Source organism: Nipponia nippon, unplaced genomic scaffold, assembly GCF_047370975.1.
Source record: "Nipponia nippon isolate SJK-2023a ecotype South Korea unplaced genomic scaffold, ASM4737097v1 scaffold_11, whole genome shotgun sequence".
NCBI classification, from domain to species: domain Eukaryota; kingdom Metazoa; phylum Chordata; class Aves; order Pelecaniformes; family Threskiornithidae; genus Nipponia; species Nipponia nippon.
Genome location: NW_028262302.1, coordinates 27,421,336 through 27,544,759, shown reverse-complemented (window position 1 = coordinate 27,544,759; position 123,424 = coordinate 27,421,336). Strand labels below are relative to the sequence as shown.

The 123,424-nt window shown below is 47.1% G+C and overlaps 1 protein-coding gene across 12 annotated transcripts; it reads left to right on the top strand.

Moving 5' to 3' along the window:
• The first annotated feature begins 7,332 nt into the window (after window positions 1–7,332).
• Window positions 7,333–85,892, top strand: KTN1 (kinectin 1). 12 transcript variants are annotated; one of them, XM_087748078.1, is made up of 44 exons: window positions 7,333–7,437; window positions 31,415–31,862; window positions 33,596–33,733; window positions 36,150–36,317; window positions 38,616–38,746; window positions 40,877–40,993; window positions 43,798–43,938; window positions 46,030–46,136; window positions 47,711–47,843; window positions 48,877–48,964; window positions 49,259–49,425; window positions 50,074–50,142; window positions 51,971–52,008; window positions 52,616–52,706; window positions 53,014–53,082; window positions 53,810–53,847; window positions 53,964–54,054; window positions 56,378–56,446; window positions 57,788–57,822; window positions 57,960–58,050; window positions 58,949–59,017; window positions 59,896–59,933; window positions 60,619–60,709; window positions 60,873–60,941; window positions 62,533–62,570; window positions 63,251–63,341; window positions 63,453–63,530; window positions 64,442–64,479; window positions 65,521–65,611; window positions 65,704–65,772; window positions 66,204–66,241; window positions 67,178–67,268; window positions 69,325–69,411; window positions 71,269–71,358; window positions 72,494–72,574; window positions 73,043–73,132; window positions 73,222–73,314; window positions 74,651–74,722; window positions 75,178–75,261; window positions 75,461–75,544; window positions 77,939–78,022; window positions 79,355–79,447; window positions 84,145–84,268; window positions 85,407–85,892. In XM_087748078.1, the coding sequence occupies exons 2-44, from the start codon at window positions 31,445–31,447 to the stop codon at window positions 85,409–85,411; spliced, it is 3,987 nt and encodes a 1,328-aa protein (XP_087604204.1). In that variant the 5' UTR covers window positions 7,333–7,437; window positions 31,415–31,444; the 3' UTR covers window positions 85,412–85,892. The 12 variants fall into 12 exon arrangements, with proteins under 12 accessions (XP_087604204.1, XP_087604199.1, XP_087604200.1 ...); XM_087748073.1 differs by having other exon boundaries at window positions 31,415–31,967; XM_087748074.1 differs by lacking the exon at window positions 50,074–50,142 and having other exon boundaries at window positions 31,415–31,967.
• Window positions 85,893–123,424: the final 37,532 nt, after the last annotated feature.

Genomic DNA, 123,424 nt, shown 5'->3' with positions numbered 1-123,424 from the left:
CCTGAGGCAACGAGGACCTCAGGAGAAACTAGACTTCCCCAAAGTGCTGCCAGATGTCAGCAGAAGCTCTGATTCCCCACCGCCTTGACCTTTTTGTACTTTTAATACACGTAATTAGCTGCTAACACAGTCATGCTTCTGTCACTCTAGCCCTTCGCCCCTGCCAATAAACGCAGTCAGCTTAGCCGTGGCGAAGGAGTCTGCCCCCAGCTCTGCCGTCATGTGCTCCTGCGCGTCGTCTCATTTCCATGCTCATCCCAGCCGAACAGGAATCCAGCCTGAGATCCCTTTCGGTTCAGCTGCATCCCTCCATTTGGATCTTCCTCGCTCCTCCTTGCTGTCTGGGCAGTATCTGTTCATAGGTTTTCCCTTGAATAGGTTATGGCATTAGAATATGGACATCATGCTTTCTTATACCTTAGCTTTTGTGGTCAGCGTCTAGAACTGCAATATGAGTTAATTTTCCCAATGTAATCCAAGATATTGTGGAATATTTTTAAGTATTTTTGGTGTCTGCAGGCTGTAGAAGCAGCTGACTTGTCACAGTGCCCTTCCTTATGAAGGTGTCATTTTTTTTCCTCTTCTTTTTTTTCTTCAGCTCACCTATCTGTGACTTGTCAGAAATAATTAAATGCTGTGATTGCTTTGGCCTCCCTTCAACGGGCATTTACCCAACTCATTAATACAAGAGTAACTCCCTTGGGCTCTGTTTCCACTCGGACCCTTTGACAGGGCTCAGGTAGAGTTGCTAAGGTACGCTCAGCGACGCTTTGAGGAAAAAGGAACCCACATGGGCATGTGTTTGGGAGGCTCCTAAGTTGGCTGTTTCTTAAAACCCAAATAGTGTTGCTCAGATCCATTAGGTTTTGCCTATTAACATTAAAAATACTCACATTTATCCCCAGGTATTTTTACCGTCCCTTTTACTCCCTAATCGGCATGGGCAAAGCTGCTATCCAAAATAAATGAAGTGTGTGAAGACAGACAGTTTAAAGACGTTGAGGAATGCAGCTGTTTCAGACCTCTTACATCTCACTCGACTCTCACCTAATTTGTTAATGGGTATGTTTTTCCCTGTAGGACAATAACGCTTTTCTCTGTGACGTTTTATAAAGGACCTTTTAAACCTCCTTTTGTTCCTTTGGGTAAAATCAGTTGAACTGGCTTCTTTTCTGGTGCCTTTCTATTTTCCCTAGAGAATCTGAGTTGGTTCTTAACCCTTTCTGTCCCCCAGGGCTTACGAAGGGTATGATAGAAACCCTCAGATGTCTTACGAGTCTAGATGCAGCATGGGCAGATGGTAGGTTCACTAGGGAGAGGCTTGTCACTGTCTAAAAAGATCAGATATATAGGTGAAGAGAAGAATATTTGCTCATTTTAAGTATGAGGAGCTAAATTAGCAACTCGCAGAGGGATCGTGACACCGCTGGGAATTGTCACTGGATCTCCTGGGATGCTGGCGGTCCTTAGGCTGTTTGCAGGACGTCTCCTCGGTCTCAAGGATTTGCAAACATTTCCAAGTCTCCAGCCACCCTTGGGACGCAGGTGCATGTCACCACCAGTGGTGGCAAACTGGGGACCAGAGGACAAAGATCCCCTCCGGCGTGACGCTCATTACACCAGGCAGGCAGCCGCATCCCTTGCGTAGCCACAGACAAAATACTTTCATATTAACTTACTCCGCGGGGGCATGAACATCTGGGATGGTTCCTGCGCTGTTTGATTTATCCAGACAAGCTACGAGCAGTGTTTGCTGCACATTTCCTTAGAAGTTTGTCACCGCCTGACGCGCACCGTTCCCGTGATGCCTCGCAGAGCTCAATCAATGTCCTTCCCTGACCGTGGGAGGAAAACACGCTGAGCCAGCCGTGCAGGCTGCTTCGGCGGTGGGATACCTTACCCTCATACGGAAAGAGCTCTTGGAGCAGAAGGTCTGTCTGACATTCCATTTCTTTTTTTCCCCCCTGTTTCTCACTGCATGTTGTTTCTCTTTTCTACCCATCCTGCTACATTTCGGGCGAGTTACAGGTCTGTGCTTAGGAGGGGCATAGCGTTGGTGTTGCAAACATGGTTTTTTGTAAAGGAAAATATCTTCATTCCGTCGGTATTGATGAAGAAGAGTATTAATTTAAAACTTGCTATAGATTAACATAGAACAGCATAGGTAACAACTGGGTGCCATGAATGATGAATCGGAGAAGAGATTTGAGCTGTCACTGTGATACCACACAGGGAGTGTTTTACAGGAGACAAGGTATTTTCTGTCATTTCTTCATTTGCTTTGCCCAACGATACCCATCCAATCTTCAAAAATCATCTTCTGCTAGGATGCTACCAAGACAGAGGAAGCATATTTGAAACTTGCTTCGAAACGGTACTCCTAATGTTAGCTCAAAGCATGGTTATGACTGTGCTGCCCGGAAAGCTGCTTTTCTGCCCCGCTTCCCTGTGATCCCTTTAGCTATATCTGATTCTGAAGGCTTGAAATCTCCAGATTAGAAATTAAATTCCACCTCTGCGGCCCAGACCTGATGACCCACTGGAGTGCCAGCAAATACGTTTTCCTCTACAGTGAGTTCTTGCAGCTAAAGCTGTTGCTTTTTGGTCAAGATTGAACTCTTTTGGAAGAAAAGATAGTTAAAGCCATGCGATAGAGGCGTAAGCGTAATTAGTGACTTGAAAATGAGTAGGGATTATTCAGACTGCTGGCAGGCCCTGATCTTGTGAGGATTTAGGTGCTTGTTTTATTCTTGCATGTCTCAGCGCGTAGGACGGTCGGGAAGGCTCTGTCTCGGGCTGACGGGGGATTTCGGGTGGCCGTGGCAAGGCCAGAGGCGATGAGCTGTGCCGCCGGGCCGGCTGGGCGAGATGCAGCACTCAGGGCAGCAGACAGCAATTGCTGCTGCTACGTCGGGTATAAACCGCAGCGTTTTGGGAGCGGACATGTGCGCTGCTCAGGTGTCCAGTACAGGAACAGCAGCCTGGGGAGGGAAGGGAAGGGAAGGGGTTTCCCATAGGGATTTCCCATAGGGATTTCCATTTTATTTTGCAAATGGGAAAGCTCAGAGCGACTAGTCCCAGGCCTGTGCTAGGAGGCGAGGACTGAAGAGCCTGAAGGGAAGCTGTCAGAAATTACGATTTAACTCTGATCACTCTGAAAACGTCAGTCCCTGAGGCGGGCACTGAGTTGTTTGGGTGTCTTTAGTTGCGCTGCTCATAGTTGGTCCTCGTTTGAACGTGATAGAATTGAGCAGCTGAGTCTTAAATCCCCTGTCTTGGGCTTTTCAGTGCTTTGTTTTAATGGTGAAATCCAGAAATGGAAGGGGAATGTCATTTATAAGTATACAGTTTTTTCAGTGAGCTCTGAAACAGCTTCTAACAGTTCACTTTATGAGCTGGATTTTCAGCAGGACGAAATACGACCACAATCATCGCAGTTTAATTAAAAAAGTATATACATTGTGATAGCGTGGGGATTATGTGGAGACTTGTATTAGCCTGATGGATTTTTATACTGGTCACATACGATGTCAGGGTTTAAACCATTGGCTTTTTATTATGAGCTTTTATTCTTCTCGCAAGAGTTTCCAGTGTCATTTCTGCTGACACACTGCTTAGGACAGATGTATTTTTATTCCCTTACAGTTAGATTGGATCAAACATCTTTTTCCATGTAGCTCAAGTTTCCGCAGTGGAGTTACTCCTAATTTACTACTCCGAGAAGAAAATTGTAGTCATTTTTGTGATTTTCTTTAGCAGCAGTTGAAATCTTTTTGGCACATGCATGTGTGATTTATTAATTTCCACTTCCTACCAATTGTAGGAATTCATGCTTGTAAATAGTATAAAAATCTAATGCAAATAAAAAGAGACAGAGAGAAAATCCAGTATTTGGTCATCTTTTCTTTTTTTTCCCCCTACCTGGAAAGAGAGGCTGAATCAGTGAGGTGTTGAAACTTGCAGGGTGCTTGTTTCTGGCGTTGATAAGGATCTCTCACGTTCTTATATAAAATACTAAATTAACAATAACCAGCTTCCACGACTTACAGCCCCGCTAAGCGCAGAGCTTGCCTTTCTCTCGGGCCTCCTCTGAATCCACAGATCTGAAGGCTTTTTCCCTGTGATCTGAGAAAGCAAAATTCCTGACAAAACTAATGACTTGGGGCTCCTGCAGCATTTTAAAACCTTTTCTTTTTCCCCATGAGCGGCTGCCTAATGTGACTGGGATTTTGGTGACTGTTTGCCTTATTTTCTCCCTGCGGTTGGGGATATTCAGCATCGTTAGCCTGCCTGGCTGATCTGCACAGCAGTAGCTCTCCTGTGAATTTTTCCACCAGGTTTCTCAGTCTGCATAATCCAGATAGTTTATTGCCTTACGTATTGGGCAATGGTACGCAACATATGATTTAAAAGCATTTTCGGGTCCTTATATCACGCTTTATGCTGTGATGTTGTGGCAAATGTATAAGACACATGCAGGACCAGAAATTTCTGAGCTGGTAGTAAGCAGTATGTTCTCAGCTGAGACCCCTTCAGAGCAAGCAGTGACCAAACAGCGGGGCGATTGCCTCCAAATCCTGGAAAGCGGGGGAAAATCAAAAGCTTCTGTAGCTGTAGCAGCTGGATTTGCACTCTCTGCTCTTCCATTCCTCAAGAGGGGCGGCCCTGTCCCTCCTACGTCCTTCTGCGGCTCTTGGCCCCCGTTTTTCTCTCCCTGTTGGCAAGACCCCCCCCCCATCCCCTCTCCGTGGGGCAGCAAATCTGTTCCCATTCCTGGGAAACAGTGATGTGGTTCTGATGCCAGCTGGAAAACTCTGCTGTGGACAAAAGCAATGAAACATTGGCAAAATCTCCTGCTGCCGAGCCCCGCCACAACCACTGCAGCTACCGAAGTGATTAATATAAGGAAGATTTGGCCTTAAATTTGCACCTTGTGAGCGTAGGGTGCGGATGCTGCCTTTGGCTGGCTCATGTGCTGCTCTCAGCAGCGCTCCAGCAAGAGCGGAGTGACCGGCCGGGACATGCTGAGCCAGGAAAGCGCCGGGATGAAGCAGCAAAATGCTGCCTCGCCAGCTGATGGCCGGTGCCGCGTTCAGAGCGGCTGCCTCCCGCACATCCCCGCGCATAACGCCGCTGGCGTGGCCTTGCCTCCGGGCTCGCTCAGCCTCGCACGCAAGGCACAGCTTCCGCCAGCATCCGCCTTGCGCCGCTGCCTTTGTTTGCTCCGGAGAGTTTGGAAACGCGGCGGTAGCCTGCAGCTGAGTGACACACATGGCTGGCGAAGAGGGTAATGATGAGCCCTTAGTGCAGCTTGATGCAAATCCTTCTTTGATACCCAACGCTGCGGAGCAGTTGATTTCTCAAAGGTGCTTTGGGACAAATAAACAAATCGTTTCCTCTGAGCAACAGGGCCTGGAAGTTAAACCAGACTCTTCATTGCCAGAGGTCTGAAGAAATGGCAGGAGGGTGCGTGGGGTGCGTGGGGTGATGCCAGCCTCCCCGCTTTCCCGGGATAACTCCCTTTTGCCAACCTCTTCCCCGTTGCACAGTGACCAGCCACTGTGGATGCTGCAGCCAGGCTCGGGACGCGGGTCCTGACCAGTGCCAGCATCGACCTGCAGCCACCACTGGCTCCGCTGTCCTTGTCACCATTCCGGCTGCCAAAAAAGATGAATTTTCTCATGCTGCTTTTTTCCATCAATGTTTTGGGCTCCAGGAAGCTGAGAGTTAACGTCAGTCCCCCAGCGATGGAGCTGGATGGGTGCCCTTGGTGGCTTCTTTCGCTGTTTTGTTGTCCCCGAGTCAGAGCAGCAGTTTTCATCCCCGTGGGTACCCGCAGATCCATGGTCAGCCGCTGATCTCATGCGTGAGCTGTTGCCATGTTTGAGGTGAAAGAAATCTGCCCTGCGAGCACTTTGGGAAGGATCCACGTCAGAGGGAAGAAAAAATCAGGGCTTTAAGAAGTCAGAGCTGAAAAAATCTGGTTAAACTCCCCCCAGCTGCAGACTGATGGGGCCGTGATTGAAGGAGCCCCTGGTACGTTGTATGCTGCGAGTGGGGCGGCTCCACGCTGCAGATCCAGGCGGTTTTAGGGCAATTAAGGGAAATTTAGGGGCAAGCCCTGTTTCTGGTCATAGAGGGGGTGTCCTTCGTGTCCCGGGGGAGGTGTTGGGGTGCGCTGGGCCTGCCTGCCCTGGGCCCGTGGGGTCCCTGCACCTGCCCACCCTGCCAGCTCCTGGGAAGGAGGTGCAGTGGGAGCCGGCTGGCACTGGGGGGGTTAATTAGGGAGGGTGGTCCCCGTCTGTGGGTGGGGGACTGCTGTCCGTGGAAGGTCTGGGCAGTGGGATCCCTGCGTGGGGGAGGTCTGAGGGGGGTGTGGTACCCACCCATGGGTGGGGAGATCCCTGGGGATCCCTGCGTAGGGGGAGGTCCCTTGGGGGGGGGGGGGATTCCCACGCTTGGGTGGGGTCTGGGTGGATGTACCCACACGTGTGGCAACTTGGGTGGGAGGATCCCTGCCTGTGGGAGGTCTGGGTGGGTGATCCCTGTCTGTGGGTGGGGTCTGGGTGGGGAGATCCCGGGGGATCCCTGCGTGGGGGAGGCCTGGGTGGGTGATCCCTGTTCATGGGTGGGGTCTGGGTGGGGAGGTCCCAGGGGATCCCTGCGTGGGGGAGGTCTGGGTGAGTGGGATCCCCGGGTGGGTGGGGTCTGGTGGGGAGGTCCCTGGGGATCCCTGCGTGGGGGAGGTCTGGGTGGGTGAGATCCGCGGGTGGGGGAGTCTGGGTGGGTGATCCCTGTTCGTGGGTGGGGTCTGGGTGGGGAGATCCCTGGGGATCCCTGCGTGGGGGTGGTCGGGGGGGTGGGATCCCCGGGTGGGTGATCCCTGTTCGTGGGTGGGGTCTGGGTGGGGAGATCCCTGGGAATCCCTGCGTGGGGGTGGTCGGGGGGGGTGGGATCCCCGGGTGGGGGAGTCTGGGTGGGTGATCCCCACGCATAGGTGGGGGCTCCCCGGGTGGGGGAGCTCCGGGGGGGCGATCCCCATGCGCACGGGCAGGGTCTGGGTGGAGGGACCCGCACACGTGGGAAACCCGGGCGGGAGGCTCCCCGCGTCGGGTGGGCGATCCCTGTTTCTGGGGGTATCCCAGCGCCCGCGGGCCCCCCACGCCCGGGCGGGCTCTGGCAGGGGTGACCCCTGCGTGGGGCCGGCGGGCGGCTGGGGCACCCGGCAGGGAGGGAGGGAGGGAGGGAGGCAGCGGCGGCGGCGTCGCGCCTTTAACGGGCGGGGGCCCGGCAGACGCGGCGGACGTGCGGTGCCGCCTCCTCCCGCCCTCCCTCCCTTCCTGCCCGCCACCGCCGCGCAGGCACCGGCTCGCCGCTGCCGCCGCTCCGTTCCCGCTCCGCACGGCCTGGCCCGGCTCGGCCTCGCCGCGCCTGACGGTGAGTCCCGCCCGGGGAGCTGCCAGCGCGGAGGGCCGGGGCCGGGGCCTGCCCGCGGCCTGCCCGCTGAGGGGCGGCGGGGCCTAGGCCTCGGCGTGGCCGGGCCGCGGGCGGGCGGCGCCGGCAGGTGGGCGGCGGGACGGGCCGCGGCCGCTGCCCGGCCTGTGGGTTCCCGGCGGCGCGGCCCCCGCTGCCCTCCCGGGGCCGGCCTGGGGGGGGGGGGGCGGGGGGAAGCCGCTCCCACCCGCGGGCGTGGGGCGGTGGGGTGGCTCCTGCTGCCGGCCTCCGGCCGCCGCGGCTCTGGGGCCCGCCTGGGCAGGGGGGGATCGGTGACTCCCGAGCGCATCTCCCGGTAACCTTCCCGAAGCCACGTTAACCGGTAAAAGCAGGGGGGGGAAGAACCGCAAAATGATGTGTCGGTCGTCTTCCGTGGGTCTGCGTCGTTACCTGCCTGCTGCCAGAGGCGCCAGCCTGCGAAGGGCGGCTGAATAAAGATTTACCCCCAAATTACGATTTATAAAAATTTCCCGTGGCTTTCGAGCCCTGGGTGAGGTTAGGCGTGAACCGAACGCTGCAGCGCCCGGCTGGCCTCGCAAACTTTAATGAAGCATTGCGCTTCGCCGGCTGAAACATCAGCCTGGCCCATTTTGTATTCCTGTAGCGGTGTTAACTGTGCGCGGTAAAACGTACTGCTTCTTCCCATGTTGGTAGGTTATGTTTGTCAGCGGTATTATATTATTTTTTTTTAAAATTGCCTGTGCCCTTTGGTACAGCCCTGCTATGGGTCGCATGCAGCTACGTTAACCCTGGAGGTGTTAATACTCCCTGCTTCTCCTCCTCTACTCACAGCTTACTCCCTTGCTGGAAGCCTTCCTCCTCTGTGCAGGCTATTGAGAGGGGAAGAAAAGTTAAGGTGGCAAAGCTGCGTCTTTTATACCCAACTAATTTCAATTGATGAAGTATTTTAATTGAGTAGGTGGTTATTAAGAATAACATAGTGTCTTTTCTGCATTAGGCCATGCCAAATGCTTCTTTCTAGTGACGTGCATGCACCTGTGTGCTTTAGGCTTGTCAGTTTATAACCCTTTTTTACCAAAGGCTCTGCTGTGTATTTTGAGATCAGTTAGAAAAACTCGAAGAAGATCATTTCTTGCTTTGTGGGAGTGAGTTGTGGAAGAGGAGCTGAGCTGATGCTCTGCTGTAGTCCTTTTCTGTGTAAAATTCTCTCTGTTTTTTTTTCTTTACTGTTTCCATTGCCGCCTCTGTCCAACAACACACATGGTATTTAGTAGACATAACTGACAAGTTCTATTTAACATCTCTTTACATATGACAAGGCAGAAATCCCTCGCAGGAAAGTCTGAATGGATTGCTGCAGAAGTTAAAAGGGGATTCAGTTCCCACGTTCCACCTTCTTTCACATATTTTTCTTGCCTGGTGGATCGCTAACGTCCTCCTGTTTGGTTTGGGCTGGAAACGTTTCTCTGCCTCATGGACCTCTTCCCTATAACTGCACTGTAATTTCTGTCCGCGAACAGGCTATGCAACTCGCTTTACCACATATTTTTTCTCTTGCCTCATATGCTGATGCTGCTTTCTGCATACTGTGATTAAAATAACTTTTGTGTGTAACTGCAGCAGGGAAAGGTTGGGGTTTGGACAGAAACACTAATTCTCTGTTAGAGTTATTACCAAATACCTTTTTTGTTAGTTTTTTTTTTTCCACCCCCCCTTATCTGGCCAGTCTCAAGAAGATGCTTTCTGCTCTCAGAAGGAGCAGCAGCAGTAGGATATGAAGAACACAATTAGTTTTTAATTTGATCCTTTATCCCCACTGTCATAAAACCCCTATTACAGATAACTTAACCTGCTAACTACTTTGTTTTTGAAAGCCCTTGAAGAAAAGGGAAAGACTTGCTCAAGCCTGTGTAGAACTGTGGTGCTATTCGGTTAGCCATGTAACAGCTTTTCTTTGCATCATCGGCTCTTACTGTTGGAGATGAGATGGTTATGGCTCAAAAGCGTCTAATCATTGCTTGATCATCGGTACTGTAAAGGCAGGGTCAGCAAAATGCTTCAGAAACTGAAATCCTCCGTGAATTTCGGAGATGGGTATAGATTAAATACATTTTTGGCCAAGACCCTTAAGCTTAAGGACATGGGGGGAGAGGACGTGTGTTTTATTTTAAGCATCAAACTTGGTTGCTCCTAATCCCTTCCCCCGCTGCTGCCAAGACACCCACCTCTCGCCATTGACTTTGCGAGAGCTTCAGCTCCCAAGTTTAGTTCCCTGATCATACCCCGATTACGTGCCTGAGTAAATAGCACGAATACCCCCTGGGCCGCCCTGGAGGGGTGGGGAAGAAGCAGAAGAGAGAGTGGCAGGAGGAGGGGGGTAATTCTTCATTCCCGCTCTAAGCTGCGGCAGCAAGCGGGCTGATAAGAACCGGAGAGCGGAAGAGAGCCCCCGATCAAGTTTAGTTTCCCCATTTATAGCACCCATCCGTGCTGTGGATGCCTTTCAGAACGTAACTGCTTTTAAGGTGAAACTTGATCGGTTTATTCTTCGCCCCCATCTCCGCAGGAGAGCTGTTGGAGAGCCTCCTCTAAGTCTCGGAGCAATTGCTGAATTTCCATCCTCACGGTGTTTATGACTGGTTTGTATAATTTGTTTTTGTTCTAGTGTTGCCATTTGGTTTAAATGGGTGTTTTCCTTCCCTGATGTAATTAGAGGGAGCAATCGGATCCCCTCTTGACCACTTGTTTTGATAGGTTAAACAAGGCAAAGTCTTTAAGTCTCCTCCTGTTGTTCTCTTGTCAATATTCTCAGGATTCCCTTGTCAGTGAAAACCTTTTGCCTTTGCCCGTCAAAACCTTTTTAATATAAAGGGAATTTTATGCATCTGTGTTTAGCTCTTGAACTTCCTGCTCTGTTGTGTTGGCAAAACAGCAGGATTGAACTATTTTTAAAAAATGAATATTTTTGGGAGGCCTACTTGCTGCACTAAGCGCTCAAACTTTTTGACATTCCTTGGGTAATTGTTTTAGGCTAACGAGACAGGGAGTTGCTGGGCTAAATCTGTCCCAGACAAATCACTTCTTGTTAATGACTGTGCATAAACTACAGAGATGATAGACTGGAGAATTACCAGCTCATGACTCCTAGGAATCTGTTTCTCCTCTCATCGTTATACAAGATGTCCAAGCAAATGAAATACGTGATGCATTTTTAAAAAAGTAGTATTTATTTATGTTTTTAGAAATGTAAAAGCTTCTTCCGGTTCGCATGCCTGAGCTACAGCTGGTTGCAGGAGAGACGGTACTTCTGAGCTTTGAAAACCTTGTTTCTTGCCAGAATGGAGCCTTGAAGGTAACTTCACACAGCATGGCCTTGTTGGCACTTTTTTCAGGCTGATGCCTGCGGTCTCTGGTTTGGGAACGCATCTGTGCCTGCTGGTGCGGGCACTGCCCGAGACTCGGATTCCTGCTTTTTTTTTCCCCCACGGCACTTAACGGTGGCTGTTATTTCCAAAGAGTTTGGAGCGGGAGCAGCAGCCCTCGCATCGATAAGCTATGGTGCTGATCTGGACTCTGCTGCTTCTTCCAGTTGAGGAACCGGCCTGTAGCCGGTGTGGGGGAGAAGCGGAGTGGATCCAGGTGCTGCTCCGAGCAGGGAGACAGTACACAGGCATCCGCAATTCCTACCATTCCTCTGCAAGGTTTTGTTCCTCCCCCCCCGCCGTGAGAACTAAAGTAGCACCTGGGCCAGGTTCCCTGTGTTTGAACTCGTCCTCTCTTGGTCGCCGCCACTGCTGGTGTGCGGGAGTGCTGCAGTCTAATTAGATTATATTAGAATGAATAAGTGAATCTTCATAAATGAGCTTATGGGGGCACTGTCAGGTCAACTTAGACCCTAAATACAGGTACCGGGCAGAGTGCAGGCTTGGTGCAGTATCTATCCATACAGCAAAATTAAACGGAGTCTCCTAGGAATGCATAAATTCTGCTGCCTTGCCATCTTGTTGGCCTGGATGCTCCAGCGTCTTGGTACAAGAAATGCCAAAATCCACTCCAATATGGGCATTCTTTAATTGAAGCCTGGTGGGGAGTTGGAAGGGGAAGTCACGACTGTGGAAACTGTAATAATCTGAGGTGCTAAAGAATGCAAATCTCATGATCCTTTTTAATGCTTCCCATTTAACTAAAGGTGATTTTTTTTTTTAAAGTAAGTTTCTTAGATAGTGTGGGAAATGGGGGAAAAGAGAAATGGCTTCTGTTGCACATACGCATGTGAAAACTCTGGAAAGCTTCTTCTCTGACTCTTTGTAACACAAATAAAGAATACTGTCTCCTCCTTGCAACTCTGTGATGCAAAGGAGTAGTTTAGGAGCATCAAGCCTTGAATTTTGCTGTGCAATGTGTGGGGGATGGGAGGGAGAGGAGAGGGACAGGAACTGTGAGGTTTGTGGGTTAATCAGAAATAAAACAGTTTTATACAGCTCTCCTCCTTGTTTTCTGCAATAGTCTTTGTTTTCGTTAGCGCTTTGTGGCTACCCTGCTTATCAAAATTCACAGCTCTAAATTCCTGTTTCTGAAGAGAAGTAGTAGATGATGTTCCTTCCCCTTTTCTTCCCAAGACGACTTATTTAGAAGAATAGCACTTTTTCTTTTTGAAATGAAACCTTATCTTTGCTTGTAGGTCACTGAGGCTGCATTATAGCTCGGAGAAAGTGTCTGTAAACCAGTAATATGGGCAAGCTACTAATTTTCTTGCGCTAATAATCCCTATTATAAATAGCCTTGTCCTCCGCTAGCATTAACAGCTCCCTGCTGCTGTCACCGTCATGTGTGCAGGATTTTCAGTGGTAGTAAAGCATGGAAAGCAGCACTTCTTGCAGGTTTTTGCTCTTTCCCATTGGGCACCCTCCCTCCTGGCTGATCCCGCTGCCTGTGCTGCCCTGTCTGGATCTGCTCACAGCCAGGCAATCCTGCAAATCACTGCTGCGCTCAAGAACAGCCGGTACATCGCTAACCGCTCCCCTGCTGCAGGAAACATCTTTAAGCCCTTTTATGCTGTAAAGTTGAGGAAATAGAGCAAAACTGCTGGTTTCCTTCAAGTTGTAGTTGAATGACTAATTGAGCATCAGGGAGGGCTTTTCCCGTCTCAGAAGAGGTGTGTGGATGTGGTATTAATTGAATACTAACCTTTTCAGCCCGCCTGACTGGTGTCCAGCTTGTCGCATGTGTTGAATGACCCAGGGAAAATAAAGCTTGAGTTCAGAATTACGTGGGTGTCGAAGGCTTTTAAAGCCTGGTATATTTATGCCTGTGATTCATGGCGCTTCCAAAAACAATCCAGCGCTCATCCTGCGGAGGGGAAGGACCTTGGTCCAGTGTTATCATCTTCTGTTTAGCTGTGTCACCTGCCAGAGCAATATATACCGAACCTGTGTTGTTTGGGGCTCCGTATTCTTTTGCTTCTAAATCCTACCCTGCAAGTGTTTCTAGTAGAAGAAATGCTGTCTTAATTCTGCTTTACACTCTCCTGTGTGGACTGAAAACGGTGAGCAGGGTATTTTATTTCAGGCATGTGACAAATTTTAGTACATCTCGTTCCTGTCTGTGATGTGAAAAGGTGTCTTTTGTCTGCCTCCAGCCGCAGAGGAAGGAAGTTGTTGAGTCCAGGAGATAAAAGCGCTATCTCCTCCCCTGCGCGGGGGCAAGCCGCCTGCTCCTCCTGCTCCTCGCCTTGGCAGCCCTCTACTCCCGTCCTGCTTGTAGTAGGGCGGAGGGGAAAATTTTCATGGGAAAATGTGAGTGGACTTGTAATCCGTTTGCAAGTGCGTGGCTGTCAAGGAAGATGATGACTAAGCTATTGCACAAGGTGCAGCTCTTCAGGGAGCGTGCCAGGATTGGACCGGATCGTGACTGACTGAAAAGAGAGCCTATAATATCAGTCAGCTGATAATTTTATTATTACTGGTTTAATCTGGCCACTGGCTATGACTACTTCTTTCCTCCACCTATTTGCTGTGGGGTTTTAAGTTGAAAAGTCCATAGTCAGTGAGTACAAAGAAAAAAGCCTGATTTATTGGAGGAAGTGAATGGTTCCCGAGCCTCTGGTGGGGAGTGCTGGCTGGCAGGAGTGCTTAAAGCCAGTGACTTGCATTCAGCTCACACGAGTGTCTCTCTGCCAGGTGCCTGCCCTCTGCCCTGCGCCGCTGCCAGGCTTTCACACAGCATTGCCCACCTGCCCTGGTGCGCAGGCAGGATGGAGGGCGCTTACCCTCCCAGTTAACAGAAGGGAAAGCTGAGGCTGAGTGCCTGTAGTTGAAGATGCCAAGAGGTCACCAGCAGATGAGTTGCTGATGCTGTTCTTTTCGTCCCATTTGTGACCTGGCCCCGGGGCATGCTGCCGGGGCTTTGGTGCGCCAGCAGTTCGCTGGTGGGTGAGTGGGAAACTGCTCTTCTACGGCGGCTGAGGCTGTTCCCGCATGCGTCTTCCTTCAGGGTCTCCGCTGCAGTGTGGGTGGGAGGCCAAGCCTGGTCCCAGAAAGCAACGTTTCTTCCTGCCTCCCGAACTGGTTTGAAAGGCTGCCGTGATGATTAGCGCTGCTTTGTCTGCTAAGTCATTGCTTACATAGCATGGGGACATCCCAGCTTGGCCTTCATGTAGGCATTGCCTTTTCTTAATGCTATGCTGTGCATGGACTTAAAAACAGGAACGTGAAACCAGTTGCAGCATCTCTTCTGCCCTTTTCTGTTTCAGCTCCAGGTATACCTGAGAGCAGCACCGTGGCTACAGCAGATCGTACCCCACAGATCTTTCACAGGGCATTTTCAAATCTGGGAAGTGATCTGAGCTCAGCGGTGCTGTGCCAGGAAGGGCCCTTCCCCCTGGGGCTAGGCGGGGACTTTTCTGCCTCCTTTAACTTGCTGTCCCCTGGGGAAGCTCTGCACGGCCTTCTCTTGGACCAGGCAGTGTCCCCAGTTCTCAGTGGGGTGTGGTGCTGGGAAGCTGGCAGAAAATGGAGTTTACGGGTGAATGCTGTATCCCGTGTCACACCTACTGACCTTTGCTTGTGTAAATACCTATTGGCAGCATGCGTGGCTTCAGCTGTGATGGACTGATAACGGGCTGTGCTGCTTTTTCTCTTTACGCTGCCTTGTTTTGGATTTACAGCAGTGGTAGTGGAGGTCCATCAAAGCTTCACTTCTCCAAGTTCAAACTCTGACCATGAAGGAGTTGTTTGCCCTAATGTTTGCTGAGGTGTCCTCACCAAGCCTGTCCTAGTGTGGACAATGAGAAGCATTGTCCAGAAGAGAGGCAGAGATAGCATCTCAAAACCTTGGAAACCGCCAAGGTGCAGGAGGTATTTATGGAGGTTGTGTTAGGATTTTACTGGGTTCCCTGGGCTTTCCCACAGCAGCTCGTTGGAGGTACTGACAGTTCCCCCTTGTTACCTTCACCTAAGGTCACTTCCATATCTACAGCCTGTGCTACACTACCGCTAGGATTGGGTTGCGTGCTAAATTTAGTAAACCTCTTTACAGCTTAGAGTGCGTGTGTGTATGTAAAAACAGATATTTTTTTTTTTAAAGTCGCTTTGAATGGGTTAGAGCCTAGTTCAAGATGCACAACAAAGCTAGGCTTTCTCTGCACAGGTGGCAGTACGCCAGGCCAGTAGTGGGAGGAACAGGTACACTTCTTCTCCGCCTCGGTGTACTTTAGCACATAGATTCGGCAAGGTGCGGAGCGCCGTGGGTGGGAAGGAGGGTTGCCGAAGCACAATGACGACTTGCGTAACGGGGTCTGCAGTCTGAGGAGGCATGTGAAAAGTGCTAGCGAAGGGGTTAGGTTTCAGAAGTTTTAAAGGCTTGTGAAAATTCTTGGTCAGATGTTTCCATTACTAGCTTGCCTTTTCAGTCCCGTCCCGCCCCCCCCCCCCCCCGCTCTCAATCTCCCAGTTTCTACCTTTTTTCCATGCTGTTTGTGTGCCAAAAGAAGAATTTCTTGGCTTTGGGTCTGGGGTACATATTTCTAAGCAGATGTCTTAATCCTCACTCCCCATTACAAGCTACTGGAGTAATAGTTTGAGGTGTAACCAAAGTTGGAGGCAAGTAAGTTTAGATCTGTGCGGTTTCAGTGAAGTGTGTGTTCTGCCCTGGCCAGGGATGTCAAGGGCAACAAGAAAAGCCTCTATAGGTTGGTGATAAAAGGAAGACTAGGGAAAATGTGGGCCCTCTCTGGAAGGAGACGGGAGACCTGCTTACCCGGGATATGGAGAAGGCTGAGGTACTCAATGACTTTTTTGCCTCAGTCTTCACTGGCAAGTGCTCTAGCCACACCACCCAAGTTGCTGAAGGTAAAGGCAGGAACTGGGAGAACGAAGAACCGCGTGCTGTAGGAGAAGATCAGGTTCAAGACCATCTAAGGAACCTGAAGGTGCACAAGTCCATGGGACCTGATGAGATGCATCTGCAGGTCCTGAGGGAACTGGCAGATGAAGTTGCTAAGCCACTGTCCATCATATTTGAGAAGTTGTAGCAGTCTCAAGTTCCCACTGACTGGAAAAGGGGAAACATAACCCCCATTTTTAAAAAGGGGAAAAAAGGAAGACCTAGAGAACTACAGGCCAGTCAGTCTCACCTCTGTGCCCAGCAAGATCATGGAGCAGATCCTCCTGGAAACTATGCTAAGGCACATGGAAAATAAGGAGGTGATTGGTGAAAGCCAACGTGGCTTCACTAAGGGCAAATCGTGCCTAAGAAATTTGGTGGCCTTCTATGGCAGGGTTACAGTGTTGGTGGATAAGGGAAGAGCAACAGATGTCATCTACCTGGACTTATGCAAAGCATTTGACGGTCCCACATGACATCCTTGTCTCTAAATTGGAGAGACGTGGATTTGGCGGAGGGACCACTCGGTGGATAAGGAATTGGCTGGATGGTCACACTGGAAGGGTTGCGGTCAATGGCTTGATGTCCAAGTGGAGCCCAGTGATGAGTGGCGTTCCTCAGGGGTCGGTGTTGAGACTGTCACCGTTTAACATCCTTGTCGGCGACATGGACAGTGGGATTGAGGGCACCCTCAGCAAGGTTGCCAATGACACCAAGCTGTGTGGTGCGGTCAACACGCTGGAGGGTAGGGATGCCATCCAGAGGGACCTTGACAGGCTGGAGAGATGGGCCTGTGTAGACCTCATGAAGGCCAAGTGCAAGGTCATACACATGGGTTGGGGCAGTCCCAAGCACAAATATGGGCTCGGTGGAGGATGGATTGAGAGCAGCCCTGAGGAGAAGGACTTGGGGACGTTGGTTTGTGAGAAGCTCAGCGTGACCTGGCAATGTGCCGTATCCTGGGCCGTGTCAAAAGGAGCGTGGGTACCAAGGCCAACCCAAACCATTCTATGATTCTGTATCCTTGCATGCCAAAGGAGGAGCAGATTGTGGGACAGCAAAGCAAGGGGAGTGAGAACCCAGACAAGCATGAGGGAAACGACCTCAATTACTCTGCACTTCTGTTCCTGAGCATTTTTAGGCTTTTTTAAAAACCTGGCACGTTCTCGAGTTCAGATCAGTACTGTGCTGATCCGTAAAGCTGAGTGCGTTGGGGCGGGTGTGCATGCATGTGTTATGAGGCTGTTTTTGGGGGAGAGCTCTGGGATGCTGGGTTATTGACTTGAACTCAGAATTCTGAAAACAGTGAAATGCCTATTTGAAGTCCCTTTAGGAAACTCTTGCAAGCTTGGTCTTTCTGGTCACAAGTAAAGAAAACCAGGAAACCCTTAGAGATGCACCTTGAACACATCTTTTGGGGGGTTCTTGGGAGTTGGACAACAACTCCCAACATTACGCTGTATCTGGAGTTACGCAGTGAACTGGATTGTGGAACTGGGACCAGTATGGCTAAGGAGTGTTGCAGGGTCTGCTGGGCTGCTGCTGCTCAGAGAAACATCAGCAAGCCTCAGCATCACTCACTGGGGCAATCAACAGCCCCATGAGGAAGGTGGTAAAAGAAAGCTCCTTCACCACATGGTCCAGGTGTAATTCAAGGATGTTAAGGAAGTCTGTAGAGGAGCTGGAGCCTTTTCCCTGATGCTGGAGGGGAGCTTAGTCTGCTACGCTGGGTGTTAAAGACAAGGTGCAAATTCTGCCTTGGAGTCTGCCGAAATACTGCGCTGATTCCTGAGTGCATGTGACCTCCTTAAGCTGCCCGCCCAGATCCTGAAGGGTCCATGTGCTGAGATGACACTAACTGCGTATCATTTCTTTATGTGTGAGTACCTTCAGCAGACTGTTAAATGAAGCACAGAAGAGGTTAACGAGGTGAAAAGAAACCTTAGGGAGAGGAATGTGTGGTGCTACTGTTTAGGAGCACGTGTCCTTGGTGTGGAGGTTGAAAGGATGGTGTCTTGGAGGAGCTGTAGCCAGCAAGGTCCCTGTTGTAGTGCAGGAGGTGTTTTGGATGGATGATGAGGTGAGGTCTTAGTGCTGCCCTCGACAAATGGGCTACGTGCAGTGTCTCGAAGGAGAGTGGAGAGGGACCTTAATGTTTCACCTTTCTCAGTAGGGAAAGGACCACAGTTCAGCAGCAATTTCTTAAACTTCATGTTGTGCTTTTAAATGGAGTTAAAAGTTCCAGCTTCTAATGCAATTTATACTTTGAGATGTACTGCGGTAACTTGTATGGTGCCAATGCTGTAGGGATTGCTTCTAAAGCCTCTTTTGTTCCTTAACCATTTCGAAACTTTATTTCTAAGAGTGTCAACAGCACCGTGTTCTACAGCATAAGGGATCTGGCTTGGATATAGAAGTGCTGTCTTTCTGCCTGTGTGATAACATACTTAAGGATAAATGTTGAAGGACAGCTTTGCTACGGAGCAGTCTAACTCGTATCTGCTGTGGAAGTCTTGGCTATGGGAATCTGCACAGCCTTCAGCTGGTACAAATTTGTGCTGGAGCAGAAAGTTGAAATATCGGTGCTATAGGAAGCCCATCAGCAGCAGAAGCTTCTGTGGTCCAAATTCAGTCCTGAATGTACCTCTACACATTCCCTGTGTTCAAAGGGTTTTATAAATACAGCACAAACAATGTTTTAGTCTGGCAAATGATTTTAAATTTAATGCACGGTTGTAATAAAATCCAGTCCTCTTTTGCAGGTGTCGTTCCTAATGCGACTATGGATTAAAACTCATTGATTGCTAATAGGAAAAGAGTGGTAGATGCCTCTTGTATCAGTTCAAACGTGTTCCCTGCGGTCCTAGGGCTCTGGCTCACCTCTGTAGCGAAGAGGCGGGAGCGGTGAGTAGGAGTCTGCTGCTGCTGTGTGGCCAGGTGAAATAAAATACAGCACCCGTGCTCTATACAGAGGCTGTGGATTCACCGTTACAGCATTGAGCACCTCGTTGGGTTGACGACTGAGAGCATTTTTCTGACTTGCAGTCAAAATGCAGTCGTGGCCCGTTACTACCCATTTGTTCCTACGCCAGCATTGTCTTCTGGCTTGAACGCCACCCTGCAAGGTATGAGCTGGAGGAATAACTTTGATGCAGCAATCATGCTTTCTTTCCCTTTAGAGAAAACTGAAATCACTCAACTGCTGAGACATAATGTGTGCAGTAAATACTATCTTAAAATGTCAGGTAGTTAGAAGAAACCACATGAAAGCATCTAGATCTGATAAGATTCACAGTCACTTAAAAGTTTTGATTTCCCTCTGAATTAACAACTCTCCTTTAACTTGCAGCCTGTTTCCAATGCAGGTCAAGCTCATTTTCCTCTAGGAATTCAAAGAGATGAGAGCATCCGTCTGCTGTCAGCTTCTCCTTTTGCCCGTTGCTGTTTAACAATAGGATTGTTGAGTCACCGAGAGGTTAACGAAGCACTTTTTTTTTTTTTGTCAGTGGTCCAATCTCTTTGTATAGCTGTGTTGAACAGCACACTGGACAGAAATAATGGGAAAATCTTGGTGGAATCACCGGGGTTGTCATTTTGCAATACCAGGGTAAAGACCTGCTTAAGCTTCAGGCTTCTACCTGTGTATGGGGTGGCTGATTACAAATCCCTCTGCAAGAACATTAAATGCTAGTTTCTCTGCATCTTCTGCATTTAACGATGTTGGAGCTAGGGGGATCTGAATGATTACAGTTGGTTCAGCAGTAGCTTCCCATTTAGTATTTAAAATGGTTTTGTTACAACGAGTCTTTTGGCATTTGGCATTAGGAAAAGGGTGAATTGTAGCCCTTAATTATGAAGTGCGGGGATAATGACAGCCGGACAGACAGGCAACGGTCCAGCTCCCCTCTTACTGAGCGAGCAGTGCTTTTGTGCTGTGCCATCCCACTGCACGAACGACCGTAGCAGGCTGTTGCTAGATTGATTGGTTTTGATCTCTCTTAGGAAGGGGTTTGAAAGCTCTAATTTTGGGTTTATCACAGTAGTCCTTCAGGCTTCTGCCCTGTTGCTCTGAGCAAATCTGTTACTGCGGCTGCCCCAAAGAGCTTCTCGTGGAGGGAGCGTGCGATTAAAAACCAGCTGTTAAATCCAGTTGTACTGGGACATCAGCGGCTTGGCTTGTGTAGGTGCTGTGGCAAAGTAATGGCAAGGAGAACTTTGAAGGCACGGCATTTTGCTGGCAGTCCAGCCCCTTCGTGTGTGCAAGGGAGGGAGAGCTTTGAGTAGTCTGGGGGAATGAAGCTTGGGAAGGTGTGGGATGGGGTTGTGCTCTGTGGCACGTGGGTGAGCTGTGACTTGCTGGATGCCACCCGGGGCAGGGAGAGACTTCTGTTCCCCAATCTCTTATCACCCATGGGTGAGGGCATCCCTTGCTCAGCAAAGCTGGGTGGCGGTGGCACTTGCAGTAGTGCCCGGTGGCAGCAGCGCTCCAAGAAACTCTCACCTTTTCCCTCCGGAGCACCTCTCCAGGCTGGGTTTCTCCTACAGTTCGAGTCAAAGTGCACCCGATATCACCAAGACATTTGCTGTTTGCCCCAGCCGTGCCTCCTTTCCAGGCGTGTCGTTAGGCAGAGACATCGTCAGCCAGCTCACAAACTGCACTTGCACTGCGGTGCGCTTCCAGCAGAGCTTGTGCCGGGAAATGGAAAATACAGAACTCCTCTCCGGAACACAACTCCACTTTTTTTTTTTTTCCCCTCCCGGGAGCTGCTGAGCCTCCGTGGCAGCTGGCGTACGTATGGCAGTGCCTTCTCCTGTTGGGAATGTTAAAAATACCCGCTACAATTTTCCCTTTCCACATACCAAAATATATTAATGTGCTGCTGCTTTGATTAGTCATTTCCTCTTCTTTTGTTCCTTTCGCAACAGGGTAAAGGACTGCGGGCGCATACTTCAGTAAAATCTTCTATGGTTAAGAAGTCTGACGCTAAATGGATTCTCCTAGATTAATACCTGTCTTTGTTGGCAGAAGATGACTTCTGTTCTCATCCCTTAAATACACATTTAAAAATAAGTCTGGATAAAATCACTTTTATGGTATTCATACTAAGAATATCTTTGCAGCCTGATTTTTTTTTTTTTAGGGGAAAGAAATTCTAACATGAACAAGGTTAATACTCCTACCATGAATTGAATATATTCTTGCAAGAAAACTTAGGTGATGCTAAGTGATGCAGGAAAACTTAGGTGACGCTACGCTGAACACGGTTTCGCTACGCTGAACACGTTTAAGACTCAGCTGGACATGGTGCTGGGCCAACTTGTCTAGATTGTGCTAGAAAGGTTGGACCAGATGATCCTTGAGGTCCCTTCCAACCTGGTATTCTATGATTCTATGATATGATTCTTTGTTATAGAAAAATTTCCAAATTCTCTCATTTTGAGGTTTCTTGGCTTCCTCCTGTGCCATCACCTCCGTGCACACATGCTCCCAGTTCCTGCGTGACCTTGTTCAACGTGGGTGGAAACTCAGTGAAAGCACCAGTGTGACACTGTGAAGCTGTCCATGGCTCGGTTGTGGGATAGCTTTGGCAGTCTCCGTGCCATCGGGGTGTGGAGGTACAAAGGTTAATAAATTCAGCTATACGGACGTGCTTAAACATTGCTCCGAGTGCCTTGCTAACCCTTTGAGGCTGGATGGTTTTTTGCTTCTCTGTTGCTGCTGCTTTGGTGAGGAATTTGGAGAAAGCTTTAGCACCAGGTGGTCTGGAGATCCGCAGAACAAGTGGTAGGTTTAAAACTTTCTTGTGTGTCTGGAGAAATTCAAGTGAGTAGGCTAAAATATCGTCTGACCAGTATGGTTAAAGGTAAAGTTGAGTCGAAATTTGGAGAATCGAGCAATAAATTAAGACAGACCTTTTTGTAGGTATGTGCAAACTTCAGAAATACATCCCCTAAACAAAATGCCATCCTCGTTAGCAATCTGTTGTGGTTTTCCTGTTGTTCTGGTGCTGAGGACATCTGCTTTGCCCTGGATTCAATGCGAAGGACAGCTTGTGCCTGCCTGGGGAGGAGAGGCACGGGCGCCGGTGCTGCTCCCGCCAGGCAGCCCGAGGAAAGCTGGTGTTGGTGGGGCCGTGCGAGGCTCGCAGGGAGGCGATTACCTCTTCTGGGACGCACAGGCGGATAATACCCTTGGGTCTTTTCCTGGACTATTTGCAGCTCTTGTGTATAAAAACCTGGGTTGTTTTTTTTTAATGAGCATTAGCCTTCCAGTACTCGGATACCATTCATACTTCCACAGCAATCTGCTAAGGCAAAAAAAAAAAAAAAAAGCTGGACTGAAGGCCTTTTCTTCCTTTGTTTCAGTCTTCTCTTCCTTTACATTTATATTTTAAAGTATAAACAAAACCACATAATGCAGGAATGTATATTTAGGTAGTTGTATTTACTATATACACTGGGAAAGGGAAAAGGTTTCATTCCAGCTGTTTTTTCTTTGCAGATTGTTGCTAGAGCATGAGAGGAATTTGAGTACTGAGAAGCTACTGCTCATACCTGCTTTCCTCTATCCTTCCGTGCTTGCAGACACTGAATTGGATGTAAAGAGATGAAGGGGCTGTAGCAGCCTCAAATTTCTCAGGAGATGATCTTCAAATTTTTTTTACTTGGAATTTGAGGCTCTGCTTCGTTTGTGACAAGGGGATTCAACTGTGCAATTGCTATGAGTGTTGCAGAGCTTGTTTTAATCAAGGTGAAGCAATAGAGCCCAGCAAGGATAGGTGCAGAAGTCTCAGAATAAATATACTTATGCTAGTGCGACTTATTCCTGTGTCAGAAAGGGACTGAGCCGTGTTGGAGTAAGATAGCCTGAGACCCTCCCAGCTGAGACCCGTCCCTGTCTTCTTTTGGCAGAGCCAAGTTTGGGAATGACGCTGTATGCGGTTATGTCAGCAGATGGAGCAGGGGATGAGATGGGTGAGGAGCAGCTTTGTGACCCCAGCTGAAGGGCATGCAAACAGTTGTGCTGGTAATGCAAAAACCCCGTGCCCTAGGAAAGGGTGTCGTGCTAGCTGAAAGAGCCCTGGCGAAACCCGGAGCAAACCCAGCCGGGCTGCGCAGCGCTCGGCATCGGAGCCGTCGTATTGTATCTGACCCCGGTTTCGCGGGATGATAGCTGTGGCTTTCTATGGATCCAAGGTGAAGATTATACTGTGAATATATATTTATACAATAGACCACAACAGATGTCAAAAGGTCTTTGTTGAGGTGCATAGTGGCTTTAAACTTGTGTAAATGGCTTTTGTGTGTGGTAAACCCAAGCTGCTATGGACTGTCACATCAACTTGGCTTGTACAAACCTCTGTTAACTTTCCAGACAGTTAATCAGAATAACAAAACGGGCATGGCCTCATTCTTCCCTCCTGTCCAGGTGCTGGGCACAAACATTTCAGGTACGATTGGGCATGTTTAATGCTTCTGCCTGGCTGAGCCAAGAGTCCTGGCTTAAATCCACGCCCGGCTCCTGCTGCTGGGCAGGTTGGTGTTGCAGGAGACCCCTTGATACTCAAAAACTACACGACGTGCAGAACTGCTGCTCAGACTGGTAATCTAAACTCAGCTTTGGCCATTAATCTGCTAGCTTTGTCTCTTATTTTTAGTATGTAATCCTGCACTAATATGGCCTTGGCAAAACCCCAAGTTCTAGCATTGCCTGCAAAGCCAGAACTAACGAGTTAATGTTGGGTTTATTGCAATGTGTTGTTACACCTCGAGCAAACCTGCGCAAGCCATCCATTGCAATGCAGCCAGGCACCGCTGTGGTGAGAACAGCGAAGGTTGTTTTAGTCAAGTCTGTATGCTGAGACTATTAGAAATGTAAACTTAATTCTTTCCTAAAATGTGGCTAAAAGGTGCAGCTGCCTTGCTGGCTGGGTTTGTTGGCTCTATCTGGTGGCTTTGGAGGAGAAGTGAGACTTGACTGCTGCCTGGCTTGCGGAGGCAGCAGCTGTACCGACATCTTTCCTTGCCTTAACATCAGCAGAATTGTTCATGCTGCTGCATCCGTATGGCTACTCGTGCGGCCTTTTTTGCTGTTGAACTGTGCCTTCTGATGTAACGCACGCGATGGAGAGTAACAGATGAAACGGGGGATCTTCTGGCTGTTTGGAGCTGCTGGGTGAGTGAGCGACCTTGGCTGCTATCGCTGCCCGCTCGGGATGTGAGCAAAACTGCAAGCTGAGAAAATCAGCGTCCGTGTTCAACCTCTAGTTTCGATTTTGCTGCTCTTTGGTCCTTTGTGAGAGTCTGAGAAACTGCAGTGAGTGTTTTTCTTCCTTTGTGTTTTGAGGAGTACCATTTCCCAGTTCCCCGTGCACAGAAGTGAGTGGTGATGGAAAAGCAAATGTTGGATCTGGCCTCTGCCCGCAAGGAGAGCGGGGAAGGGGAAACGCTTACCCGAAAGACCGTGAGCTTGCTGCTCGGGTGTTTAAATGCCTCGCCAATAGTTCATGGTGGTGCGGGCAGAGCACGTCTGTACACGAGCGTGTGAAGGAAGGAGCTGGGGAAGCCGCAGGGACTCCCTGGAAATAGCAGTGGGAAGACGCAGACTTGCTGGGTAATGCCCAGAGCCCTCTTGGGGCGCAGTCCTTTCCCACTGGAAGAAAGAAACCTTTGATCCCTTACAGGCACTTCGGAAGAAGGTAGTGTAAAGATAATTTGTTATCTTCTGACTTTGGAGATAATAGCCATGTGTGTTTTCAAGGGGAAAGGTGTGTTTTTTAGTGATTTTAAGGGAAAACTTGCAGTTTATGGAGTCCCGTGGGGCCAAGGACACTTTCCTCTGGCCCTGACGGGTGCCAGTTTTTATCCCAAATAATATGCCCTCGCGAATGCAAGAAATGTTTTGGTTTCCTAAGACTTTTCAGTCCTGGACAATATCAGTGTCTCTGTGCTCGTGCTTTGGTGAACGCCGTTGGTTGCTGGTGGGAAGGGGTCTGCGCGTTTTCGGGGTATTTGGGCAAGCTGCTGGGCAGGAGGGCAGAGCGTGGTTTTCCAGCCCGTTCCTTGCTCCACGCCAACAACCGGTGAACACGCTTTTATCCCTGGATAAATGTGAGGTTGCTCGTTCCACTTTCACTGATACTAATTCCAACTCTGGGCTTTATCCCGCAGCCCAGGTGGTTTCAGGGCGTCAGCTGCCGCATGGTGAATCCCTGCCTTATCTTGTATGAACTTGCCTGGATGGCTGGGCTGCGGCGGAAACCCCGCCGTGCGCTCTCGGCAAACCCTTGCAGGAGGTACCTGGGTGCTCACCGCCGCCGGCGCTTGGACGAGAGCGAGGTCATCTGCCAGATAGTGGTGGCAACGTCGTGTAGCCATATTGTGCTCCTGGCTTGCTCTCGGCACCGCTGCTGCTTTTTGTCAGGTGTTGACTCTGAAGATGTATTAAAAACCCCCTGAAAGTAAAGGCTTTTGTTGATGCAAAGCTCCTCTTCTCTGGAATTTAATAAATAGCGTGTCTGTGTTAACTAACATCAAGCAACTGAGAGCAGACAGAGCCCAACAGATGGTACAAACAGTGGCATGTTTGGAATGGAAAATATTTACCTAGAGGGTATTTGAAGCACTGAGATTGTGCTCTGCAAGTGGCTTAATTGTATCAGCGTAATCAAGTGAAGAAGAGCAAGATTTATTGACAAGTCTTTCTCCTCTTGCTGTTAGCAGTTTGTAGGGGTGTCAAGCACCGTTGAGCTTCACTCGAACAGGTCTCCTTCCCAGAGAAGAGTAACTTCAATATGTGAATGGCTCAGTCTGTAATTTCGAGTGTCTACAGCTTTCTTCTGGTGCTGCACAAATCATGCTGTCAGGGCAAGTATTTAAATGAAAGAAAATCAGAGCTTGAACTGCTGTTTGTTATGCTTCCCCCCCAGTCTTGGTTTTGAGAGGACTTCTGTAAACAGAGCATGGAAATATAGCTATAAAAGTAGAGTTTAAAAAGAATACAAAAAAAGGGCAGGTTAAATTTTGCCATCTGGGTCAAAACTGGCAGGGCCATTTAGATTTACAGCTTTTCTAGGTGGTGGACGCTTCACGCACACCTCTTAGTTGTGCAAATTTAAGTGACCTGTAAGAAGATTGTGTGTGACCTTCCTGGGATCTGTGCCTTTTTCCTTACACCAGTGGCAGGTGAGATTTATACGTAATACCTTATTTTCCTGCCTTAAAAACACTGCTCAGGTGTAGTCGGCCCCTCACTGGTGTTCACCGGGCAGCGTGTTTTTTTGGGAACGGGTAACCCCTGAATGGGAAGGCTGAGGAGGACACTGAGTTGTTGCAAGGGCTCCCTTCGTTCCCGGTGCTGCTCACCTGCTGAAGTTAGCCAGATGTCAACAAACTGGGAGCAAGTTTGATGGACTGAAATCCCTGCCTGCTCTGACAGCTTGGCTTTCCCTCTCGGCCTCGGACAGCTCTGCTGTCGTTGGTGTCTCGTCTTGGGGTGTGAAGAACACGTCTTGTTTTTTCAGTGACACACAGGGCTGCTTAAAAAAAAACAAACTAAACCAACCTAAGTTCTAACTCTGCAGTTTTTTCTTATGCTGTAGCAACGCTGATGTTAAATGAACTGTCCTTAGGTTTTTCTGGCAGCCCTCCTTCCTAGAGCTTGAGCCCAGCAGTGCTTTAGTTAGTTAATGCTCATGAACAAAGTCGCAGAGCTGCTTGCTCCCGCTGTGTGGATGAGGAATAGGCATGGAGCGGCTAAACATCTTGTTTAATATTATATTTTACCTGTGGCAGATCTGGGTTTAGTTTCCTTGTCTAGCCCAAGCTGCTGGGCATCCTCCCCTGAAGAGCTCTGGGGGAAGGTGAGCTTGGGAGTGAAGCTGTTTTCAAGAGGATCCTCTTTGCAGCTGGCTGATATGGAGTGTATTGCTAACTGTGGGCAGAGAAAAAAAAATACTGTTGTCTATTTGAGGAATTTGTTGAATACAGATACTCCTCTGAGACTTCTTGCTGTGTTCCCAGTGACTGTTGAATGCGAGGGCTTTCTTTTAGTCCACTTGCCAGCTTGAGAAAATCCCAGGGAAAATAGCCCAATTAAAGAAGCTGCTGCCTTAGCTAAATCATATGTGGTATCTCTTAAACTGCTTAGTATTTAAAAAAAAAAAACAAAAAACAAAAAACAAAACCTTGGTACCTATATTTCCCCCCCTTTAATGTTAGTTTTTCAAAGACGCACAAATCCCCGGAGATGATGTTCATCTCGGGACCCAAGCATTTATAGAAGCCATGCTTCTAATGTGCCGGGGCTAAGCTGCGAGTGACTCATTAGCCAGATGGAGCTATAATTTATTTCTGTCTTCTCAAGGAAGCTAATCCCCTGGACCTAAACTGAATGAATATCCCGTGAAATGTGGTATCTGTGCAGGGTGAAACTTGAGATTTAAATACAAAAAGCAAAGGGTGTGTTACAAAATCCAGGGCAATGTTACCCAGCAGAGGAAGTCAGGTGCAAGCAGTAATACTGCACTGGAGTTCAGAAATAGTTATTTTTCTGTGGCACGGGCTCTGTTTAGGGGAACAAAAGTGCAATTCTTTTGTTAAATGCGGGATGGGAACAGTAACTGAGTCTGTGCGCGGCCTGGGACAGATGCGGTTTGTTCCCCCTTTTCAGAATGACTAAAGGGATGTTGTGAGTTCTTGAATTTACGAACGAGACGGGAGCGTGTCTGCAAGTGGGGAGCCTGGCACGGGCGCTGGGCAGCCGGGCTCTAAGAAATGTGCCTGGTAAATATCGGGTTAAATATCAAATACAGCTGAAAGGTGAGTATTTAACCAAATACCTTGAAATTTAAAAGTAGCTCAAGTGGCTGTGCCGCTTGGCGGTAGCGAGGGGGTGCGTAGGTGCGATTTCTGCCGGGTGCGCCTTGCCTGGGGATTGCAGCTTTAGGCAGGGAGCTGAGGCGGCCGCCCCGGGAAGGTGGCCGAGGGAGGGCTGCGACTGATAGAAGTCCCCTTGCCAGCACTTCTGGGGGGAGAAGTAATATTTTTGTGGGGGTGTCTCATATTTCCGTAGCTAACAGGAATGGGAGGAATCATAAAACTAAATCCCAAGAAGCATTTTAGCTGGTATGTGAAGTTTTTTAAGTTAATGTAGAATTCACTTTTTTCCTGGATTAACTAAAGGAGCTTCTCTGTCCTGTTTCTTTTTGTATGACATAGGATTTTCTTTCCCTATAGATTGCTTCTGTTTTTTTCCTAGACGGCTTACCAATGTAATACAGAAGTATAAATGGGAACGGAGAAACTTGTTTAGTAATTGTAGATTGTCGGAGGGCAACTGGAAACTGTGAGCCAAATACCCCATGGCAAGGATGCCACTTCATAAAGATGTCTTGGCAAAAGGTGGATGGTGAAGGATGTCACCTTGGCATTCTGCATACAAGCCAGCAGCAATGGTATCCTTCTAGAAGTGATTTTTAAATGCCCTTGCTCATGCTGGGCTGAGATGGGAAATTAGTGTATTACCATCAGAGTGGAGCTCTTGTTTGCCGTTCCCTTGTGTCCTTAATCAATTCTAGTTACATCCTGAGGCTTTTACTTGTTTGGTTGGTGTTTTTTTGAACCCTGCTTCCATGTGAAAGGCTGGATTTGTGTATGTGAAATTCCCTGCTGGACTTCGGAGATCAAATCTGCCTGCCTCTGATCAGTGTTTGGGGTGGAAGCGTTCATTTGGCTCACTCCCTACTTTGCTCTGGTGAGTGAGAGGAGGACAGGAGCAGCCATTGAGTCTCTGCGGAGGCTCTGAAACTCCTGACTGCAACACCGTGCTCTGGATTTGGTGTAGGGTACGAACGATCCCGTTGTACAAGTGGAGTTAAGTGCAGGGAGGGGCGAGCAGGGTGGCGGACGGAGGCTCAGCAGAGCTTGCGTTGCTCAGCCAGCTCTGAGATCAGACCTCATCTTGTCCAGTACATATTCCCCACTCAGACTAGCTGTTGTAATTATGTATTTATGGCTCCTCTTGGAAGCAGCTGAAGCTTTTAAATGTGTCTAGCCTCTCTGGTCTCAAAGCAACAATCACTTTCTGCTTATGCTTGGTCCTGCCTTGATGACCATCATGCCTCCTGACATTTGATGTCTCGAGCCTTTACAATCTGTGTTCTGCTGAGCGCGTGATTCGACCTGAGCATGTGGTGTCGGGCGCTGGGAAATGTGTAGGGATGGCTGTAGGGTGCGATCATCCCGGCTTGGCCGAAGCAATCGGATGAATTTACAGCCAGCTGCGTGCTTGTGCGTCAGCAAGGCAGAGGTGGGCTGTTCTGGGCTCTTTGTGGTTAGGTATTGTAATTGTTGCAGTAATGTAATGATCAGCTTAATTACACTTGTGAAAAATCTGCTTAATTGCATATTTACTTTGGGGATTGCCTTTTCCCATAAGCATTCAATATTGACTTTGGCTGGGACAAATTTTCAAGATCTGCTTCCTTCAAGAGATGACTAATACTAGATCACTTAGTGCAGGAAGCTGGTTTTATCTAGTAGCTGTAACTAATAACTTGGAAAGCTCCAGCTTCATTTTGAGCATTTTTCTTCCCAAAAGACAAGCTTTTCTTCCCATCGTGAGACTTTCTTGTTGGATGTAATTCTAGACCCAAGCCTTTTTGGTGAGCTATGCACACACAGAAAATAAATATAAACTGGAAGGAGACTTAATGTTAAGACAACTGATGAATAACTAGTGTATTGAAATGGTAGTCTTTTGTTTGGGTGACTTAATAGCCAAATTAGAGTTCCCACTTGTTGCTTTCTGTGCTGCTCAATGCACTGTACAAATAAATCATCATGTAACTCCTCTCTGTCCAGAAACTATTAGGTACAACAACTCTTCCCTCTTGAGCTAGAGCCAGGCTCCCAACCAAGCTCTCGCCAATGCAGCAGGATGGGAAGCCAGTTTATGATAGCAGCTTCCAAAACAGCCAGGAGTTGAGGTAAAAAAAAACCCCCATAACACTTTAAATGTAATACTACAGGTATTTAAAGAGTAATCCTCTGTCTGTCCAGAAGCAAGGAGAGCCTGACCTCTCCCCGCACCATGCAACTTCTGCATGGACTTTATTCCCTGTGCCCTCAGTGGGCACGTCTGTTTTAGTTTCCTAAGCAGGAGTGAAAATACTCCAAGCACTATTGCTTTAAGGTGTGGGGCAGTTCCCCCTGCTCTTTTGGGGTCATCTCACTTATGTCTAAGTCTGTGTGAAGCTCTCATCCTCAAACTGTTTGAGAAGAAGAAGGGGAGGCTGATGTGTGACAGTGCCCGGAGTCGCTAACAGTACAAGCTTCCCCGAGTGTTGCTGGGGACCTTTGCACGTGTCGGCTGTGTTGGGGGATGCTGCAGTTGGGCAGTGGTTGCAGAGAAGGTGAGAAAGATTATGGGAGACATAACCTGGGTTAGATCCCTTGCCTTTCATTCCCAAGAGAACGGGGTCTCCCGAGGGACAGTTGAGTTGAAGAGTCGTCTTTTTTTGTGTAGAGGAAAAGGTAGTTGAAGCACATGCTTTCCATGGTGGTTTTTAAATGGAGTTGGTGAATCGGGAATTGCGCGTGCTTAGTTACTTTTGATTGTGTTTTTCAATAACTGGTGCTTTTTTTTCCCTTGGAACAAACAGTCTGGAGAGGATTTGAATTCTTCCTGAAAAAATCCAGATCTGTTCATAGTGATCAGTTTTGAAATGGGGAAATCTTGTCTTGGCCCCAAAATTAGGTTTTTAGCTTCATCCTGACTTTTTGTTAACTCTGTCGTTCCTGCTTTTTAAAAAAAAAAAAAGTAATGCTCTGAGCATAAATAGTGTTTTCAGCAAGTTATCCTGGAGTCATCTGGTCTGTTAGTGCCCTGGAAGTTGTACGCTGTTACATGCACAAAATAAGTAACAGATCTTCCTGTTTTCCTATAAATGTGTGGAATTTTCATGAGTTTAAAGCTGGGTTTTAGACTTCAAAAAGCAGTTTTGAAAATACCTGATTCTTTATGGTTGACTAAAATTTAGGGCTCTCTCCCTTCTACCCCTCATTCCACTTCTGAAGCTGTCATAAATCTGGGAACAAGAGGAAGTTGAAATTTAACTCCCACATGCCAAGATAAAAATCTTAATTCGTTATGTTTGATTTACGGCAAGAAGAAAGTGTTGCTCTGCATGCACTGGTCCTTATTTCACAGCCTCTGAAAGTGCTGTCTCATGTATTTCTGAAATCAAAAGCTTTAACTTTATGAAATTCACTTGGGAAGGGAGAATGAGGAAGATGAAGAAAAGTAAGGAAAGAGGAGAACTGCTCTCTTCCAAGGTCAGCGGTCTTTCAAACTGCGATTCCTTCCTATCCCGGTTAACAACTTTGAAGCAAATGGTAACTGCCTCCAGAAGTTGTTCGATGATTGATACAGTTCGTTAATTTTATTAAAAGCTATTTTAAGGCTTCTCTAAAACAATGACAAAGCTTCTTTTATTATTATAATTGTTTGGGGAAATAATATCGAGGAAAAACTGTTCAAAACCTAATTTTTTTCTTTTTCTTTTTTCCCCTATAGGTTTTTTAAATATAGCTAAGAAAAAGCACAATGGAGTTTTACGAGTCTACCTACTTTATCATCCTCATTCCTTCTGTGGTTATTACAGTCATCTTCCTCTTCTTCTGGCTTTTCATGAAAGAAACTTTGTATGATGAAGTCCTTGCAAAACAGAAAAGGGACCTAAAGTTTCCACCTACCAAGACTGATAAAAAGAAAATGGAGAAGAAGAAGAACAAGAAGAAAGAAGCTCAGAATGGGAACATCCACGAGTCTGACTCTGAAAGTACACCTCGGGACTTTAAGCTCTCTGATGCCCTGAGTACGGATGAAGAGCACGTCGCTCCCGTTCCCTTGAGCGTGGCTGAAGCATCTACTGGCGTTAGAGAACGGAAGAAGAAGGAGAAGAAGCATAAGGCTGTTCAAGATGATCATGTAGCTAAGGAGTCGGAAGGATCCAAGTCTTCAGGCAAGAAAGTAGAACCAGTCCCTGTTACAAAACAGCCCACTCCACCATCTGAATCAGCAGCATCTAAGAAGAAGCCTGGGCAGAAGAAGCAGAAAAATGGAATGGGTATCTGATGTTGCATATGCTTCTTGCACAGAACGCCAAAACCATGTTCTGCTTTTTGCAAGGCCACAGAGTGTCTCTCTCACAACTGTTCTGCCTGGTCTCTACGGGGCAAAGCTCACTTCTAACCTTTTCCTTTTAACGAGCTATTGCATTTTTCTCCCTGTTTTCATCTGGCAGCAATGCTCTGGTTTTCCTCCTCCTGTCCTTGCTTTCTTCTACTAAAGATTGAGTGAAACAGAGCGGTTCGGTATCCCTGCTTTGCTCTATGGTTTGGCTACTTTGCTCACAAACTGTCAAAATTTTGATTACCTGAAAGAAGTCATTAGATGTTTGCCGTGTGCATTCTGATGTCAAGCTATGAAAAAGTGGAGTGCTCAGAGTGGTTGCTCTGATAAGGAGGGGTATCTAGGGAAACTTCATAGCAGAGTGGGCAAAACAAATCGCTGTTGAAGTGCAGGCTTAATGTACAAAGAGGTGTTTGGTGGCTGATTCATGGAAAGAAGCACTTACGGCTGCTTCCCACCTGCTACACCTCTAATTGAATGGAACTGATGCTAAAAGAAAACTGGTCCAGCCATTGTAACTGAAACATCCAGCCTAGAACAGACAGAAAACTGTAGTCAGAATCGCCTGGGGCTGTCTTGACCATAACCTCAGCAGAAGCTGACATGTCTCAATGTGGCTATCTGACTATGAATAGAAGTTAAAGAACAAAAATACCCTGTTTCAGAAATAAGTGAAAACCGAAGTATTTGCAGGTCACCCTTTTGGGATGCAGGCATAACAGGTTTGCTGCAGGGAGTGAGGCAAAAGAACGACATTGCTGCTTGATGTGGTGGATTTTTTCTTTTTCTGAAAAAAGGGAGAAAAAAAGACCCACCCACTACCAACAACAACAAAAAAAATCAAATCTTGTTTGTGGGTGTTCTCCGAAAATCTCTGTGGCGTGGTTAAAATGTGGTCTGCAAGCACTATGCTGAGGGCAGCCACAACTAACTCTTATCCTTGATTGCAGGAGCTAACACCATAACCCCGTATTGTGTGTGTCAGCTCTGACAAGAATATTATATAGAACAGACTGTCCGAAAAGATAAAAAATCTCTCACTAGAAACAACTTTTTAAAAGAACAGTTCTCTAATGTGAAACACTTATTTTCTGCTTCTCACAGTCCCAGTAGCTATTGGGGGTGTGTGTGTAAAATACCCAAGTGGGTTCATGGGGGGGGGGGGGGCGGGAATAAAATACTTCTGCAAATAAGAAACTAATACGGGTAACACATGCTGTCTCCTCTGTCGCAGTAAAACCTGGATTGGATTTGTTAAACTGTTACTTGCATTGCCGTATGTTCTGCTTGCAGATAAGGTTCCTGTCTGTCAAAACACTAGGTGCTGTGGCTCTTGACTCTGTTAAACCTTTCTATTGCTTTGGGGTCTCGTCTGGTGCGGGAAATGTATGTGTTTGTGAGCGTGTGTGTGTACATATATATGGATAACTTCGTGTTCTGATTTAAAATACACAAGTGTCTTTTCTTCTGGGAGTGGTCTTTGGTGGTTATTACAGATTTACTGATTGAAAAGTCATAAAGAGAATATACAGAAAAGCATATTGTCTTAATTGTCTGTTACAGATGATCAAGATAGTAAGGCTGATTCTGTTGTATCTCCTGCCAAAAAGCAAGATCCAGTGCTGCTCCACCAGGAGATAAAGCAAGAAAATGTATCAGGAAAGAAGAAAGTCTCTGCAAAGAAGCAGAAAGTTGATAATGGTGAGAATGTAGACGGTGACTTCGTTCAGATAAACTTGACTGTTAAACCTTTTTGCCATCCATCCTTTAGTTTCTCTTCCTTTGGAAAAGAAACTCGTAGAAGAGTAACTTTTAATTTGAAACAGCAGGAATTCCAGGTAGGAAAGATTGTTCAGCCTGTGATTCCATTTAATTTTATGAACATCTGGTACCACTGAACATGGGATGACGCTGTGAACCTTTCTGAGCTCTTTTGAATCCAAACATCCACGCTTGAATTGAGGAGTAATGTGTTGACTTAGAGTATAAGCTGAGCAGGCTCTAAGTTGCTCTGAGCAAGGCATGTCTGGAACTGCTGCAGTCATCTGCCCCAAACAAGACTGCAGTTTTTTAGCCGGTTGCTTTGACCACGTTCCTCTCTTATTGTCAGCTAGCTGTTGCTCCAACGTAAACTGTTCGTCTTTGCTGTCAAGGCCTTTACTGTTCCTCATCCCTCGTTCTCTGCCAAGATGCTGTTTCTTCTCTCCTCTTGGCTCAGTGTGCCTCTGTGTTTGTGTTTTTTACAATGAGTGCTGTTGTGCCTGTGGCTTTTGGGAAGAGCGTGACCATGAAGTTCTGCGAGGCCACCTTGTTAGCTTCTCAAAACTCTTCTTTACTGGGACAGCTATGAAGAAGTCGGTGGACTGCTCCTGGAGTAGACAATGTTGGTCACAGTTTCCTTTATACTTCGGTCCCGTCGTCAGGGTCAGACCAGAGTGGGGTTCTAAGTAGTGTAGGGTTCCTGTATGTTGTAACAACTGCAAAACTTTGAAATTATTCCTGGAAAAAACCTACTGATGGGGAACCTAGGATGTGATTGCCTTTTACGGATGCTCTCATGCTTTTCTTGATACATCCATTGCTCTTTTCTGAGGGGCCATTTTATGGACCACAAACTTGTCTGTATGTGGGAAACAAGTGTCAGTACCAGCTCAGCCAGCATTAAAGCTAAGCTGTCAGTGCTACACAGGAATAGCTCGTGCGTTATTTGAATGCAAGCTGTTTTCTTTTAAAGCTGCCTCTCCAAAATGACAGAGCAAAAATTAGCTGCGGTGGGCATCCGGATTAGCCAAGACAGTACTATGGGGATTTCAGATGTTACTGACACTGCAAAATGTCTTGTTGGTATTAAATAGATTTTGAAAGGAGGGGACTAAAATGAGGAGGGGAAGTTAATAAGGAGAAGAAGGGAAAAGGTGAGGATGGTAGCTCGATTAGGTGGTGGGTATTTCTGCTAGGGGAGAGCTTTCCTCACTTCTGAGCTTGCAGTGTACCTGCAGGTGTTTGCTGGCTGCTTAAGGGGAAAGACTCTAGCAGGTGACATAAAAGGTCTGTCTGTCCTGTTCTGCTCCTTAACAGCAGCCGGAATACAAAAGTGTTTTATAACTGGCTCTCTGGCAGCCAGGAATGTGTATTTGTCTTGCACTGATGCCTGAAACCTTGCATCCCACCCAATTCCTCCTCTCTCTGGTCTGCCGCATGGCATCTGTTTTCCGTCAGCCCTTCAGACTGGGCTGGCTGGGTCAGCGAGCTTTCCTGCCGTGGAGGCTCTGTGCACAACATCTCGCATACTTCAGGCAGTGTGGACCAGCAGCTCAGGAGCTGGGCAAACAGCAAATCCAGCTCTGTAGCTGGCTGTCTCTGTTGTCCCTGGTCTGTCGCCCTTCCTCTCCCCTCCTCGGCTTTTGTCTCGGCAGTGCAGGCTGAAAAGTTCTTTGGGCAGAGGCTGATCCTCATCACGTTTATACGCTGCTGTGTGAATGGAGACCCGAGGTCGGTCAGTACCTCTGGGTACCTCTCTGAATATTAATGATGCGTAAAGCCTGCTCTGACGGATGAGATCTTCATTAAGTGCGGTTGAGTCTGCATGTGAAATAAGCTTGGTTCCTGTCCCTACTACATGTTCTGCCTAAATGGTTTAGTGCGTAGGTGATGTAATCTGGGTGAAAATGCTGGCAGTAAGGTACCAGCTTTTAACAGAACAGGGACAAAAGACTTTACTATACTCATGCTTCAGGGAGGCTGAATGATTTCATACGCAGCCACAAGTAAACCAGTCTCATTGATGCTATATGCAACTTTCTCATTAAAGTGAAATGAAAGTCAAAATGTAAAGGTTCTTCTCTGCTACTTGTTAAAATGCTAAAAGGCAGCTTTGGAAATAGAAATTTAATTTAAGCTATTAAATTATCGTGCATTAGAGACCTTTATTTAATGAACTTACCTGAAGAGCTTTAATGAGTTAAGCTGTGAAGGATAATAGAAATAGCGAGTATAACTAACTATTGAGGTTAGAGATGCTTTAATCCAACTGTCTAATATGTTATGCACCTTTTCTAAAAGTGTTGATGTTAATTATTATAAAGCTTTAACCCATCCTGTGGACTTCTGATTACAGTTTTGGTAGATGAACCTCTTATTCAAGCAACTACTTATATTCCTTTGATGGATAATTCTGACGCTGGCACTTTGGAAAAGCGAGAAGCGGTTGAAGTAGCAAAACAAAACGTGAATGAGGGGATCCAGAAGAGCAGTGGCAAGAAACAGAAGAATGAAACAGATAAAGGTAAGAAACCAATAGTGCAGTCTGTCTCTGGCATAGCCTGCTTGCAAACCTGAACAGGGAAAACACACTGTGTATGTGGAGAGGGAGATCCTCCCTTATTTGCTGGGAAGAAGTGATTTGAGGAAAACATTTGTGGCTGCACGACGCTGTTTGTTCTTGTCTGTGCTTGTTTCTCCCCTGTCTTTGGCACCGTGGAAGGGGCTTTGCGCCATCTGAATCCTTTTAGCGCTGACTGTAGGCTTTTGTGTCCTCACAGTGAGCACACCGGAGATGCATGTGAGCTAGTTTTACAGTAGATAGTTCAGGCAACGCTAACAGTGATGGGCTCTAAACCAAGAGCTTTCAGCACAGGCTGTTGGAGTCTACTTGAGACTGGGAGTGCAGGTTGTATGTTCTAGGGCTGTCCACGGAGCTAGCTGTGGCTGACCGGCCAGTGTGTATCTCCGAGTGCAGCACAGAGTTACCTGAAGCAAATTGCCAGTGGAGATAATCTGCCAGCTTCCAGGAAGACTTTTAATTTTCCTTTCAATGCTGTTGGAATTGGCTGGGACAGGGGAGCTTGCTTCATACCTTCTGAGGGAGGCCTGGAGTGATTCTTGAGCACCCTGAAACTTTAAATAGGCCGCTGACCTGCTCAAAGCATGCCAAACTTGCTGAGCCATGAGGCGAGACCCTCAAATTTGTGGGCAGCCAGAGAGCAGAAGCTAAGTGACTGAGCAGTGATTCCCTACTCGGGTTTGTGCAGAAGGCTGGCTCTCCAACGTTGTCTGCCTGGTCACTCACTGCGCTCTTTGGAACCTCTCTTTTTAGACTTGTCTTCTAAAATGCTCCCTCAAAAGCTTCCTGGCAATGCCTTGTGGTATCTAGATTGGATTCCCACTTGCCGGGGGCTCCTTTTGTGCTTTTAGCTTAATGGCTGCATATTACTGCCTTGCAGCACAAAGCCTCTCGGTGCACCCATCCCTTCTCATTCCCTTTGCAAGCTGTAACCTTCTATATGAGCTCCTAATTCTCCTGTGTCAGCTGGGATTTGCCCTCCCAATATAGAAATCTTCCCCTATTGTAATTGTAAGCTTCTTGGATGCAAGGGCAAGGTCTTGCTGTCTCCAGGGAGCACAGGGCTCAGGCTGGTCCATGCCAAGCTGCTATAGGCTCCCGGCTAACCAGACTGCGGGCTCAGGATTTTGGCGTATTCCTGGTAACAACATCATTGATGATGCCAGTGCAGCAATGATGTGATCTGAAGTCTGTGGCCAAGACTAAGTTGGATTTAGGACTAGGAGAGAGCGTGCTAGAATTTCTCAGTGCTTCCCCCCTGCCTCCCTGGACTCTGTTATTCAGTGATTTATTTTTATGCTCGGTAATTTCTACTGGGGGCTTAGTATCACCAGCACTTTTTCATTCTTCATTCATGTTTCAAATTCTGGAGAGGTTTGGGTTTAATGTGTGACTCGGTTTCAATGGCATGTTTAATACCTATGGTGGGAAACCTGGACCCTTCTCCATTATCTCTGGGACAACCAAGCATCACTTTTACGCTTTTCCTTTTTCCTTTTTCCCCTTCCAGTCCCTTGATGTACTTTTGTCCCCGGGTGAATATTTCAGAGATACTGGATGCCTTGGTCTTGTGCTTCCATTTACTTAAGTTAGGGGGCCACCTAATGACCTATCTATGTGCAGCCTGTTTTTTATGAACAAATGGGTTTTTTTGCCTCCTGTAAGACCATTGATGAGTTGAATTGTGTTTCCTTATTTGTGTCTTTTTAAACATGAACTGATTTATCTTCCTACTGCTGAACTCCTTCTGCAGCAGTTCATTTCCAAACTTAGACTGATGGAATATTTTGCTGGTTTCTGTATATTGTAATCAGAAATTCTTAACCTTGTCATTTGCATATTGTTTGTGGAGCCAGCCTGTCCTTTAAATTGAGAGCTCAGTTTGAATTACTGTCATAATACACTAGAAAGGACTCTTTAAGTTTTCACATTAATGCTATTTTTCCCCCCCCGAAATCTGTGTTATGCTTTGTCTTCTTGCTAGCAACTCTATAAATGTTACCAACTGTACAAACAAAGCGGTGGATTTTTTTTCCCAAAACTGTCAGCTGGCAGATTGTTATCGGATTTAAATCAGAGATACGTTGTTTTTGCTGAATGTTCATGACCTTTTGCTTCTTGGCGTTTCGGACTGAAATTAAATATAATGTGTAATAATACCCCATCACATGCAGTTTTGAAGCAAAATAAATAATTCTGTATGGAGTCCAAAGTAAATATATCCTCCTTTCTGTATTGCAGAGAATGCTGAAGTAAAATTTAAAGACTTTGTAATGGCCATGAAGAGTATGATCTTCACTGAAGATGAGGCCCGTTGCATAGTGGAGGTGTTAAAGGAAAAATCCAGTGCAATTCATGACGTCTTGCAGAAGGTGAATGACTGGGGCGGGGGGAGAGAAGACTATTAAATAAGCAGAAGCTGGAAGAGATGCTGTCAAATTAGCTATGTCAATGTTCTGTTCTGATTTCTGCATTCTGTCTTTTGGAAGACTTTTTCCAGCTGGTCTGCACTTGCTTTGCATGCAGAAAGCAGTTGTCAGATGTCTGTGTGCTGCCATCTGCCATCCCTTGGGCTGGCTAGACAGGCTGATGGCTTTTGACCGCTCGTAAAGAGCAGACATAGCCGTGGAGAATAAGGTATGTAACGTAGGACTGCTGCTGCAGCTGACGCGTGTGTGTTGGCATGAGGGAAGGCTATCTGGTGACTTTCAGGAGTGATCTTTCACAGATGTGTAAATAGGATAAACTATAGTAGAAATTAAGGAAAAGCTGCTGTGGCTGTGCACTCAACCAGCTAATTCTGTGTTTTGCAAGTCTGTCCATCTTAAAGCCTATAGATTCTAGTCTGATGAGTTCTTTGGATGTATTTCTCTGGATTTTAGGACAATTCAGACTTGGAAGGGCGCTCAGAGGGTCTGTAGTCCAACCTCCTACTCAAACCAGGGCCAGCTCTCTGAGGTCAGCCCAGGCTGCGCAGGGCTTTATCCAGTCTGGCCTGAAACCTTCAGGGACTGAGACTGCCCAGCCCCTCTGGGCAACCTGTGCCAGTGCTTGGCAGTTCTTTTTAATTTTTGCATTAAGATGGAAGAGAGTGGTGACCACCAATATCTTACAAATGTCTACTCCTCCTGCCCGTGACTCATTATGATTGTCATTTTGTCCTTGTATCATCCTGTTCGTCATGCTTGAAGTCTTGCAATTCTGTATTCTTCTGCAGATATGGTACCAGAACAGAAATGGAGAACTGGATATGTGTCAGCTCAATTAACGCAATATGCTGGTATATCACGTAATCCAGTCTGGAAGGGGCTTCAGGAGGTCATGCAGTCCAACTGCCTGCTCAAAACAGGGTCAGCATTGAATTCGGAGCAAGTTGCTTAGGGGTTTGTCCAGCTGAGTCTCGAAAACCTCCAAGGACAGAGACTTCACATTCTCTCTGGCCCCTGTTTCAATGCTTGACTGAAAACCCTGTAGTGGTACACTTGCAATGGTATTCCCTGTTTTATTCAGAACATCAGCCAGCTTGCTTGCTGCATTTGTTGTGTGTGGGTTTTTTTTAAGGAATGTTTTATGTTAAAGGTAAACCTCAAGGATCAAAATGGGTTCCTGGGTTTGTATATGACCAAAAAATGTAGGTTTCTGTAGATGGAGATGGGAATATTTTCCTATCATGCAAGACACTGTCACATGTGTTTTGGGTATGTATGTGGTACAATACCATTAAAGGAGAGCTTCCAGATGAATTCAGAGTGGGTTTAGGGGACTGATGCTCCTCTTCACTGCTTCAGTTATCAGACTTCACTCAATGAAGTCTGAGTGCAAATTTTTGAAGGTTTACCCCTTACCGCAGTTATTTCATTTTAGGACCAGCATACAAGTGGCAGGACTGTCGGGATCGTTCCTCTAGTTCTGTTCCTTGCAGTATCTCTGAAACTTCATGTGTCAGTGCGCCAGCAGAAATGTAATTACGTCAACTGGAGGCTCTCCTGTGAAGTGGAAGGAGGGACCAGATCAGTGTTCCCTTTTTCGCTTTGTAGCGAGATATTTCGAGAGATTAAGTTTGTAGTTATAATCCAAGTTGGGTTATACCTGTTTTGAGCATGGGTTGGACCAGGTGATCTTGGAAGTACCTTCCAACCTCAATTATGGAATGATTCAGCACCCCTGCATCTTTTTCCTTTATTTCTCTTAATGGCTCTTCTTTGTTTTCCCCAGTGCCACCACAGCAGCTCTCTTCCAACACGGAAGCACCTTAAAAGCCCATTTATTCTCTTAATTGGTTTCAGTGCATTTGAAAATGCATTTCCTTCTCTAATGAAATTGGCTCTGCAGGATCCATTAGCAGCAGAATTGGGTACTGGTGGTGCCACGTACGCCATGCGGACGGATGATTTGGGGGCAGGAGGGGGTGTTTCTTCCTCTCAAGTTTGCTCTGCTGCCTGCTAGTGTGCTCTGCAAGTACTTCTGGCATGTATGATCATTTTTATGTACTTTTGCTGCAGGCTAGCAAGGCTGAGTCGGCTGCAGCTGTACATCAGCTACAAGACAAAGAGAAAATGCTGGCTGCGATGAAGGAGGAGGCAGCTGTTGCAAAGGAGCAGTGCAAGCAGCTAACCCAGGTAAATATAAAGAGGTTCAGGCATGTAGAGAGCTGTGGGAGAGGAGCAGGGGCTTGTAGGACCAGCAGCCAGCAAATGCTGATTTACTGATGTTAGTATAAGTTGATAGATGGATTTTTTTATATTGGGAAAGCAAGACACTATGTTTGGTTTTATGATGCTATTAATGTATTTATGTGGAGTTATTCTGCAGTAGTTTTTCCAGAGAGTTCATTTACTGAGACTATTAAGTTGGGACTATTTTTCTTTTCAAAAGGTTACTTTAAAAACACTTCCTTATGAGTATAATCTGGTTTTGTGGATATTAAACACCTTTTCTGCATTGCAGTTTTAATTTGATGCATATTCTAGTATTCACATGCTTGTGTGCTTCTAGGCACAACAATCATCGGTTTTCTGTAAGAAGGCAGCTACAGAAAGCGTAGACTGCTGGCTTAGCCCCTTGAGTTGCAGCTCTGATTGCTTTAGTTGCTGATGCACCACTGTCAAGACCAGTTTATGAAACTTGGCCTCTTTTTTTTCTTTTATGAAGGTTTCAGAGGAAAGCAGTTATAGTAGAACAAACAATTAGGCAGATATGGAGTGAATTGGAGACTCTTCTAGGGGGAGGATTCTTACGTTTTGGCTAGTTTGGAAGCACACAGGCATTAGGTTGAGGAGGGTCGTGTTGTGGGACAGAAGTTGGGCACAGAAGGCTGGGTGGCTGAAGACGGGAGCAGAATGGCCAGAGGACACAGCAGTTGGGTGCCTTGGCAAATGAGAAGGGAAGAAGGGAGTGGGTTTTGTGTGAGCTCCTGGCAGGGCACAGGTAGGTGTATATTCTTTACTGTGAGGGTGGTAAGGCACTGGAACAGGTTGCCCAGAGAAGCTGTGGATGCCCCATCCCTGAAAGTGTTCAAGGCCAGGTTGGATGGGGCTTTGAGCAACCTGGTCTGGTGGGTGGCATCCCTGCCCATGGCAGGGGAGTTGGAACCAGATGATCTTTAAGGTCCCTTCCAACCCATCCCATTCTATGATTCTGTGATATTTGCAGGTGGGATCGAGAGGTTTGGGATGGTCAATATGTAACTAGGGAGAAAGGACTTGTGATGTGTTTGAAGGGAAAAAAAAACTCTGGCTCAGGATTGCAGGGTGAAAGGGGGGAAGTATCTGCTGGTGAAGAAGCAGAGGGAATGTATGAAGGAGCCTGGGTGTGAGGGAAGCTGATGTGGTTGGGGAAGAAACATCTGCAAAGTGGTGGTGGCGAAGGCAGGGCAGGATCTGTGGAGAAGAAGGGGTCATCGGGGGGGGGGGGGTTTGCCATCTGGATTGGGGGAGGGAAGGGAGAAGGAGAAATAAATAGGCATTCCTGAAAGCTGGGAAAAAACGGGTAAAAGCAGAGTTGCTGCAGTGCTAAAGTATCAGGATAAACAAGGGAAAAAGCTCAGCTTGACTGACAAAAAACTCCTAATGAACATGTTTCTCTGAAAACACTGCCAAAAGCTATGGAGGGACTGTAAGGTGCAGAGGTGTTCCTGCAGGGGGTGTTGATAAAGATGATAACTGGAGAGGATGAATGAGAGCAAGAGGTGCCTGACCTCAGAGGTATTTGGCAAAACACAAGCTAGGTGAAAGTTTATCTTCCCAGGATCTCTGGCGCTGCCTTGACAGGGTAGCCGAGTTAGTGAGGACTGTGGATGGATGGTGGAATTGGTGGAGGGGTAGAAGGAAGCTGCCATATGTCCCGGTGCCCTTCTTTTTGTTGCATCTTAGAGATGCAAATATAACACGGAGAAGGCTTTGTGTCAAGCTGCTTACGCTGTATTTGCAGAAGTGACTTAAAACGTCTGGTGTGACTCAAGTTCCTAAATGCCTCCGTGAACGTGGGCTTGGGAACTTGTGTCACTTATTTCATTCAGGGGGAGCAGCCTCCTGAAGCTAGTAAGTTGGATCTCAAAGAGAGAAGAGCTTTTATTTAAATTAAAATGTGGAAAAAGCTACAATTACTCTGAAGAGATGGAGGGTATTCAGGCTAATAATTTAGAATGCTTAAATTATGTGTCAAGGCTCCCTGGCACTGTAAGGAGCTGGAGACACCTGAAGCTTAAATGGTACAAATACCCCCTTCTGCAATGGGAGCTTGCTGAAAGCTGCACTTAAATGTTTTTGCTTGCTACAGCAAGTGCATTTATATTGCAGAGGAGCAGCTCTATGGATTTCTCAGGTGTCTGGGTTACATAACTAGCTAATAAATGATTAATCTACATAGCAATGTGTATTTTTATTTGAAAGCTGTAATACGGCGTCATGCTGGTGGGGTTCAGGGCTTCTCCGGCTGTTGCTGGGTACTAATAGCCCATCTCCTCTGGCAAAACATTTGGCTTTGCAACCTGCTACAAAGCAATTATTTGCTCTAAAATGCTCTGTAGTTTTGGCACGGTTTACCTGCGTTCTTCCATTTTGCTAAACTTGGGATGAAAATCTAAGCTCTGCCCTGTGTGATATCCATGGTTTTAATTGTTCGGACTCTGTGTAATTTGGCCAGACTCTATGGAAATAAGACTCCAGCTCTTCTGAGACATCAGCAGATCAGTGTTTAAATTGGCAAACCTCTTTTTAATAAATGTGAAATTATGCTGATCCTAAATCCTCATAAAGGTGCTGGAAGCTTGGTCAGGTCTAACGCTGTAATTTCTCTCAGCGAAGATTGCTGACTTTGGTTTGATGCACACTTGCTGTATTTTTAATTATCTTAAAACACTGTTAAACTCTAGAAAGCAGCAGTAGGTGACTTCTTTTCCTTTTTCCTTTCACTCCCACCCAAGGAGCTGGTTGCAGAAAAGGAGAGAAACGGCTTGCTTACAGCGAAAATGCGAGAGCGCATCAACACGCTAGAAAAGGAGCACGGCACTTTTCAGAGTAAAATACACGTTAGCTATCAAGAATCTCAGCAGATGAAGATAAAGGTAAATGCTTTACCCAAACCGTTCGAGTTGGTATTCATGCACAAGCAGATCGGTGCTGAGAAACCTTTGCTTTAGCCAGGGTGCAGCGTTTGTTGTCTGCTCAGACAGAAATTGGCTTTACTAGTTACCCTGAGCCTTGAACGCAGTGTGCTGGTAGCTGGTGGTATAACACATCTGCGTGAGCACGGGGAACTTTGTGGCAGTTTCCTGACATAAAAGAAAGACGAGACGTTCTCACGGGTGACTTTTGTAGTCTGCAAAAGACCAGTGCTAGCTAGGCATCTGATCTTAGTTAATTTGCTTCGTGGTCTTCTGCTGAAATGTTACTCAAAGTGTAAAATCTAACTGAAATACTCAACTTCAGAGAGCCACTAATGCTGATGATCACTTACTAGCTGATAAATCTCATTTTTTAAAATTATAGTACAGAGTGACACCATAGCAAGAAACATCATTGCATGGGAGAATGCTTTGCTGAAAATATTTGAAGGGCAGACGCTTGCATTTTTTTAAGACCCTTGTTACTCTCTCCTGAAGTGGCATTACAACGGAGTGACTTCAGAAGAGTTTGTTTCATCAGATTAAAAAGTTTGACTTAAAGTTTTCTAAGAAAAATGGCCCCTCTTATACCAACTTGACTGGTGCTTAGATTTGACATTCTGGGTTTTTTTTCTGTATAAATGTCACAGCATCAAGCCCAGCATGCGAAGTTTCCAGCTTTAGTACTGTATTTTCTGTCTTGGCACTTTAGAGAGTAGCATCTCTGCTGTTTTGGAGCAGAACTACGTTCTCCAGAGCAGAGACAGGTTCCTTTGAACCTATACAGACAACTGCATGATGAGAGGGTCTTACTGCTGGCTGGGGAGGGTGAAGGAGCTCTGGGCATGACTGGGTGGCTTTTGCAAACGCTGCTGCGGCAGGCAGAGCTGGAGGAAGGATGCGCAGAGGAACCAGTGCTCTGGTTCTGCTCCCCCTGCTGATGTGCTGTAGCGTTGCAGAGATGCTGAAACTTCATTCTCCAAGCTTCCAGTTATATGGGGCTTGTGCCCTTGCTTCTGTTGGGATCTTCTGTATCTGTTGGCATGAAAAGAAAAGGGGGAGGAACCAAGAGAACCCCCTAACAAACATCCAAGGACCAGCTTGTTGGATGTGTTGGTGCTGAATTGGAGGCGGCTGCCCTGCAGGGACTGCTATCTCCTGCTGTGGTTGTTACGCAAACATTTGTTTGGAATTTTTTTTATATACAAAATCATTGTTGAGTCAGCCATTTGATGAAACTGGGTCTTGGAAATGGTGTCAACCATATCTACAAACTGGTACTGGTTGAGAAAGAAAGTATTGTAACTGTATGTGCTTGAGGATTTTCAAAGGAGGCTGTTGGGCTGTAAGACCAGCTGTGCTGTTGTCTGCATATGCAGAGTCCATATTTTTTCCTTTGAATCCTGTCTTTTGATTTTGTTCACGCTATTCTGAAGCAGCCTTAGGTTATTAGGGCTTCTCTCTGCCTTAGTTTCAAACCGTGCTGGAAATGCAGTCGAAGCATATTATTGCCTAAATAAAGGATCTATTTCACAATCTTGACTTTGGGATATTAGATGAGAACTATTCTTTTACAATTTACATGCTATCCTCTGTGTATTGTTAGTTATTTTATACTTTTTCTGCTTTGTTTAAAGGCTTTGTAAACTTCTGGTGTTAATTCACAGTGCATTTGTTTTATTTCCCTTTGGAAAAGTAATGTATTGCTATCCAGTTATTGAAAAGTATCTAAAGTTATGCAGCTGAGCAATCGGTATCCTAAGTAATGCTTGTGTAGTCTTTTAAACAAACAACCAAAAAAGGTTGCCTTGATAAATAGGTTGATACACTGGTATAAAAGGAATCTGGTGCCTTTCCTTGAGCAAGAGGGTCTGAGTTGCGCAGTTTAATTTAAGAGTGGGGGTGTGAGGAAGGACGTAAAGCTGCCCCTCTCCCAAAAAATCCCCTTAGTTTTATTTACTTAACGGTAGGTAAGATATCACAATAGTTTAAGTTGCAGGGTTTTTTATTTCTCCTTAGTTTAATCTTTTTTGATCTTTTCTTCCCCCTCAGTTCCAGCAACTCCGTGAGCAGATGGAGGCAGAAATAAGCCACCTGAAGCAGGAAAACGGTATCCTGAGAGATGCTGTCAGTACTTCTACCAATCAAATGGAGAGCAAGTATGTTTGCAGCTACTCGGGGCTCTGTGTGGTTTTAAGCCTTCCCTGAAGAGTTGTTCTGGCTTCTGCTCCTTTTGTTTCTATCTCCTCGGCTGTCTCTGTGGTTCAGCTAGGAACACAGTTATTTGGAGCTGGGGAGGTAGCTATTTGTATTTGCATTGAGCCAAGGCTTTCAAAACAGATTACTGTCTTTTATCAATTTGAAGCCTGAGCTTTTAGAGAGTGAGTGCTGAGGCTTTAACAGAGAGAAGTGCAGAAGTGATCGGCCACAGTTGGTGATTTTGGCAGGGTATGTATCCTTTCCCTTGCGGCTTTAGGAGAGGTGCTGATGCTGGACTCTGGGAGAACAACAGCTCTAAACTTATAAATCAGTCTTGCAATAAGAAAAAAATATCAACACCTTGCAGTTAATGATAGCACTGGGGCGGCAATTGGATTTACCTGCTGGTGTTGTAAATGTTTGGAGAAACAAAAAGGCATCTCAAGGTTTTGTCTTTTGTGAGTTATGACTTAAGCCGCCCCTGAGCTGGCAGAGCGGATTGTAGATATTGTGGTAGAAGCTGAGCACCCCGGTAAGGTGTATAGTCAGATGGGTGAATTGCTGCCAGTGGGATTCTGCCCGTAGAAAGCAAAACCGCCACTTTATATGATCTCAGATATTTGTTACTGTAGGAGACTAGAATGTCAAAACTGCTGTCGGGGCTTGGAAAGGGCTAAGGGCTCAGTATCTTCCTTCTCTGGCTATGCTGTTCTTGCAGAGATGCTGCTTCTATAAGGAGGACCTTTCTGTTAACAGCTTCCCCGCGGCAAAGCGCAGCTTGGCAGAGACGCGTTCTGCTCCCTGCCTGTGTCTTGCCAGGGCAGGACGACATGATGAGTGCTTGGAGAAGGGTACCGGTACCCTGATTTTAGGTGTCCTGTTTGTAGAAATGAAGCATCGTTATCTCTTAGTTATCTTGAAAAATCCTTAATTCAGGCAAATTTAAGGTAAAAATAAAATGCTTTTTATTTGCTTAGACACAAAGGGGAGCCTTTTAAAATTCTTCCCTTGGGCTATACAAATGCATCCTCTCTCCCTAAGTGAGAGAGTACATCAGATGCCTTCATAAGTTAATAGATAAGTCAAGGCCAGGAGGCAACGTATAGTCCGAAGAGATGCATGCAGTTAGTAGTCCAGGAGGAATAGGCTTGAGTAAGTGTGAGATCAATAATCCTTTATGGGAAAAGGAAAGGAATGTGAATTTTGGTGTGAGACCTTTCCTTATGCTGAGCCTCTCTAGTTTATATAAACCTGTCCAAATTATGCCCACCAGCTTGCAAACCTTGAAAAGGAACTGCTGCCTGGGGCTTAATCCTGACCTTTTGTTTCTTACTCAGTGGGTTGTAGCTGCTGTGCTGATGGCCAAGAGTACCTGGCTCTCATCCCTTTCCTAGGATGAAGTGGTGTGGAAAAAAAACCTCCCACCCAGTACAGCCCTCTGGCTGCAAATACAGGACTTGGTGTTGATATTTGGGTAGCTGTTGTTATGGCCTATGCTTCTTGTAAAAGATGCTGTGAAAATGTTGATTTTTAGGCAGTCGGCTGAACTGAACAAACTGCGCCAGGATTATGCTAGGCTGATGAACGAGCTGGGAGAGAAGAGCAATAAGCTGCAGCAAGAGGAGCTCCAGAAGAAGAACGCAGAGCAGGCAGTTGCTCAGCTAAAGGTGACTCGGGTTTTCTCTGCCTGTCGAGTTGCGCTTAAGGCTTTATCTGAGCCAAGTTCTGAATCGGGCGGGATGTGAGCTGTGTGAGAATCGCTTTAGCTGTTTCCCTGGCCACTAAATCTCTCTGTTGTCTTCATATGTGCCAGTATCTATTGTCAGATAGGCTGAGCCAGCCTATGGATTTATTTAATGTTTTTATTCAGTACTCTGGGTTTTGAGTGATTACAAACCTCCCTATGAAGTGAAACTTACCCTTCCAGGTAAATATCCTTAAAAAGCTTAACTGGGGATGTTGAACTTTGCTTTCTGTAAGCGTACAATTCCAGCAAGATTTGATACTTTGGAGTCGTTCATCCAGATGGCATTGTCCTTGTGTGACTTTTATTTGAAACTACATGCTTTTGCTTAAATGTATATTTAAATTTTAAAATAAATATACTTTTTTAAGATTTTAAATGTAAACGGGCTGGCTTCTGGATGCATGTCTTTCCTTTTCTTTGGAAGAAAAGGTCTTATGTATTTTTTTTTTTTTTTTCAGAAGAGAAACCTGGTGGTTTTGGGTGAGAATGCCAATCTAGAGCTCATTACTTTTTTTTCATATTTGCAATTAAGTCTTAGTTACCAGAAGTTCTCCCTGTCTCTAGCCCTTGCAGGTGGAGAGTTGATACCTAGAGTTGAGACATGTTTTAATTACTAGATGCAGATTTATGTGATGCATGGCTAGTCTGGTTTCTAATGTTAATTCTGAACTTGCAGGGCAAAGATGCTACACTTTCATATTACAGAAACCATCCTGTTAAGAGCCTATAATGAAATCCTGTTCACAATTTGCCTTTCAAATTAATAGGCTAAACTACTTTAGGAGGAGGATTACAGGGCACTCTGTCTCTCTGATGTGCCCTAATGGAAACAAGAAACAATTTTACTTCATTGCCATATGTTCTGGGAATAGCACTGAAGAGATGCACTCTGAATGTTTCAAAAATAAATTAAAGGTTCGACTTCTTTTCATCAACTCTCTCTTCAATGTAAGGTCCAGCAGCAGGAAGCAGAGAGAAGATGGGAAGAAATCCAGGCTTATCTCAGGAAAAGAACAGCAGAACACGAGGCAGCACAACAAGGCATGTATCACAAAACTCCTAATTAATGCTCCCTGCAGTAATTTGGCTGTTGCCATTTGTAAAAAAAGGGCATTATTGAGTCAATGGCTTAAATAAAGCTCAGGTGAAGTCAGTACTGCTTCAGCACCCTGGGGAAATAGTATGTTGTGATACCAGTTAGTTTGAATGCTGATGGGAGAGCTGAACCTTGGCTTGCTGGAAAGAGGCTTCTAATCAGCCTCCCTGTTTACAGTGAAAGTTATTTCCCCCAGAGTTAAATACTTCTGAATTAAAATCCTGACGTTTCTGCTGCAGATGTGCAGAATAAGCTTGTGGCCAAAGACAATGAAATCCAGAGCTTGCACAGTAAACTTACTGATACAATGGTGTCAAAACAGCAGCTGGAGCAGAGGATGTTGCAGTTAATAGAGGCTGAGCAAAAGAGAGCTACTGCGGAGGACTCCATGCAAATGCAGGTGCAGGTAGTATTGCTCACGTACCTTAAGGGTTTGGTTTCTTCCTTCCACTTTCTGCCTATGGAAACACAGTAATATCCTTGAAATGCTGCTTTAGTAAAGCTTTTCCACTGAATAAAGAATGAGAAAACTGTGTGCCAGTCTATTATCCGGCAACTTATGAGGGGAGACCTTGGGTGTGGTGCTGTGAGGAGGTCTGGGGCCATCTCAGACCGGAGAAGCGCTCCAGGCAAGTCAGGAAAACGTGCTGACCCAGGCAATTTCCCAAGCTGTGAAATGACGCCATGGGCTGGGGAACACCCTGGAAGAGCAGCCACGTACCTTTGATGTTTGTGTGAGCTCTTCTGGAGTGATCTCTCTTCTCCTGGCGCCAAGTGGTGGGGGGCAGTGTGGACATAGCTCTTGAGGGCTTCAGGGAAACCAAATGGCACACGGTGGGGCAGGGACTATTTTTCTCTTGGTTCAGAACAGGTTCTTATGCTTCCACTCAAACTGGTTGATCTTAGTGGTGAGAAAAATAGCATCTTTGAGAAGTGTCTGACATGTAAACGCTAAACTGTTCTTACTAACATAATCATGGCTAAGAGCTAATCCTAGCAAAAGTTGACTAGCTGCAGATCTCAGCCTGCTTTTCTTTCTGTGCTCTCTTACAAGGAGCTGATAGAGCAGAATGATGCTTTGAATGCTCAGCTTCAGAAGTTTCATTCACAAATCGCAGCCCAGGTACAGCATGTTCTCAGACTTTCTTTTGTAGTCATGAATTGTGAACTTTCATTAAAAGTCAGATTTTTTTTTTTTGTAGCTGGATATGAGATACATAATGCTGAAAACAAAGACTTGTTAGCAGCCTCCTTTTCTAATGTTTCTCAAACTGGTTTAAAACTTAAGCTTCTGCTCTCCTTTTGGGGGGAAAAATCCACTTATTTCCTCCTGTAGTAGCTTTCGTTTATAACCAAAGGGTAGAGTACCTTTTTGAATGTTTTCTTTCTGTATCTTTGCATGTGTACAATTCTGTCTTGTGGTTCTTTGGTCTTTTTGCAGTCCTCGTGTGAACCACCTGATCATGCTTTTCCCTTGTGCATCAAGTTGAGAAACAGTGTCTTATGGTAGCTCCCACATAAAGCTGTTTTGTTCATTCCAGTGGTGACTTCTGTGCAGAAAACAAACAAAACCCCACCAAACCTGCACAATACCTTTCTCAATTCTTTTAATCTCTAAAATTTTAGTTTGACTAGTTTCTTTGAGAAATGATTTCTGTTGTACACACTATGTAAAACCTCAGTTGCTGCAGTTGCTTCCATGTAGAGGTAGGTCACAGAAATTATCTCAGAAAGGCTGTAACTTCTGTGGGCACAAGTGGAGACTGTTCCTATGCAGTTGGGTGCTGTGTTCTTTTAATCATGGATGTGCTTGATGTAGTTTGATTAAATTCAACATCAGACTGAAAATGTGTTATCTGGCTTTGTTTGAAGAGCTTGGTGCTTTAACCCTTTGGGTGGGGAGAGTAGCAAAGGAAGAGGCACTCTGGATTTATTTTTATCTTCATGACCTACTCCTCTTATCCCAGCCCTTTAAAAGGGCTTTGGAAACAAATCCCTAGGGAAATTTTAGGTTTTTGCTCTGGGTTACACAAGGAGGCTGTTGAAAGGAGGTGTGTGCTTTCCCCATGGAGCCCTACTGGCCATGAAAATGCAGGGCCATTTTTCCACTGTGGACAGTGGGGGTGAAAATAGCACTTTGGGGAAGCGAGGTTGGACTGGATAGGGTTGATGAAACTGCTTTGGTCATGAAGGAGACCCTCAGGGACTGGAACTATTTGTTCCCTTTCATTTTTTTTTTTTCTTCCCTCTGATGCTGTTCTCCATGGTATGATCCAGATAAGGCAGTATAGGAATTGCTGTAGGGTCCCATGGGCATAGGCTCTGCGAGATCCAGGATTTTGGGGGAGGGTAAGGCTGGATAAGGAGAACCATGCATCTGAAGCACAAATGAACGTGGAAGTTCTGCCACAGCTGCTGCCAAACTGGATGTGGAACAGTCCGCAGAGGTCCCTCGATGTCTTGATAACCAGTATGATGGGCCTCTCCTTCCCTGTTGTGGGCAACCACATAGGAACAGGCTTTTTCCAAGGGGTAAAAATGCCACTTGCTGGTTTTATGCTGCCATTTCTGTTCCTAACATGAGTCCTGATGCACTGTGTGGGGTGTTCTTTCAGTTCAAGTGGTTTGTCAGCAGAATGTCCTGTAAAGCACTTAGTCCTTGGGAGACAAGTGCTGGTGATCCCCGTGGCTTGTTTGAATCTGGTGAAGGGCAAATAAGATGGTTCATTTTTTCCTTTCATGTTACCTTAGGCCAAAGGGAAAGGGGCATTAGTATGTGCTGGTGTTTCTTCAGTGTTCCTTAGCCAGGAAATAGTTGGAATCGTCCTGTGCCAGTTTAAAATAACTAGACAAATCCTACAAATGCTATTCCTGGCTCACTGTAGATGATGATTCTTTGACTTGCTTTACTTTCAGCTGTTTTGTTTTTTTTTTTTTTTTTCTTTTTGCAGACCTCAGCTTCAGTCCTGGCAGAAGAACTTCAGAAAGTGTGAGTGTTCGTTTCCTCTGGTATTTGGGAGGTGTTAGTGGCTTTTAATGCGTGCCACCGTTCCTCCGCGCACGTGCAATGCGTACGGGAGGGACTGCTGAAGGAAATGTTGCTGTGTATGCTTTTAACTTCTCGCTGTGAGATTGACTTGGGAGCCGGGAAACCGCTTCCTGCGGATTTCCCTTCCGTGTCTGGCCTCAGGTTTGGAGTCCGTTGTACGTGGCTCTATACGCTACACGGAAAGCGGTGTCTCCTCTCTTGTTTACAGCTGCCTCTGTGCAGGGATCAGTGCAATGTGCAGGAATGTGCATGACCATGAGAATTGTTAATATTTGGGCTGTATGGCTGTGCCAGGAGATTTCTCCCTTTGGGAGACAGTATAGTTGTGTTTCAGAGCTTGAGAATGTCCCATAAATTTTTGGCAAGCAAACGGTATTTAAAACGGATGGAAAAGCTTTTGGACCCAAAGTGTACTGTCAGCAAGATTTAGATTAGGAGCTGGACTTCAGGGCCAGCATGTATCTTGTGTTTAGCCTGATGCTTTGTGTACCACTTTCATCCAAGACCTTTTAGTACTGATAATGTCATCATTTCTCATTTTGTGCAGGATTGCGGAAAAGGACAAACAGATAAAGCAGATGGAGGACTCATTAGGCAATGAACATGCCAACTTAACCAGCAAGGAGGAAGAGCTCAAGGTATAATAAAAGCATGTGTAAATGCCAGCTGGTACGGGGAGAGGCTCATTGGCTGCGCATACAAAATGAAGGCCTTTGGGCCTAGAACCGGCTCTTTCAGCTACAGGTCTGCTGATTTTGCTCTTCTAGGCAAGGCCAATGCTTCCCAACTGGGAAGCAGTTGATAAGAAAGCTTGGGTTTTTTCCTTGCTATTACCTCTAGACTCCTTCAAAAAATGACCTGAAATACTTTGCACTGGAGAGTGAACTTAACTGAAATACTGTCTCTATGCAAAGTGCAAATTATTTCTTTTTCTCCTTCCTTCAGGTCTTACAGAATATGAACCTATCCCTGAAATCAGAAGTACAAAAGTTACAGGCTCTGACAAATGAACAGGTAAAATAATTGTTTCATTAAATATTCAATTTTACTCTCTTCCCACTACCTATTCTGGCATAAATGCAAATGCGGATCCGTTGGCTTTAAGGATGTTAAAGGTGTGAGGCTACAGAGTCGGGCTAATACATGATTCCCTGGGGTTCTTGCAGCTGGTGGGAGGCCTACTTCTTGCCCTTCCTTCACCAGCAAAATCTGTTTCTTACTTGGCTGTCGAAGTTGCTGAAGCAATTTGCTTGGTTGGTTTAGATTTGCAGGCATGCGGAGTGCAGGACACTTCACAGGAGTGAACACAACTGTGCTCAAATATGCAGTCCTGGTGTTTGCATGCAAGGGTCATAAGCACCCCTCTAAAAAACCCAAACGCACCCAAAACCTCCCGCCTCAACAGAGATATCTTTTTAGAACAAAACACAATGCTTTCCCTCTGTTCCTGTTATGTGGCCTGTTCGTTACAGAGGTAGAAGTGCAGTGTTTAATTAGAGATAATCCTGGTTGTCAAATGAATCTTTTTGAGATCTTCTTCCCTTTGTGTAATTGCACGCTTGCCTGGTAGATATTGGTGTTTTAAAAGTGCATGAAGACAAGCTTACCGCTTTCACTCTTGCTGGCGAGTCGTGTGCTGAGAGGCCAAATGACTTGTTCCAGCTTTTTAATATTGTGGAATGAAAGACTGATTGAATCATGTGATGTATCCTAAGTCTGCGTTAATCCTCTTTATATCTAGGCTGCTGCTGCACATGAGCTGGAAAGGATGCAGAAAAGGTAAATAGCTCTGGGATTGATAAACAATGTTTGTCAGTCTTTTATGTTCTTTTGAATTGATGCTTTTTGTAAGACTTGGATGAGGAAATGTATTTAATTGTTCTGCTGTGTCTCAGCATTCACATCAAAGATGACAAAATAAGAACTCTTGAAGATCAGCTTCGAGAAGAACTTGCTCAGATTTCAAACACAAAAGAAGAATGCAAGGTAAGGTACAGAATAGCTGTTCTTGTGCTTATTTACAGTAAGTTTTCCAGACTTTGGAGGTTGTGGAGCAGTTCATACAATTGAATGTTGATTTGTAAAATAAAACTGACTTTCAGCTGTTAAGGTAAATGACAGTATTCTGTTCGCAAGGCAAGAGCGATGTGGGATGTCACAGTAGTAGCAACAGACTGCAGCAGAGTAAGAGGTGGGGTAACACAAGTTAAATGTGGTGTCTGCAGTTGTGAAGTGAGGTCTTTGAAATCTGGAAGAGGAGGTTGTTCAGTAAAAGCTATTGCGGTTTCTCTGCATTCCACCTTCTAATGTGACTTCCAAGGCCTTGGTGTGAGCCTTTGTTGCTTGGGTTATCATGCTGTCAGGTTTTTTCTTTTTTTTCCTGTCAAAATAGGTGTAAAAATGCTTATTTTTCTCCTGCCATCTTCCAAATTGTTTCTCATAAGGCTGCAGCTAAATTGCGGAAGCTTTTAGTGCTGACATCTGGGGTGTGCACAGCAGAGCTGATGCTTGTTTCTAGATGGTGCATGCAGAGACCAACTTAACTCCTCCTTGCCCTCTGCCACCGTAGGCTTGTTCTTCTGACCTTTAACTGTTAGAAATAGACCTGCTTCTTGAGAAAGGTGATGACTCCATCTTTTTAACTCCTTTAAAGCCCCTCTTGGGTAGTGCTGCTTTCCTGATGCTTCTGGTGAAAGGTGACTCGGTCTGAATCTCATAATGTCAAGTTGGTAGGTTTGCTGGTGAGGAGCAGAGCAGGCGGGTAGCGGCAGAGGCAGCATGGCTTGTGTAGGGGCAGCCATGCCTCGTGAGTCTCCTGGAGCTCTTTGAAGGTGTTAGCAAGCAGGTAGTACACCTGGGTCATGTATTAAAGTGGCACTTTGAAAGTGTTTTGGTGAGAGACCCTTGCAAGGCCCTGTTAGTTTCTCTAAGCTGTCAGAGAGTAAGAGGGAAGAAGCTTGCTCAATTAATACAATGAGAAACAAAGTACAACTTTAGATAGCTTTATTAGGAAAATCAACTATCAACTGAATTTTCAGTGAAGCGTGTTCTGGGTAACGGGTACGTAAACGATCTGGAAAGGGGTGGCGGGCTTGAGTAAGTCATTGACTTTCAAGTTAGTGACAGTCTCGGGGCTTTCAGGATGGTGGAATGTGGTAGCTGAAGTGGTGAAAATGAATACAAGGAGGAGTAATCTGCACTTCCTTAGAGTGGTGGTTTCTGTATAACTGTTACCCAGGAAAAAGGCTTTAGAGGTGTTGTGGGTGGTTATGTGCTGAAATCAACTCCGTGCTAAGTAATGGCAGAAATCAGCTGGAGGCAATCCTAGCAGTTCTTGGGAAGTAAATAGGCAACTGAACGCAGATCGTCATGTGGAAATTCACAGCGTGCTCTCAGCACCGATATTATGTGCCCTACTGGGCTCTTCTTCCTCCTGTCTTTGATGCCAAACGTAAGCCAGACCAGCTCTGCACTAAGTGCTTCCACCTGAGGAAGCGCTCCTTTTTTCCCATGCACATGAAAGAGAGAAAAGCCAGGTTCAAAACAGAGGAATTCTTTTAATGTTCACCATTGCTGTCCCTTCTTGCTTGTGTTGTCCCTGTAAGGCTTTGGGTCTGAAGCATAGGTCATGTGTCCTGCTTTTTACTTTTGTAAAGCACGTAGCAATTCTTTTTAAAGACTTTGTAAAACAAAAAGCAGTAATAGAGGAGGATTTTAAAACATATATGAGGAATCCAGACAGGCAGCCTGTCTGTAAAGGGCTGCTGTGGGAACACTGAAGGGAAGGCAAGGTCTGTGGTATGGTTGTTTGTCTTCCCGATGCGCCTCTGTCCAGCCTGCAGTCAGACCAAAGCGTTGGGAGCTGTGCAGACCTCTCTGCTGCTGGATTGCTGGTTCCTTGCTGTGCATCCTCAGCGTAAAGGCAGCTGAAGAGAACTGGAGAGGTGATCCTAGACCATTTGCTTCACCAGATGAGTGTTTTGTAAGAGGCAGCTATCAAATCTTGACATGATGCTGATACTGCTTTAGGAGGAAAATGCAGTTTCTCTTGCCTCTCACACTTGGTACTGTCTGATCCTCTGCCAGGGAATAAAGATGGTAACAGCTGAGTTTCTCATGGGAACATAAGGACAAAAGTATTAATACAGAAAAGCAAGAAAGAAGGGGAAAGGATCTTTGTAGTTTTGTAGCTTCCAAAGAACTCACTGTAACGACTTCTGTGCTATTTAATTACCTCATTGCCAAAATAAAAATGCTGTCGTTAGGGTTTGCAGTTCTGAACTGATAGAATGTTTAAATTTCCTTCCAGGTTCTCAAGGATCAAAACACAGCTCTGCAAGCTGAAGTTCAGAAGCTGCAGACTCTCCTGTCTGAGCAGGTATAGCCAGTGTTTGCTGAGGTTGTATCAAATATCTTCTGTTCTTTTTAAATTCAGTATTTTTTTTTTTTCTTAAGCTGGCCCTAGGCTGAGCTGGTTGGTGTCAAAGCCTGTTGCTTTTTAGGTATTTTCTCTTCTATGGATGGTTCAAGTAAGGCAGTTGTGGCTGCCTTCTAGACCTAGTCAAGAGTGTGCAAACAAAATGTTGAGTTTCTCCGAAACCCCCGAAGAATGCTAGCTTAACACAAGCAAAAACTTATTTCTGCAACTCCTCCAGTTTTAATGGGAATTTTCTGGAATAAAAAGAAATCCCATGAGCAAGCAGCCCTTCCAGCGGAGAGGGCTCTTACTGGGCTGTGGGGAGACCAGAGTAAGATCTTTGCTCTACTTGCTTTCTTCCATCCTGGAATGAATTCTCAAACCAGTAGTAACCAAAGAACAGGCTCATGGAATGGAAAAACTGTTTACATCACGATGGCTTTTTGTCCCTCCTCTTCTGTATGTTTACCCATGGCACACTGGCTGCAGCCAGTCGGACTGGTACTCGCGCAGGATGCTGCAGGTTCAAAGCCGTTGTGTCGCTCAGCCCTGTCTCCTTTGCGAGTGTTGCCTGGCAGAGCTCTTGTGAACACCCCTGACTCTGTACCATTGTGGAATGAGAAAACTTCCTGAAACACTGGAAAAAGACCTGCAGGACAGGAAACTTATTTCCTCTTCTGCACTGGTGTCTGCTAGCCAGCAGCTCCCTGTCTGGAGCAGCTCCCTTTCTTCTGGCGGAGAACTAGATTTGCAGCTTTATTCCCCTGGGTCTGGCTGATTTGGTGTCCTGTCTGAAATAGTGGGGCTGATTTTTCTTGGTAGCTGGCTTACGTTTCTCATGTGGTCAATGTGGTGGTGTTGTGAAATCATAAATGCTCTGCTGAGTGAGCTTCAGGTGGGACTTGTGGTTTTGATAAACGCTCAAAAGAGGCAGATTTTCCAGGTACTGAGCTGGCTGCTATGGATTAGATACCACACAGTGCTTGGTATGCTTGACACTCCCTAGGATCACTGGGATCCTGTGTCCCACAGCATCTTGTTGCCAGAACTCCTGTAGTCCATCAGTGTAAAATCACCAAGGCACTTGGCTGGATCTGTACCTCCCTGAAAGACTGGCTTCTTTCCAGCATCAATATTAGACACACATGCCATGAGGACATTCTGCCCCTATTTTATTTTCCCTTCTGGATTAGTGTGGTAGCTAAGGTTCTGGTTAAGTTGATGCTCTCCAGCTACTTTTGTTTTTAAAATCCCAAACCATTATTGATCCAATTAATGATCACCCTATTGTGTTTTTTATAGGCAAACAAAGACTTGTTAGAGCAGATGGAAAGAAGGTAAGAAACTTTTTTTTCTTTGGAATCAGAGGCTAAAATAAAGATCCAGTTTTGCTGGCAGCAGGGTTACTGTTGATAGCTAAACTGCTGTCAAAGGTTAACACTCTTTTTCCTAATAATCACTTCTGATTTCTCAGCATGAGAGAACGGGATGATAAACTCAAGACAGTTGAAGAGCTGCTCGAGGCAGGACTCATACAGGTGGCTAATAAAGAGGAGGAGCTGAAGGTAAAATCTCTCATATTATCTTTTTATGGGGAAGTAGAGATTAAGTGCTCTTGTGCAAAGTGTATGTTTGAGTGCTCATGGAGCAGTCTGAGATCATTCCCTTTGAATAGGAAAAGCATCTCGTGAAGACAAGGTTAAAACCCTTTTGGTGAGTGAGCATTGATGGTGCACAGTAAGTGCTTCTCTCCACTTAGTCTAGAGCAGATTTTGCTAGGATGTTTACCTGGTGTCTTTTGGAATAAAGTGAATACATTGAATACATCTCCAGAGCTGTATGTTTGGCCTACTCCGCAACAAATCTCCCTTTAGGAAGGGGGATTTTGTTAAACCTTGGCAGTATGGGGTGCTTGCATCTTATTGCCTAGTTGGTAATCTGAAGGGTTAAATGGATCATAAACCTGTGACACTTCTGGGGTGATACTAAAGGTACTTCTTTCCTGTTCTGTTTATAAAGAAGCTAATGACGAGAAATCTGGGAAGTCGGCACAAAAATCCCTATCTGTTTTCAGCTGGGTTTTGCTGGAAAGCTGTCTCCTGTCTATCTGGACATAGCCAAGACAATGCTCGCTTTCTTAATGTCCCTAAATTCCAGGTGCGTTGCTGACACCCCTGTACTGGGGAGGGCTTGCGCACTCACAAACTGTCAGGTTGCTAAACAGCCAGAGATGTGAGCCCATCACCTTGATGTTTCCCTGGACTCTAGCTTCCAAGTCCACTGAGTTGTCTGTAATGAATAATTAGTCCATTGAATACTTTGGCTCCAAATGCTGCAGAGGGGGGATCTCTTTCAGACTTTCAAAGTTTTTCACTTGTTCTAAAAGAAAGTACTTTTCAGTCAAGCTTAACACTTTTTCCCCAACAAATGAGTCTTTCATTATCTGTCTGTCTGCTTTCAAAGGCACTGCGAACAGAAAATTCATCCTTGAGAAAAGAACTTCAAAGTCTGCAAATTCAGCAATCAGAGCAGGTAGTACTTTTCATCTAAAACTTTTATTACACCTAAACTAAATCTAAAAGAATCTTGCTGTGGTTGCAAAAGTCAATGGAAAAAGGTGAAGACGTCTTTGAAGGCGGTTGGCAAAGCATCCTGTTTTCTTTCAGCGTTGTTCTGGAAGCTGATACTTCTGTCAAATATGTCCTTTGCATAAGTGTCAAACGCGGCAGATGTAAAGGTCCCAATTCAGTGTTGATTCTGGGTTGGTTTGAGTTTGCCACGTGCTGAAATGGTTGTGGGTTGCCTTTTCTCCAGAAGCCTCGTGCAGCAAGCACGGCTGGTAGGAAGCTCATGCTGCATCAGCTTCGTTATGCGTGTTTGAGCTTTTTGATGTTAATCCGCACTTGTGCGGGTGTGGCTTAGCCCCCTTCCGTTTATGTCTCAGTGGCACTGTCACAGTATTACTGTTTTTGATGCACACTTGGTGCCGATCGGGAAGTGCCTTTCCTTGACATCCAGCTCTGCTTGGACAGTTCAGGAGAGCACTTAGTTTCTAGAAAATTATTTATGGGAGAGGAGAAGCGCAATAACTGGAGAGGTGTACAGTAGTGCCAGTATGAAGAGGTTAGCTGATCAGGTGCTGGTCCTGAACCTCAGCCTCTCCTGGTAAAGACGGTGTGGGTTTGCTGTTGTTTTCCTGGAACTTGCAGCAGGCTTGGCATTATTGGTTTGCTAGGAACTGGAGACCAATAGCTAATTTTCTCAGGAGCAGCCAGGTAGATAAAATTGTTAGGCTGCTACATAGTTTACCCAGTGCCAGAGAGCTCAAGCTCTCTACTCCTTACCCCTCAACACTTGCAGATTGTTTTGCTCTCTTCTGTTTTTCTAAGTTGAAGCTCTGTTTTGAACAGGTTTCCTTCCAATCACTGGTGGAAGAACTCCAGAAAGTGTAAGTTACCGCACAAATTTCATTTCCGATTTGTTACTTCTGTCTGCCCTTATTTCATGCCTACAAGTGTTTTGCTTCCCTGAAATGATTTGCTTTTAACTGGGTGAAGTGTGTGTCTGTGGCAGGAAGCATTATCACTTTGGAAACACATCAAGACAGATCAATACCTTTTTGAAAATCCAGTTGCTTCTCTGCTAAGCAATTAACTTCATAAGCCTAACTTTTGACTAGACGAGGGATTGCACTGAATTGTCAGCTAATTGTTTTTTCTTTAGTAGGACCTCTAAAAGGAGTGACCTTATTTGCTCTGTGTGTATTTGAAGTTGATAAATACTTTGCTGGAATGTCCAGTGAAGGCTGAAGTTGTGTGTGTCATTCCAGGGACTATCGATACCTTAATTTCCATTTTTAGACAGTAATAGCATCTATTTAGCATGTGAACTACTGGTTATATATATGCAGCTTGTTCTGCATTATTCCCACTCTTATTCCTCCTATTTGTTTCTTCTGCTTGTTCCATCTGGATTCGGGATTGCAGTGGGAGATGGCACCTGCAATAGTGGGAGATCCCACTGGGGATCCCAGAGGCTGGCGATGTGGTGTGATAGCAGAACCAAAGCTTGTGTATTTGCTCGAGTAGCGCGTTTGTTCGGCCAGCTGATGTTGTTCCTCTGCTCTTCTTAAGGATCCATGAGAAGGATGGAAAAATAAAATCGGTCGAAGAACTCCTACAAGCTGAGATCCTGAAGGTAGCAAGCAAGGAGAAGACTGTTCAGGTATCTCTCTACAATACCTACCTTCCTTTCTGTGTCTATGCCACTGACTACCATTTATTTGTTACTGCATGGCGTTCTAGAGTGATGATGAATTTGTAGCATCCATTTTTGTGTCGTTTTTGTGTTTCCATTGTCCAATCCTGTCTGTTTTGTCATTGAAAAGGCTTTGACACAGGAAATAGAGGCTCTGAAAGAAGAAGTAGGAAATTCCCAGCTTGAGATGGAAAAACAGGTAAAATACCTTAGTGCCAGAAGTGTGAAACAGCCTTGCCTTGGATGCACTGCTCACTCATTTCTGTTCTAGCGTGTGTTTTTTCACTGGTGAATGTTGTTGGGTAAGGGAACTTTTTAATGGTAGAGCTATGCTATTCTTGGATATAAAGCTGTAAATGTGTCACATAACTACTGCTGTCCTTCAGAAACCACATTTCTCTGGATGCCTGAGCGTTTTGGATTTTTAGTATGAAATTTGGCCAGAATTGCTATAACTTAAAGCATTGTAGCATTAGCTCTGGCTGGGCATACTGCGTACTGTCCCTTCAGTAAACGCAAAACCCTGGGACGTCGTTTGAGGCTGGCACCTTGGAAATCTCAAGTGCTGAAGGTGCTTCTTTTGTTGGCCTTTGTGTTGCTAGAACAACACTACTGGACCAAATAGTATTTGGTTTCCAGGTAAACTTAAGACTGTTTTCTTTCCAGTGTCCAAAGAAAGCCTGTCTTGCTAGAATCAGTTTTACTCTAGCTATCAGGAATGCAGAAATGGAGGAGTATTGGCTTTTTTGGCATGCTTGCTGTCTAGCATCCAAAACAACGGGAACCCACGTTTCCTTAGGGAGCCCATTCTGCAGGCAGCTTAATCCATCGTGCTGTCAGGAAGTTTGCTTGCTTGTTTGTGTGGGGTGTATGGGTTGTTTTTTTTGATCTGCACTTTTTTCAGTCTTTCTAGCTACATTCCAACACGTCACCCTCTTTTCTTCTTTCCTTAGTGTTAAAGTTTTGTCCTTTTTAGGCAAAGCTTCACAGAATGTATTTCGGTCTTGGGCTTTTCCTCCAAAGCAAATTCCCAGGAACTGGAGGAATTATTTGTGTGTTTTTTCCTTCCCCGGAACTGACACAGAGCCCAGAACAAAATGCAATTTAGAGTTGCTGTCTCTGGAAAGTTGCATGTGAGAGATGCTTGCTCCAAAGGTGGTGTATATGCAGCTTTTGGTATCCTGCAAGCAGAATAGAGGTTTTTGGGAATGTCTGGAACTCTTGTAGTGTTGTGGTAGAGGACTAAGCAAGCTGTTTGGACAGCCAGTATCTACACTGTCAGGCTTTTCTACAAAATTCAAAGGGAATATTCCCACTAAATCTTGTTTCTTCAATCCATGTTCAGCCTTAGAATGGGAATTTAAGGGAGTGCTGGCATTGCAGAGAGCATCTGAAAAGCACTTGCTGTGCAAAGGTCTAAATGACCAGGGATGATCTCTGACTTGAGCTGCAGTTGCCAGTGAGATGGTTGTCATCAGTGTCTGCTTCTTCCTTTTGTCTCTCGTGGCAGAAGGCTGCTCCGGTGGGCCTGCTTGTGTTCACATTTGCACTGTTTTCTTTTCTGCTCTGGAAGTCAAATTTTAAATGTGGAGAAAGTAAATAGTGGAGACACTTGGCTTCTCATAATTTATTTTCCCACAAAAAAAAAAGTGTTTATGCTTACATGACTGTAACAGTGCCTATTTTAGTAATGTCTAATGGCTTTTTTCCCATATTTCTCCCTAAAGCAGTTTATAGCATTTATGTCTCTTCCGTGTGCATTGAACTGAAGTACTTACTCTTTTCTTTAGGTGTCGATTACATCACAAGTCAAAGAACTTCAGACTCTGTAAGTACAGTTGTTAACACGGCTGATCTGCCCTGTGCACCACTTGCTTCCCCGCTCCAGCGTATTTTAAGTTAAAATGTTCTGCCTGGTGCCTGCGCTTTGCATGCAGTGAGCCAGGCTGTTAACACTGGTCTTGGTAGACGTGCGTCCTTACTAAATACCTGGTCCTGTCTGCGACAGCAAACCGGGTGAAGTGCTGCGTGGCTTCATGAGCCCTAGTGAACCTACAAGGGGTTAAATTCAAGTCAAGATGGAAGGACATAGGCAAGGTACTATGGCAGACTGACTTTGGCAATATCTGTGCTGTAGCTGGGTGTGTAAGTGAGAATTGAGTCACCATGGTCATCAGTCCCTTGTGTCCCCAACTGGGGAGGAGGGAAGGAAGTATTTTTAGATGAGGAGAGCACATGTATTTGAAATCCCTGCAGTATATGTCAGTGCAGAATTTGGCTGCTTTCACTTAATGAGTGGTACCATTGATCAAGGGCATCTCCTGCTAACCCAGACTGAAGTGGAAGTGTTCACACATTGATTTTTAGCAGATGAATTGTGTTTGTGCCTTTGATCACATAGACTGCTTTTGTTTGTTATGTGCTGCAAAGCATAGAATGTCTTTTTTTTTTTTTCAGACGGATAAAAGAGCAAAGGTTTATGCTGTGTGTCTGTGTTTAATGGTACAGGTTGAAGGGGAAGGAAAAGCAGGTGAAAACCATGGAGGCCTTATTGGAAGAGAAGGAGAAGGAGATTGTTAAGAAAGGAGAATGGCTGCAGGTAAGCTTCCTTGGTATTCTAAAGGGAAATAAACTCTGCTGCAGTATTTCTGGCTGTGGAAAAGGTACATTTACATTTGTAAACTTGCTTTTTTTTTTTCCCCCCCCAAAGGGTCAGAAAGATACAATTGCACAATTAACCAGTAAAGTTCAGGATTTAGAACAACAGAACCTGCAACAGCTCCAACAGGTATGGCCTGCAGAGTGGATGTGGTTTGGGAGTGCTGCTCGATTGAAGTGGAAGATGTTGGTTTTGTCCTCTACCTCTCACAGAGGGTTTGCATTGACTTCAACCTACAGAGCTGTTTTAAATCCTACTTGACGAAACTGCTAGTCTACAGTGCAGAGAGCCCGCTGGTTAACTGTGTTCATCCAAAACAGGTTTTACATGGATAACAAGTTCTGAGAGCTTTTTTTTTAACCTGGACGATAACTATGTATAATGAGAAGCTTTGGTGGTCTGAAAACTTGGAAGCTCATAGACAAGAATCATAGCTGTGTCGTAGGTACCTCCTTTCCAGACTCAAGTAGTGTCTCTGTATGGCTATGGTCATGGAGGAACTCCTGCTGTAACCGAACATAGCAGCTCCTCTTGAAGTGGTCAGGCTTTTCTCTGATTCCTTCCTGCGTTTACCTGTTGCAGAAGTTGCAACTGGCTGGAGTATTTTGGCTTTTGATTTCCTGCACTGGACTTGAACAGGCAACTGGACATCCTTGAAGCCAGGTGTTACTTAATGGAAGAATTTTTCCACTAAGGTGGTATTTCGAGCTCAGTTTGGATTTTTGTCGATGATAAATGGCAGAAACTGAGTTGCACTCTTATTTTGGGTGAATGTCTGGACAGGCATTTATCCCAGGGGAAAGGTGGAATGGAGAGAAATTGGCTGGTGTGAAGTTAGGGATGCTTGGTGTAAGCTGTGCTTCTGAAATCCATTATGCGTTCAGGTATTCCTGGAGCAATGTCTGATGCAAAATTTCTGGTGTTACTTTGGCAAGTATCTTGCAAGCTGTGTGGTGCCCCTCCTCATGCAAAGAGTTGCTGTTAATTCGAAAGCTTTACTGTGCCATCAAAATCAAGTTGGGAATTGCTTTGTTTTTCAGGTACCTGCTGCATCGCAAGTCCAGGACTTGGAGAGCCTGTGAGTATGCTTAGTAGCAGTTTCTTAAGCCCCTGCTGATAATGTGCATTCAGTGCTGGCGTTTATCTTAAATTGGAATGTATGAATTGGTTTCAAGAATTTTATGGGCTTTGCTAAAATAAGCTGTTAGTGCCAATGGACATACACGGGCCAGCGTGTCTGCTGCCGTGTGTAACAGCACGCGTCTGGCGTCCCTGCCTGGCGTGCCGAAGTGGTAGTGCTCATACGCTTTGCGAAAGTGAATGATCGCCCAGGGCTCTACTAACTAGTGAAATTGCTGCTACTGCTTGTGTCTAGTGATAATTTCTCCTTCTGTTTAGCATGTTTAAAAGAGTGTGGATTTAAGTGCCTGTGGCTGAGTCGGTAAAAGCAATGAACAGATACAATTTGCCATTTTCAGTCTGAGATGCAATAGCCAATTCTCCAGCTCCTGTTTTATGGAGAAACGCTGCCAGACTTTCCTCTGTTTTGACTCTGCTTTGTCTGGCTGCTCGAAGTCAGAGGAAAGTTGTATGAGACCATGCCAAAAAGGGCTCCTTCTTCAATGTAATGTGCTGCCCTCCCAGCAGGGCTCCTGTATCGCCAGTACTGGTACCTAAGGCAGCCTCACCACTGGGAGACTGTCCCTGGCACCTTCAGAGCCAGCTGGCTTGCAGGATTTGCTCAGGTGATCAGTTGCTTCTCTCCCACTTGGGCTCTGAATGCTGTTGAGATCAGCTATGACTAAATGCCTTTGCTGATTGACATGTGAAATGATTAGCTTGCTTCAGGCCAGTTCTTAGCAGGTAAGCATTTGCAATACATGTTGTTGCAGCTGGCATGTATTTTTGTTAGCTGTCTTGGTTTGGAGCCATAGTGAAATAGTTTTTTTTCTCCGTGTGTGTGTGCTCTCCATTTGGCTGATTATGATACATAACATAGAAAATACATTTATCTTCCGCTGCTGAAAGCTGTCCCAGCTAGAGTGCCTGTCCCTTTTTAGCATAAATTATTGCTTTAACCCTTTTTTTTTTTTTCTTACTTTCTAAACCATCTCTGCAGGTTGAAAAAGGAAGAAGAACAAATGAAGAAGTTGAAAGCTGTAGTGGAAGAAAAAGAGAGAGAAATTGCAAGCCAAGTAAAACAGTTGCAGGTAAAGTTTTGATAGAAGTGTCTTGTGTTGTAAGGAGTGAGTGTATATCTATATGTATACATGCGTATATATTGCCTCTTTTCTTTCAACAGGATGTGCGAAAGGAAAATGAATCTTTTAAAGTTCAAATTCAAGAATTAAAGCAGGAGAATTGCAAACAGGTACGGCTTCCAATTGCAGTGTTACTGAGTGAAGTCAGAGGGGGTGGTGGTAGCAGCTTGTGTGGATGGCACGGAAAACCAGTAGTTGTACTGGCCATGCAAATCCAGGGACAGCTTCAGGGTTGGATTGCACTAAGCCAGCTTTTCTGGCTGTTGCATATCTGTTCCTACTTCTCTTTATCATGTGAGTTTGCAGCCTTGCGCTCTTTCTTATGCCTGCTGTGCTCTTGTCTGGCTTTCCACCCCTGTCTTTACATGCTGTATCACAGTCAGGGTTCTTCTGGCCAAAGGAGGCTGGACAGGACTCCCTCGAAGGCCATGAGTGCAGCTGCTTAGCGGTGCAGCGACGCCTGGTTAATAAGGCAGATCACGCCCTCTGCATCACTCTCTGCTGGTGATCTGCTCCTAATGAGTTTCTGATCTGTTTGTAGGCATCTCTGGCTGTCCAAAGTGAGGAGCTTCTGCAAGTGTGAGTACTGCCAAAAGTTGAATGCAATAGATAAGCGCTTCATTTCACTTATTGCTCAGGAAATTTAAAAGATGAAATACATGCCAAATGTACAATATCAGTGCGTGAGAAGTGGCCAGTAAAAAAAAACACTTTACTGTCTAATAAAAGTCGAACATAGAGATTCTGCTCACGCTAATAATCCTCAGCTGCAGTCTTCTGCAGACAGCGCTTGCAGTATGTTGTGCCCATAATGTAAGCAAGCCATGATTGATTTAATTTTAAATGCATGCCAGCTCAGCTCTATGTCTGAAGAGTTAAATGTTGGTATTTCAAGCACAAATGACAGGCTTTTTTCTTGGAACCTCAGCTTAGTAGAGGGTTGTTGTTCGTATTATAAAATCATCTGGTAGAAATCTTTTCCCAGGGAAAGTCTCGGGGTAAAAGTGTGGTATAACGTAGAGCTGAAGTGCACTGAAGAACTGTGTGGAAGCTAACTCCATACCGGCTTATACTGTGCTACACAAATTGCCGTTGTCATGCATTTTTGGCTGGCTGAATTATTTTTCTTTTAAGTTAAATGACTTATAAATTGTGGACTAGGTGCTTGAAAAAGAATGCTCTTATCCAGCAGGCAGTGCCTGTTTTGTGGCGTACTAGCGTGGGCTGGCTGACTTATCCTCGCCTAATGCGCTGCCTTTCTGTGGCCTTATAAATGCGCGCAGATGCCTGTTGTAGGCAAACAACAGCTTTACAATGGGCTTTGCTCTGGCAGCCCGCGGTTCACGGAGCAGTAGGAAGCAAGCTGTACTGCCAAGTCAGTGAGAGCAGCTTTTCAAAGAGAGCGTGTTGCTGGCAGGGGAGAGGAAAGTTAGTGTATATGAAAGGGTGTCAGTGCTTCACTTGAAATTTCTTAAATGTCTCCTGACTTGTTTATGATTCTTTTTCTTACTTCAGGGTTGCAGGGAAAGAGAAGGAAATCGCCACTCTCCAAAATGAGCTCGCCTCTCAGAGAAATGCTTTTGAGCAACAGAGGAAAAAGAACAACGTAAGGAAATTCCCCCCCCCCCCCCCCCCCCCCATTCCAAAAAACCCCAAACCCCAAAGAACAACCCAAAGTGCTGTGTGCACAGCACTCCTCAATGCCTAGGGCATCGTGCTAAGAAAATGTTTCTGACAGTTGTCGGCCGAATTGTGTCCCCTGGATACTCCTCTCCTCTTTTCTTGACTAAGCATACCTTTACTGCTCCAAGTTTTGTCAGCTCTTTGACAAGTTGCTGATGTGATGAGAGGGAGGACTTGCTGGGGGACACATCCCGTAGCAAGTTCTCAGACTTGGATTCGAGCCTTGTTCGCCCTGTTCAGAAACACGTCCTTTGCCAAGGGAAGAAGAGGGGGTTTGGGGAGGGAGGGTGGGAGGATGAAAGGGGCCATGCTCTGAGTGAGTTATGGTCCTTGTGCATGGACATGGGAGGAGGCATTACCTTCAGGGGACTCGGATCTGGCTCTTCCCGTTCCTACAAGTGCCTAATCCTGATCTTTGAAGGAGGTGAAGGACAGTGAGCCTTCCTTTACGGCAGCCGCTGATGGTGCAGTATGGGTTGTTTGTGGGTGGAAGTAAAGATTGTATCTTCTGTCACAGAGCTGTGAAGTTACCTCATTGTAATACGTTACCTGTGCAGGGCAAGAGAATGGCGTCTTATATGGAAGAAAGCTGTTAAAATACAGGGTTTTTAACTCGCCTATCTCTCCTTGATAGCCTATAAAAGATATTGCCTGAATACTGTGCAATAAGCTTTATTGCTTGAAAGTGGGACAATATAAGGAAAGATGCACAAGGAAAATATTGAGAACATGAGCTTTTGAGCAAGTAATGTCGCTAAGAGCTGAAACAAAGTAGAGGGAAAGTGGCTGGGTATTCTCGGAAGGCAGATGAGCCGGAAGGGTAGAACGTAAGTGTGCCTGTTTCCTGGGGATTTGTAAAGTCTGCCCTTCGTGGTGCAGGCAGAAATCTGGCTACTGCTAAGGGCAGACCATGCCCATAGGTCCCAGCTTTCCACATTGCGATTTTATCCAATCTTGTTTTTATGTCCTGTGAAACAGCCCTTAGGATAGCAGGCAAATGGAAGTGGTAAAGTAAACTGAGTAGGTACATGCTAGGATTCGGATGCCGCTTTGTGTGGTGAATGAAAAAAATACAGCCTTTCAAAAATAGCCCTTTGCTAAAGCAGATTGCTCTGAGGGCTGGGAAAAAAAAAAAAAATCTAAATCCCAAGCACCGTAACCTCCTCCCTGCAAGGCCCACCATCCTTCTAGACAAGAGCTGCGAGGCTCTTTTTATAAGAGCTCTTAGTCTCCTAACTGAGCTTGCATGTTGACATCTTGTGGAGTACACGTTTGATGACCTCGCCAAGAAAGATGCAGGAGCGCAGCACGGCACAGTGGTGTTTCCATGCGGATCTGGGGTGTGCTCGCCACTGGTGAAATCCCAAAGCCTCCCAGGAGGGCACTGGTGAGCAAACCAGTTTTCTTTGGGCACAGTGGAGAGAGCTGCGTGGGTAAATGCTGCGAACCAAGGCCTTGAGCTTTGTGTTTCTAAAATCAGCCCTGGCGCAGTAGGTTTGGGCTGAGGCATAAGGATCTACGCAGCTAGATCTGGTTGCAAGATCAGGGGCATAAATGTGTACACCTCCATGTATACTGGGGTCCATGCTGGGTTCTGCAACGCGACATGCCTAACACTCTGTTGTGTAATCTGTGGTTTGGTGTCTGTGTTCCTCACTACTTTTGAAAACTTCCCTCTTTCTTCTTACAAGTGCAGTCAAAGTGTGAGGTCGCTGTAGCGATACGCTCTGCAGTAACACTTGGATCAGTTTTGGACATGGGGGCAGGTTGGGCAGAAATTGGCGGTTCCCCCCCTTCATTCAAACTCTTTGAACATTGTGGTTTGCTAGTATATGTCATCTTACCCGGCAAAATCATCTTGCAGTAACCAGCATTTAAATGCAAATGGTGGAATGTAATGCAAAATATATCTCTGAAGTAAAAGCGGAAACAGTTTGAATATTGGCTGAACTGAAATCATTCTTTCTAAAAATGATTAGGACCTTCGGGAGAAAAACTGGAAAGCAATGGAAGCATTGGCATCAACTGAAAAATTGCTGCAGGACAAAGTGAACAAGACTGCCAAGGTTGTAATGTTAACTGCTAGAAACGATGCGTTAAGCTAGAAGCAGATCTGCAGCTGGTTTTTTTAAATGAAATGGAGGCATTTAACTTTTACTGCAATTTAAATATAGTCTGTTCTGAGTGATCATTCATATACTCTCACCTCTGCTTCTTCCTGTTGTCTTTAGGTTTCTTTTTTTATCCTTAATTTGTGGGCATGTGATTTTTGATTTCTGTTTGCGTAATTGTTAGAGCTGTTGTGAATCGTGGTTTTTTGGTTTTTTTTTTTCTTTGTGGGGAGCTCTAGAGTAAAAACTGTGCTGGTGAGCAACCTGCTTTCATCTACTGGGCTTTTGCTGTGCTTGAATAAATTTATTGGACCCGTGAAGAACTAGGACTAAATTATTATTTAAAAACCTGGGAACTTCTCAGGAAAATGGTGTCACCACAGCTGTGAATTTTCTCCTTGAAAGCATATGAAGCTCGACAGGTCCTGTCGGAGCCAGTGTTCAAAATGATACGGGGCGTGAATTGCTCTGAAAGGAGCTTGCATTTGCTATGAGCCTGATTTGGTGTTAATTGTCGCCATGCGGATTTCAAAAAAAGCATCAAAATAACTTGAAAACCACAAGTCGGGTAGCTAGAAGCAGAGAAGCTCTGATCTGGGGTTGTGCATCTGTGTTTTGGAGAAGTCTCTGCTCTTTGCTCGGCCCCGCGTTCAGAGAAGTTGCGTACCTGCTTTTGCTGTGTGCTAACGCTTGCCTGCTTTCTCTTGCAGTCGGAAGACTTCATCAAACAGCCATTTGCCACTTCTTGGTGGTTCCTAAATTGCTGAAACCTAACACACTTAGCACAACTTCACAACCTAATGTCTCCTGTCTGTTTCTGTCTCTGAATCTCAACCTACTAATGCCACCGATCTCTTGCAGCAGAGGAACGCAGAGCAGCAAGGCGCAGTAACACTGATGTCAAAGAAAAAACCGAACCCCAATATTAGCGAAGGATTTTTGCTGAAAGCTGCCTTCTGCTCAGGAGTTCAGGCTTTCTGCATTTAAACTTGTACGGGAGCCTGAGTGTCGTATGGCTAAATTAAAGCAATCTGCCACAAGCACAGCAAGCAAATGTCCTGTGGTTGGTCTGCTCTTAATGTTAAATAAATGGAGGAGGACCGATGGATCTGTGGTGCCCCTTGGCTCTGTGTATTTATATTTGCAGACCAATGACAAGGAAAACCTGGAGATTGTCACACAGCTCTAATAATTATTTCCCATTGCATCCAAGCTTGGGGAAGGAGGATGTAAGGGTATCCCTCTTAAAAGTAATTAAAAGTAATATTTAGAAGGTATAGTCTTGCTTTCTTGGCCTGGTTCAAATGTGCATTAACACAAAGTTTCCGTTTGACTTTAATTATCTGGTTTTGATGTGGTGATGTTAATTTATGGAGATTTTTCCCCACCTAAGATCGTTTAAAATAAGTATGGATTTCTAAAAAAATTGTTGATTGACCAAACTTCTCGGTTTTGAGATCGCTCCACTTGAGTGGCAGGGTTGGTGTGATCTGTGGATGCAGTTACTCAGCGCAGTGTAGTTTGTGTTGTGAACAAGCGAATGACGGTGTAATTTCTGTACAAGCAGGCTAGATTGGAGGAGAACTTAATGAAAATAAAAGCTTAAAAGCATGAACAAATGCGAAGGCCAAATTCTGAAGCAATTCAGTGTCAATTTTTGAAGCAATTTACTGGCAATTTTAGAGACTATAGAGCCTTTCTCACTTAAAAAATGATTTTCTGGGTTAAGTAGGTTACTCTAGGCGTAGAAGAGGCTATTGCCAGGAGTGGAGCGTATTGCCCAATTTCACGTAAGCCTTTCTCTTGGTTTAGGAGAAGCAGCAGCACTTGGAAGCTGCCGAAGTGGAGACACGTGAGCTACTCCAGAAGCTGTTCCCTAAAGTCTCTCTTCCTTCTAACGTGGTAAGAGAAGAAGGGGCTTTTCCTACCGTACTGCTGCGGGCTGGGGAGCTCTGGTCCTGCTGTGCTGGGCAGTCCGGAGCGCTTCCCCACCGTCCCCTCTGCCCCCAGGTTTTTGCAGTAGGACGTGAGTGTCTTCTGCTGACGATACCTGTACTTGCCGGCAGCAAAGAGGCAAAGCTGCAGACGGTTACTTCAAGAAAAGTGTTAAAACAAAAAAAAAAAAGTTAACCTTATCTTGTTTGGTTTTTTTTTTTACTGCCCCAACATCTGATTCATCTGCCTGTGTTATCTTCTGTCTAATCGAGATAGTAAATTTTCAGGGGCAGATAAGGTCTGCTGCGTGTTTGCTCAATCTGGCACGATGGGGATTCATATCTTCCCCAGCGGCTGTGCAGATAAGGGCTGGCCCCCCTTTCCAGAGGGGCTGCGCTGCCTCGGTGCCACTTAATACAGTTAATACAGAAGGGTTTGTTTTGTTCACAAAGGTCCTTTGAAAACAACCGATTTCCAATTTTATATTCTTGGTGGCTTTTGGTTGTTTGCGAGGGAAGTGCCCTGGGTTCGTATGGTTTCAGTTGTGTGGATGATGTGAAGACGGGCTGGGAAAATGGGGTCTGCGTTTCATTTGTAACATCTAGAGGCTTTGAATATTCATATTTAAAATTATTTTCAAATGTGCTAAAGTTAGCCTCCTGATGAACCAGAAATAGTCTTTAAAAAGACTGTTTCTGTAAGGTTACAAAACAGCCTTCCTGGTGAGGTCCCTAGAATTACATAGCAAGCGTCTGCTTTAACTGCTCAGGGGTTTTGGAAAAGATTCCCTTAAGTCTTAATACTTCTTGTAGAGCCCTGATACTTGCAGGGAGACCTCTGTCACCCCGTTGTATTTCAGCACTTCCAAGCCCCCATGAACTGTGTGTGTGTCTCGTAACCTCGTGCTCCTGGATTGCTGCCCGCTGACTGTCGGCTCGGTTTTGTGCGGTTCTAGCTGAACGACTGCTGTCAGGCTGTCTGTTAACTCTGGGGACTTAGGGGACTGAAACGCTGCTCCGTAAGCCTCCGCTTGGAGACAAATGTCCTGAAGGTATATTTATTGAGGTTATTCTCAGCTTTAACTGAATGCATTTCCCAACAGAGTCATAGTGAATGGATATGCGGGTTTGAAAAGATGGCTAAAGAATACTTGAGAGAGGCTTCAGGATCTGAAGACGTCAAGGTAGGCACAAACTGTGGATACCTTCCTTGTGTGTGGCATAGCGTATTTTTCCAGTATAAATCTTGCAAATTGTGCTCTGAATTGTGAAGTTCAAATTGGCAAGCAGGTGTCAAGAAAATTGTTTTATAGATATTTGCATCTTGTAGGTCAGAAATGTATTTGCATCTTCAAAAAGCACCTTGTGGAGCTGTGAAAACGTTCATGAAATTCAATCCCTGTTCCCTTTTTCGAGTAATTGGGGTTTTTTCCAGGCAACTCAGAATTACTGCAGTAACGCACATAACGTTTGTGATTGAGTATTGAGAGTTGTAGGTGAATGTGGCACTTGCTGTTGTCTTCGCATGGGTTGGAAAGAAAGACTTGCCCATGTGAATGATATGATATTAGCTTGCTTGTTGAAATAAAATAATAGAACTCAAATCCGTCAGCTGAGACGTGACTCTTCTGGTCCCTTTTCTCCTTTGCCAGGCTATGGAGCAGAAGTTGAAGGAGGCCGAGGAAATGCACATACTGCTGCAACTCGAGTGTGAGAAATACAAATCGGTCCTGGCGGAGACGGTAAGCAGGATGCCTGGTCGCCTGTGCCTTGTGATGTGGCAAGCTGCCTTTCTTCTGCTGTAAGCTTTCAAACCCCGCTCTCTTCTTAGGAGGGGATTTTACAAAGGCTACAGAGGAGCGTGGAAGAGGAAGAAAGCAAATGGAAGATAAAAGTTGAAGAATCACAGAAGGAACTTAAACAGGTATTTCTGAAGATCCGCTTTTTGCAGCAGCCAGGCAATTTCTGCTTGAAGTCGCAGAGGGTGTTGGAGCGCTGTGAAGGCAGGTGTGGAACAGCCCTGGCTGCCTGGTTTGATCTGTGCGTGACCAGTGAAGCCTGTAACTGGTATAATACGAATGATCCCTCCTTATAACAATAGGATTTTTGGTGCTCTGATACTTAGTTTCACGCTAAAGTGAATTTTATTTTTTTGAGGAACATCTTTCCATTTAAAAAACTAAAAAGCGGAGGAATTGTTGGTGTCTTTTAGATTTGTGTGGCTGTTCCCGTTGCCATCTGTAGAGTAGCAAGAACAAATGAACAGCGCAGGTCTTTGACCGTTATGGCAAGTCTGTGTCAGTCCTTTGCAGGTGATGCAGGAGGCAGCCAAATAGCACGTAGTAATATTAATGCTGATGGGATAGGAAGCCAAAGATTCGGGAATGTACATGTGTCCCATTAATGTGCCCAGGAATATACATTTTTCTGATCCTGGCAACTCAGACTGTATTTCTGTGAAGCACCTGTTTTTTTCAAAGTCTATTTGTGAACAGATACAGACTTTTTGTACTGAAATTTAAGTATCGTATAATCATAACAATTTTTTGGAAGCTGTTAAAATAGTGCTTAATCCATTATGGTCAACTAATTACACTTGAAACTGCCTGCAAAGCTTTCCTTTTTAGGAAGGCTCTGTTGCTAGCAAAAGTGGTACGAAAAAAGCCTTTTATGTTTTTTTTTTTTTTTTTTCTCTAATCTAGAGTTAAAGTAGGTCAAACTGGGTTTTTTTGAAATAAATTATTTCTAAAGTACTTCTGCTTAGTAAATTTGAGTGCCGGAGTATGAGCCTGGAGCAAACAGATAGATGATTTGTAAACAACTTGTTTGAGGGGCTTATAAAAGGCTGTCAGATCTTGAACTATAGATGCGCTACCATCTGCTGCACTTATGCAGCCTCTAATAAGGCTAAATAAGCTGGGTTTGGCTAGATATAATACATGGATAGAGACAGTCTTCCCTGTCTAGGACAGATATTTCCCTTACCATGGCTAATGGACAACTGGCTTAGTCCTTATATTCCAAATCTTTCAGGCGTGTAGGCTCTCACTATTGGAGAGCTTCTTATGTTGGGAGAAGGTAGGAAAGGTGTTATAATGGAGACTCAGACTATTGAATTGAGTGAGCATCTTATTTTATTCAGCCACTGCGATTTCATCCTTAATATTTTTAAATTGTTGAAGCAAGCTTGTGTGTGTATGGAGAGCTTGTCTTAGACCAACCCAACTAAACGATATGTTTATCTTTCTTGAAAACTGCAGATGCGTTCTTCAGTCGTTTCTTTGGAGCACGAGGTAGAGAGGTTAAAGGAAGAACTCAAAGAAGTTGAAACTGTACGTGCAGGTGTTTTTTCTTTGAAGCTTTCTGTTACTTAAAACATGATTTAGGCTTATGCTTTAAGTCCGAGCTTCCCAGGACTTCTCTCCTGCAAGTAGTGCAGCCTGTGCTGCAGTTTAAACTGAATCTTATGGCCAGTGTTTTTAAGGAGAGAAGCTGGGTACTGGAAACTGTCCTGTTTTTTTACTTCTGTACTCACCCACTGGGGCTCTTTCCTTGTGAGACTGAGCAGTTTACTGCTTGTTGATGATCTTGGGCTTGATTCTTTTTCTTGTTATCTTTTTTTGAAATGTAACAGTTTACATCTGTGCTGTGCAATCACTGGATTTGAAATGCTCTCTAAATGTCATGGAGTATTTGATAGAAATTTATAGCTAATAATAAATGAAGAAAATGATACTGCAAGAAAACACTGAAAACATCTGTTTTAACTCTGTTTTTCTGTTTCTAGCTTAAAAAAGAGAGAGAGCATTTGGAAAGTGAACTAGAAAAGGCAGAACTAGAACGATCTACTTATGTTTCAGAAGTCAGAGAGGTAAACATAATCGACCAAACTGTTCTTTTTTCTTTTGTTTGGTTACCAGTTGGCTGGCACGCTAATCTAATGCTTAGCCCCCGTGGCTGAGGAGTTTATATGCTTGTGACCTTAGGGTAGAGCGACACACTAATAACTGAGCAGAAGAAAAGTGGGCATCCTAAGGAGACAAATCCTAAAACTCTAAACTTCATTTCAGCTCAAAGATCTGTTGACTGAATTGCAGAAAAAACTTGATGATTCATATTCTGAAGCAGTAAGACAGAATGAAGAGTTAAATTTGGTAAGAAGCTCGTTCTCCGCTGGGCACAAACTAGGCTCCCAGCGTACTTACAAAGCAGAGACTTATTTCAAATCCTGTCTGTTCTGCTAACCTCTTCAGCTTGATATTTTTGTCCATTGCAATCATTTATGTAGTCTGACTTTTACAATTTGTCTCTTTCTCTGCTCCTAACAATAGCATGTCTGGTTCTTAAGACTTTTTCCAAAGTCTGTCAGACTTTCATTCCTGAAACTTCTTGAGAATCGATGTGTTACAGTATAGACATATGCAACAGCAAGTCTAGTGTCCTTGGAGCAACAAAAGTTGTGCTCTCATCGGTTTAATATGAAGGTGATTTTTCTGGTGGCTGTTTTTCCAAAGCTTTTGAGGATGCAGCTGTGGTGTCCATGCTCTGACTGTGCAGAGTCTTTTCAATCCTCCTCTGTAAATACAGAAATTGGCCAAAACCAGTGTTAGATGAATTTGGAGTATCTGACCGCTCAACAGCTGGCATCCTGATGTGGCTGAATAGCTGTTCTGGCTTGGTGCATGCGCTCTGTTACAGCGGGTTTGGCTAGCAGTGCTGTCCAGCCAATGATGCTCCTATACCAGGTTTTCTCAAGAAGGAGCTGGATTAAGTGAGGCCAGACCTATAGACCCAAAGATGCATGGTTTTCCGGTTTGAGTCCTTTGACTTCTCATTTGTTTCAGTGGTGTGCTTTTTAAGGCTGCAGGAGCCGTCAGATCTTCCTCCGCTTGTGTTTGAACAGTGCTTTCTTGCTCTTCAGCCAAAATCAGGGAAGGTTGTCTCTGTCACCGTGTCTTTGGTGGGTTTTAGAGTAGTTGATGGGACAACCTGTCACTGCAGGCCGAGCCGCTGATCTCAGCCGGGTACTGTCACCAATGTAAATGGGTTGAAATAGTTGATTTAAAAAAGAAAAAGAACCCGAAACAACAAACCCACAATAACAATCTGCTTAAGTTTAATAGTATGCTTGGCAAGACTAGTACAGCACTGATTAGCATCCTGCCTCAGCAACCAAAGCCTCTCGTTTTGAAAGCAAGGGAAATGGGAATTGAATGCATATCTTACAGTTAATCAGTAAACGCCAACCTCTTGAATATAAGAGGCAACAACCTATTATGTCTGTAACAACAAAAGCTTAAAAGCTGAGCTCCCTGCTAGGGCAGCTTGACTCTGCAATCTGATGCTGCTGTGTTGGTAGCAGCGTGAGGGGGTGGTAAACAACTACCTTCATGCAAATGGCTCAGGAATGCTGTCCAGTGTATATGGGGTTTTTTTGCAGTAGGCAGGAGGCTGAGGAATAGAAATTATGGGATTTCAGAATGTATTTCCCACTAATTTATAAGGTGAGCAAGGAGAGAAGCTGAAACTGCAGAGGAGCTCAACAGTACTCCCCCAAAATGTAGAAAAACAGCATCTGCCAGTCCAGGTGCTCCAAAGGGGGGAACCTTCCAAGGGTGAGACAAATATAAGGCGTAGGTTTGGAATCAGTGCAAATTCAGGGCTCCGAGTAGCCTATTGTTCACTTCTTTAATCCCCCGCTGGCTCCCAAGAAGACTGACAGCAGGAGTAGTGAACATTAGCCCAGTGCACTTCAGAGGCACAAATCCAACAAAATTGGCACTCGAGCTTCTTGTTAGCACTCCTGTTTGAGGCTCAAGCCTTAAGTGCTGTGGCTGGTTCTGTATGCTGTGTTGAAGAGCAATCGAAATATTCTTTTTAGAAAATGTTTATATCCTTTGGAAGGCTGTAGTTTAAGGGCAGCCAGTACAAAGTATTCATCCCTCTTGACTGAAATAATTTCACTTTTTTGGACTGAATCTAAACACAATTGACAACTTAATATACCCCTGTCAGTGATTCATGCCTTGATGTGACATTAACAGACTGGTTAAGTCAACATAGTTGTAGTAAGTGGTGCTTTATTAAGATGACAAGTAGAGCTTTTTAGTTTATTTAGCAGTAAAGTGACTGTTTAGCCTGAATTAGGGAGATGACAATCTACATTTTTGCATATTTGCCATGAATTAAGTTGAAGTCTGGGCTGACTGGTGATAAGAGCGCTCGAGAGGCTTCCGTACTTTCAGTATTGATAATATTCCTACTGGCAACGTAGTTTAAAAGTCAAAACGACTTGTAATCAAGCTGATGCCAACCATGTCTTTTCTTCTGTAGTTTCCATTCTCTTCGTTTATCTTTACAGATGGAGCCTCTCTTCCTTGACTGTCCTTGTAAGCCTCATCGTACATGTTGACTAATCCAGTGTGTGCAATAATTGTTAGTAATCTTACTCTCTTTGCAGTCAGTGTGCACTGGGTTAATCCGTGGGACAGACAGATAAAATCTGTGTGTGTGAGGGGAAACTGAGTTTCTTTCTTACTATTTTGCAGCTGAAAACGCAGCTAAACGAAACACTATCAAAACTCAAAGTTGATCAAAACGAGAGACAGAAGGTAGCTGGTGACTTGCCCAAGGTAAGCAGAGACGCTTAACAGTTGCAGATCTAAATGTTATCAAAACCCTCAAGATCTGTAGTTTTGCAGTGCTGGAAAACGTGGTGATTTGAGCGGCTTGAGCAGACTGCCTGCCTGGTGGGGTGTCTTACTCTGCTCGCTGGTTCCCCAGGCGACTGGGACTGTGGGTGTAACAGCTCATGCAAGATACCTGCATGCCTGTTGAAATGATAAAAATGCAACTAACAGCTCTGTTTAATTATCCTTCTTGAAAGAGTCTCTTGTTCATGACAACTTTATTCCAATGGGAAGAAGCGGTGATGTGGGGCTGACAAATAATTCTTTAAATAAGGAAACGCAGCCTAACAAAAAGCCCGTCCCACAGCCCTACACCCATACCACAGCCTGAAGCTTTTAAATCCAGTCTCAAATGGCAGTGGGTTACAAGTTGGTTTACAAGCCATTTGCCCATTTGCACGTGGTTGCAAATTGGCTGTAACCCAGGAGACTGTAAATCTTTAAAGTTAGCTCTGCACAAGCTCGATGAGACAAGCAGGTGGGTTACCTCTGCTCTTCCTCATGGTCATTCTTGGAAGATGGATTGGAGTGGGAAATCTTTAAGCATGAGAGGTCTCAGTGCTGTCTGTCACCCCAGAAATGAACCTCTCATGGGAGAATTGATAAATGGAGATGATAATAGCCTGCAGAGTGGCTGAGCTCTGGCTCCAGACTGTATAACACCTTGTTCCTTCTGCGGGAGATGCAGAGTAAAGAAACTGGGCTGCGTTCCTGCAGGGCTGGAGTGGGGAGAGCTGTTGGTGGGGCAGGTCTTGTCCTGGGAGCAGCGGCAGATGATCAGAAAAGCACTGCTAGGAGGTGAGAAGACAAAGGAAACCTGCTGCAATAAGCTGTTTAAAACATTTTGCTCAGGACAATTATATTGGATGTTGACATATGAAGTGAGCTGTGCTGATGTCCCTGGTTCATGGTATATTCTATATAAATGCAGATCTGTGATTAGACTTTTGGATACCTGCCTGCGCTGTTACTCTTGCACAAAAAATTTGCTGCACAATTTTTACCTAATAACTTGACATGAGACTATTAAAGCTTCCCTGTAGAATTGCTTTCAAATGCAGGCTGACATGCAACATGCTGGTTGTAAGGAGACATGTCAATCTTGGCAAATGTGTTGGTCCCTTGAGCAAATCTGGCATAAAACAGATTTCCTCCTGAACAGTGATTTCCCGTGTCTCTAGTGCTCTTGGAGAGATGGGGATTTGCTTCTCAGCCTTTGCTAATTGTTGTGCCTCCCCTGTTTGTTTGTTTGGTTGGTTTTTTTCTCCCCTACAGGCCCAGGAGTCTCTGGCATCTCTTGAGAGAGAAATTGGAAAAGTCGTTGGGGATGCCAATGTTATTGAAAACAGCGATGTTTGCACAGAGTCGGTGAGTGTTTCTTTTGAGCCTGTGCTCAGGGGCAATGCAAATCTCATGCAAAATGTGAACTTTGGGAAGTGAGGTCCAGCAAAGGAACGGGACGTGTTCTGCTGACGGTAAATTAAGGCTTGATGAAACTTCCTGTCCCACAACTTGTCAGGGTGGTGTCCTGGAGCTGTATCCCAAGGATGCTGACACTTTTCTAAGGATTGGGAGTTCTGTTGTCATCTGGATTGTGACCTCTTTCCCATAGCTCAAATTTGTAAGGAGGAAAGGATGAGATTCTGGGGATGAGATTCTGGACATGAGATCTGGGCTTCCAAAGGGTTGTTGGTTTGGTTTGGGCAAAAGTAGGAAGAGTCTGGGGAAGATTCCCAAACTTGTCCTTTCGAGAAGGGAGGCTAAAAATAAATGTGCTGATTGCTAAATGAGCTTAAAAATTTAACTGTTGGGTTGGCACTTGCTGACATCTGTAACGCCAAAGAAAGAAGGCAGTCTTGCATGCCCCGTAACACCAAGGCAGGCAACGTCCCTTGCCAGAACATTGACCCTTCTGGTCCTCTGCAGCTGTGGGCAAGAGCCTGTCCTTAGCCACTGGTCGGTGCCCAAATTCAACTTCAGCTGGTCCTGGCTCCTTGAAATTTGTGCTGACCTAGAAGTGGTCCAGCAGCAAAATCTTACTAACCTGAGCTTCAGTAAGCACCAGACTTGAGCACTGCCTTGTGCTGTGGGTGGGCAACTCTCCAGGTTGATGGTGTTTTTGTATCCTCCAGTAACTGCATTGCAGTTGCAGGGTCTGGAATTGGGTGGACTCTGTTTGGGGTGGCCTCTTGTCACACTTGCAGGTGACTTGCCTGAGCCCCTGTGTTACTGTTCACACGGGTGATTGCAGAACTGCTGACGGAGCTGGTACTCCAAGTGCTGGCCCTAAAAAGACACCACCTGTACAACTGTTTGAATCGTGGCTTTGTAACTGGGCCTCTCCATCTCTGGAAATGAGAGCTTTCACACCAGCTTCAAAATAGCTTCAGAAGAGCTTTCCAAAAGGCAGTTGGGAAAGGGAAGGCTAAAGCAGATGCCTTCCCAGCACGTTTTATGCAGCTAAGTGGTGTCAATGGAACTCGTTACACATTTTCTTTCTGATGGGTGGAGTGGAAGGAAATACTGTTGTTTGAGGAGGAGAGGAGCACTTGCTGGTAGGACAAATAATTTATTTTGACTCCTTTTAGCTGCTGAAAATAAGTAGCTTCATCAGCTGTGAGAGGAAGCTAGGAGTCCTCTGAGGAGTACTGTAGAAAAGCCTTTGTCTTTGTAGTCATCAGCAGAAATGAAGTGGCTTTTCCAGAGCGGTCAGTCGTGGTTGCTGATCGACCCTTGCATTGTGGGCTCACTGTGTCTGCGACAGAGGCAGCTGGGCCTGTGAGACCACGGATGTCCCAGTTCCTGGGAGGGATGGTAGGTCTGCCGAGCCCTCTTCTGTGTTGCCAGCGGGAGGCCAGCCAGTGACGGTGACAACCGGGTGCTCCATGTCCCTATCTGCAGCAGGCTGGAGAAGAAAAGCCCTCCTCAAACCAACGCCAAACTGCTTGCCCTCCACTACGCCTTTATGGCTTATCCAAGTGGTACATCAGAGCAGCGATGCCATCAGCTGTGGCGTTTTGTGGCTGGTGACACTGGTGAGCTGGGTGTCAGTAGATGTGCCCTGCTGTGGCCTGAGCATGCTGGTTTGATTTAATTGCTTTACCCTTAGCTTTTGTAACCCCTCTGGCTCACGCACTGCTCTGCTGTAGCTCCGTGGGCACGTTGTGGAACCCTAATAAGGCTTCCTCCAGAATATCCATCGCTTTATTCTGAAGAGGAGTGTAGAAAAACAGTCCTAATAAACCTGTAATTAAGCCTTCATTAGTAAAAATATGTTCATTGTCTGAACAGCGCTCTTGCCAGGTAGCCATTGGCAGAGGCTGGAATTTAGAACATTTTCTTTATCTTCTTCCCCAAGCCCTTTTTGCTGACTCTTTTTTTTTTTTTTTTAAAAAAAAAGGAAAAAAAAAAAAAAACACAAAACAACCAACCCTGTCTCCCCAGAAGCGTAAAAACCCAGCTTAAAATAGCTCTCGGATTAAAAAAGTAAGTCTTCCAGCCACTTCCACCTAGCAACAGTGTCTCTCTTTTCTAAGAAGGACCTGAGAACACATGCTCAAAAATGAGCATATTTGTTCCTTCTGGGTACTGGAACCAACCCACAAAATTGAGAAATGATGCTTGTGTAAACCCTCAAACACATTCTGTATGTTTTCTTTAGACTCCTTTTTCTTTCTATTTAAAAATAGATCATTTGGTTTTTCTAATCAGCTTCCTTGTCACTTATGGGATTAGATGATGACTAAAGGGTGCCTTTTAGTATGCTGTAAGGAAGTCATTTATATTCAGCAGCTTGCTTAGGCAGTAAACTTATTTTGAGGTTTATACGAAATCTAATGTGCTTTTCCCCCCAGATCTCAGTGTAAAACACTCTATCCTTGAAAACTGGAGACGCTGTACGTGTTAAGCATGGCGGAGGGGAATCTGCCAGTTCAGTGCCTTAGCTACTGGGTCTGTGATTGCAGTGGGTTCCCCGCTACCATCCTCTTCCTCTCTTCATCCCCGTATCCCAAAGACATGCTTTCCCCGCAGTCATGGAGAGCATGGGGCTGGGGTACAGCAAGGGCTGCGTGAGGCAGTTCTGCGCTCCTGGGTTCACAGAAGCTGCAGTATGACTGTGTTGAGCCCAAATCCATCAGGAGCTGGTCAGGATTGGCCCCGGGAGGGTTGGGGATGTGTCTATAATTCATGAGTAAACACTGCCTGCGATTAGTGAAGCCACAAAACAGAAGGGAGAGGAAGCAAATAAGGGAGAGAAGAGCACTTCGCAGAGATGAGGGCTGAGAGTGAATTGAAAGGCTCCTTCATTGCTTCTGCCCACGATGGTTTCTACGCTAATGCACATGCACTCTCATACCCAGCACTGTCGGTCAGTCCTGCGATTCATTCCTTTGCTGGGATGCTAATTGCATTTGCCTTTCCACTTTCATCAATCCGTATGAGACCGTCAAGACTGAGAATTCGCTTAGCAGACCTGATTTTCTGTTTTAATAAAGGTAAAATAGGTTAAGGCTACCGTAATACAGATTCCCAATGATTTTTTTACAGTAGAAAAATGTTTACCAGTTGCACTTAAGTAAGAGCTTTGCAATATATTGCTTCGTTCTCTTGCCTGAGCCCAGAGTAGTTTCTGTAATGGTGCAGGTCGTTGAGTTTGATTTAATGCCCGCTCTGCGTTCCAGCAAGTCTAGCGGCGTTTCCAGCCAAATGGGAGCTGGGAAAGTGGCCCTCTCTGAACTCGCTCTAATTTCCCTGAAACTCCAGGGAGAGATTTGCAACAGCATTATGCATCAGTCTCATTCTGTTAGTAAAACTGTTTTCAGTTGGAGCGGAGCTGGCTGATGCCGAGTGCCTGCGAACACCTCTGTGCTCGTGTTGAGAACTGGCTACTTCTGTAGCGCTGACAGCAAGGCAGAGCTGCTTATTTTTAGCTGTTAAATTGCAAGGGGAAGCTCTCCTGCAGGTTATCTGCACGTCTGGGTTATGAGCAGAGTAAGGAGTAGTAATGTGTGTTTTAGATGTGGAGTTCTCTGTACATCTCTGGAGGAGCTAATCAATAAAGGTAATAAACCAGGGATTATATCACTGTTAGCTCAGCAGGACTGACTTTGGGGAGGAGGGCAGGCAAGAGAGGAAGAGTCTGTTTTGAGTTGTGACACTTCCTTATTAATAAACTGTTGAACTCCTTTAAAAAAGCACTTATTTTTGTTTAAAGAAAGCAAGCTCAGCATTTTCATTTCAGAGCAAGAAACCAATTTTCTAGCTGTTGGTAGCTTTCTTTTTTTGGTTTCTCTATGTTGACTGGTGCTTAGACCGCTTTGTGATCCTTATCCAAGTCTGGGCGTCACTGGCAAGCAGGAATTTCATGGCAGCTTGGAGCAGAGGGTGAACCCGTGGGGTAGCTGGTGGGCAGCAGCCCATGCCCCGAGCCTGAACAGGAGCACCGGTGCTGTGGCGTGGCTGGGGAAAGGTGTGTATCTCCAGCCAGCTCTTTCAGATGGCTTCACAGCTGGAGCTGCCTTGTGCTTGGGTATTACGTACTGCTGAGGACACCATCCCACAGATCTTCATACAGACCGAGTCCTTGGTGGTCCAGCAGCCTTGTTGTTACAGCTGCGGAGGTCAGAAGTCATCCCTCCCGCTGGGCACCGTCCCCGCGCTTAGCAGCCTGCCTAATAAAGCCCGTGCTCTCGTCTGCGTGGGGTTTTCAGCCGGGCTTGTGGGGATGTGGGGTAATAACTTCTGAGGCCGGATCAGCTGTGGTTATGAGCACAATTCCTGGAAGCAGGGAGTAAGCAGAGTCCCGGGCAGGGAGGGTGGGAGCCGGAGGTCAGCAATGCTCCTGCCGGCATTCAGCGTGTGCAGGTAATTCCCTGCAACGGGAAACAGCTTCTTGACTTTGAACCGTGTTCTCTTTAGATGTGGCCCTAACCCTCTGATTTACAAGGATTGTTCACATCTGCGCAAGCAATTTGTAATTTTATATGGAGGATCTAATTCGAGGCTTTCTTGGTAATTAGATTGTAAATGAGTTTTTAATGATTTTTTTTTTTTCCTTCTTCCAGGAATTGACTGAAAAAAGACTAAATGTGGCAGTGAATCTTAACCAGGATGTAGGTCATCTCAAGAAGCTGCTCGTGTCAGTAAGCCAAATGCTTTCAAAGGGACGAGAACACTACCAGCTAGTAGGTAGGTGCGGCTGGTGGCCGTCTCGTTGAACTGGGTGGCTGTCAGGAAGGACACTGGTCTGTCATGGTGGGACCTTGTTCAGATTTAACAAGTCAGGTGTCAAAATCTGAAACTGTCTATGTGCAATTCATCAAAAGCTGCTGGTAGGCACCAGATTTGTCCCTCTCTGGATCCATGCTTCAGTTAGCTGGGACTAATCTCACATCTCCATGTCCCTCTCTGGGTACACAGCTGTCCTTCCCTTCTGCTACTTGCCACTTCCCGCAGCAGGTTTCCCAAAGCTTCGTTCTCCCAGTGCCTGTGCCTTGTTTCCTTCGTCCCAGCTACACGAGCAAAATGTCTACACTTCCATCCCAAAGCAATCGGAGCATGGAGGATGTAAAGTAACCCACTGGGCTTTCACTGAGTTAACAGCAATGGCTTGCTGTGGTCACGGGGATATGAGTGTCTGAAGCATCAGTCTGGCATGAACTCTTCATCCAATTATAGACACACGAACAAGGCTTTTATTTTAATACACAGCCAACTTGGAAACCTGGGCCTTTGTGGTTGACTGTGTCATGCTGGTAAACTTCTTAAATGACCCAAAGTTAGCTAATGGTTGGATAAACTCGAGACACTAAACTTTCTCGGGATGCAGCTTGTGAGCCTCTGCTAGATGTGCTGTGAGCCGGGTATCTGAGGGCGGGTTGCGAACTGTTGGGCTGGGGAGGCAGCAAAGCCTTGGCACTGAACGAGCCGCTACAAGAAATGTCAGAACTCCCTCTCGCTGGTGAGGATGGAGACTTGGTTTTTTCCTCATTTAGTTTTATTTTTTCTGCATCTGCCTCTGTAACACAGCGTGGGCAGTAGAGCTGGTCTTAAGGACTGGTAACAGAGTGGTGGGGTGAGCCCAGCGTCCTAGGATGGGCTTGGTGCACGTGGGGGGAAGGCGCTACCTGCGCCTTGGCCTCTGCTCTGGGAGGCTGCTCCTGCTCAGCCTCCACCGCCCCGGCTTGTTCCTCTGGGCTTTGTCGTGGGCCGACGCTAACGAAGCAGCTGGCGTGAGCCGCTGAAGGGCTGGCGAGGCGTGGGTTTGCTTGAACACTGCCCTTCGGAAGCTGCTTGACTGACGTGGCGTTTTGTGTTTCTCTTGCAGAATGAAGTCACGGGGGAATCGTTAATTTGAGGATAGCAGAAGGCATTGTATTATATTTTGCCAAATTAAAGCCTTATTTATGTTTTCACCCTTTCTACTTCGTCAGAAACACTGAACAGAGTTTTGTCTTTTCTAATCCTTGTTAGACTACTGATTTAAAGAAAAAACCCAACTCTGTAGACACCTCCAGAGTTTAGTTTTATAATAAAAACAAACCTGTTTGGATAATTAGACCTTTACATTCCTGGAGAGACAGTAAACACATAATCTTTTATCTTATTTTGCTCAATAAAACTTGTTCAGAAACCTCCAACATGGTAAAGTCACCAATGGGATATAACATTTTAATACTGATGTTGTACACTGATGTTTTACTTAATTACAGTTTTGGGATTAGCTGCCTCTGACTTCAACCTCAAGTAAACACTCTTTCTTTTTTTTTTTTTTGGTTGCTAATGTAATCAGTTTTTGTAATGGTGTCAGCAAATAAAGGGATGCTATTATTCAAGGTGTTCCTGCTCTCTTCTTTTAACTGCATGTGGATGACTCAGGTGAGCTTTCCATCTCTCTCCTCCCTGAAACGAGCATCAGGCTGTGCTTGGTCTCCTTGGTTTTGGGCAGAGCAGGAGGCACAAACTTGAGAAGAGGCAAACCGGGGTGCTTGCAAACTTCAGAGCAAGTCTTCCTTTTAAAGGAAAGGCGCTAAGGTTTAAAAAAAAAAAAAATAAATAGAAGAAATCCCCAGCGAACTGTCATGTGAACTGTGCTTCCATGTCATGTATTGCCTCTGGGAAAAATCAGGGAGTAAAAGGGGAGGAACAGTTAGGAACGTCGGATTGTACGGCAAAGCCAGCTCTTGTGGCAGTGTTGGACCAGCCTGCCCGGCCGCCAGCGGTGCGCAGTTATCCCCCTTTGCCCTGGACCTGCCTCCTGGACGGGTGTCGGTGGTGGAAGGAGTTTTGGGGGGTTGGATGCTCTGTCACTGGGGGCTTCATTGGAAACAAATCTGGGGAGGGCCTTTGGGACAGGGATTCTTCTGGGGGCATGGGGACATCAGGTGGCCCTCCTCTGCTTTGGGTTTTGAAGTGTGTCTTTGATGAACCCTTCAGTTCTGCAGGAGATTCTTCAGTAAGCAAGGTGAGATGTTGCTTAGTTCTTGATAACACTTGAGGACATGATTATCTGAGGGAAGGCAACAAAACAGTTGGGGGCCAAACTGAATTAAGTGTAGAGGTAAAATGGTTCGAACTGCTCACCCTGAGCTTTTCACACTCTTGCCTTTGGGGGATTTTTTTGTTAATATTTTGGTCCTTTGTCACCCACCCCCCTTGACCAGACAGGAGGTGAAGTGAAGAAGTTTCTTCCTTACATGGACCCAGTGGTTTCCTGGATGATGCAAGTCCTGTTGAGAGCTACGAAAGAGCTCAGAAGAGGGAGAGAAAACTGAAAAACCTGTGTTTCTTCACAAAAGTGACCCTTGGGTTTCAACTGTAGCCATTAAACTGTTACGTTCCTTGGAGAGGTTATTTCATTGGGTAAAAACTCCAGTGCTGTGAGTCTGTTTTATAGGTGGCTTGAAGTAGAAAGCATTTTTAGTGCCAAGGGCACCCACTGCAACTGCATCTAAGGAAAACCTGAACCCTGGAAGGTCTCCGCGCTTGCCCAGGCTTTGGCCAGAGGCTGATCCTTTGGCAGATGTCTAGACGCCTATTTTTTGGGTAAGTAGAATCATAGAATCGTTTAGGTTGGATCCGTGTAGGTTTGACTGTTTTGAAACTTTATGAACATAACCCACAAGCTTCAGCGATGGTGGTTTGGGCTGGGGGTGTCGTGGTGGTGCTGTGATCGCAGCCCTGCCCATGGGAGAGTCCCCATGGCCACCCCAGCTGGGAAGCTCCTCTTCTTTGAAGGTCTATCATTTAGTAAAATGGTCGTGGAGGCAGGTGCTGGCTGTGGTGGTCGTGTGGGAGAGCAGACCTGAGTTTCTGCTATTGTATCTGTTATCTAGTGTGCAGTTGGCTGGAAGCTCAGCCTTCCCCTGGATCAGGTACTCTTTGGCTCCTCCATGCGTCTGGGGCTCGGTTGTGTTTTTTGCTCCTTATCCTTATGGATAAAGACAACGGACAGCAGGGAATCTCCACGAGGAGCTGTCCCCCATCCTCCTTGGGCTCACCAGGTAACAGTTCTCCCGGTATATGTGGGTAACTAGTCCAGGGGAGCTCAGAGCCTTCCTCCGTGCCTTGCCATGTGCATTGCTGGTTGGAGAGCATGCAGAGACGGGCACCAGTGAATTCCCTCCATCGTGAGCCTCCTTCCCTGTGTTCAAGTGGGGCGGTTGCTTTGCAAGGCCCTGGGAAAGCTGGTGGGGAGACACAGGTTGCACAGGTACCAGGTGAAGGAGGGTTGATTCCCCTGGATCTATCCCCAGTGTGGTGGGTGCTGTGAAAGCAAGGCAGGTTGAGGAGCTGCTGTGTTCATCCTGCCTCCTTCTCCAACAGCTCAGCTCATTACACTGGTAACATCCCAAGGAGAACTGAGGTCTCCAGGTAATGCCATGTCCCTTTTTCCTCAAAAAGATGGCTTTGCAAATGCTGATGGTGCCTCGTTCAAGGAAGAAACATTCCTGGAAGGGCCAGCAGTGCCTGTAGAGCCTCTGGATGCAGTCTTTGGAGGAGCGAAGGTGCTGTGAGCGTGGAGATGGAACCTGGCTGTGTCTCCAGGCTGTTGATTTTTCTGTTGGGTTAAGCTGCAGAGCAGGGGGTGAAGGTGCTGCTGCAGCGCTTCGTTTAACAAGGGCGAGATTTGCAGCGTCATTCCCTTTCTCTCTTGGCAGAAATCCTCCCAGGAGAGGAGGCGAGACCTTTTCTTTTGAAATGTAAGTGCAGGTTTTTATTTTGCTTTAGGAGATGTACAGAGGTGTTAAAGGCAGCTGTAAAAAGATCCCCTGAAAAACCCAGCTGAGCAAACCCTAATCCCCTCTCTGAAGGGTGAAGAGAGGTCAGGATGGTTCCCCAGGAGCAGTGGGAAGGAGGATGGATGCTCTTTCATCCCGGTGTCCAGTCCAGCCCTTGATAAAATGTGGCTGTTGGCAGTCGTCTCTCAAATTTGGAAGACTTTAGCTGGCTGATTTGGTCACTAAGAAATCCCTCCCGCTCTGAGCATCTGCTGAGAGAAAATGTGAAGACCAAAAAAAAAAAAAAGGCGCGTGTGGGAAGCTGATTCATCAATGCAAAGGTAAAGCTGGTACTTGGCGTGTCTTCCCAGCCCGCCCCGAGCCCGCCGTTCTCTGCAGAGCTTCAGCCCTTGGTTTCCAGCCAGGCCGGGAGCTGCAGCCGTGGCAGGAGGCAGCCTGGGCTCTGCCCGCGCTAGAGGGAGACAATAGCTAATGGATACGGAGATGCTTTTCTTGGAAAAAACTGGAACGGGGATGTTCAGATGCCGGCAATGGAATTTTTTTTTTTTTTGTTTTAATTGCAAGACTGGGGTGATTTGTGCTAGGAGAAGCTGTGCACCGTAAGCCGCGTGCGATGCAGTGCTGAGCGTTTCCAACGTGGTGCTGGCTATTGAGTGTTGCTGAGCCTAATCCATGTACAAAACCGGCTTCTCTTGCTTTCCATTCAAAATAGCAATGAGAAATGCAGGGGAAGGCTCTGAGCTCTCTGTTTGCTCTCGCTGAAGTTGCGCTGCCTCTCCTCCATCCCTAAGCATGAACCTCCCACCCTTTCCCAGCTGTATCCCGCAGGCGTGAGCAATGAGTTGTTCATCTAGGAGCTGCTGTTGGGTTTTCTTGGGCAATGACTCACTCAGCTATTTATTATTGTGATTAAAAAAAGAAATCTCATGCAAATTTAATTCAACCCCGAATAATTCAAATGATTTTGCCATAAAACCCCTTTGCAATGACACAGCTGTGTTTTGTCCCCAGGTGCCGTGGTCCCCGTGTCCCCCTTGCTTGATGTGTGACCCTGGCCTTTTTCTGCAGCACTTGTGGTGCTGTTCGCAGTCAGCTCTGAATTTCCTTGGATCATTTGCTGGTCGCCAAGGCTTTTGGCAGGGCTCTGCCTTTCGCATTGGACGGTGGGGTTATACTGGGGGGCTCTTCTGCAGATCCTGGGGGAAGCTGTGAGCAGGGAGAGCTGCTGCTGGCCAGCTGGGAGTTTCTAAAGGAGCATCCAGAAGGTGAGAAACTACATTTCTGCCTGCTTCGTTGGATTCACTATCTTGGCTAACCTTTGCCAGGATGCAAAGTCAGGAGACAATCCAGCTCCAAGGTGGGTGTGGGCATCGCCATGCAGGAGCTTCCCCACGTCACCTGGACCCTTTGATGTACTCAGATTTGTTTGATTAAACATCATCTTCCAGCAAACCCTTCTCCGTGGGTCCAGAGCACGCCTGTGCTCTGGCTGGAGAGGAAAGGTCTTGGGGAGAAAGAGTCTCTGGTAATGGTATGGGACGCTAAGTCTCCAAAAGCTTTTACATGAAATGGTGATAGCTTGAATGCTGGAAAAGTAGTAGTCTTCTTTCACCTCCTTTTGGAGGTGACAAATCCCTGTGGGTCCCATGTCATGGAATTGTTTAGGTTGGAAAAGACGTTTAAGATCATCAAGTCCAATGTCAGCCCTGGCTGGGCTCCCCTGCCGCAGTGTCCTGGGGTGGCTGGAGAAGAGCGATGGGTGAGGGGTGCTCCTTGGAGGGAGGTTTAGCCAAGTGTCTTCATGGAGGGTGTCTTGTCTCTCAGGTTTGCTTAGAATAAACCTGGACTAGCTTCCTGAAGGTACAAATTATGCTGGTTTTGCTGAGAGCTCTGCCTGTTGCAGGGCCAGGACTAGAGACCCGAGAGGTGGCCTCAGCCAGTCAGAGCTTCATCTGGACGCTGTCCTCTGTGAGACCACCGAAGCAAATGGGTCCGTAAAGGCCCTGAGGGCTTTCCTAAGTCTACGTGAGAGACCAGGAGTACAGGGACAACCCATGAGAACGCCAAGACTTGCTCGGGTGATGGCTGGGGGGGGTCGCCCATGGTGTGTCCCCTTCCAAAACCCACCTCTCCTCGTTCCCACCGCCAGCCATGCCCCTGAACCAAGCACACATTACCAAACCAGGGACAAAACCCTTGCGAGGGGTGGGTGTTGCAGGCATCCCTGCTCTCAGCAGCTGGGGAAGAAATCATGCCAGCCTGATGGAATGGTTTTTTTTTCCCTGAAACTGTCTCACCAAAAACATTTTTTTTTTTTTTATGGAAGAAACAAAAGCCAGAGTCAGGACCAAAGAACTTGCCCTTGGGTTTTTGACTCCAGAGTGAGGCTATCTTTTAAGGAAAAGTCAATTGAAAACAATTGCAAGTGAAAAATGATTCTGCCAAAACACCTAACCCACCCCCAACCCTTCAAGAAATTGAATTCCCCTTTTTCAGCTGGAAGAGGAGGACAAAAGTTATTTATTTTTTTCTTCCTGTCTGATGTTCTTTCTAGGAAAGAAAACAAAACACCTTCCTTCTGAAATACCTGTAATGACGATTTATAACAGCTTGGGAACAGTTTTGCCGAACAACCCACACCCGACAGCCGTGAGCATTTTCCTCTTTAAGCCCATCTCCATCCCTCACGGAGATGAGGGACGTCCTGCTGCCGCAGCCTTTGCCGGGCCCCTCCTGCCTCTCGTGTGCCGGCGCTGGTGTGCGGCGCTGGGGAACTTCACCCCTGCTTCAGCAGACGTCCAGGAGAAACTGTGGTCCTTCTGGGATGGATTAGGTGGGATGCGACCCAGGTCTGTACAAAAGACTGACACTCTTATTTTTGCACTCTTATTTTTGCACTCTTATTTTTGCACTCTTATTTTTGCACTCTTATTTTTGCACTCTTATTTTTGCACTCTTATTTTTGCACTCTTATTTTTGCACTCTTATTTTTGCACTCTTATTTTTGCACTCTTATTTTTGCACTCTTATTTTTGCACTCTTATTTTTGCACTCTTATTTTTGCACTCTTATTTTTGCACTCTTATTTTTGGGAAGGTCCTGAGGTCCCTGCTCGAAGGGCGCATGTTTTCATCCCCCCCCCCCCCCCTCGTGCTTGGGATGGGCACAGGTTGTGCTTTCGGCTGGTGCATCCACAGTGCAACCTGCATGTGGCTCCTCGATGGCTGTTTTCAGCTTCCTGCGGGGATGCTTCTATTTTTGGAGCGATTGCACCTAAAAATACATCTTAGGCTCCTGGGGAAGCTGGCTCTGCATCGTTGAGGAGCTAATTAAACTGGGGCGAAATGTAGGCCTTTGAGCAGGGCCTGTTCCATGCTGCTGAAGATTTTTTTTTTTTTCCCCCTTTTTGCAATGATCCACGTTCTTCTTTCACCGCAGGAGCAAAGGCCGGACATTTACCCTTCCTCTGCAAGAAGGGCAGGTTCACACCCCGGGTGCTTGGGCATTAACGCTTGTTTCTGTGCAGCTCTGCCCTGCCCCAAACCTCAGCCTCAGCCCCACTGCAACCATCGTACGACCCCATGAGCAGTGTTGACTGCAGCTCCCTTCGATGCTCAGCTGAACAAGGGATGGGGGCCGAGCAAACAGCTTAGGCTACAATATATTTCATCCTATTCATTTCTAGAGATCTAGGGTTAGTATCCAGCTCAGATATGCCGAGGGGTCCCGGTGGGCTTTTGCTTTCCAGGCTGGCCATCAGCAATTCTTTATATTGATAAAGTCACCGTCAAATACAGCCGTGGGTCCCGTTTATATCGCTGGGGGACCAAAAGCCATGAGATGGATGGAGGCCCAGGGAGGTTCGTGGGCTTTACTCTCATGATGTTCTTGAAGGAACCATTTGGGTAAAACACCCATCAGCTCCTCAACCAGACTTAAAGCACAGAGAAGAAATAGCCCCAGACCATTTCAAAGCTTATATTCAGCACCAGATGTGTTTCTATGGTATGTTAATGCTGCCTGGGGCCATCCTTGAAGACTTGATCTCTTGCTTAAGCAAATAGGTTTGTCTTAATCCAGCCCTATTGAAAACAACCTGAGCTGCATTAGGTGCTGGAATATAATTCTTTAAAATCAATAAATATTTCAGGAGCAGTGGGAGCAGGTTTGTATCAGCAATGCCAGTCCTGGCTGGTCATTATTAATTCAATGGATGCCGTCGTAAATTGGCTGAGGAAGCAGAACGGCCAAAACTACAAGTGCCGCTTCCCTCACAGCCTTGCTGAGATGTTTTGCTGGGTCTTCAGCAAGTTTGAATGGGGCCACCAGCCTTCCATGGGTTGTTAGACATTGCAAAAAAAATAGTTGTTTTGAAAATGTCTGGGTCTGTGTCCTTTGTCCCCGGTTTTATAAAGCTGTGTACAGCAGGACTTTGGCTCCCGAACAGTAAGTTGTCTCCTATAGGATGTTTTTCCTAAATCTCCAGCTTGCTCCTGCGATGGAGTGATAGTCTTGGATTAGAGACTGTGCAACCTGATGGCTGCACCGACAGCAGCAGGATCTGTCCCCGTACCCAAGCGAGCAAGGCATTTCCTTACCCTAAGCTTCATGTTTTCCCAGCTGAAATAAGGAGAAAATGATACCTTTCTCCTCTCAAAGCGCTTTTGGTACTTGATAAAGAAAAAGCAGCAAGAGCAACATGTTACTGCTGCGGGGGGAGAATCCAGCTCCTCTCTTTAATAAGTGTTTGTAGCGAAAAAGCCTGAAAATGTGACTCTCGGGAAGGCAAACTTCTATATAATGCGCGTATATATGTGTATAATATATATTTGATTTATTGTATATATTTTGTATGTTATATATATATTTTTATATATATGTACACGTACCCCACCTCCTCTTTCCCCCTGCTTTGTTGGGAGGGCAGTTGGGTTCTGTGCTGATTTTGGGGGGCCGCGGAGCTGGTGCGTGGCACTGCCACCGCGTCCCCGAGCGATGTGCGGCAGAGTCCTCTCAGTCTGGCGCTCTGCCTGCTTGACGAGAGGTGTCTTGTGAAGAGCTTTGTAGCACACAGGTGTATTTTAAACACGCATATACGTGTTGCTGCCAGGCATTTGGGGGCTGTACAGGGAGAAAGACAAACCGTCCCCGAGCTTTCTTTGCTCTTGGATTCCTGTTGTTGCCGGTTGGGGCGAGTTTATCATAAATCTTGTGGTATTTGATGGTTTTTGGCAAGTCTCTGTTCGCAGGGTTGTGTAACCAGTGCCTCAGCTCCTTTTGGAAGCTGAAGCAATTTCATCCCTTATAGCTGGGTAAAGGGGCAAATCCTATGGGACTGAGATCAGGAGAGGGTCCCACCGTGTCTGTGTGTTAAGCACATCTTGTGCCAACTGGGGCTCTGATCTGATATATATACACATATACATCACATACATACAAATGCGTCATTGCTGAGACCCCACCTGGAGCCCTGCATCCAGCTCTGGGGTCCTCAGCATGGGAAAGGCATGGACCTGGTGGAGCGGGGCCAGAGGAGGCCATGAAGGTGATCCGAGGGCTGGAACATCTCTCTTATGAGGACAGGCTGAGAGAGCTGGGGGTGTTCAGCCTGGAGAGGAGAAGGCTCTGGGGACACCACATTGCAGCCTTTCAGCACTTAAAGGGGGCTTATAAGAAAGATGGGGACAGACGTTTTAGCAGGGCCTGTTGCCGTAGGACAAGGGGTGATGGTTTTAAAGTAAAAGGGGGAAGATTCAGACTGGATATAAGGAAGAAATTTTTTACGATGAGGGTGGTGAGGCACTGGCACAGGTTGCTCAGAGAGGTGGGAGATGCCCCATCCCTGGAACCATTCAAAGCCAGGCTGGACGGGGCTCTGAGCAACCTGGTCTGGCTGAAGATGTCCCTGCCCATGGCAGGGGGTTGGACTGGATGGGCTTTAGAAGTCCCTTCCAACCCAAACCATTCCATGAGATAGATAGATATGTATGTATGTATTTAACCCATAAGGCTAGGAGTGCTAGTTCCTAATTGGTACTCAACACTGCCCAAGGATGGCTAAATCCAAGCACAAATTTTTTCCTTACCTTTTGCTTAAGATCCCTGTTACAGGCTCACTTTTTCCTACCTAAATCCACATTTCAGGATCAGCCTCTACCCTTGTCTCAGCTTTCCTGGCCCCATGGCCGGCAATATGCTGCTGTAACAGCAACTGGCATTAACGTGAGGACTACTCTTAATTACGGGAGCTGCTGTTTATCGCCGCAGCTCTGTTTGCTGCTGACAAAAGCCAGCTTTGGGGGGGGTGTGTGTGTCTCTTGTTAATAAGCTGTGTGTGCGCCACAGCAGTGACATATTGATGTATTTTTAATAAATATTCTCTTTTAAAGGGCCACATATGCGTTCTGTGCTAATCCGCTCGTTACAAGGTTGCAGGGTGGCTCGCGAGGTCCATAAGCGTGTGCCTTGCAAAGCCGGTTTTCATATTCATCGCTGGTGCGTTAGATCTTGTACTTCCTGAAGGGGAGAGATGATGAGAGTAATAAAGACTAGCTGTGCTAATTATTGTCATCCTTGAAGTTTAGAGGATGGAGGTGCACCGCCTCAATTAAGAAAAATGTGGAGCGATAACCCCATAATAGAAAAATCTTTCATTAATCAGTCCCGCTGGAAATGGGAGGCTCCTCCTCTGCTTCCCCCTGTCCCCCATCGCCAAACACCTTCGTTAGGATGGAATAGCAGTTGGAGAAAGGAGGATTAAATGTTGGGGGCAAGCTGCAGCAGTGGGACCGGGGTGATGGTGGGGAGCCCCCTGCGAAGGCTCCTTCTTGGCAGCAACTCTTCCAGCGACGGGCATCACGCCGTGCCGCGATGGATGCGGCGGCGAGGATGTGGGGGCCACATCACTTTACTGTCTAAGCTGGAGCAGAGCGAGCGCCGCTTGTTCACGTAGCAAACCTGAAGTTAGCGGGATGGAAAGGCACATTAAACCTTCCTTTCTGGTGTTTGCCTTACTCTCCCACTCAGATTGCCTGGACTTTAATTTTGTTAAAATCTGATTAAAATATTCCGTTACCATTTGCTCATCGGCTGCATAATAAACGCACTGTGTACACTGTGAGCGGAGCGATGGGCATCTTATGAAATGGAGACGACTGCTCAGATTAAAGCAGTTAAGCTTACACAGACCAACAACCACACAGGCTTTGAACTGCTGCATCCTGATTTTATTCAGTGTTTTCCACTTATTTATTTTTTTCCCACTTCCATAACTTTTTTTGCCCTGCAAAAAAAACCCCCTCTTTTATGTGAAAACACTGAGTCTTTTCTTGTTGCTGCTGACTGGGGAGAATGAGGTATCCTATAGGTAGACAGACTTTTAAAACCGGTTGGTATTTGACAGAAGAAAATGTTTCTGACTCCGTACACACGGTTTTTCTTTCTGTGGCGGCTCATGATGGATCCTGTGCGCTGGCCGATAAAAACTTAGCACTGCAATTGTGCAATTTCCTACCTCTGTTTCCCAGAGCTTAATGAAGAGCATCTTAATCTTGTGAAATATTTACACGTTGCACAGAGCAATGGTAGGGCCAGTGGTGTGTGTCCTGCTAATTTTAAGTGGGTTTGGATGATTCGTATCTTTTCCTACCTGGCTTTAAGTTGCTTGGTTACCAGACGTGGGAGCAAGCGGCGAAGGCAGCCTTGGTTTTACAGGAACCTTCTGCCTGTGTGGTCAGGTCTGGTCTTGGTGGCTTCAAGCTCCAAGATGAGACAAACATCAGCCTGGCTGATCTGCAGCAGCCTGGAAGGGAATTTGGGAGAGGCGTCAGTTGTCTCGCTGCTCTCCCAAGGTGGGAGCGAGTGGTAGAGCCCCTGGGAGACGCACGACCCTCTCTGGCCTTTTTGAGGCTGCACCTTGAATCCTGTGCTCAGCGCTGGGCCCCTCAGCCCAAGGCGGCCATGGAGGGGCTGGAGCGTGGCCAGAGCAGGGCAGCGAGGCTGGGGCAGGGGCTGGAGCCCAAGGCTGGGGAGGAGCGGCTGGGGGAGCTGGGGGGGCTCAGCCTGGAGAAGAGGAGGCTGAGGGGAGCCCTCATCGCTCTCTGCAACTGCCTGAAAGGAGGCTGGAGCCGGGGGGGGGGGGGGTCGGTCTCTCCTCCCCAGTAACAAGCGATGGGATGAGAGGGAACGGCCTCAAGCTGCGCCAGGGCAGGTTTGGGTTGGATATTGGGAAAAACTTCTTCCCTGAAAGGGCTGTCAGGCCCTGGCCCAGGCTGCCCAGGGCAGGGGCTGAGCCCCCATCCCTGGGGGTATTTAAAAGCCGGGGAGATGTGGTGCTTAGGGACATGGTTTAGTGGTGGCCTTGGCAGTGCTGGGTTAACGGTTGGACTTGATGATCTTAAAGGTCTTTTCCAACCTAAATGATTCTGTGATTTTCCAGTTGTTTTGGTAACAAGGCTCGAGCTTTTTCTCATCAAGGGCTGACCCACACCAGCTGGAGATGCATCATGGCACAGAGCCTGCATTGGGGGCTGCTGCAGCATCTGCCCCCACAGAGCTTGTTTTGGGGTGCTGGGCCGTGCTGCCACTCACAAGCAGCATGTCCCCCCATCCTCCTGGTTTGGAATGTCACTGTGGGGGAAACCCTTGGCTGGGGAATCGCGTTCACGGGGGTTGCAATATGGCTGCTGATGTGGTCCAAGCCTGCTCCCGAGGGTGATGCTGATGGGTGCAGGTGATGTTCTGAGAGCTTTTGCCCTGTCACTGCTGAACCTGGGGAGCAGCACACACCCTTTGTGGCTGCAGGGATGGGGTTTTGGCTGCATCTCTGTTTTGTTTTTTTTCCTCCTCTTGCAGGCGAAGAGGGAGCCTGAAGGGGAAGGATTGCCTCCCAGTCTTTTCTGAGGACGCTTAGCACTGGAGGAGGAGGTGGTGATGGAAATGAGTCATCCGTCTAGCAGGTCGCCTCTCCCCCTTCAGTGCTGCTCCCACGCGAGAAGGTGGTGGTTCTCCTCCTTCCTCATCAGGGAAAACAATGAAGCTGTCGTAGCCCGTTGTCTCCTGCAGCGTGAAGCCCTGGCTGCTTTCAGAGATGCCTTCAGCGAGAGCAGGTGGGGACACCACAGCTCTCCAGTGCCATTGCACACCTCCCAGGCCCGGGGGGGGTTGTGGTTTTGTGCTTCACCTAAGGGGGGAAAAAAAAAAAAAGGCTTTTCGGGCAGGGTGAGAATCAAAGCCCTCCAAGCCCCTTGCCCCGTCTCCAGCAGCCACCAGCGCAGGGCAGAGCCTAGGGGCCAGGCAGGGATGTAGCAATGCTCTTCCAGCTGCTGGTGGTCTGCAACAAGGGATTTCCTTAGTCACATGTGGTTTCCATGTATTTAGTAACCATCCATGAGCTTTTTCAGTTCCCCCTGGAGCCCACCTAACTTTGGTGTCCTGAGGCAAGGAGATCCACCAATTAAACACATGTGCATCCATCATTAAATCTGATACAACCATCCGCCTTGTGTTTGCAAACCCAAATGCAAACAAAGCTCTTAAAGCCTGCAAGATTTGTTCCAGAAATTCCTAACGTGTTTTGGCAGCTCCTGGGAACTGATTTCATATTTAGTACAAATGTTTCCCCGGCCTCTGTGAGCAGAAAGCGAGTGAACATCTCATGCAGGAGCTGCTGATGCCACAGCTGATTTTAGCCCTAAATTTGGCAGCTCTGAGCCTGCCTGAAGGCTTCAGCTTCGCAATAACCCCCTGTGGCAGGGTTTGATTTGGGTGAGTGGGTGCTGCTCTTTTCCCTGGTGGCAGCTGGGTTCAGAGCATCGATCTGGGTCCTAGGAGTTTAAGGCAGGTTGTCGTTAGCAGATACTGAAAAATCAGATTTACCATCTTCTCGGGGCTCATGTGTGCTGCTTCAATCAGTTGTCTCAGCAATTATAGGTGTTGGGTGAAGCAGCAAAGCCTGGTGGCTTTCCATAAGCTATTGGAGAGCCCTCCAAAGGGCTACACCTGGGGGAAGAGATGCAATGGGATGGGTGATGCTGCAGCTGGTCTGACGATGCTTGGCTTTGGAAGAAGCTGAGCCAGTTCCTTCATGTCTTCAGGACAAGTGGTTGGCACGCAAGGGTTTTGGGGAGAGGCGTCTTTCAGAGGTTGCGGGAGCGTGGAAGAGGGCAGGGTCTGGAAGGAGAGGCTGGCGGCAGATTCAGGTGGTGCAATAGTCTGCTTCGGATTCAGGGAAGGGAAATAAGGTGGGTCTCTGTCCTGCCATGCATGGGAGCAATGAGGAGGAACATTACCTTTCCTTCAAAGGTCAACTGGTGGTGGTTTTCCTTGGCCCCGTCCTGGAATTTGGTAGCGCTTTGTGGTTGGTGCCTGGCTGTGACCCATGGCAGAGATGTCATCCATGGGAGAGAGAAGGGGCAGGCGGAGGGGTATGGAGGCTCTGTGCAGGGGAATCAGGCTGCGAGGTGTCTTGATAGAAACATGAGTCACACACAGCTCCAGCAAGCCCAGATGCCTTCTTGCTCAGGATACTGTAAGAATGCTCTTGGCTGTTGTTTTTCTTTGATTTTCCCAAGATCTTCTTTGGTGCACCCCCAGTTCCACATGAAGACAGTATTTCTACCCTCAGCGATAGGTTCTCTCATTCACCTTAGGCCTAAACTTCTCCAAGACATGAGCTGGTGCTTCCCACCTTTAGCCCCACAGCCCTTGTTTCAGGCAGTGCCTCCTCCTGCCATGGATGCTGCTGGGGCCTCCTGGGGCTCCGCTGGTGGTGGCTGGTAGCAGGAGCCGACGAGTGTCCTGCTGTTTTGTGAGGCCAGGGGACGGGGTGAGGTGGGATTAAGGGGAATCAGCAGAGGGTGGGTGTAGGGGGTCTTGGTCCTGCTGCCGCGTGGTTTGCACAGAGGGTCGAGGCAAGTGATGGGCCCGCAGAGAGGCTGGAGCGATATCTGGGGTGGGTGTCTGCTTTGGTGCATCAAGGTGGGTGATGCTGGGGACGTCCAGTCCATCTCCTCCTCTTCCTCTTGTGCCATGGAGCTGCCTTTTTCCATCTTCAGGCCTCTGCTCCCATCCGTAACACTGGTGAGAGCAGGGGGTTTATCAGCAGGACCTGTGCCACTTCAGTGCCTGAAACAGGCTGTGCTGGTACAAATGCCCTTATGGCATTTTGCTCTGAATCCAGGGTCCCTGGTGACAACTGGGTTTCCCGGCCGGTGCTGGGCTCCTGCTCTCCTCAAGATCTGCAGGAGCCGGTGTCTGCTGGTGCCTGGCAGCGTCCAGGCTGCTTTTCGGCTCCAGCGAAAGGAGGAGGAGGCGACCTTGCCAATGACATTTTGGGATTAAAAAGAAACTCTGCGCCCACACGCGTGTGGCTGAGCCCCATCAACGCCGTGACATCACTGGCTGCAGCGACCCGCTTCCCGTGTCCGTCTGTCCGTCGGTCCATGCCCTCACAGCTCTTCCTCTGGCCCCAGTACCCCATGGCCCTTCGGCTCTGTTGTGCTAGGGAAGGTCAGCACCGATATTAATCTCTAGATTTTTTTTTTTTTTTGGCTATTTATAAAGTGTAGCTTGAACTAAAAAGCCTATTGTAGCAAATAGTAAGCTTCTTGTGTGGCATCCTTGAATAGGAGGGGTGTTATCCCGTCCCCATGACAACGAGCATTTGAATTAAGAGCAGTCTACTCAGAACAATTTGCCGTCACATGGTTCGGAGGAAACACTTTGAAACCCTTGTAGTCTTTTCAATAGGCTTGATTGTTAGCGTCTCCCAAACTTAATCATTAACAGGGCTCTGCAACAGATAATTACTGTGCTTTGCATTTTTCTGCCCCGCATGTGACTGGCGTGGTCCCGGGGATGCAGATCGCCATTAGCTCTTTCTCCTCGTTGAAGAGGTGGATGAGACAAGTCAGTGACGGACTTTGGCCGGCCTTAAAAATTTGGGCAGCAACCCCACGTGCTAAGGGACGGATGGTTTGCAGGAGGGGAGGCTGAGCCCTGCTTGGGGGCGATGGCTGCTGGAGTGCCTGCACAATGCCTGGGACTTTCTTTCCTTCCCTGGAAATAGCAACCCCCCTGCCACATTGCCTTGACCATGCAGCAGCCGTAAACGAGGGTGTTTAAAATATATCCTAATGCTTTGCCTAATTGTAGGGCTCGGTGGAGGACAGCTGGGCGCTGGCTGCGCTACTCGATGCCTGGAAGAGCCAGCCCTGCGATGGCAACGCCGGCTGCTCCGACATCAAGAAGGGCAATATTATTGACATATAAATATCTCATTTGGGTTTGGTTTTTTTTTTTTCTTTGCTAATGAGTTTTTATAGCCCAGATGAGGGGACAGTCATTTTGTATCCCATAGAAGGACCACCGGTGGGATGATCCCAGCAGGATCCCAACGTGCCCGGGTGCAGTGCTCTTCCCCCAGCCACCGTGGCCTGCTGGGAGCACCAGTGCTGGGCTGGTTCAGCCGATGGGCTCCCAGCAGTGTGGCCGGCAGGCGGGCAGCAGCTGGCTGCGGTAGAGGTGCCCCCTTGTCCTGCATGAATACGATTTGTATTGTGCGGGAGCAGGTGGCAACAACCTCATTTGCAATTTCTGTGCCTGCCACATGTCATTTCAGAAACGGCGCGTTTTAACGGGGCGTTAAAATAGATGAGGCCCTGCTGGCAGGACTGCTGCCATGAAAAGAAACCTTCCTCCACCAGAAATAGGCTTGAAAAAGCCTCGTGTGCATTCAAAATACACTTGTGTGGATACAACCTTCCCGTACCTCCTTGGCCAAGGCAAGCGATGCTCGGGAGCAGCCCAGACTCAGCGGGTCAATAACACAGTCGGGACCCTCGTACACCTCCATCCATCAAGTGACATGATTATACCTCCGCCGGTTGCAGGGTATAATGGAAATTATGTCACTGTGATAGAAGTGTTTGGAGGATTCATTTCTTCTGCCTTTGGAAATAAATACCTTGCTCCTCCCTGCATTTATGGGGAGTCAGGGATAGTGTTATCCCATGACAACGATCTTTTTGGTTAATGCTATTGCTTGATTAAGGAGTATTTGTGTTTTATTTTGCCTTTAGAAGGGAAACCCTGGTGACTGTTCAGCTGGATGGGTGATGTGGGGAAGCAGCGCTGGGGAGGGCGTTGCTGGGGGTGGGCGTCCTGCCGTGCCCCGCTGCAGCTCCCTGCCTGCAACTGCCGCAAGATTTTCCTGGGAAATCTTCTCCCAATCTTTCCCTTGGGGAAAAAAAGATTTCCTTGCCTTTGGAAAACCTCAGAAATGAGATGGGAAATAAATAGAGGATGGAGCCACCCTGCTGCCTCTAGAGCAGTGGGGAGATAGAGGCTGGGGCTTGCTCCATTACTGCCTGATGCTGAGAGCAGGAGAGCTGGATTCATCCCGGGAGATGATGAAATCAGAGGAGTGATTTCCCCAGGAGCTGCCTTTTGGTCTTTAATCTATTAAAGCCCTGTTCCTGAGACAGGCTGAGCGGTCTCCCTTCATGCCAAGCCCCTGCTAAGGCTCAGCCCGCCGGCCTGGGAGGATCGAGGGCTGGACGGCAGGTTCACCAAAGCCCACGTGTGCACCTCTGGAAGTTGCAAAACATCTTGGTACACGAAAAGCGGGGGGGCACGAGGAGAGGGAGGCTGTGAAGTGCTTTTAAAGCGATAAAACATTAATGGCAAAGTGCTGGCATGGAAGCAAAGATATTATTCCTTCAACAGGGGCCTGACTGCTGTTGTTTTGTGTGTTTGAGTGAAGAATAATGGGGTTTTACAAGAGCACTTCAAAAGGGAAGCAGGGGCACTGCCGAACGCCCAGACAACACAGCGGCTTTTCAGATGCAGTTGCCTAATTTTACTGCTCTTTTGTTCTCTGCTCCTAAAAAGATCTGCTGTTGCTTTTATTTTTGAATGGAAAGCATAGAAGGAAATCAGGGAAAAAAACTCCTAAACCAAAAAAAAAGCCAAAATAACCTCCTTGCAACAAGCATTTTAGACGGGAGCAAACCCTCCGAGCCCTCTGCCGTGAGCAGTGGGTTGGTGGGACTGTGGCCGGTTCATCGTCCCTGAGGATGCTGCCTGCTGGACCTGAGCTGGCTTATCTATTTAGTCCTGGACCTGAGCTGGCTTATTTATCGAGAGCAGCAGGTTTATGTTGGGGATGGGATGGTGCTGCTGGGCTGCTGCTATCCAGGGCAGAGGAGCGGACGTGAGCCTGAGCCCCGCAGCAGCAACCAGCTGCACTTTTGGTGTTCGCAGGGCTCAGCGTTACCTTTCTCACCACTCTGGACCCTGCGTTGGCTTGTGGATTTTGGTTTTCATGTGGAGAGGGGCATTGTCGCCTTACCTTTAAGCTGTGATGGAGCCTCAAGTGGAACATCAGGTCCAGCCGCTGCCACTGGAAGGGAACGATGCTGGAGAAAGCGCTTGCACTCTGCGCTTGGTGTGCTTTTGCTTGTCACGTAAGCACTGAGTTTTAATTGTTATTTTTTCCAAAATAGAGGTATTTTGTCCCTTCAGGATGCAAAATCGTCATGGGATTTGCAGAGGGATGGAGATCTGGATGTGCAGCGTGCTGGGGCTGGAGGTGGGTGCCTGGGGAGGCGGGCAGGAGGGGAGGATCAGTGGGGCTGAGGAAGGTGGGGGACGATGGCGCTGCCTGCCTTAGGGATGCTCAAAAATAACCTCTGCAAAGGGACCTGGGCAGCATCTGCCCTCGGGCTGGGCGGATGGGCCAGGGCGGTGCCCCAGCCCCTGGCTTCGTGGCCCAATTTCCCATTGGATTTGCCTTTGGATCTTGCCTACGATAAAATCCCCAAAAGCTGGGAAAGGCAGATTGTCATGCAGCGATGAGTTTCTTAGCAGGCAGGGTCAGCTCATGGGCAAAAACATGTTCCTCTCCAGTTTGGTGTTGCCCATAAATAACGTTATTTCTGCTTATTTGCAGAAACCAGAGCAGAAAGACCTTTGCTCCCACCATCTCCCTGCTTTGCCAAGGCTTTGATCCTACAGACTGATGCCAAACTTATGTTGCCCCTTTTTGGCCTGCGCATGCTGTAGCCAGGGTCCTGTAGGGAGGTGGTGGCAGCCCCAGGGGAGCAGCACCGTCCCCACTGGCCACAGCACCAGTTATTAGGGGGAGGAGAGTGCAGTGGGCATCGGATGCGATTGCATTTGTTTCAGGGGATGGAGGCTGTTATTGTTATCCGGGAGGAGCCGGGTGGCAAGCAGCGTCCTGAGTGAGCTGGGCATTGGAGCTGGCCCCCAGCGTGATGCTGTCGTGCCATTTGGAAATCTTCCTGGAGCTCGGAGGCAGGCACAGACTGAATTTCATCCTGCAGGGTCAGGGCTGGGGGAAGGGACCTGAAACGGTGTGGCAAAAGGAGATGGGGGCAAGGGGCACTGGTGGCTCATTTTGGCCGAGCAGGTTGGGATCTCAGTGTACGTTGCCTGGCTGGGAAGGGGCATCCTGGGATGACCTTACTGGTACCTAGAGGGGGGTCCTGGGTGTATCTGGTGCTCCCAGTCTCCTGGAGGTGCATCCCCATGTCTCCGTCTCCCATGGCTCCTCGTGGGGAGGAGAGCACCCAGACGAGCCAACTCTTCCTCTTCCTCTGCGTGGGCTCTGCAAAGCAGAGTTTGCTCCTTCGCCCATGTTTCAAGAGCGGTGGGGTCTCTGGGACAGCAGTGCAGATGCAGTGTTGGACTCGGCAACCAAGGGGCAGGGCTTTTGGCACAGGGTCAGCCAGTACCTGAGCCTGTAGCCGGTGACCGGTGGCTCTGAGAGCCTTGGGTTTTCAGCTGACCCAGCAGCATCTTGCTTCTCACTCAACTCCATCACTGGAGCATCTCCCTTTCCCTGTTCCCAGCCGATGATCCCCAATATCTCGTTTCTTCATAACCCTCACTATGCCACCCCAAGGTCGTGTTTGGAGGCCGTGATTCTGGGAGCTGCTCCCCTCTCCTCTCCCTGGGAAGGGACCAGCCTTGCAGCTACGCAGGGATTTAAAAGAGCCACAGATAAGCACAGCCACAAGCCACCGCGAGGGCTGGGCTGAACAACCTCAGGCAGTAGGAGGCAATTTGGATAGTGGGAATGAGTCGGGGAGGTCACGGCAGCCAGACACAGCTAGGGGTTAACGTGGCTTAATTTGCAAGCCGTCACTTGAAAATGAGAGAGCAAAGGGACAAGGAATGTGTATTTCCTTTTAGCATAAGAGTGTGAGGATTCAGTGCATCTTGCTTGTGCAGACCCGCAGATGGGGCGTCCTGGCTGGGGAGGGGAGCGAGAGCAGCTCCGGGCTCTGCGGTGGGGTCAAATGGGGAATTTAGGCACAGCAGAGTGTGGGGCAGTGATTTATGGCACCAGCAGGGATACTGCTATCACGCTCTTCCTTTGAGGTTGAGGTTTTGGGCACCAACAGAGATTGGGTCTGCAGCCACATGGACTTTTGGTCTCACCCAGCATTTCCATCCTGGGTGGACGTAAACCTTTCTGTGGGTCCAGTCCTAAATACTCAAGGAGAGAAGAGCAAGGGGTTTGATGCCAACCATGCAAGAGTGTTCCCCAGAGCAGTATTTTGGGGTGAGAAAGGGCAGAGGAGGTCTCTTACCCCTCCTTGGAGCAATGTGTGGGGCTGGAGAGAGGTTGCTCAAGACCAGTGGGAGAAGTCAGGGTTGCAAACCCTTCCAGGGTTTCACCTGAACCCCTGGGCTGGGGGTGAAGGTTTGGCTGGGGAGAGGGGCCAGACCCTTGGCTCTGTGTGGCAACTGCCTCCCCTGCTGCTTTGGGCTCTCCAGCGCGGTGGACGGGCTTGCGTGCCATGGCAGCGTGAGCACAGAAAGTCTCCCTGCAGCTATGCACAAGTCACCCAGCCTCCGGACAGGCTGCTGCTATGCAATTAAAAGCTTTTGCCAGTGAGAGGCTTAATTAACTCTGGCTTTCTAGGGTTATACCCACACGTGCATGTTTTGCAGCCGGGTCTTTCCATTAGATTAGCTGAAGTTAGACCCTGGCTGCAAGAAACTCCCCATGGGACTTGCTTGGGTCATGGCAACGTTTCACTTGGCTGGTGCTTCTGGGCTGGTGGGAGAGATACAAACCATTGACTGAAGCATTTCCATGGGAGAAATGTGACTTTGATGGGGATGGGCTATTTTAGGGTCTTGAAAACCTCAATCCACCAAGGATGGAGATCCCACCACCCCCTGGACAGCCTGGACCAGTGATGTAGTGAAGGAAGGTCTCAGTTTGAGCCCTGACTGTCCTGCCCATCTTTTGTCCTGTCTCTACTAAATCACCTTCACTCTTAGTCCTTCCTGCCTTTAGATATTCAGTGCCCTAGCCCTGCAGTTTTCAGGGTGTTTGAAGGCGTCTCGTGGCAGGGAGTGGATTTTGGATGGGCTTTATCAGGGCCACAAAGCTGCTCCTGGAAATACACGGCTCTTACTTGCTTTCAGGCACCCAATTATATCAACAGGCTCAGTTAAAAACAAGCCCCCTTTTCCCTTTCGGCTGTTGTTTTGTGGCAGTGGGGGATTTTTTGGGTTTGAAATAGATACCCTTGGGAAGATCCGTAACCCACTGACCTCAAGGGGATGCAGCTAACGTGCGTGAAGCACCCTGCCGTTGGCGGCTGCGGGAAGGAGTTAACCGGGGTCAGCAGCCTGTTATTTTTTTTTCCCCCAGCTGATAAGGAAAAGGAAGTTGACATTTGTGTCCCTGCAACAGCCTCATTAAATAGGAAAATAACAAACGGAAAAATAACACATTTCCAAAGGTACCCCTCTTTCCTGCAGCTACAAAATAATCACTTGGGCTGCCTCTCCTCCCACCACGCAAGAGCAAGCGTTGCCCATCTGTTTTGTAGGAATGTAGCTTTTCCCTGGTGACAGGCTCACCATGCGCCCTGGGAACACCCCGGCATCACTTGGAGACTGGCACTATCTGCTCTAAAAAATTGGTGGCGGGATGGGTCTAACTGGGGAGCAAACAGCCTGCGCTGGCTGTTGCCCTTTGTGCTGTGCCCCACCGTTCCCTTTGCCCTGTCTCTCCCTGTTCTTCAAACCCCGGCCTTGAGCTACACGCACTTAGATCTCCTTTTTTTGTTGGCTTTCTTTGTACCAGATGTAAAGTTCAATGAGATTTGTGGAGTTCCCAGCCCAATATTGTTCACTCCTCCCTCCATCCCCCAGGTCCTGGGCAGCTCCTCTGGCTGCTCCTTCCTACAGGGCTTCATCAGCGAGGCCAAACTCCCCCATCGCTTGCAAGACTGCAGATGCACACGAGTGATGGTGTGCATTTGGATCACTCCCGATTTACCCCATAGTAACTGAAAACTGACACTAAACTGTGGCCCTTGCACCTGGAGTAACTCCCTTTCCCCTTGCAGGTGTCTCTGGAACCTGTCTCTGTCTCCATGTTCAGCTCATCCCATCGATGAAAGATGAACCCGGGACGTGTTCACTGACTCATTTTGCACCTTTATTTCAGGTGTGCCCTGCCAGTACCCGTTTCCTCTGGGGCAGGCATGGCCTTTGTGGCCAACGTTGGGGCAGAAGTCCACCTTGGATGAGGTCGGTCCCGCCTGGATGACTGCAAGGTCTCTGGACTCATTGACATGAGACTGCCGAGATTAACGTAGGTTTTGTCCCAAAGGTGGAGCTGAAGCTGTGCTCGGCAGGGTACTTGGGTGAGGGTCATTGGTGCTGGGTGCCCACATTTCTCTAAAGCAAACCCTGGGAGCCTCTCTGGTGTGTGCAAAACACAGTCCTGCCCCTGTGTGCTCTGGCGAGCAGTGGCTTTGGATGCCTACCTCAGCCAGCACAAGCCACCGAGGTTTTCTATCTAAAATTCGCAACCGTGCGGGAATGAGAAATGAGAATTCCCGCTGATGCTGGCACTGCAGGAGTTGTTAGCATCCGAGGAGGAGGCGGCATTTCTTTCAGTCAGCCACCTTGACAATCTCATTATTATCTGCACACGACAGATAAATGAGCATTTCCACATAGTCAAAGCAGGTATTGATTAAGGCCCGGGAACCAGCTGATCAATGCAATGTCGTTTTTCCCTGGTTGGACCCGTAGGGCTGCTTGGCTGGAGGCTGTCCCGAGCGCTCGGGGACTTTCCCCATCATTAACAGTCATATGCACTCAGACAATGAGGGCCCATTATATTGTTTTAATGCGGGGCCAATCTGGGCATTAATCGGGATATTTGGAAGCACCTTAGCTGCTCGTGCTGATACAAGGTCCTGAGTTTCTTCTCCTAATCTCCCCCAGGCAACTAGGATCTCCCACAGGTCCCTGCGCTGCATAGTGTGCGTAAGCTGGTTACAGTGAATTTGCATGAATAAGCGGGCAATTCTGCTCAGGCTGAATGCAATTTCATTAAGGCCTGGCGATAATTTGAGCTTGCTTATTGCCTGTCCTTTGAACCCTATAAAGGAAGATTTTGAGCAACAATTGACTTTGTGTTTGGGGTCATGGGGACCGCTCCAGCTCCCAGGCAGAATTTGCCTCTCTAGAAACGTCTTTTCCTCTTTGCTTCCCTCCACGATCCCTCTGTTAAGGTGAATAATTATTGTGGAAAGTTTTATTTGTGGAAAAAGGTTAACCTTGCTCACAGGTGAGATACCAAACTGCTAGCTGGCTGCAGATTGGCATGCAATGAATTAATGGTAGCTCCCTGCCTGGGAGCTCAGCGCAATGGGTCTGTCCAACAAAATCCATGCCTGCAAATCAAATTGAGCTGGGATGGATCCCTGCCAGTGGGGGGGGTTGCTGCGGGGGAGCCGGTGGGATTGGGGTGCTGGTTGGGATGGGGCTGTGGGGCTGCAGGAGGTGGAAAAGGGCCAGGGAGCATTGGGAGGCAGGGGACGAGCATCTGTGCTTGGGTGGGAGCTGAAGGGGAGCAGGTAGGACAGGGAGGTGCCTGGAAAAGCTTTCCCACCTTGCACTACACAATCAGGAAAATGAGTTATGCAACCACAAAAAATGAGAGGCTTTTTTGGCAGTGAGAGAGGAGAGGCAGGGAGGGTATCCCCGAGGGGACGAGGGTGCAGCGGGCAGGGTGAGCTCAGGGACGCTGGGGCCGACCTCAGCTCCCTGCAGGACTGCAAACAGAGGGTGGATGGCTCTTAGTTACAGCACCAGCTAAGCACTACTTTGCTCTCCTGGCTCTTTCCGTGCAGCCAGGTGTTGCATTTCCCCCGACAGCAGGGCTGCGCATTCCCTGGTTTAATTAGCTGTCACAGGCATGTGGGCTTTTCTCGATCGCTGTTTCCCAGCCACGCTGGAGCTGCCAGCTCTGGACGGGAGCCCGCTCAGAGCCACGGGTTGTATTTACATTGCGGACCCACCCTGTGCTCAAACATGAGCATCCACATTGGGTGGGCAAAGGGCAAATCAGGGTCAGGGCAAACTTTGGGGTCAGGAGAGACATCGGTGATTTACCTGGATACAAGCAGCATTGCATAAACAAAGCAATAAATACTGCCTGCTTTGGTAATGTGAGCAAGGGCTCGTTCCTTCACAAGAAAATTCATTACGCTGGGCACAAATTGGCCTGGTGAATAATGCGATGATGGCCTTCAGCCTTGCACCCAGCCCTCCAAACCTCCAGCCAAGGAGGTGACTCCATGCAACATCTGGGCAGTGTCCTGGCACGAGCAGGGGCAGAAACACCTATTTTTCAGATGAAGCTCAGTCACTTAAGGAAAAGGCTCTTTTTTTTTCCTCTCAGGCTCTTGGGTATGTGTTCTTGCATATACCATCTATATCAGTAGCTCTTTTGGACAAATTATTCTGTTTTGCATTAAAAGCAGGCACTAAGCCTTGTTTTTAGGGGTTTTGGGATGACTCTTAGACCCAACCACATCCTGTTATGACCAGGCACTGGCAAAGTGTCCATGAGGCCATTCCCAAGAGGGGATTGCCTGTGCCTTCCCTGCTTCTGAGCCAGCTCTGGCCAAATAGGTGTCAAGAGCCATGGGGCCCACAGAAAAATCTCAAGCTATGAGACAAAACTCAGGTTTCTGGGTAAAATGATGACGTGCAGAGCTGCTGTACGGCATGAGGGGTTGAGAATAAGTCTCCTTCTTCCCCTTAGCCCAGCTGAGCAGCCTGAGCCCGTGTACATCACCCTACGTCAGTGTTTACACCAAAATCTGTGGCTGGTGCCTGACGTAGCGCTGAAAGCAACAGGCTGCCTCCAGTCTGGCCTTGGCATAAGCAGGATCAGGTTTTTGGCCCCAAATCAGGGAAAAGCTAGAGGGATTTTTAAGGACGGAGCCAGGATCTCCTGAAGGTCTGTCCTTGCAGTGGAAGCTGCTTAACCAGCTGTTTTGCACAGCTGGAGGGCTTGCCTGAGCTGAGAAGAATCATAGAATCATTTATGTTGGAAAAGACCTTTAAGATCATCAAGTCCAACCGTAAAGAAAGGCTGGAGTTTGTCCTCATTTACCCCAGTGTGACCTTGTGCTGTCACTGGTGGCTTCAGTGCCGTCTTGGTGGCTCCAGCAGCAGGGTGGTGGCAGGAGATGGGATGTCCCATGCCAGTAGGAGCATCAAGGTGAGGGGAGAATCAGGTTTGGGTTCGGGTTGGCTGGGGGTCTTGTTTTGGGGGTGCCCAGTGAAGATGGGGAGCCGGGAGGACGTGGAGGGCGATGGCACGGCAGTGCCCGGAGCCCAGCTCCCATCTGGCTGCCTTATCAAGCCCCGCACAGCCTCCCGTGTCACATTGGGATGTAAATCGCATTAATTGAATTCACTTTGGCTGCGCTTTTGGGAGCAGACAACGACCGAGTCAAAATCTCATTTACATACTGATAAGACACAGTTGAAAAATGATGCCTTCTAATGAATAAAATGTGTGTAACTGGTCCAGCTTGATATTAGCATTAAAGTGTTAATCACTTTGGCATACAAGTTTATAGTGCTGAGTAAATTTGTCTTCAAAGGGTCCTGAAACAGAAATCTATGTTTCTGGACTGCCATAGCAACATAGAGACATCTTCATTGTATTTCTTGGTCAGAAAGCAGGTGCCAGCTTCTAATTAAAGCCTAATTTGCAATTTGTGTCCTATTCACTGTATTCATGGGGACTTTGATGGCTGATATAGCGGTAAGCAATAACCAGCAGCAAGACTTGAAAGCAATAATGGAAATTCATCCTCCCCTGGGGCTGCTGGGCTGAGCAAGCACGGGAGAGGGAAGGGGCCAGGGACGTGTTGTGATGTGTGTCCCTCATCCAGGAGGCTGCTCGCAGCGAGGGAAGATGGCAATCATTGCAAGAGCGCTGATGCCAGCCTCGCAGCGGCTGGTAGTTGTCCTGCTCCAGCCTCCTTGGGGCAGCTCTGGCCCTCCCTCCTTGAAGACAGATGGAAAAGGCTTCTTCCAAACTCCCAATTAAAGGATCCAGATTAACGATGCCCGTGGAAGTCTCTTGTTGCACGTGTTCTCCAGCCTGCCCGCTGACCTGCAGCATCTCATGCTTTCGAGTCTTCCCTCTGCCACCTATCCATCTCCTCTTTCTGCTTCTAATTACAGGCTTACAAGCTTTTGACAGCTCTAATATCAAGGGTAATTAGCAGCAGCCAGTCAGTTGGTACACGGACCTGTGGTGGAGTGCTGTCCTGCTGGAGGTGGCCACCCTGGGAGCAGCGCATTTCGAGGCACGTGGAGATGGAGGGCCAGCACCAATCTGTAAGAGACGTGCGTGTTGCTGATGATAAAGTGATGCTGCTCTCCCAGGGCTGTGTTTGCTTCTGCTGGCTGGGGCTTTGGAAAGGGACCTGAGGGGGCCGGGGCTCAGATCCCAGTGAAATTCAATACTGTTCAGATTCCTTTCAATATTGCAGCCTCGGGCGCTGGCTGGGGAGCTGCGCCTTCCAAAAAGCTCAGCCCAGAGGGTGGGGAGTGCTGCTGCGTGGCAGCCACCAGCTTTTCGGAAGATATTCCCCAGCTGCAGATGCCGACTGTCTGCAAACCCTGAGTGTGCTGGGCTTTTCATTGCCCAGCCCACGGGACCCCAGCCCCGCTCCTTGCACCAGTGAAAGCCCCTCGGTGCGTTTTGCACCATGCATCAGCTTGTTGTTGGGTTTGTTATTGATAATAATTTGTGTGGCAGCAGATTCAAGGGTCAGTGGTCGCACCAGGGTTTGCTGAAGGACCATGGGGGTCTCTGCCTTGATGAGGGGTCAGTTGACGCAGTTGGACCTGACAAAAGGGAGACCCAGGATGGGTTGCTAGTCTAGATGTGTTGACAGACTGTTCTCGGTAAGGATTTTTGCATATGCATCAGGGTTGTGCCACCACATTGGGTTGGTGCTGCGGGACGGCGGGGGACAAGCTAATGGGGAAGAAGTCACACTGTGTTGTGTCCTTCAAGAGTGAACCACACACACACGATCGTGGATCACACCAATGCTGGTGGGAAGGGATATCTGGGCGATCTGCTATCCAACCTGCTCCTCAAAATGGGATTTTGCTGGTTCCTATTGTCTAGTTGAGCCCTGAAAACCCCTGGGGAGGGAGATGCCACCCTGAGCCCTTGCTCCAAAGCTGCACCACCCTCTAGCAGAGAAGTTTCTTCATGCCTCTCTGCTGGCTGCTCCTTCCCACCTCAGCTCAGATTTTCAGCTGCGATAAATCAGCACAGCTCTACCAAAGCCAATTTTACACCAGCTGATGCTCTAATTACCCGTACTCAACCTCTCATCCCTCCCCTTCCCGCTGAATTAATTCCCTCCATAGGCACTGTAGGATACGTGCTTGTTGAAGTCCTATCATCCATCATGGAATGTTCTGTTTTTATAGTAAAAAAAAAAAAAAGTCAGTGGCTTAACCCAGGCTTCAGTGTGTGCCTGCTCCAGGAGATGTTGTTTCAAGTGCATCACACGCTAAATGGGATAGCAAACGTCACATCCTTCTGCCCTCAGCTCCCCAATTCCTCTCCCCATCCCCTCCTGGCTCAGTTACCATGCAAAAAGGTAAATCACAGCCGGACTGTTTATCAGCTGCTTATCTCCTTCCCAAGGGATTTGGGTCCCCCTGGGCAGGCCTACAACCACTGACATCCTGGGAGTGTGATCACCTCCTAATAAGCACGGTTTCCTGATTGCCTTACAGCTTAATTGTACTGTGCACGGGCTCCTGAGTAGCACGATACGGTTAAGACGCTGCAGCACCTTGCAGAAGACCTGACTGTAGAACTGACCTCTCCCCTTGGCTTGTCTTCTGCAGCCCCCTGAGGACCAGGAGTAGCACCACCAGCCTTGATTGCCTCCAGAGCTGGCGATGGGGCAGGTGGGATGGTTCCAGCAGGAGCCTGGCTGATGCCCTGTGCTTGTATCAAGCTTGCTGTTTTAGGCTCAGGACCCCGGCAGCAGTTAGAAATTACAAATTAGAAATCCAGGGGAAGAAGGCAAGTGAATGGATTTGCACACAGCTACCTGATGCTGCTTATGCCCTGTGAATGAATCCCTAATTAATGGTATAGAAATAAAGGGGGACATATACATAGCTGTTTATGTGACCTGGGATTTCAGCTGACGGTTTTCTGTTTGGTGTTTTTCCTCCACCACAGGGAGCTATGCTGATGTCTTTGCTGAGAGCCCTTTCTAAGCAGTGAGCACTTTTCAAGCAGTGTAAAAATCATCCTGGGCTGACGCACGTGCACAAGCAGACATGCACACATCACACATCCTGAAGCCAGGGTGAAAACCCCAATAAATAGGTGTGGCAGACTCAGATGTTTGACTAAATCAATGAAATAAATCTGGAATGTCCGAGAGAAATGGAAAAAAAAAAAAAAAAGAAACCCACCTAAAACTTTGCTCACATAACAGGAAAAGAATAGCCTGGGGCTCTGTCCACCTCTTTCTATCAGTGAGTGGAAAATACTCTGCTTCAGGAATCCGCCTCTTTCCTGCCTGCTGGGGGATGTAGGTGGAAGTGCTCCCCACAGGGAATATCCTGTTTACCCAAACCCCCGCTTCCCACCGGAGAGCCGCACGTTCCGACAAGCACCGCTACCATTTGAGTGACATCTCCTAGGGAGTAGAAATAGTTGTCTTAATAAAGAATTGATTAATATAAGGCTTTTTCGGCAAGGTACTGGCAGGATAAGAGGTCTAGGAAATCGCTGCAGCCCCTGGAGCAGGAGCACCCGCTCTTGCCGAGCGGGCTGGTGGCATCCAGTGGCCGTGACGACTTCTCTGAACCCGGCAGATCCTCTCCATCCCGCTCAGTGCCTGCTCTGGATGATGCCCCGGGAGCTGTCGCACCTTTTCCTGCAAGGTAATTCCCCAAGGCTTGGTTCGAACCCTCATGGGAACATGTTTGCTTCAGTACGTGCTGGAATTGCTTTAAAACATCTGGCTTCAAGCCTCCCTGGCTTTATGCGGCATTATGTGCCTAAGTCTTTTAGGCCATCAAAAAAGCTTTTCCCAAAGGGCTTAGTGCTGCTTCCCATCACTGGGGATGGGACGGGGAGCATGCAAGTGATGGACATGAACTCACGATCGAGAGAGAGGAGTTATTTGGCTCCTGGGGTTTCTGCCAGCTGGAGTTATGGCTTGTTCGAGCCCAAACATCCCTAACCACATGATAAATATTATTAGTGTTATTAAAATATTTTACCGGAGCCAGAAATGTTTGAAAAACCTGTTACAACACTAAGCTAAGCGTTTTAATGCGGTGTTAGGAACAGGCTCTCTCTGTTCTTAGCACAAACTGGGTGATTTTTTTTGTTCCTTAAAGCAATTTGCCATGGACGGGGGACGTGCCGGTACACAGTGGACCTGGGCCAACCCTGCCAGAGGGTCCGTGATGGCAACAGTGGGGTCCTGTGTGGGTCCTTCCCCAGCTCCATGTGGTTCATATTTCAGATTGGGGCACTTTGCAGGTCTGAAGGTAGCTGGGAAGGAAAGGGGAGCTGCTATTTTTCAGGCGTGGAGGGGTATGGCTGCGTGTGAAGGGACAACACAGCATCATGGGATGAAGGCGCAGCATCCAAGACGCAGCCTGTCCCACGGAATCAAGAGCCGATCCAGCCATGAATCACGGCTTCGGCTCATCCTCCTGAAAGCTCAGAGTCGAGAACGTGGTGCTAAAACACCCATTATGCACAGAGTGGAAACCCATGATTTCATGGAGCAGTTACTTCCCCAAGCGTTTTGGTGCCTAAACCAGTGTCTGACATCTTGGGATCTGTGTCTAGAATAGATTACAGGCTCATGACATCAACCGACGATTGGATGCAACGTGGGTGGACTCAGCCTCTCCTTTGCTGCTGCCAAAACAGAGGCTGATGGCAACGATGGCTGTGGAGACAACAGTGTTTAACGCACCTAATTAAAAGCTTGAGCTGGAAGAAGCCCTCCAGAGGGAAAGCAGCAGCTCTCGGGAGTTTTGCTCGTCGGCGCTTCATGCTGGGATGCAGCGCGTGATTTGCAAGCGCAGAGCAGCTGGTGCAGCATGGCCTGGACCACTCTCCATAGGCACGCGCTTGCTTGTTGAGGTCTTTTATATCTCTGAGTTTAGCAGCTATCTCTTTGTATACAACGAGACGCCTTCCACAAAGGACCCGGTCTGCAGGCGCGACAAAAATAACGGTATTGCTCAAGAGCAAATATTTGCAAAATAGAGCGAAACCGACTCCGCAATGGAGCCGTGACTCACTCAGTGCCTCTTTAGGCTCATAAAGAATAATTGCCGTGTGATGCTGAGTGTGTGTTTCAAAGGCAGATGTCTTGGTTTTTGCTGAAGGGAGAATATTTGGGTGTGAATGTATGTATACCCCATTAGTTCATACGGGAAATTTTTATTGCCTCTTTTCCCTACTATGTGACTATAGTAATAAAATAGAGTATCTCCTTTCTGTCTGCAAAAGCAACAGTGGAGCATTTCCCACTGCCTGGGAAAGGTTGTCTTAGTCCCGTTGTGGAGCAAGGACCCTTGAACACCGGTTGTCACAGGCAGCGTCTTTTAAATACAGGTGAGTGACCATCTCCGATAGCTTTATCTGTGTCAGATCAAGGACGATGTTTCACCCAGCATCTGCAAAAGCAGCTCCAGGACCAGATCCAGGCACTGCAGCCGTGACCCAGCTGTATGTTTTCATTCCCTGGGGCCAGATATAGCTCCTGTTTGCTGCATTCACTGTGTCATGCCAGGGTGTCCACTGCATGGCCAAATGAGACCCCCCTCAAGGGGTCAGGGCCAGCTCGGTCAACCCCTGCCATTCCTGGTGATGCTGCCAGCAAACATAGCAGAATCCTGAATAAAAACATCTAGTGCTTTTAAAAGTGCGTTAATGCCAAATACACCTCCAGCTGCCTCTTCAGTAGGCAAATCCAGTCCATAAATCCCTGCTTAACTCCTCTCCAACCTCTGCTCTACAGTTCCCCTTGAAGAAGATGGAGGAAGCTCAACCAGGAGAGAGGACACCTCCAGCCTCTCCAAGGTAGGTGCAGCCCAGGACCGGTGGCTCTAGTCCCAGTGAGGAAAGTCATGTAGAGCTAAGTAAAAGTTACATCTATTACAAGCATGGCTGCCTTTTAATTAAAGGGGACCCCATGTCCTCAGCTACTTGCTGGAGAGTTTTAGGTGACGATTGACTAGAAATGCAGATTTCCAGCTCTTGTGCTTGTGAGAAAGAGAGAAGATGTGAAACTTTAAATGTGATAGAGCAAATACACCTTCCTGTGGGTTTCATCTTCTGCTTGCAGAGGGATCTTTGAATGAGTGGGATGGAGGTGACTGAATGCTTCCTGGATGGAAGAGATCTATGGGTGGATGGGGAGAGCTCTGCTTGCTGACCCCATTAGCCATGCTGATACGGACGGCACATAGCTCGTCCTGTCCATGCTGATCCCCACACCCCACCTCAGTCTGGCGTGCAGAAAATTGAGGACGTGTCCTTTGCAGGTGGGTCTCCATTTCTTTCTGGAGTAAGGCAAAGAAAAGAGCGAGACAGGATCTACGTGAAGTCCTCATGGTGAAGGCAGATCTTTGAGCACATCTGAGTGGCGAAATCTCCCAGCTTATGTGCTGACAGGGGGATGTGTGCTGGAAGAGCAAAATAGACCTAGCATGCAAATATTTACTCTGCCCTGAGCAGGTTAATAGACACTGTCAGCCTTTGTCTTATTTTATTTAATCCTTCAGTCTGGCTCAGCTCAGGTTTGCTAATTTGGGATGTCTTTTTAAATTTAGAGCTGTTTCCTCTCTGTCTGTCCAGCTGGAAACATGGTTTCAAAAGCCAGAGGATGGGGTTGTCCCCATCTTGCGCCATGGTCTCCTGCTTGAAAGGTCTTGCGTCTCTCCTTGGCCGCCCCAGAGTGCAATCCTGCGTCGTGGCAGAAAGGTCTCCTGAAACGTCTGCGACATGCTGGTGAGCTGTAGTGCTGTCCTGGATGGAGGAGGATGGGACTCGGTGCTGGGGTGGGAGCCTGGTGGCTGCACCCATGGACCACCTGCAGGTTTGTGCTTCTGGAGGCTTTGGCTCACCTCTCTGTGTCCTGCAGTCCTCTGCAGCTTCCTAATGCAGCTCCACTCAAAGTGGTATGCGTTTTTTTCCTCCCTCCCTTCATTAGCGTCCACCCATTTTAAGAGATGTAGGGGCAGATATCTCATGTGCAACGATGTGCTGCTTCTACCAGTGCAAAAGAGTGGTCAGGGCTGTTACCCTGCCTTGGTAGGGAGCAAAAATTGATGGGGAACACCTCTGTCATATCCAAACTTTGCTGTCTCAAATCAAATTCCTCTTTTAATGAGAACCCCCCAAATTTGGAAGCCAAGATTTAAACTTACTTAGTTTGTTAGGCAGTAGAGCCTACTAAACTCACCTGGAGAGCACAAAGCATGATCATACAGGTACAGAAACACTGGGGATGCACAGATTTTAGCAGAAATAAGTAAGGTGGAAGGGTGAGTCTGAATATCTGGACTTAGTCAAACACCACCGGCCAAGGATGCACTGATTTCTCCCCCAGGTCTGTGGGGAAGTGAATTTCAGTTTGGTTTCGGTTTCAGCCTGCAGTACTTTGTCAGGTTGGAGAGGGATGGCTAAGGGAGCAATGTGGGGAAAAGGAAGTCATCGGCCCTCTGTGAAAGCCAAGTAAGGATGGCTTGACTTTCGGTCTTGTTTTTCTCTAGCAAAGAGGCCATGTGGTGGGGTTAGCTCTTGTGCCAAGCTGTCCCTGAAACCCAGGTGGGTTTAGATCAGGAGTTTATACTCAGATCAATCCCTGCTTTAGTTTGAACTTCAGGTTTTAGGAACTGGGTTCAGACTCAGCTTATTCTGAAATTCAGGCAAGTATCTCTGGTTTTGGCTTATTTCCAGTTCTAATGTTTTTTTAGTTGGAGAAGAACTAAGGGTTTGACCCAATGCCCACTAAAGTCTGATGGAGCTTTGAATTTACTTGATACTAAGCTGGCCTCTGGACAGTCTTCCAGCAGATCCAAGGCCAATTCTGCTCTCCTTTACCCCCTGTAAAGCCAAAATCGAGCCAAAGGAAGAACAGACCTGCAGGCATAGAGCCTTCTCCAGGGGCAGGATTTGGCAAGCTGCAAATAGACAGCAGATCCAAACACCTCCTGGGGGAGTGAGCGATGTTATAGCCACACTCAATAGACTCTAACTGCAGCTGCAATTACTTTACACACCTTTTTAGGCACTTATATTGTCATCTTGGTGTCTTATTCAACACTGGCAAACAAAATTCCTTCTTTCCAAGTCACGAGGGGGGCTTGAACTGAAGGGCTAGTTGACTCCGCTGGAGAAAGACACTTTTACGGCACATTTTTGTTGCTAAAATAATGGGACTCATGAAAGGATATGACCTAAACTATAAAATGCACTTATTAAAGTTGTATGATAAATCAGAGAAGGACACGCTTGCCTCTTCCTAAGGAACTGCACGCAGCCGGACAAGAAATCAAGGCAAGGCAGATTGATTTCTGGTGTGCAGCTCTCTCCCAGCTGGAGGTGAAGAATTAGCGCAGGTCAAATTGCTGACAAACCTCTGTCAAGGAATATATATGTCTAGCCTAAATGTCAGGCTAGAGGAAAGAAAACCTGAGCTCTGTGGTCCTGCTGCATCCCAGCATGGTTGATTTCAGTAGTTATATCCCTCTTTGCTCTTGCATCTGGATGCTGCATCTTTGCCCCCTATTTTCCCCCCGAACAAACCAAGAGATGGGTCTCCGGCAAGATGTCCCACTGCCATGTTAGGTGCCCCAGCCCCAAATTGTCAAGGTCTGCTGCTTAATTTCCACCAGTGTTTCCAACGTTGATGTCGGTTCAGTTCTGCCTCAAGGAGTACTCAGAAATGCATGGACCAAATTTGGAGGGATTTAGGTGAGTGCAGTGGGATGATCTGCTCAAGGTGAGATGAGGCAGTCTGTTAGGGTTTAATTTGATTTTCACCGGTCTCACGCTAATGTTACACTCAGCAGACAGTGGAACAGCCACCTGTTTGGTGGGCTGGAGGGGACTGGGTGTTGGTGGTGTTAACAGCCCTCTCAATGAGTGGTTAATGGCACCAGTAGAAGGAGGGGGGAAAAAAGAGCTTCCCCCCCCCCCCCCCCCCATATGTTCTCATTCCTCAAATGCTTGAGAATCTTTTTTAACCCACTCAAATGATTTATTCTTCTGCAAAAGGTCTGACTGGAGGGGAGGCTTCCAGATTAACTTTCACCAACAGTAAGCTGTAACGGGGAGCAAAGCAAGAAATGCCGTTAAGGAACTGTGGGATGCTACAGTGCCTGTAATGTGAATGCCAAGAGGCATGAAGTTAAAGCGGTTTGTTTGCAACGCTGTTGGATATGGTTGGATTGGGCAAGTTTTTCTCAAATCCCAGTTCCCAGAACACCAAAACATCACTGAAACAACCTCATGTCCCTGCAAGGGCTGAGGCTGAGCCCTTCCATCTGCGCAGGGCTTACGTCAGGGCCAGTTAAGGTGCAGGAGCTGCATCTCCTCCCTTCAGTTCCTTGTGGCACTAAGACGCCTCAGTTCTTAGCTGCCAAGTAATTTTCTTTTGGGTAATGCAATAGCGCATGGAAGAGCCTATTATTTGCCAGTAGCAAGAGACTCAGCAAGCACTAATTGGACAAACGAGGCTCCAGGGATTTACAAACTAAGCAGATGAATATGCAATTGGGGAAAAAAGGCAAACAAGGCTCTGAGCTATCCTGAAGGGCACCTGGGACGGTGCTTTGCTCCTGAGAGCGAAGGGGCATGTGCTGCCTTTCCCAGCTGCAGCGGCGTTAGGGACCATTCTGTCCAGAGAGGTTTTTTCCTCCCCCGTAAACCATCTCCCACCGCTGCTTTCACAGGAGCATCTCTGATGAGCAGATTTGTTTTACTCCAGGGATGCACAGATCGCACCATGCGGCAGGTATTTGGAAATATTTCCCAGGTTTTTGGCATCCTTCCCAGCTCACATTACCCACAGGGACAGGATGCCATCAGTTCTCAGTGTTGGGTACTGTGCTAAGGGGAAGACTTTCTAGCTTTTCACCTGTTCCCAGCCTAAAAGCTTCCCTCTAAGAAAGGAGGAGGGAAAGAGCAGGAAAGTAAAGGTCATTATGGGAGAAAATTAAGATTGATTTTTTTTTTCTTTCTTTCCTTTTTGCCCTCGAATGTTCCCTTTGAAAGAATATCCTGAGCCATGCTGGGCTCCAGCAGGTCTTTTGGAAGCTCTTCCCTGCAGCTATGGGACACCAGCCCAGCTGTGCTCCTCCTGGCCTCTAGTGAGCCCAGTCACAGATTGCCAGCCAGCCAGCTCCTGACCCGTGAAGGCAGGGACAAATCCCCCACGAGTGCTGCTATTGCAGCCCTGGATGTACAGGCAGCTTGGCGTGGGACCAGGGCAGGGATTGTTTTGTGTCTCAGGGGAGGCTGATGGCAGCATCTCATGCTCTGGATGATAGCTGCTGCCTGTCCCAACCATGCATGGGCACGGACTTGGGCTCACCAGGGAGACAAGGGGCTGCAAGAACGCAGGAGAGCAGAGTCACAGTCCTTTGCTAAGCCATGGGGCCAGCACAGGGTTTGGGGCTTAGAAAAGTAGAATCATTTACTTGGAAAAGACTTCTAAGATCATCGAGTCCCACCATTAACCCAGCACTGCCAAGCTCACCACTAAACCATGTCCCTAAGCACCACATCTCCCCATCTTTTAAATACCCCCAGGGATGGGGACTCAGCCCCTGCCCTGGGCAGCCTGTGCCACGGCCTGACAGCCCTTTCGGTGAAGAAATTTTTCCTAATATCCAACCTAAACCTCCCCTGGCGCAGCTTGAGGCCGTTTCCTCTCGTCCTATCGCTTGTTCCTTGGGGGAGAGAGACTGACCCCCCCTGGGCTACAGCCTCCTTTCAGATAGCTGTAGAGAGCGATAAGGTCTCCCCTGAGAGGGAGGAAGAGGAGGAGACCAGGAGGAAGAGGAGGAGATGGCAGTGATGTTCATCTTGTGTCCCCCTGGGTAGCTCATTCTTTGGGGATACAGCTTCATCTCTTTGGCCCCAGGGATCATTTGATGCTGCTTCCCCACTTGGTCTGTGCAGGAAAACAGATTAGACTGTGATTTCCAATACCCAAGACACAAGGCAGGGGAACGGCTTAAGAACAGTGCTTTCTGACTGCTTCCAGACATAATTTGTTACCAGTTCACTTCTCCTTCCTTTACCGCTGCCCTTTCCAGCAACCTCTCCGTAGGGAGGAGCGTTTATTGCACCACCATCAAAATGCAGCATATCCTCAAACCTCAAAGTCTCCAGGCACAAGGTCTGCTGTTCTCCATGGCTGGGTCTTGCTCCATGACCTGGGTATCAAGCTACTACCGTAAAATGAATAATAAGGTGTTGCGTTCAATCAGTGTCTGGGGCTGAATACTCCTGGTCCTGCAGCACTTGGACGTAACACAGTGAATGCCCCCGAGAGGAAGGCCAAGAAATGACTGATGGTGTCGAGTAAGTTATTGCAAGCCCTTCTCGTAGGAAAAAGCGGTCCTTGCTGGAGTTTGGATGATAGATCACTGCGTTTTTCTGTAGTGCATTAGCACTTGATCTCAGAGGTCGGGCCGGAAAATAACCTTCTCCCTCTAATTGACATGCAAAGCTACTGCTGTGTATTAATTTGGATTGGGGCTGAACTTGGAGCACCAGTGCTGAGATCAGAAAAATGGAGAGTGGTAAATCTGCAGTAAATTGCTTGGGTATTTATAGGCTCTCATATGTGAAACATTTATTTAAAAAAAAAATAAAAATGCTGTAGTCCATAGGATGGCGTGGCTTTCTGCCAGTGGCCAGGGTCAAAAAGTCCACAGCCTAGTCTGGTAGAAGCAGGAAATATGGCATGGCTTTAACTGCCCAGAGAGCTTACCAGGATGGGAGAGGTGGCTGTTGTCTCTCTTTTCATGGCTTTAAAAATGAATGGGTTGGTTTTACTGTGAGAACGCTCAGTGAGGAGTGGAAATGCTGAGGCTGGAGTTAAGCTGGGAGGTGAATAGGCGATCTCGGTGCTTTCCACCTTCTTGTAGTTAAAGAGCAGAAATTAGTCAGGTGAGACACTGCTTTTAAAATCTGAGAAAAATAGTAACGAAAGGGCTCTTTTTCCACTGTTTGAGCTTTTGATTGCTTCCAGTTAATGTTTTCATGCTTCCCTCTGGAGTCTTGATGGCCAGAAATGTGTTAGAAAAGATGGCTCCAAATGGTGCAGTGCCCATGGAGAAACCATGAGCGCTGGTCTGGCACTGGGCCGTACAGAGGACTGTCCCTTCAGTTTTGGGGAGCACCTCCTCATTTTTGTGGTACAGCAGGGCTGTAGGTGCTGGGGACCAAAGAAAAGCACCCAAACCTGGGAGACCTGCTATCACCGACACCTTCTGCACTGGGCTTTTCACTTGAGGTAGGACCTGTCAGCTAATCCAAAGTGCAAAACTTCTTGCTAAAGGTGACTACATACAGTGTGAAGAAATGATGTGATCACCCCTTTCCTTTAGTCTGCCTTCAGAATTACCCAGACTTGTAAAGAAAAGCCTTCCAGATGCTCTCTACTAGCCATAAACCTCAGGAACTGTCTGGCTTCAGTTTTGCATGACGGAAGGAGCTCTTCATTACATCTTCCAGAATAATGGGAGAAGTCAAAATGAGAAAAACATAATGAAAACGGCTAATGTAAACATAGCTGTATCTTCCTACAGGTCTCTATAGTTAGCTGCTCTCATTAATCACTGCTGTATCCAGGGGCTTATGAATTCCAACAATTATTTTCTCTGTGTATTTTTCTTGGGAGGAGGACAACGACTAATTGGTCCTGGGCTTCGTTACCGCTCCCAGACACCACAGGAGTTAACAACGTGCCCCCGGCCAGGCTGTGTGCAGGCACAGGCTTGCAAAGGGTGAGTCCATATAAGAGGCTGTTGGGATGAGAAGGGAGAGGACCTTCACCTTTGGGGCTGGGGGTGTGCTTGAACCAGGAATCTGGAAGATTTTCACCTTTTTGGGAGTGGGAATATGCTGGAGCTGATCTTGAGGGAGAGATGTCATGGATCCCCCTTTAGCCTTCAGAAACGCCCTTTCCATCCAAGACATCTGCAGATGTCCAAGATCTGCAGTGTGGCTGTTTGCTTGACCTATTTTTCTATTTATGACCTATTTTTCTATTTATGACCTATTTTGCTATTTTCCTCACCCGTAACATGCCACTGATCACATTGGGTGTGAGACACATCATGAGCTACTGCACAGAGTCGGGGCTGTAACTGTAACGCTGCAACCACCACCATCACCCCCAGTGCTTCCCTCTCCCCTTCCCCCATTATAATTAAAGCACGAAGCCTGATTGCAGCGTGCTCGTCGTGGTAACACACAGCACTCCTGCAGCCTGCTCATGTTGGTAAACAAGACCGCTACAAGTAATTTTTCCCAACAGGCATTTGCTGGAGAAAAAGGAGTCTGGTTGCCTCTCCCTGACTAGATGCAATCTGTGGAGTGCGTGGAGTGCATTTCAGGTGTCTTCAGCTATGCTATAGCATGCACATCATCAGGGTGAATATTATTATTATTATTACTATTATTATTATCGTCGTC

Bases quoted from the DNA above. Each gene is read 5' to 3' on its own strand.
- KTN1 (XM_087748073.1), top strand. From the start codon at position 31,445: ATGGAGTTTTACGAGTCTACCTACTTTATCATCCTCATTCCTTCTGTG. The intron at 67,269-69,324 runs GTAAGGAAATTC...AAAAATGATTAG, and splicing joins AACAGAGGAAAAAGAACAAC to GACCTTCGGGAGAAAAACTG. The intron at 69,412-71,268 runs GTTGTAATGTTA...CTCTTGGTTTAG, and splicing joins AAGTGAACAAGACTGCCAAG to GAGAAGCAGCAGCACTTGGA.